General features: G+C 52.7%; 1 protein-coding gene across 2 annotated transcripts; it reads right to left on the bottom strand.

Annotated features, from left to right (window-relative positions):
• Positions 1–21,611: 21,611 nt before the first annotated feature.
• On the bottom strand, positions 21,612–137,728 carry MID2 (midline 2). Of its 2 annotated transcripts, none has more exons than XM_065028200.1 (10): positions 137,588–137,728; positions 111,601–112,322; positions 56,584–56,679; positions 48,243–48,350; positions 41,993–42,141; positions 41,062–41,189; positions 39,923–40,066; positions 34,502–34,663; positions 25,131–25,338; positions 21,612–22,240 (listed from the first exon to the last, which is right to left on the bottom strand). In XM_065028200.1, the coding sequence occupies exons 2-10, from the start codon at positions 112,264–112,266 to the stop codon at positions 21,838–21,840; spliced, it is 2,064 nt and encodes a 687-aa protein (XP_064884272.1). In that variant the 5' UTR covers positions 112,267–112,322; positions 137,588–137,728; the 3' UTR covers positions 21,612–21,837. The 2 variants fall into 2 exon arrangements, with proteins under 2 accessions (XP_064884272.1, XP_064884273.1); XM_065028201.1 differs by lacking the exon at positions 137,588–137,728 and adding an exon at positions 135,965–135,984.
• Between the last annotated feature and the right edge of the window lie 4,899 nt (positions 137,729–142,627).

Raw genomic sequence — 142,627 nt, 5'->3', positions numbered from 1 at the left:
CTAATTGCTTTCCTGACCTGTGTGTGTTCCCATGGCCTGAACTGGGATGTTTTCTCTCCCCCCTGGGATGTGAGAATAGCACATTTACTGGGTGTGGAGAGCTCCTGTAAAGAGCTCCACTAAAATCTGATTTAGGGAACAGCACATCACTCTGTTGAGTTCAATAGATCAAACTGCCGGGAGTTACTTTCTCTTAGTGGGGAGAGGAGGAAAGAGCTCTAAAAGACAATCAGAAGAGATAACTTCATGTGTTTTTCTTCAGCAGCCAAGATTTCTAATTCTTCCAGCAGCAGAGCTGTAGATTTCAGCACCCAGCACAGGGGAATGGACAGGAAGGGTGCTGAGTGTGCAAAGTTCTGCCACATCCATCTCTTTGGGAAATCAGAACAGTCAAACTTATCTGGCAGGCTGATGATACATTAATGGAGAGCACATTCAGCACCAGGCAGCGGGGAGGTGAAAGAGGTCTTTGCTATGGGAAATGCCTGTCAGTGGAGGTGGGAGAGATACTTACTGAATCAATTTTCACCAGTGGTTATAAAAACGTGTTTCATCATGATCAGGCTGCTGTCTAGTCTTCCTCTGCTGCCACTAACACAGGCTGCTGCTGCCACTCACCCTGCTCATCACCTCACTGCTTATTAGCCCGGAATGGCTCCTGCAGGCTTTCATCTCCTGTGGCCACGCAGCCCCACCAGCCCTCTGAAATCCAGCACTACACAGGTCTGTGAGGGACTGAGTGTGCTCAGAGGTGCTGGCCAGGAGCTGTGCTCAGGGTGTGCCACAGCTGCAAATGTTGGTCAGCTCATGGGATGACATGATAATCCAGGTGAGGAGGGACTTCTGGACGTCTCTACTTCTGCTTCCTGGTCAGGACAGGGTCAGCTATGGGGTGGGACTGTGTTGGTAGTGAAAGTCTTGGAAAGCAGAGAGATGTCAGACTGCCCTTGGGAGGATGGCTCTGGGTCAGCAGCAGCCTGGAGAAGTGGTTTCTTGGGCCACCCAAATCTCCATGAGTACCTTTGGTACCAATGGATGTGGGATGATGCACGATGGGCAATTTGCTGGGACTTAGGGCTGCAGTTGCTGAAGGGAATGGTTTGGCCAGCGACCAGCAGTCACTTTCAGCACTTTCACCCCAGAAAGTGGCTTAGAGTGAAACATGGTCTGGCCAAACGGTCTTTTGCCAGTGGAAGGGAAAGGACACTGCCTGGGGATATGCTGCAGACTTGCAGTATGAGAAACAGGTTTGGGTTCAAAATAATCTCCATGTGCTGAAAATATAGTCCAAAATTTGTGATAGAAAATTCAATAATAAGTGCAAAGCACTGCACTTAGGCAGGGAAAAAAACCCCAAAACACAGTGCAGTAAGATGAAGGGAGGAATAATTGGCTGTGCAGCAGAAATGCAGAGCTATCCAGAGGGGGCCTGATCTGCTTTAGGGGATATCTGGGAGCAGCAAGCTTCAACCCAGGCTTTCTTATAATGGACTGAGTGGTTGTGTGGCAACAGCTCCCCATTAATAAGATGCTGGTGGTTGTGGTGTCCAGCTGGGGAAAGGCAGTCTGGACAAGCCTATGCTCCCTCTCACCACTTGTGCCCAGGATCGTGCAGGACGAGCCCTGGAGAAAGGGTAGGAGCCAGAATGTTTGCAGGAAGACTGAGAGAGCAAAGCTGGTTGAGTCTGGGAAGGTGGATGGAGAGACCAACAGTAACAAAATTCTGCCCTGTCAGTGATTGTTATTACAGTGACGAAATAGTTCCTTGTGGTTAATGGGACACGGACAACTGTAATGGGCATCTTCCTCGACAGGAGGCACTTTGCCTAGTGTGGGCAGGGGGAAATCTCTCTTCTGCCACAGGCCGGGTCTGGCTACCTGGGGTAGAGGGCTCTGGATACCAGCAATGGTCAGACCTGTCTGCAGAGAGGTCTGTGCTGCATCCCAATTGGAAAGAGCCAGGGATGGAAGGTTTCTTCATTCTGTGCTGGTAGGATGGACGAAAACAAGCCCCATCACTTCATCAGTGCTTCTGTAGAAACTACACCCCTTTGATTCTCTGTTTATTTATTTACTGCCCATTTTTTATTAAACCAGTTTTCCAGGACTGGGGCAGCAGTGCCAGGGCAGGTTCGAACGCGTGTGGGGAAGCCACTGCAGGGCAGGGGGGACACAGAGGGGCTGAGGCATCCCCTGTGTGTCGCCTCCTCCTTGCTCTCAGCACCTCCCACCTTGTCCTGCCTCCTGCAGCACACTTCAGGCAGCAGGATCTGTTCTCCCTCTGTGAGGCTGCTCAGCACGTCCTGAGGACCCTTTTCTGGGAGCGGGTGCTGGAGGGCCCTTTTTTGGGAGCTGTCTTTAAAGCTGGAGGGCAGTGTGACCAGTACAACCAGAATAGGGAAGGCTTTGCAGGTCTCCCTAGCCCATCTGGTTTGGGCTCCCTGTCCTTGGAGGATGGTATCAAGACATTTTGAGCTCTTTCCAGCAACCCATGTTTTCATTCAGCCTGCCCCTGCTTGTATTTCTTTCTGAGAGCTGACTCAGCAGCGCTGGAAGTGAAATCAGAAAACAAAGTCTGTCCTTTGAGTGTACAGAGAGTAGACATTATCCCTCATTCCCCAATCAGGAAAACTAGCCACATCCTGTGGGCCAACAGCTAATGGCACAGGAACAATTTCACAGACAGACTGTATCATCTTCATAGATGACTAAAGGGAGCCACACACCCTCCATACCCAGCTTGGATGTGGTGGCTAAAATTATCTCCAGGCTGAGACAGAGCTTGTTGTCAGCCCAAATAAACAACTGGCACAGCAGAGCCCAGACAGGAGCCACAACTCCCCCTCATCTGTGGAGTGACTGTGCAACACTGATAAATCCCGGCTGCAGAAATGCAAGCTCTGACACCACGCGGAGGCTGCAGTTAATGAATGGGAAGTAGGATTCAATGTGCTTTAGTGTCTGTTTGAAGAGTCAAGAAACACTGGAACTATTTAATTGAAAGTAACTGCACAAAATTCTTATTAAGCACCCACAGTGACATTTTCTTAAGTGGAAATTAATCAGGGATTAAGGTGAACCTTCCTAAGACTCTCCCTGTTGTGACCAAGAATATTTTAAGGCACCAGACTATGTTAGATTTGAAGAAACGAGCTGATCTGGGTACATTCTTATGTTTTGTCATCCCTTTCTGTCTTGCTGCTCAGGCAAGAAGAGGGAGCTGAAAGTACAGGGGTGCCAAACAGAGATGCTCTTAAATTGTGTGCCTCCTCCAACCCCTGATGTCCCACTCATGTTTGCAAACACTGCCTGAAATGAGAGGGAACAAGAAGTGCTTTGTAAAGTCTAGATAAAATGAGAAAGGCCATTTCCCGCTGTGGTTGCCCAGTGCTCTTGCCCACGCTACCTGGCACCCTCTGGGAAACCAGCAAGAATTGTTCGTCACAGGCCCAGAGAGGGTGGTGGTGGAGGTGTTAAACCCCTCATACCTGGGATGTCAAGGCAGGAAGGCATAAAGGCATCCATGGAGTGGGATACAGAAGGTAAATTGGAAGCAAAATCTTCATTTCAGACCTGAAGGCTTCTGCTTCCCTGGGGCACGTTGACAGAGCAGAAGCTCTGTTGGTGTAGGCACATTGGCAGCTGGCTACACATGCGAGTGCACCTCACCCGTTAGCATGGGCAAACAGCAGGTAATTTAATAGCAGCCAGCTCAAGGAGCTATGTGGCTGTTGCATGGCGTGGGAGCTGTTGATAAGTAGAACCCCACCACCAAGCCTGTAGATAAGCGTAACAGCCTGAAAGGTTCCGCACTGTTGGCATTTTTTGTGTAGTAACAGCAGCTGAGCAATGCATGAAAGAGCATGTCGGTGACAGGCTGGAGCTTCATTGAGGCGTGCAGCATCCGCAGCCAAATCCTCACAACCACACGCAGACCTGCTCATCCTTCACTGCTTCTCCCCAGGGCAATTCCTTCTGGCAGCAGTGACAAGTTACAATGAGCTCCTGTCTGGGTGTTTCTATCACACACGTTTCAGCCACCAGCAGAATGATAAGCAGTTGAATCTTCTCCAGAAGCCTTCTATTCCATGCTTGGAGGCAGTCCTGTGGGAAAGACTTCATCCACATGGACCAGGCCACTTTGGAGGGTTCCATACCTCTGCCATCATGTTCAAAAGGCCTGTTTCTTCCTGAGGCCATGGAGAAAATGTCCCAGGCTTGCAAGAGCACACAGTGCCTAGTCAGTCCCACAGGGCTCACCGCTCCAAGTGGACTTTTAGGGGTTTGCAGTCAGCCTAGTCTCTGTAGCGCAGTGTGAACCAAGGACATCGACTGACCTTTTCCAAGCCTTTCTTGTTCCAGCTTCTGGAAGGAAAGATGTGGTTCCTTCTTTTACCACTGCCACCGCCTTTGTCTTCTGGGAAAGCAACTTCCTGGCAAACTCCTCTGGAAAATATCTTTATTATCATAACCCTCTGGTTAGTTGTTTCCAAATGATACTGACACAGCTCGTCCAGAAGTGTTCACACATCCCCTGTGCTGACACCCTGCTCCCCTCAGCAGAGCACCACCCGATGCTGACCATGTGGGCTTTGCAGGGCCATGGGCCCCTCTGCCCATCTCAGCAGAGGTCAGACCCCATCTGACCTGTCAGCGTGTTTGAGAAAGGAGAGGGGAAGAGCTGCCAAGAGGGATGCAGTGTCATAGGACTGGAACTGAGTAGGGCACCTTGAAGGCTCCATCCTTCTCCAAATGTGAGCTGGGCGAGCTCTGGTCACTGTCTTTTGATGCTTGGGAGGAAGAACCTGTCTTGGAAATAGAGGAGAGATGGAGAGCACTGTCTTGTTGACAAAGAGCATAACCTGCTAGAAGATAAAGTTTCGGCTGGAAATTAGATGTAGTTCTTGCTCGTCAGGGCAGGAGGGCTCCTGCGGGAGTAATATGGACAGAAACCTGATTCTTTCTATGATGATGCTTCTCAGGTTTCTGAAAGAGGTTGTATGACACAGTGCCCAGAGCTGGAAGAAGCTGACTGCCCCCCACCAGCTCCTTTCAGTGCAAGGCTCCTCCAGCCCTCACTCAGCTTCCAGGTTTGTCCATGTCCTCATCCAGTGTGCTATTAAATTAATTAAATATTCTCTCCTACAGATTGCTGGCTGAGGGTGACACACATTTAATGAACAGCTGCAGGTCTCTAATCACATTGGCAATTAGGAATGTAATTAGAGCACTTGCAAACGGTTTTCATGCTGATAAAACATGACAGAATAGAGCGTTTTCACTCACTGTCAGCTGCCAGACAATCTGTTACCCATCTAATGGCAATTTAATTACAAATTCCTTCACTACCTTTGTTTCCGACCACTCAAGTCCAAGGGCTGACTGGGCAACTCTTGGATTCAAGTGCTACCCCATGTTATTGTTCAAGAGCTGTGGATGGAGAAGCCCAGGTTAAGAAGAGGGGTTTCAGGAAAGGAGGTCTAAGAAGCTGTTCCCATCTGGCTGCTACTGAACCGGGCAAGAGCCTGTCCAGTGGGCCAGAGACTTGTGACAATAATGTTTCTCAAAGGGCTGAGCTAAAACCAAATCAAACCAAAACAAAAAACAAACCATGGGAACTGCTTTTGTAGGGGTACCTGCGAGCAAAGCCAAGGCAGGGCTGGAGCACAGGGCAACCTGCTGCCACCTGAAGGGATGCTGATCTACCTGGGTTCAAAATGTGATGCTGAGAAACACCATGCTGGAGGCCTTGCAGAGAAGCAGTGAAACACTTTCTTGTAGGCACCTCACAAACAGGCGTGAGACCTGGCTCTAAAAGCTTTCTATTTTGGTGAAGGCTCTCTTCATTTCTCCTTAGTTTCAAGGAGTTTTCTATTCTCTTTTGTGCAGTACTGAAACCTGACCTTGACCTCATGAGTCTCTCACACTGTGCTGGGATCCCAGGCAGGGGCTGGTGGAGCCGTCCCTCCTGCCAGCCTGCAGGGACTCACGCCTGCTGATCAGACGTGGCTTTTTTCCCGTGGACCCATTTTTAGTTCCTGAACACCCTTTACTCTCCTGGACTTTATTCTAAAGTGCAAACCCTGCTTGCTGTGACCTGGCATAGCCACAGGACCGTCCTTTTTTCTTCCCAGACAAACCTGTGGCTGAGCTGAGATGGTATTTGGAAGTCACAAAGCTCCTGAACCAGCACATGCTGCTCCCAAACTGTCCAACCGCAACTCTGAACCCTGTCATGCGCCATGCAGCACGACGTGACAGCCCTGCGCAAGGCACCACAGGGGACGGCAAAGCCTCGGCTGCGCAGACCTTCAACCGGCTCTGCTCCCTGTTGTGCTCAACGCTGGGGCCACAGCTGTTAAACCTGAAAAGCTGATCCTGCTCCAGTCATATCTTGGCATTGTCTTCAGAAAAAAACAAGCATGTTCTGTTCCTTAAAGCCTTTCTTGACCTAACAGCTCCCATTTAACTTGCAGCAAGTGGTCATGAAAGAGAAAGCAAGGGCAGTGTGGACAGAAGAGTCTTGTGTGTTAAGGAGATTAAGGTGAAACCACAGCTGAGCACAGCACTGGAGCGGAATGAGTTGGGGACCCTTTTGGGGAGCTGCAGATGTGCTGGGAGCGGTGTGCAGAAGGCATGTGAGGAAGCGGTTCCCAGCTCCCATGGCACCGTGAGGGTTTGCTTACCTTGTCTTCACTGAACCACAGTGCAGGAGTGAGTCCCACCTGGCTGAGGCACCCTTGAGGATATAGATATTCCCTGCAATGGTGTAAGACGCATCTGATGTGTCCCTGTCATCAGGGGTACTTGGCAGAAAGGCTCCCATCCCATTAACCAACCCCAAGCTCCAGCGCTGCTCTCCTGGGCAGGCACAGGGATGCAGTAAACAGCAGGCAGCATCCCGGCCTTGCCCACCTCCCAGGCCAAGCAGTGCTTGGGCCATTTTCCCCCATTGCTTTCTTGGACCTTTGTGGTGTGACTCAGCTGGGAAGTGCATGTGGCTGTGTGCAGCAGTGCTGGGCTTCGCGGTGCTGTGGGGCCACAGCACCATCCTGGCTGGGGGTGAAGAGCAGGGGTCAGGGCTGCAGTGAGGGGCAGAGCTGTGGGGCAGAGTTGACCAGGGTGATAAAATACAGCAAACTCCGGAGAGGAATAGCCTTGTAGAGACAGAGACTTTCCTCTGGGGGTTTGTTGCCACCAGGGCAGTTGTGTTTCCAGTGTGCGTGAGGGTGCAGAGGGGAAGGGGGCTCAGGCTCCCTCACGGTGTGAGGACGAAGGTGCAGGAGTGTCTCAGCCATTTCAGAGGATGTTGCTGTGTATTTTTGTAGCTGCTCTGCACTGTGCAGAGCTGAAAAAACACTGTAATTTTGTCATCAACAGCACTTCCCCTTCGTTATCAATGTGCTGTGTAAATGTTAAGAGTGTGTTTAATTCATTATCAGGTAGAGCAGGATTAAGAAGCTGATTTTACAAATGAGGATACTACTTGAGAGAAGTTACTCACATCAAGGTCACATACTGAGACAGCTGGGAATAAAACAAATGGCTTTTAATGACAAGGGAAGGGCAAAGATCTGACAAACGACTGCCACATTTTTGGTACATAAAATACAGCCCAAGTGTCAGCTAAAACACTGAATTGACTGAAAGTGGTGATGCCTCCTTGTAACCGCTGGCAAACACAGTGGCTGAATTCGCAACTCTGACAGGCCTTGTAGAAAGCCCACGGGTAATTTTTTCACTGTTCTCAAAACTTGAGGCTGATGTTTAATTTGGCTGCACATGTGTTAAAAATGTACCCAAGCTGCACAGCATGCTGGCTTCAGCTGCATGAGCACAGCCAGCGCTCCCAGCTCGCAGCCTGGCCGTGGGCAACACGGGGCTCTGCCCGTCCCACCAGCCAGGGCTTTTTCCCTTTGAATCACCTCACCAACCCCTTCTGCCTTGACAGTTCAATACTGGCCCTGTAGATGCAGGTAACTAATGAAGGATTGTCATGGCAAAGGTACGCTAGAAGGAGAATAATGACAAAGCCTCTGCCATGAGGCTCTGCACTGTGCAGAGAAAGGCAGGGGCTGCATCACTTATCCCAGCGCGACACAGCTCCATCCAGCTGATCAAAGGCAGAGAGCCGAGGCGACACGGTCCCTGTCAACGAGCAAGCTCTAAGTAGGATTTTCACACGGAAAGCCTCTGCAAATAGAATCCCTGGCAGTGTATGTCAGTCTGCTTATCTGTGTAAATAAAAAAGGGCCAGATTCAAGCCAGGAGAGGCAGAAAGCAGGGGCCATGTGAAGAGAAGGTACTTGGATCAGTGTGGTTAAGAAACAGAGTGAAGGATGCATTTCTGGGGCACAGTTGCTGATAAGTCAGGCAGAAGGCCGTGGCCGTGGAGGGATGTTTGTGCTCATGGGCTGTACTCGGCGACTGCGCAGATCCATGATTTGGTGCAGCCGTGAGCGGGCAGAGTCTCCCACAGGAGCTGGAATCGAGGTGCCTCCCAGCTTTGCCGTGACTCCTCTTGCTGTGCCCAGGGGCACCGCTGTCCTGCAGAGCTCAGACAGAGCTGGGGGACCCCACAGCACTGTATGGCACTTGGGGGAGCGATGATTCATCTCTGGGGGTACACAGGGCTCAGGGTCCCCTTATTGCCTGCCCTGTCCTCATGGATCTATTTGCTTTCTGGCTCAGTGTTTACTTTTAAAACTCTTGGGAGAGCTCTTGCCTCCTCGCATCCTGCAGCTGACCCAGTTCTTGCTTGTTGCCATGGTGAACTGGACTCGTTTCCATTTATCAGGCTTTGTGCTGCTCCTGCCTCGACCATGGACCAGCTCCAGAGCAGGAGGATGTTCCGAGAGACCCTGACGTGGTATTCCCAGGAGAGGGGACCGAGTTAGTTTTGCTAATACCACCAAATGGCTAGAAGACAGTTCCTGGCTGCCCTTCCCCAGGTGGGTCAGCACGTGTTTCTACAGCTGTCACGTCAGTAGTTGCTTCCACCACTCTCTGGAAACACAGCTTCTGCCACCTGCGTGTTCTGCCGTGTGTCCACCGCTGAACCTGCACGGCTGATGTCTCCTGGTGCTCCTGGGTGATATTTAACATTTGGTCACATTCTCCTGGGACCCCAAGAGGAAAATAAACAACTAGTGGCTCCTTGTGTTGGATCAGCCACTGCACTGCTTAGTGCTCAGCCCTAGCTTGTGACCTTCTTCCCACACAAAAGCCAGTTCTTCTAGTGTCGCCAGCACAGAGGTAGCACCATCAGTCCTGTGCCCTGTCTCACCTCCAGACACTGGTACCCGCTGGTGGTGCCTGAGGTATGCTGGTCTGTAGAAACAGCAATGCTGTTGCCCAAACAGTCCTCTGTGTCCCCTCCCATGGGCACCTTCCTGCCCTTTGTAGCCGGAGGCACAAAGGGCAGATGGTGTTCCCACCCCTGCACCCTGTATCAGGCAGCAGCTGGGCAGGACGGAGCATCCCTGCTGCTCTCACACCTGCCGTGCTGGCCGGAGAGCAGCACAGGACACGAGGCAGAGACCTGTGCCCCACTCCTCCCCCTGGCCATCCCCTGCTCCCCTGTCCACGTGGGCCCAAATGCTGACAGACTTTAGGTGACAATTTCCCTAAGTCACCATTTCAACACACCCTTTAAAATTCAGAAATACTTAATACAGGCCTTCCGGTCTCCTTTCAAGTGTTGGCCATCATCCTGTAGCCAGACCAAGAGAATATTTCTGCACCATGTTAAGCAATACTTTGATGTGTCTAATGATCAAGAACAGTCAATGTTAGGGGCTGATACTTCAGATGAGTATTTAAAATCTCAATTAGAGTTCTATTAAGGAGGACTAATTTGGAGCCAATTCAGACAATGTAGCACAGACACTATAAATCAGTCACCCCATGCAGTCTATGAATGGCTCAGGGGTATAATTTTCTGTTCTGTCCATTTATTGAACAGTTGGGTGTTTTCTTTCAACCCGGAGTGAATTCACCAGTTAAAGGAATTTTCATTCATGGATGCAGGAACTGCAGCTTTGTATTCTTGGCTAGGATTATCACATCTCAGTGTAAGCCATTGTCGTTAGCAGACAGGAATAGATGAGGCAGTCTCTTGATGTCACTTGCTATATAAAAATAGTAATTTGTCCTGTCTTTTTGCTTTGCATCTTCCCAGAGAAGAGGTGAAGATGAAGGGCTCCCAGGAAGTCAATGGGGTTTTTGAGCTTTGACAAGAGAAGTTTTGGTTTTTTTCTTAATTTCCTGATTAATGTTTTGGGCCCCTCACACCAAGAAAGGCCTTAAGGTGCTGGAGCGAGTTGGGAGAAGGGAACGGAGCTGGTGAGGGGCTGGAGCACAAGTGTGATGGAGCGGCTGAGGGACCTGGAGGGTCCAGCTGGAGAACAGGAGCTGAGGGGAGACCTTCTGATCTCTGAACTGCCTGAAAGGAGCTTGGAGCCAGGGGGGTCGGGCTCTGCTCCCCAGGAACAAGTGACGGGACCAGAGGAAACGGCCTCAAGTTGCGCCAGGGGAGGTTGAAGTTGGATCTGGGGAACAATTTCTTCCCCAAAGGGCTGTGGGGCATTGGAACAGGCTGCCCAGGGCAGTGCTGGAGTCACCAGCCCTGGAGGGCTGGACAGACACATAGATGAGGTTCTTAGGGACATGGTTTAGTGGCAGTGTTGGGTTAACAGTTGGACTTAATGATCTTGAGGTTGTATTCCAACCAAAATGATTCTATGATTCTACTTATTTGAGGAAACAAAAAAAAAAAAAATAGAAAGCCAACATCAACCTTCTTCTCAGCGCACCCCAAAATGTGCTGCTAGCCCTTAGCAACCCTTGCTACAGGTTAGAAACCATCCTTTTCCTGCATACCCAGGTCTCAGAGCTTGGGGTCTCAAGCCTGGAGCATCTGTGCTGTGAGAGCGCCCTGGGCTCTGCTCTCCTGTCTGTCCTGCGGGAGGAGCAGCTCTGTGGGAACCGTCCTGCAGACCCGGCTCTTGGCACCGCAGACCCCTCTGCACTGTGTGCACATCCCTCGGCCGGGCAATATTCCTCAAAGACACGACCGTAGCTACTTTCATTACAGTAACAGTTTGCAGGCTGATTTTTTCTCTCCTGGCTGACTCGAGGAAGCAATTTCTAGTTTGATTTGTGGCACTAGTGACATTGAAGCCTCATGTGTTTAAAGTGCATTCCTCGAAAGCAGTGGCAAAGCTCATTTCATCTTCTCAGTAAAGTCTTTTTCTTTCTATGAAGCACCCTGTCATGTCAGTAATGGTTTTAAATGGACTTTCACAGGTGCCCATCAGCAAGACATATTGTTTCCTAGAAACCGGAGGTTAATGGAGAAAGGTGCCAAATAAAGCAAGAAGAAAGAGGAAAAAGCTCCTTCCTGCTCTCTGGCTAGCACCAGCTGCTTCGTGAAGATAAAGCAATTACAGCAATTAAATCCTTTTTACAGGGTAAACACTCCTTTGGCTTCCAGGAAATGTGGATGGAGAGCCCTGGCCCATACCCAGCTTGCTGGCTGAAGGGTAAAGCAGGAGAAAGGAGGGTCCCAGGATGGTGGTTGCTCTCCAGAGGCTCTGGGCACAGGCAGAGGACATGAAGTGAGGCACTGATACGTTTCTATCCAGGGCAGCCATCTCAACATAGGCTGACCCCTTACCATCTACTCTCCCTTTGGCCTGTACCCCAGCCTTTCCTGTTCCCCCTCTAGCACCAGGTAGGCTGTGTGCCCAGCCACACTGCAGCCCAACAAGAACGAGCCTCCTGCTCGGCTGTCCCAGTGCCCCAGTGCTCCTCATCGTACCAGTACCACACCTTGGTCTTGTGCTTTATTCTGGAGATGCAGGTTCACGGTCAGGCTAATGAAGCTCAGCTATGAACAGCCTCAGAAGATAACATGTACCTTTCTCCCACCTCTCAGACGCATCTCATTTCCCTGATTAGCACAGTCACACATATGGACAATAAAGCAATCTCTGGAGTGACAGTGGGGAGTTTCCCTTCATTCACGTGCAGGGGAAGGATGGGGAGGGTGTGATTCACAGCACCCCTGAGACCACGACTTTCTGAAAGCCTGCATTTCCAGCAGCTCACAGCCCTGACAGCTCTTCAGACATCTGGATTAACATTTATCCTTTGCAGCACTGAGGTTCATTCAGCGAATGGGCAAGTTCCCTGATCATTGACAGCAACACCCAGTCCCAGTCTGACCCACCCAAGCTGTGATCTCTATCAGCAGTTAATCTACTCTGCAGCACGGAAGGAGCAGCGTGCCTCAGACCACGTCCGTGCACAAGAGCATCCCTGGAGCTCCTCCGTTGCAGGTTCCCTCTGGGAGCTCTTGGTCTCTGATCCTCCGTTGCAGGTTCCCTCTGGGAGCTCTTGGTCTCTGATCCTCCGTTGCAGGTTCCCTCTGGGAGCTCTTGGTCTCTGATCCTCCGTTGCAGGTTCCCTCTGGGAGCTCTTGGTCTCTGTCGCCTCATTCACTGAAGTCCACTAGTTGGTCATGGCTTGAAGAAGCCCTCCTTTCCAACATTTTAAAGTTGTGATTGTACCTGACAAAGGAGGCCGACCAGGAGATCTTTGCCCAAACATTAAAATTATCAGGAGGCAGGTTTTGAAAGAAATACGAAAAATTGATGCTGCTTCACAATTCATGGACCGCTCTGCTGCAGGATGAATGCAGGAAGAGGAGTTATTTGTGAGTGGAAATCCCCATGCAGAATTATCCTGAAGCAATGCAAACATGTCTGCCAGCTCAAAAATGTCTCTGAGCTGCCGCTGCTGGAGCCTGGGAGGACACTCTCAGTACATGTAAATGAACCCCAGAGTGCTGCTGCAGAATCCACCCTGGTGAAAGCTGTTGGGCTTGCTGGAGCTGTGGGCAGATGGCTGCTCCTCTTCCCTGGCAGGCTTCAGGTGGGGATGGCAGACAGTAGCTGCAAGCAGACGCAGTGTGGTTCAGCCACTTGCTGAGCACCGGCTGTGCTTCACAGCTCTCTTTCTCCTGCTCTGGGTAGGGGAGAAAGGGCCCACGAGTACTTCTGTCCACAGTGCCTCAGAGATCCTTGCTCCAGAGAGGACACGTTAACCTTCTCTCCAGAACAGGAAGGGATCAAGGTTGCCCAGGGTGGCTGGGATGGGACCCAGATGTGGTTGTCACAGGTGAAAGTGGATTTCTCAGGCTCTTCTGAAACGCTATGAGGTTGCTGCATCTCTGTGCACTTTCATGTTCATTGAATGTCAGATGCACTTCAGTGGCTCATGAGTGAGTGGTTCATCGGCCAGTGTCCGTGGCTTGTTGTGCTCATCTGTAATGAGGACCGACAGACAAGGGCTGGTGCCTCTGATTCATGCCATGTCTTGCTTGACGCTGCTAGGTCTGATGAACCCCTGATTTCCCTGTGATTACTGATGCCCTGTCCTATGAAGTAAACACGCTGGATGGTCAGAAGAAATGGGAACTGGCTGGCTACAAGCAACCCTGATCCCTCAGGAGGCCTTTGTGCTCGCAGCGCACGGTGGCAGAGAAGGACCTCAGCCACCACCACAGGCCGCGTCCCTCCAGACCCTCTGGAGCAGGCAGAACTGGCACAGGTGTGCTAGAAACAGCTGGAACAAGGAGGCACCATGACTACCAAGGGGGACAAAGTTACCCCCCCAGAGGGTTGTGGGCATCCTGGTGTTTTCCAGATGTGTGTGGAAGATGATACGCACATGCATTGGTTGAACTGTCCATCCAGGGAGCTGCTTTCTGCTGAGATCACTGCCAAACTCAGTGTGATGAGGCCTCTGGAGCCTTCAGAAGGAGCAAACACTGACAGGTAGCCTGGAGCCAATGGTGGCTTATCCTCTCCCTGTCCCCACTGCTGGTGTGGGAGCACAAAGTCCTGCACTGGTTGCGATGGATGGGCGGTCCATGCTGTTGAGCTGTCACACGGGCTGGGTCCGAACCCCAGCAGAACAGCCTTCTGGGGGTCCAGTGGCTCAGCTGACATACAGATGGGGCTGTACAGAGTGTATTTTCACTGCGGTTTCGGAGTTTTCACAGGGTGGGACAACAGGCAGAGCTGAGAGCGGTGCCTGGCATTTCCCATACTACAGCTCTGCTTTCTGCTGTTTGATTGCTGATTTGTAGTCATTCAGGTAATGTTTCTGCTTTGGAAAGTTTTTTTTTTCAATTTTTTTTAAAAAAAGCTCTCCATGCTCAGTCGAACCCAGCAGCTGGGGTTAGCATAGTAAACGCCATCCTCTGAAAGCGTTAACAGCTCTACGAAACACAGCGCCCTGCATTGCCCAGTGGTATGAGCCTCCCCGTGCTCAGAGCCAGCCCTCTGCAGAGCCGAGATAACGCTGCAACATCCCATGGGGGCTCTGGAAATAAATGGGTAATTGCGAGCCGGTCTGCTATTGCGGTGCCCAACACCATAGAAAAGCTCATGTGGAAAGGAGAAGTTCTGCACAGTGTGGTAGTACTGAGGGTAGAAAGGCTTAACAGCTGCTTTGTTTCAGTGAGCAGCTTCTCTCCCAAGGAAGAACAGCCTCGTTGGTAAAGAAAGAGCCAGCGATCACATAGTCCAGGTAGCACCAACTTGTGCACAGGAAGGGACATCCAGGCTTCTTGGAAAGGCCTTAATTTTGACTTCGCAATGCTAGCATCATTTTCAAAGCATTTTCTCCTCCCTCTCCCCTCGCCGCACCAGTTGGTAGAAACAGAGCTCTGGAAAACTGGAAGGGAATAAAGGAAATTGAGTGTGACCACATTCATGGAGCAGAGTGTCCGGTGATGATTTAGCAGCTGAGTGCAGACTGATATTTCTCGTGAGTGTGTGTGATTTGTCCTTGATTTGTGGACAGGAGCTATGTCCCTTGTGGAGACTTTGGAAATCATCAGGTTTTGCTCTTCTTGCGTCCTTGCTGCTCCCTCAGGTGTTCCCTGCGCTTGGTGCGAGGCTGGGGCCCATAGCTCTCCTACCACAGGGCCTGCTGGTGCCATCTCCAGCTTTCTGTAAGTGTTCCAGGATCTCTGTTAATGTTCTAGGATCTCTGCTAGGGCCAAGAGGGAAAAGTGTCTCCTCTCTGATTTGGCAGCATAGTAAGAAAATACGCGAAATATTGAGATTAAACGAGAATCTCCTCACATACTTTACTGATGTGTTAGGTTTGCCTTTTAAAAAGGTTTTTGGGAGAGGGATTGCTGAAAGTGTTTGATGAAATGTGGCTTATGCTAAACTCTTGATGTGCACCTGACAGCCCCAAAAGTCCAACTTTTTCAGTGGAATCAAGTTTCCAGGTTGGAGTTTTATCAGGCTCCAGTGGCTGATTCAGAGTCTTCCTCCTCGTCTTGATTTGATGTGGGTCCTCCAACCACCACAACAGCTGAGCTGAGTCTCCCCAAGCCTGGAGCAGTGTCTGCTGGGGTCTGGTCACTGCCTCCTCCTACCCCTGCCCCAGCCCCTGGCCCAGGCGTTGCTAAACCACATCCACAGTTCACTTAAATAAGCCACGTGAGAAGAGAACATAAAGATACACTGAAACGTGATTTCACACAGTGATACCTCCCAGATCATTGAGAAGCATTTACTTGAACTTGAAAGACCAAGGAAACATTGAATATGAAGAAATGTAGTTTTTCAAAAGCTGAGGCTTATCTTCCGTCTTGCTGTTGTCAGCTGCACCACTCCTGGTGCTGTCAGTGAAAGCAGCATTAAGCTTATGTCCTGTTTAGGCTGTGTTTGGAAAGCCTACCTCGAGCGGCTGCGGTGCTGGTGGCAGCACACGGTTAGAGGAGCACAGAAGGCAATCTGAGACCTTCTCGTCTTGTGCCTTTGGTACCGGCTCTCCAACTGTCCCCACTTCACAGTATCCCTGGCAGCAGAGCAGCATCTTCATCCTTCCCTGGGAGGCTGGAGGTCTGTGAGCCCAGGACCTGACCAGACCATCACAGTCTGCAAAGGGTGGGCTGCGACATCTGTCATGTGTAATGGGTCACTCTCTTCATGTTCTCACCTCAGCCTGGAGGCATCCCCTTTCCCTTTGCTGTTGCAAGGGCAGTTTCAGCCAGATGATCAAAGCTGCGGGTCCAGCCAGGACTATCTGGTCTCCAGACCTGCCTCAGACAAATGAGCAGTTCCCAGGATTTGACTCATTACCCACAGAGTCACAGGCATCAGCTCCAGGGCTGGAGGCTGATTAGATGGAGGTGAGCATTATCTGGGCTGGAAAGAAGGTTCTCCAGGTGGTCCCAAGGCAGGAGTAGCATCATCCTCATGCTGTGCTCTCTGTCCTTGATGTCGGTTGAGCTCGGTGTTTCAGGTACATACTGCCATGCAGAGAAGAACTCTAGCCCTCAGCTTCTGCCCTGATCAGTCATCACCATCCAAAGAGAAGGGATATGCAATTAGCAGCCTCATTGACTTAGCATCACATGGACAGGTTTTAGAGTATGCACTCCAAAAGTGAGAGCTGCATTGCAGTTTGATTTTCTGCTTCCAAACTGTAACTCCTTTAATCTGGTGCAAGCCTAACAGCTAGCAATGAGATCTGGGATGTGTACATTTGTACCCGGTCTTCTGCGAGGCCCTCAGATCCCTATGCAAGTCTCCAAGGACACATTAGGTGGAGGTACATGAATTCAAGTCCAAGAGTGGAGGCATCCATTAAGGGCCAGGGGTTATTTTCAGAGTGTGTCCTCACTTTGACAAGTGGCTGGAGCTCAGGAACACCTGCATATCCTTACTGAGACCCCACACACCTTCTGTCACAGGACGTGTAGCAAAACAGGCTGGCTGGAGCAGAGTGACAAGGGGATGGATGAAGAGGCTGGGGTTGTGACAACCACCTGGCAAGCTGTAGATGGTCTGGGGCTGTCCTGCTCTGTCAGGCTTTCAGTCAGGGAGTACCAGGGCTGGAAATGTAGGCTGTGACTCCTTGGGGCTGCAGCGAGAGCTTGTTGTGGGGCTCTGGATTAGTCGGGTTCGCATGCTGATGGTGCTGTGTGGAAGAAGCGGGCGCCTCAGGTCCCAGCGAGTGGCTCATTACAGTTGTGTTTGTCAGCAACACCACACAGCGGGAGGAAAGGTCTGAGATAATGCAAATGCCACAGATTTGTCCCATAATGAAAGCCGCTACTCAATCTTGAGGCCAGTTTCTGTGTGTTGGTAGTTAATGTTTAATGGGCAAAAGCCTGGAGCAAAGGAATAAAGTAAGAAATAATTAATTCTACGGTGCTGGTTCACACCATATGTTTTCCACTTAATAAATACTTCAGGCACTTATGCTCAACGAGGATGGGCTCTGCCTTCTGTGGGCTTGTGTGCCTTCACTTCATCTCAGTGAGGCAGGCCCTGGGCTCCCCATCCTCTCCCAATGCCTCCTCTCCAGGCAATCAGGAGGAGATTTCTGCCTAGCAGCCCCATCTCAGCCTGCAGAGCCCACACATAAGGTTCCAGCTTTGCCTTAGCCAGGAGAAGACGTGGCAGAAAAGGGGTCTCAGCCCACCCCTGGGCCAGCGTTGTTTGGTGGGGTCCAGGGGAGACCTCAAGGGATGCTGGCCAACTCAGCCCTGCCTTCTCCCCAGGACCTGACTCAAAGGGGGCTGGGGCAGGGGCTCTGTGCTGTTCGGGGCTGGTGAAGTTGGGAGCCCAGGGCTGGGGGCTGAGCGAAGGGCACCACTCACCTTCCTCCTTGCTGGGGGTGGCTGGACTGCCCCTTGAAGTAGCTCTGTGGGGCACCTGCAGCAGTATCAGACCCTGTGGCTCACAGCCACAGCTCATTTTACCCAAATACAGCCCTGGGCACTGGCAGAGCCCCACATCCAGTGACAGGCAGCAGAGATGGGACAAGGAGGATGGGTGTACAGCCAGGGATGAGGGGCTTGGGTGGGCAGCCTAAGGGCTGTGCTGGGGCAGGGGGACACTGGCAGCACTGCCATGGCCTCCTGTGACAGAGGCACAGACAGCAGAAGGGGAAACCGATACACGAGGAAGATGAACTGGCTGTCACCCACACTATGCAGGGTATGGGCTCCTCTGCAGAGGAGAGAGATGTCACAGTTAGTGCACAGCCCCATCAGGAGCTTAGTGATGAAGGATGGGGTCAGCCTCCAATCCTGCCCTCCCACAGCTCTTGAGGCACCGGGGGAGGTGCAAGCAGGACCTGGGCTCAACCGCAGCAGCATCAAGGCTCCAGCAGTATCTGGCTGTCACTCAGAGGCTTCCAGCAGTCCTTGTGGCCATCAAAGGCTCAGGAAAGGGAAGGCTGGTGTACTCCATGTCCTAATGACCTGGACAGTGTGTCTTTGCATGACATCCCCTGAGGGCTGACAGCAGGGTACAGAATATGTATGTGTATGGACTTTTTTGGATGGGGCTTTAGCATCCCATGTGACCTGCCACCCCCACAGGCTCGTAAGTCTGGTTGCAGTCCAGGACAAGAAATGCTGCTATTGGAAGATACCGTGTATCCCCCTGCTCCTGTGGACGCACAGCCATATGTTTGGCAGGTCCCCCTGAGCAATTGTGACATGTAGCATCATCCCAGGAGACATCAAACCTTCCCATCATCTCCTGCTGAGCTGCCCCAGGGAGCCCCCTGTCCTCTCAGGGGCTTTGCCAGCCAGCACTCAGCTGCACTGGATTCTCATCCCCATCCTGGGTTATATTACGTAAAGGTCTTTTCTTTTGTGTTGCTGCACCCATGACTCAACAACCCTGAGGTTCACAGTCTGCATCTTGTCAGAGGTTTGGAGAACACAAACTGTGATTGACTGCACAATCTCTGACACATAGACATATCCAGTAATGTATATATATTATATTATATTACATTATATTTATATTTATATTTTTATATACACATTAACAAAGAAGTTGCAGGAAAAAAGGTGTTGGGGGGGGGGGACGGCAGAAACAGAACAGGAAGAACAACCCTCCCCCAAACAAAAAACGAAACAAAAATGTTACATATGGAAGAGGAGAGTCTGGCGGTTCGCAGGGTAACCAGGAGATCACCACATCCCACGTCTGGTGTCACCAGGAGCAGAGGGGACAGCAGCGACACCCAGCCCTGACCCGTGCGGGGCCGTGGGAACCGTGCTCATTCATACCCCCGGGCTGCAGAGCCCGCGGGGGCTCGGATTGGCTGAAACTACTGTTGTGTCATCAATCACCAGGAGGTTTTAACCAATGGGATCGCTCGTTCACGGGCTGCGGCAAAGGCTGCGGAGCAGCGGGGCAGCAGCGCAGGGCAGGGACGGGGCTGTTGGTCGCGGGGGGTTCGGGTCTCCAGAGCCAGGAGAGGAAAACGCGGTGACTCTGAAGGGCCCCGGTGCCCGGAACCGCCCGCTCGGGGTGCGGGGCTGCCCTGCGGTCCCCCTGCATCCTCCTGCCTGGCCGGGGACATGTGCGGTGGGGCAGGGGGGGGTCCCACCGCCATTAGTGCAATTTCATCAGGTGCAAATGTCACGTTAACAGCTCGTGTGCTCTGAGCTAATGGATGCGCCGAATCCTTACCAGTTAAGCCAGTCAAAGTGGTCCTGGTGCTGGTGGAAAGCTTGGCACCTGGATTACAAATGCTTAAATCCATCTCCAGGGCTTGGGCATTTATTTGAGGTCGACACGTTATGAACAGCCCATGATGGGACCTGCACATGGGGGAAAGACTTTCATGATAGCCCCACACAGCTTTGAAACAGCATCCAACTGAAAATGGCAACTCCTAAAATTAATTGTGTTTGTGTGCTTAGCTGTGGGGAATGGCAGACATGACCCTCCTGCATCCCCACCCGGCGCTCTGGTGTGCTGGGGCCAGACAAGCAAATAAAACTGCTCTGCGCACTCGGGAGGGACGTTCTGCCCACCGTGAGCCCAAGCAGCCTGGATCAGAGGCATAATCGCCCTCAGCTTGGCAATGCAGGTGGCAGATCCTTTCCCAGGAGGTGACACCTGCCACCCTTCCTGCAGCATCAGGCAGCCAGTCACCAAAAATATTCCCCAGGGAAAGCAGAGGGATGCTGTGCTGGGAAACAGGCTCTTTTTATGCACACTGTCCCTGCGCAAAACCATTGCCTGGCAGCTGCCACCACCAAACTCAATGTCAAGTGCCCCCAGGCCAGGCCACTGGCAGGGAGCACCCACTTTCTGCTCCAGCAGAGTTCAACCATCATCCTGCAGCCCTTGTGGGACAAGCCTTGAAGCGCTGTCACTCTGTCTGAACTGGCCACCTACCCCTCTGAGGCTGGGCTTTGAGGTAGTTCCCTGTCAGCAAGGTCCAAAAAAAGAAAGGAAAAGGCTGGCAGAGCTAGGAGGTCTGAACCTGACAGACTCCATGCAATGCCACTGAGGCATCTGACAGCACTACAGCCAGAGGAAAAAAAGGGGTTTTTAAACACCATGGACCAAAGCTCAAGCACCAGCCTGTCTTGGGCCACCGTGCTGCCTGACCTCCTCGCTTCCCCTGGCATTCCTGCCACGCCGTGCCGCCTGCCGTGGCTGCCATGGGGACATCCCCCCAACCACCTGTCCCGGGCTGTGCCATGGACTCCGCCTGCAGGTGTCTGCGCAGGATCTTCGCTCCCTGCGATACCAGTGTGCCTGGCTCAGCTCCTCCTGGCTTTTAAGCAAATGTGGAAACTGAATCTTGGCCAGGGAATTTGGTGCTTGTGGTTACTGGGAACGCTGGTGGTAGCCAAAGAGCTCCCAGTAACCAGGGCCTGGAGCCCCTGGGACAGATTCAGTCCTTTCCCATGGAGCAAACAGGATAGCTCCATGCTGACACCACCATGGTGGAGAACAAACCAAGAGCCAAGACTGGGGGTCATAAATTGAGATTTTGGGTCATAAAGCACAGAGATGGTCTTTGGGCAGGACTTGACCCCTGCTCGGCATGGAGAAATGTTCTACAGGGACACCAGACAGGAAACCAAAGGAGGTGCACGCACAGCTGCACATGGGGGGCACAGCTGGCCGGACCCTGCGTTGGGAAGGAGCATCTGCCAAACCCTGTGCCGGACCGAGACGCACCTTGACTTGCTCCTTGGCTGGGCCCTCCCTGCCTCCTGTGAGCTCCTGAAGGAGCAGACACAGTGGGGCGGGGGTCCACGGCCAGCTGCCCTCCACTGTGGGACTGCAAACCCAGGCAAGCATCAGGAACCCGGCCAGCAGCAGCAGGCAGGCACTGGGAGAGGCAGCGGGATTGTTCTCAGCCCTCAGCGCTCTCACAGACCATCCGCCACGTAACCACCATCCACCGCATAACCAACGCCAGCACTCGCCACGTGCGAGGTGTCCATGCAATTATCTGCCACACCAGAGAAGCTGCCAAACTTCAGCCAAACAGAAAGTCCTTTCCAAAAAATGATGCTCAGGTCCCACCTGGCTCTTGAGACAAGCTACCAACAGGCTCCAGAAAGCCAATCCCTCCTGCTCCAACCTGTGCCTTGTGGGCACACGAGATGTCCCCGTGACCACAGCAGCACCTCAGAAGGTCACCCAAAAACCCACCCCAGCCTTTCCAGCCTCCAAGGGAAGACAAAACCATCCAGGTGACAATCTGCTTTGGGAGCAATCAGAGCACAAGCCACACTTGCACACAAGTGGAGCTCGCCAACGAGAGTTTATTTTCAGCCGTGGTTAGAGGTTCTTCCTCTTTCCTCTTAAAAAACAGTGGAGCTGCGTGTGGGAAGGTGCGTGCTTGCTGGAGCGTTACGGCTGCACGGCGGCTCTGGCACAGCTGCCAGCAGGCTCCTGGCAGCCAACTCTGACCCCCGGCACCCGCCGGCACCGCTGCTGCCACCACAGGGCACAGGCAGGGCTGGGACGGCTAGTGACAGGCTTTCATCCCTGATACGTATGGGGACTCCTGGGGCCTGCAGTTACACTCCTGCTGCTCTGGGTAATCTATGAAGTCCGGGGCGGGCAGACCCGAGAGGATCATCAAGGATTTGTTCCAGATGGTGAAGGTCGGACACACTGGTAGGATGAAGGAGACTTCAAACGTGTGGAGGTGGAGGGAGTTGGCCGGGTCATAGAACGAGAGCGCATTGTTGTCATAATCCAGGAGGACACCGAGGCGCTTCATCTGCGGGTGGACCTCCACCAGCATTTCCTTGTTGTTGTGCCTCACCACGAAATTGTTGTTGCAGCGGGAGAAAACCCAAGACGAGGAATTCTTCCCAATCCACTCATTCTTGGGGGCTGACTTGTAAGCCACGCCGATGGCATACCTGGAAGAGAGGAGACGTTTTGCTTAGCAACCTCCAGCATCAGTGCAGTATAAAGTCCAGCCTCGATGGCTGTTGCACCCCGTGCTTTAAAAGTCTGCCTGACTGTGGAAGCAGCACAGCAACAGCTTTACGTGACTGAAAAGCTGCTCGCAGAGGCCTGGCTGAGGAAAAGCATCACCCCCACCCCCACACAACCTCCTGCTGCCAGCTGGGTGAGCGGCAGAGGTGACACAGCTGGGTCCTTTCAGCAGGAACCGTCCATCTCGGCCCCTTTGTGCTGCACAAGCAGCTTTACCAATGCAGCAGCTCGATACTGCTGTGGTAATGCCTCCTGGCTCTGCTCCGCAGCAGAGGCTTTCTGGGGGTCTGCCTGGCGGGGGCTTTCTTATGATAAAACCCAATTGTTTCACTTCCAAGCATGCTTTCTATGAAGGCATTTTTCATCCCTGGGGTGGATGGGAGGCTAAGCCCGATGGGAGGGAGCACTGGGAGCGGTTTCTGAGCTGAGGCTGCTGCTGTACTCACTCCTTAAGCACCTTTCCCCAACAGAGAGCAGAGAAATGCACAGCTAGAAACCAGAGCTGGCTCTCTGGGTCAGGGAGAAGGGTTTTCTCTGTCAATGACACCCAAGCATCAGCTCCGGTGTTCTGCCTCGGGCAGCAGATGCAAGCAGGGTTCAGCGAAAGGCAAGTGACGCCCCTGTCCTCCAAAGCCCCAGGACAAAAGGCCCCTGACCCGCTGCCCCTGTCGAGCAGAGCTGCCATCCCACTGCGAGACCTTCCCTGAAGCCCCTGGGAGAAGAGCATCATTTCCCTGAAGCTTGTGGTCAGGAGCTAAGGAGCATGAAGAAAGCACATGCCACGTCTCTTTGGGTTTTGACTGCTGCCACTCTCTTTACAAAACCCCTCTGGTCATTTGGAAGAACCAGCGAGTTTGGTTAAGAGCGATCGGCTGGGGAAGAAGGACAAAACCAGGCTGGTGTGCACTGTGTCCCTTGTGGATCTCTTTGAGGCAGAGGGGCCGTGTTTTGCAGCAGCACTCCAACACCAATTCTCCTCGGCTGGAGCTCCTGGAGACACGTGGGTTTCTAGGACCAGTCAAGTCCTCATTACATGGGAGCACATGAGCAGCACTGGCAGCGTTAATCCATGTGAAAGTATTGCCCTGTCTACAGCAACAACAAAGGGATGAGGCAAAGCAAGGAACAGCTGTTGGTGTCAGAGCGGGGCTGAGGTGCGGGGGACAGGAGGTGGCACTGAAGGCAGCTGAGAGCTGCAGGTCCCACTCCACTTCTGATGAAAGCATTCTTGCTACGAGCCTCACCAGGACACAGGGCTCCAGGCTTGCTCTGAGTCACAGCCACAGCTGATTCAATTATCTGTCTTCTAGCACATGGCTGTGCTTGTTCTGCACCTGAACACACCCCGCTACAGAACCCAAGGAGCTGCTATATATTTGAAAGCTATTTCCTCCTCTGAAGGTCTTGCAGTATTCAGTCATCAGCAAAACAACTCCTGGAACAGATCCATCTCTAAGAAACAGCTCTAGATATAATCATTGCTTGAGAAACAACTCACAAATCAAGTTGCTGAAGACAGAAACTGCTTTTTAACAAAGGGTGCACTAGCTTGCGTTCCTGCCTTGTCCCTTCTGCTGCTGCCCAGATGCTTTTTACTTGGGCTAGAGGGCAAGTCTGGCCTGGGGGCACCTGTTGAGGTGTAGCAGGGAGGTGCTGTGGGGCCAAGGACGCTCCTTGCCCCTATTGGGAGCAAGAAGCTGTACTCAGGGCCGTGCTCCTGTGCAAGCATCTCTGACACGGGTACTGTGGAGAGGGCAGCAGGCTGCTGGTGGGGAGCAGAGCTCAAGCAATCCCCATCCTTGTATCCCCTGGGAATGGTGCCTTCATCTCCCACAGAGCACGGGGAGGCTTGGCTCTTGCCTCCCACTCCCGCAGCATCCACTTGCAGAGCCTTGACCAGAGAACTGCCACAAAACCTCGGCTGAGAGCAATCACTGAGGAGGAGGCACCGTGCCCAGGCTGATGCTGCTCCTCGTGCTCCACCAGGCCTGGTGGGGACAAAGCTCTGTGTTCCTGCCAATGGGAAGGAGACATGGACTTGCTGTCCCTCAAGTGAAGCAGCTCGTGGCAATGAAGGCAGCCTCTCCTGAGCCACACAGCAGCAGCACAGGGCAATGAAGAGCAAACACTTGGCCCCACTGGCCCCTTTGGCCATTGCACGGCAGAGATGTACGTCCCTATGAGGAGGAGAACCCACTGCTTGGGATGGTTTCTTCTGCCAGTCTGCCATGTATGAACACAGAGTGTAACAAAATGAAGCAGATGTTGTACAGGCTCCCCTGAGCTGTCTGCCCTCACAGGGATATTTCAGTGTCTCACCAGGCCTTGGCAAATCTCCCCTGGAGACATCCCTGTCTCTTCTGCTTAATCACAGTCCCCCTCTGCTTAGCCTTCCAGCTCAGACTTCATAACCACGTCTGGCCCAGCTAAGCAGGGCCTTGCATGAGACAGCCCAGGGGAGGGCACCGCACATGGGAAAACCAGCAGATTTAAAGCTCTGCGGCAGCTCTGCCCTGCTATGACGGTGACACTTGAGCCCTGGCAGGCGTTCAGGTTCAGCACATGAGGGAAATGAAGGTACAGTCTTCACCTTGCAGCCTGACTGGATCAGCCTGAAAGGCTTCTGGCAGAGAGGAGAGACCCATAAACCTCTTGAAAGCCACAGCCACCTAGATTTAAGGTCTCAACCACCTCCCTGCCCATAATAAGCTCTGGCAAAGCCCTGGCATTTAACCCTAGTAGGTCCCACAACATCTCTGGGGAAGTCTGAGGGCCTCTAGGAGAGGGAGGGAAGACAACAGTGCTGCCTACCACGTTGAGGATCCCACCACCACCTCCCAGTAGTGGCAGCCGCTGTCAATGAAGACGTTCCCTGCCGCACCATAGCATCCTGTCCCACTGAACCTCTCAGGCGTGTGGCTCTTCTTCAAGGAGCTCTCGTCCTTCTCCATCTGCAGCCCATCATTGGAGATCTTCAATTTCTTGTGAGCCATCTTGGGGTCCAACTTAAATGGCTGACCTGTTAGAAGAAGACACGTGGATTAGGATTTATGTTTGTTACTATCATTGTGCAGGCACAACATGGAAATGTCTGCGCCAGGGTCTTCGGACATCCTCCATGAGCCAAAGGTTCCCCGGCTAGCCAAGGACACTGGATTACAGATGACCAGCAAGATGCCGAGACACATCCATGTGCCTTGTGCATCTATTGCCATGGGCTGATCTGTAAGCCACCAGTCCCTGGGCTGCTCCCACATCCCCAGTGCCTGCGGTGGCTTCCCCAGTGCTGCTGGAAAGAGAAAGCAAGTCAGTGCTGCCCATTCCGCCCCAGGCACCGCCAGCAAGATGGGGGCAGCAGAGGCCAGGGAAGCACCTGCTCCTTGGGCTTATTCTTCAGCCTGGGAATTGTTCACCTTCCCAAACCAGAGGGAAAGGAGGTGAAACTCCAAAATGCAGAGAGAAATGAGCAGAGGTGAGGCCTCTGCCCCCTGGGGAGGATCTGGACTCACAGAATCCCAGAATGTCAGGGGTTGGAAGGGATCTGGAAAGCTCATCCAGTGCAATCCCCCCATGGAGCAGGAACACCCAGATGAGGTTACACAGGAAGGTGTCCAGGCGGGTTGGAATGTCTGCACAGAAGGAGACTCCACAACCTCCCTGGGCAGCCTGGGCCAGGCTCTGCCACCCTCACCCTAAACAAGTTTCTTCTCACCTTTCAGTGGAACCTCCTGTGTTCCAGTTTGCACCCATTGCCCCTTGTCCTGTCACTGGTTGCCACCAGAAGAGCCTGGCTCCATCCTCCTGACACTCCCCCTTTCCATCTTGATCCCCATGAATGAGTCCCCCCTCAGTCTCCTCTTGTCCAGCTCCAGAGCCCCAGCTCCCTCAGCCTTTCCTCACACGGGAGATGCTCCACTCCCTTCAGCATCTTGGTGGCTGCGCTGGACTCTCTCCAGCAGTTCCCTGTCCTGCTGGAACTGGGCAGCACGGCATGTCGGGCAGGGCTGCATCGTCCTGGCAGGGATCCTCAAGTGAGGGGCTAGGGTCTTCCTATTGCACATCACCCTCTTCAAACATCTATTTCTCCATCAGAGCAACTGTCTTTTACTCCCTGCTAATGATGCAAAATGTGGCAGAAACGTGAGTGTTTCCAGGGAATGGGAATGGCACCGAAGATGCCATCAGGATGCACCACGAACCAAACGCTGGCAGGGCACGTAGCCTGAACTGAACACATCCATACTCTATTAGCAGTAATGAGAGTTACATGAGTGCAGGGGAGAACAGACCCGTAAGTGCTGGCACATCAGTACCGAATCACAGAAGCAGCACCGCAGCATCAAGCACATCCCGAATCCCCGCAGCAGCCGAGGCAGACTGCTGCCTGGAGCTCCGGCTGCGATTACGTGTTACAGGAAGCACGCCCGAGGTTTTTCTGTGCTTCTCCGCTGCCAAACAAGGCCTCTGCACTTGGAGAGGACAGTCTGGGCTGTCTACGCAGTGGTGGAAAGCACATCAAAGGCCTCAGGTCCAGCCCATGTTCAGCAGAGCTGGACGGGAGGCGTGAGACCAGGGCCAGCAGAGAGCACACACCCCGGGGCTTCCTCTGCAGTTAATGGAATTGAGGTTGATGGATTTTGCAGATCTTTAACGCTGGCTTGAAACCCAACTGCAATTCCTTTGCTATTTTACCAGCACACAAAAAGCCGAATCGTTTCCTAACTGACACACACTGGCTGTCCTGCTCACCTGGAGAAAACCTTCCTGAAGATCCACCAGGCCAGGGGAACATCTGTCCTCCCTTGCATCAATACACACCATCTCTTTTGGTCACCAGCTGCACAACACATTCAACAGTGAGTGCTTAGGATTTCTCTGAAAGGCTCCAGTTTTTGGTGCTTCACAGCCTTGCTGCCAAACTAACCCCCACTGCTCCCAGGTCTGGGTCGTGTGTGCACGGACACAGACGGCGATGGGCTCAGGGGAATACTTGCAAACACAGAGTTATTCAGTACGGAGGGTCGGGGGCTTCGGGGTGGCTTCTGCTGGCAATGCTCAGACTGACACCCAGCTCCTGAGCCTCCCATTGCCCCACCAGCCTGGCTCTGCTGAGCCAGGTTTAGCCCATTGCCCTGCCAGCCTGGCTCTGCTGAGCCAGGTTTGGCTTTTTGAGGGGTAGGGAGGTGGGTGAATTCACAATCCCTTTAATCCTCCTTTAACAGTTCAGGGTCATTTTAAGACCAGATGTGGAAAGGAGAAGCCAGAAGGTTGCATTTTGAGAAGCGCGAAATGAAGCCCTCCGCTTTGGGGTGGGCAGGGGAGAGGCAGCGGTTTTGGGGAGCGCCTCTGCTCCCTACTTCAGTGTTTTCCTGTCACTCTCTTTGCTCTCAATTCATGACAGACTTTGGCTTCTCTACACACCGCCATTTTTTCAGTACAGCTAAATGAGTTTGCTCAGCCCTGAGGACCTCCTGGTCCATCCCTACATGCTCGCAGGCTGCGGGTACAGACTGTGCCTCAGTTTACCCACCCTGTGCAACACAGGAGCGTCCCCAGAGGTGCTGAGGGCTGGTGACCGACCCTTTCTGGCTGCTGCTGCAAGACAAAAGCTGTGCTGGGAAAATGCTGCTCCATCCTCACCCTCCTGCAGGGAGAAGGTATCCTGGTTTTGTTAAAAACAAGTTTCTCTTTTAGTGAATTTGCCTGTCAGCTAAAGCCTTCATATTAACTGCATTTTCCTGGAGAAACAGATACATGTTTTGGAAAACATAGCAATGGAATGTGAGGTCACTAATAAATATGGATGCACATCCCGTGAGAGGGTCAATGAGAAACAGGTGACCAAAAACTGATCAACTGAGTATAACATCCCATTCATGTGATACTTCATATAAAAGTGGGAGATCACGAGGATCTCGTCCCTTTTCCTTATGGCGACATTAGGAGAGGACCTTGCGAGTCGTCCCTGCGAACTGAGGCCAGTGACAGACTGAATCCAGCTCCGGTTGGCTGCAGAGTCCGGTCCAGGACTTCGGCTGCCGGCTCTGCAGTTGCTGGGACTTTCAAGATTGGTTTTGTACATTTTGTATTATTTTCTCTATTTTATCAGTAGCATTAGTTAAACATTTTTAATTTTTCCAACTCTCTTCTCTCTGTCCTTCTTTCCCTCTCGATCACCTGTGCTGAGTGGGAAGGGGGGAGAGGGAGGGACTGAAGGGGAAAAGGGGGGCAGAGGGGGTTAACAATACATCTGTCACAGTTTATTGTCATCCTGCAATCAAACCCTCGACAGAAGGACACCCATCCCCAGGGCGGCTGTGGCAGGGAGCCCCATCAAACCCGCAGGGACGCTGTGTCGGGAAGGGGCTGAGTGTGGGACAGTGGGGTCTCACGAGAGCAGAGGGTTCTCCTATGGAGAGTATCACCAGAGGTGGAAATGCTGCACCAAACATTGCTGCATCGGCTTGTTTTACTAGCACTGATGACAGGGTGACTGGTGAAAGCGCGGATGGCTGTGGCAGGACCAGCTCTCCCGAGGCACCGCAGCCAGCCAGGGACACCGGCGAGCTGATCTGCTCAGCCCCTCACCGCTGGCACCAGCGGGGAGCCCGGCGGGGCGAGGGGCATGGGATGTGCATTAAAGACTGCTGCATAATGCAGGAAGAGCAGGCATAAAATTAAATTGCACGTGCAACTTAATTCTGGTGCTTTTAAAATGCTGTGCTCTTGGCTTTGCAATTTTTCTTTTTCCCAAAGAGGTTTTTCCATTTGTAATTCCCTGTTTTTTTCTTAAAGAGAACTGCAAAGTGGAGTACCGATACACTATCAAGTGCACGTGAACCCAGATCAACAGCGCAGTTGAGCGAAAGCAGCTGCTGAGCGGCAGCAACAGCAATCTCCTTTCCACTGGGCAGAAGAAAAGTCCTCCGTGCTCTGCCCCAGCCCACGTTGCTGCGGGAGAGACGTGCAAAACGATGGGGCTGTGTTCAGCCTATGCTTGTTTTTGCAAACAAAACTCCAAGATGCTGTAAAGAAGCAAACTGAGTTCCGGTGGTTTTTGTCGCTGTGAATTTTCACACAGTAAAGAGCATATAGATACTTCATAGGATCTCTATAGCAATCCATCTACTTTGGCACAAAGCAAAGTCAATAGGGCAGCTGCAACAAAACACCTTAAATAACTGCAAACAACTTAAAAAATGGGATTTGGTACGTGGCGCAGTCCCTGGGCTGGCTCGAGGAAGGTGCTGCGGTGCACGAGGAGATGCGCTCTCCTGCACGCTCCTGTTTCCAGCTATGGACACCAAGGCGAGGCAAGGAGAAACTCCTGCACCAGTGCTATGCAGAGAGGGGTTTCTAAGCCAGGGCCAGGAACCGCTGCACACGGCCGGCAGCATCATCGTGGCAAGGCTGCGGAGCCTTCCCGTGCAGCTCCATGAAGGAGCTCATCCATACCGCTCTCTGATACCCGATGGCGGCTTGTGTTGATCTTCCTCTGAGCCCAATTTGCTGGATAATTGAGTTGAGAGGCCTGAAAGTAAAGCTGCAAATTGGGAGTGATCCCTCCCCCTTTTCCTCTAGCTATTTTAATATTTCTGTAGCTATCTTTTTCTGGAAGTAATGCAAAGAGACAAGCTCTGAGAAAGTGAGGTATAAAAATACTTGGGTCCATCAGGAGGGAGACAGTCAGAGCCCTTTTCACAAAGACAACCCCTTTTTAAGGTCAGCGTGAGCAACCAGAGTCCAACGCTTGTCGCTGGTTTGTGCTGACACATCCTGGCCCAAGGGCTCAAGTAATATTTGCAGACAGTGCGCTGTGATGGGCAAAGACGGGATTTAAAAAGCACACGAGCTGGCTTGCAAAATCTTGCCCGGGACAGAGGGGATTTCAGAGGGCACAGCCGGGTGCCTGCTCCCATCTGACCCCCTTCCCAAAATACCACCCCGGCACCGGGAAACAACATGGATTTTGCAGACTCTCAGTGGCCCCAGCCTCAGCTATCTCAAATCCCCAGCACGTGAGCCTGGCGGGGCCCTCTGCATTTGCGGCTGCCTGCACCACGAACCCACAGGGTGCTGTGCTGGACAAGGCAGGTTATGGGAAGATGCTGGAGGCTTCATGACTTGAGGGCAGCACGACTGGGAGAAGCAGAGGTCCCTGGCACAGGGAGGGCAGCAGCGCTCAGCCCCCACGGGGGAGCCCAGCCAGACCAGGGGGCTGCCCCCCGCCTCGGGATGCTCCCAGCGCCCCGGCTGCCCCTCCATCCTGCGGGAAGCACAGTTCAGGATGAAGGGAGAGGAGAGGATTACGTTCTTCATAGGCAAGGGAAGACAGATAACTTCTATCTCACAAATTCAGCTTGCTGGAATACTCCCTATGGCTTTGTGCTGGTTCATCCATCCATGGTGCCTGCATGAGGCCTGAGTGCCATGGGAAACTGGCCAGCTCCAGGGCTGGACACAGCAAACTGCACCCTCTGGGGTGTTTATCAGCTTAATTGTACTTCCCTTCCCTGCAAAGCCTCAAGCATCACAGTGTCTGAGCAGAGAGAAGGAAACCCTGGCTGGCCTTGGGTATGCAGGAGCAAAGAGGGAGGAAGGGATGGCCAGCGCTGCCACCAGGAAAGCATTCAGCGCTAATGAAGCATGTCAGTGGTGTGCTGGGAATGGAGAGGGGCAGAGGGGAGGTGCTGGCTGGTGGGACCCTGCAGGACTCCTGGTGCCCACCCAGCTCTCCAGGGCCCCAGAGGGCTCCGGCCACACATCGATGGGAGTAGATGCACTGGCTGTGGATGCTCCTGGTCACCCCTTGTTCCACAGAAGTGCACAAGGGAGGGCAGCGTGGCGGCAGGAACACAAGCCTCACTCATCCGGGGTGCAGATAAGAATATTTAGTTTTCTATCTACCTCAGCAGTAATTCGTCTGCAAGACAAGGGCTGTTAATGGAGTGGTTACACTGTCAGATTTTCCTCTCTTGATGCTTCATGGAAGGAATCAATTACGGTGAAGCTCAGCAGGTCCTTCTGTCAATACCAGCTTCAGCAGGTCAACAAAGCCACCTGAGGGGACAGCCAAGAAGGGGCTGTGTGTTGGTTTACACAACAGCCACAGAAGCAACTGGACCAAGTTCCCCCAGAAGCAAGAGACAACCACCGTCATCCAGCTGGATGGATGAGGAGCAGCCAACCAGCTCCACTGGCAAGGTCAGCACAGTGGTACCACTGGAGCAGCACCGCCCAAGCATGCTGCAGAGAAACGCTGCGATGGGTACGTACTCCTGCTCTTAAAGGGTCTCTGTCCTTGTTGCAGATGTCCACCATGGCCTGCCCAGCATAAGAGCAAACCGAGCCACAGGACCCCTCTGTCAGCCCTTCTCTTCTCCCTCTCTGCCCGCAGCAGCAATGTCCCTGCTCTGACCAGCCACCCGAGATGCCGTCCATGCCTCAGGATCAGAAGCAGCCACGTACAAAACCTGGTGGATCTGTGACCCTGCACCTGGACAAGCAACCTGGTCCACAAGCCCTCAGCCAGCTGCCCCGCGGTCAGAAGCAAACAAACTCAACAACGCCATGGGGCACAGGACACCTTGCAGGGCATGACAGCAGTGATTATCATCCTCCCGTCAGACATCACCTCGAGGAAGCAAGGCTGCAGGGCTGTAATGCTGAGTTGTCAAGTCACAGGAAAGCAACACATCCATCCAAACCTATGAATTTTCCAAGAGACCCCCTGCTGGGCTGCTTGCTCCTTAGAAAGCAACTGCACTAATGTGATCCTGTCACTAACGGGGACCTTGGAAACCATCACTCAGACAGCAGACTTGTGCTGCATCAAACCCCCCTCTCCAGATGAGATCCAACTGACGTTTCAGATGGGATGGGGATATGAACCACCCCATATTAGCCCAGGAGGTCTCACCAAGAGACGCATAAATCTGAAAGAGACAGAAATGTGAGTGACAACAAGACTAGTCTGCAATGGTCAAGGCGAGGACCATGAAAACCACCTTCCCTGCATTAAATTTACTAGCAGAGCTGGGACCATTCCTGTATTCTGGCACTTTCATCCACTTCTGGACACTTGCTAATAAATAAGACTTACTCAGGCCCTGACTCAGCAAAGGAAGGTTTCTCTCTGTCACTAAACCAAACCTATTCTCTCAAACTCTTCTGTTCCAGCAGTTTGGGAACAGATTCAGCGCCCACCAACAGCACTGACACTTTGGAAATCAATACGTGTCCTGACACTGACCTTCTGGCGATGAAGGAGTCTCTCCAAACATCACTTCAGGAGTAGAAAGAGGGCTGTGAAATACACTAATTGGCCCATCTCCTCGTCAGGCTGCTGAAATTTCCACCGAGGCTACAGCAGTTGAAAAGTGTGTGCTATCTTCTAATCACCCACTTGAAAAGGAGAAAACCCTGCTGCCACTTAACGACAAATACAGGCAGAAGAAATGGCCAGCGAGGATGTGCTGGGGATGAAACACAAAGCGGCAGCACCTCCAGCTGCCACCACCCCTGATGGCGAGCAGTGAGCACCCCAAAGGAGTCCCTGTACATCGAGGCTGGCCACAGAAAGAAAATATATCAATACATACTATACACATATATATCGCTAAATCAAACATTCAGAAATTTAGACTAAAGACTCTTTGTGGGCTGCAGACAAATGCTGAAGCAGTGGCGGAGAAGGGTGCCCATTAACACCGACTGCTGTTCCCTCCCATCGCCTGAGCAGGAGGCGCCAGGATCAGTTCCTTTGTCATTCCGTCGTGTGAAAGAAGCTCCTGGCACACAGAAAGCTACAGTCATACGTCACCATTCGTGCAGCACTTCAGGTGAGGCTCACTTCAGCTTTCAAACATGCAGGACGCTGCTGCAGACACTTCCCTGCAACATGGGGAGTTCAACACCTTATTTAATCCGCTAAAATGAGTTCATCTCCAAAGCGGAGCCCTCAGCAGCACACTGGCACCTCTGATGACTGACAGTTACAAAAACAAAACAGTGAGCTCTGTGCCCCCGGAGCTGCCACCGAGGCAAACCACCTCGCTCCCCTCTGCGCCCCTGTGTCGCATCATCACGCTCAGCTTGTCAAGCCACCCATTTCTTATTTCCAGAGCCTTTCAAAGCACAGGGAAGCACTTAAAAACAGCAACCGCAGAAGGGATAAATTTTTAATAAACAAGGTAGAAATGGATTGAAGTTTGCTTCTCGGCAGCTTCCCTCCAGCCCTGGTGCTACGCTGCCTTTACTTGATTTTATTTGGTTTAAAGTCGCGCAAAGAAAATAAGGAGGTGGAGGCCATAAATCATCTCGAAAGCCTCGTCAAGGCAGGAGCGATGGCAACATCGGGAAAGGAAACACACGGGAGGGCTGTGCTCGCCGGGGCTGGGCAGAGACCGTCCCAAAGAGCACCGGGGAGACGTGGCCACGGAGCAGGCGGCTGGGGCACAGACCTGGACAGACGACTTATTTTCTCCTTCAACACCTCAAACTGATTCTCCCAGAAACGCCCTCCTTGCTGGGGCGGGTTCCGCTCCGCTGCCCTCTGATTTTTGATTAAACCTCGTTCACTCTGATTTCCCTAAACATATTTAACTCTCCTTGGCTGTCCCCGGGGTGATGTGAAGGGTGACCTCCTTTCTGCTTTGCGTGTGGCTGCAAAGCCCCATCCACTACCACACAGACATTTCAGTCTCCTTATGGCTCCCCAGAATCACAACCGTCTGTGAGCATACAAGCACACAACCGGCCCCATCCACTACCACACAGACATTTCAGTCTCCTTATGGCTCCCCAGAATCACAACCGTCTGTGAGCATACAAGCACACAACCGCCCCGAGACTCCGCATGTCAGCCTGAAAAACCCCAGCGATGTAAAGCAACCAGAAAGATGGACCTTCCTGATCTCCTGAATCCCAGCTGTCCCAGGGAGCTGTAGTGACAAGCTGCCAGGTGCCCCAGGCAGTGTGTGGGGCAGCAGGAGACCATCCCTCGAGGCAGGGACACCAAGCAAGATGGGCATGTTAAATTACTTAAATAACTCAGAGGGCTCCATCACGCTGCCAGTATCTGCAGGCTCACAGGGAGCAGCTGAGCCATACCCCTGGGACTCGAGGCCAATGAAGCCGCCCTCCCACCACTCCCAAGGCATGGCGAACACCAGGGCACCTACTGTTTGTCTTCAGCCTGGCGGGTTCGCTGTTCCGGCTGCCTGCCTGGTTTATGGCCTTGACGAGGAAGATGTAGCGGGTGCCGCTCTGGAGCCCGTGGACAGTGTAGTGGTTCTGCTTGATGTTGGGGACGATCATCCAGCTGTCCATGGAGTTGTAGAGACCTGCGGTACAGGAGAGCGGGGAGAAGATTTATTCACAGAAAGGACAGAATACAAAGACCATGTGGTGCTAATACAGAGCTCACTGACCATGCATCTCTCGGGTGGATTTATTACCTGAGAGTTAAGAGTGCTTGCAGGAAAATTTCTGTAGATGGCCAACCCCAGCAACTCAAACAGCCTTTTTAATTACCACATGAAGGCAATGCCTGGTAAGGCAAAACCAGGGGTGGGGCGCTGGCACCTGAAGATGCAGCTGTGGGAAGTGATGAGGAAAAGGTGCAGAGAATAGAGGAATTCAAGCAGTGGCACCTTCCAGTCAGGGCAGACGGCATAGGCAGCAGGCGCTGCCCGGAGGACGGTGATACCCATCATCATCCTCTCTCGTTTCTTTGCTCCTGCACAACAACCTCCCTGCTGCGCCAGGGCTGCAATATGCAATGCTGGCAGCAGGGAGGGACATGTTTACACCTTTATCCTCCTCCTGCATGGTGCTCGGTGCTCCAGGGCGGGAAGCAATAATCCATGTCCAAGGGATGCTGATGCTTTGGGTCCCTGTGTAGGCTCGTCTGCAAAGCGATTCAACAAGAATTACAGCTCCCAGTGAAGGGAGCAGGATCCAATACTTGGAGAACATTCAGGAGCCTCAACTCTTTCTGGAAACAGAAAGGAATTAAGAGCCCAAAGACCCTGGAGGCACTAAGCCCTAATGCTGCAGCGGTTTGTGCTGCCAGAACTGTGGGGCCCAGCACATACTGAAAATGTAGTCTTGTACCGAAGCGGGACACCACAGTGCTGTGGGGAAGGAGAAAAGCACCGTGAGGTGCCACAGATGCTGCTGCTGCCACTGGCATGGCTGGGGTGAGAATGACCTGCACAAGTGCCTCGAGAGCCAGCACCAGGGGACAAGGATGCTGTGGGTTTTGGGAGCAACCTCAGTGCTGGCAGCAAAGGGTCAGGGGCTGCGAGCGCCCAGGACCATCTGCAGCAGCACTCAGTAGCTCTGGGCTCTCAGAACAGCGTTGGGGCAGCTACCACAACATGGGACTGTTGCTTTAAACCCGAAGAATAAGGAGGAAGCTCAGAAGCAGTAGCTGGAGGCTTCTTGGATCCAGCAGGTCTGGAGGCCAAAGTGAGAGGATAGGTGAGGAGCAGGTTGTGAACTGAGGGCTACTGGAGGGGGCTTTTTAGCCTCCTATGGCCAGCATACGTGTGCAGTGCTGGAAGGCAGGAGCCTGGAAAACGCTCCACACCTCCTCTTGTAAGGCTTACATTGGGGTGTTCGTTTATCTCCGGTGGCTTGCGCAGCTGGAGGACAAGGGCAAGTTGCAGTCATTGTCAGCCTGGATTTGATTTAAAATATATGTGGAAATGGCCTAAGGGAGCAGAGCAATGTTATTTGAAGTAGAAAATAAACCAGATGTGATACCGATTGCATCCTACACACAAACCGGCTTTCATCGGAGCCGCAGCTTTCGGCCAAGCGCTGGTAGGTGTTATCTCCCTGCAGACAAAGACCAGCTTTGGGTCCTTCATTGGAAAGGACAAGGTGGCTGAGAGACGACAGTCTGAGAATGATTTGGCCTCCCAAGCAGGTTTCTTTCCCAAAACAACCACGAAGGGGTTGGTCTTGAAGGCTGAGGGCTCTATCCTTGCCAAAGCTTAAAAAAATTCCTTTTCATTGCAACTTTCATCATCCATAAAAACGTCCAAGTCCTGCTGAGCTCTTGGCTTTAAAGAGTGTGTGCAGGGGATGGTTTCCACAGGCCATTGCGTGTTCTTTGAAAAGGCATTTCCTTTCACGGGCAGCCTGCTCGTGCCCGGCTGGGTGAGCCCTCATGCGCTGTTTCCAGTGTCTCTTCACACATGAGTTCAGCCAGGGCTCAACCGCCCTCATCACCCAGCCCCAACTGTGTTATTTCAAGTGACAATATATTATTCATTTTCTCCTCTGAGACGTTAACTGATGTTTTCTTTACTCCTATGAAGAGCTACCAAAGACGGCCAAGGCAGACACGCCTGATGTGTGTCCCTCTGGGCTTTCCTCCAGGGCTGCCCTCGCTGCTCCTCACCCTGCAGTCCCCACAGCCCCCCCATCCTAACGCCTGTGCCAAACCCAGGGAGCCCCAGGGGTGGGTACGTGACTGATTCCCAAGCCCCTCAATGCGCTGGAACAGGCTGCCCAGGGAGTCTCTTTCTCTGGAGACATCCAAAACCCACCTGGATGTGATCCTGTGTGATCTGCTCTGGATGAAGCTGCTTTAGCAGCTGGGTTGGACTGGATGATCTCCAGAGGTCCCTTCAACCCCAGCTATCCTGTGATTCTGTATGTGGAGTCCAAGCCATGTGCCCAAAACAGCATATGGGGAGAGGCAGGAGCCAGACCCTTCCCCAAGGGGCCCGGCACAGCCCCAGGGCAAGGGCACAAGTTGCAGCTGAGGAAATCTTGGTTAGATAAGGAAAAAATTCTTGTAGGGTGGGGAAGAACAAGAGTAAGGCCCCAAAATCTGGGGACTCTCCATCCCTGCAGGCTGCCAGTGCTTGAGAAGCAAGTCCTGAGCAACCTGACCGAGCTCCACGCCAGCCTGGCTGGCACAGAGTGCAAGGACCTTCAGGTGTCCCTCCCCATCTAAACAACCCAGTGACACTGGTGCAGTCAGTAGCTGCAGGGGAGATGGAGGCTGTGGACCGTCTAAGAGCAGGGCCAAAGGGGCTGCTGAGCTCTCCCAGGCTTTTGGGGAAGGAGAAAACGCTGCCGACAACATGCTGGGGGAGGAGAGAAGAGCTGAGCAGGGGAAACTTGGCTGCCGTAGCACCAGGTACTCATAACTAACCTCTGACCACAAGGAAATAAATCACCTTGTTTTCCAAAGCGAGGCCAAAGCCTGGGGATGCAAGTTTTACCAGCTTTTGAAGTCGCAAACAGTAACTTTCTCTGGCAGTTTCCTGCATATTTTAGAGTGCACTTAACAGCCTTCCTGTGCCGTGACACCGCACTTCCAGCACCGACGACTTCCTGATCGGTGAGATAAACTAACAGTGGCACAAAAATCCCACTCAGGCATTTTGTCAGCATTTCCTACAATGGTAAGTGCTACCAAGAAAAAACAGGAATAAAACTCTGTTGCTCAAGACATGTTTTCGGGATGCTACGCTGTTCCAAAGTGTTACTTCAGCAGGACGGACAAGCTGGAAACTGTATTTTTTGTTCTTCCATTACAACATCTGTATTTTTTTCTTGTATGAAACAAGCAGTTTCCCTGGACTCTCTCCTACAACCCACCCCATAAACTAACTTTCCTCCGGAATGTAAAACCCCTCCAATTTTAGGAAAAAGCCAGTGTTACAAGAAGTCGTAACAGATACATATTTCTGACACCTTGAGGGGCGTCCAAAGGAATAAATCGGTGCTGCTGAGCCTGGCAAACAGTCCTTGGCTTTATGGCTGAACTGCTCTTCTTTCTCTGCACTTCTGGGGAAACCTGAAGAATCCCATTTCCTGTGAGGACAACGAAACCAGCTTTTTATTCATTTATTTATTTTCCAAATAAACTTTTCTGCCAATGAAAAAAGAGGAAGACTACATGGCTCCCGCAGATGTGACACATCTGTCCTCGGGGAGGGGGTCACAGTTTCCCAGTTTGGCTATTTCGATCTTCAAGTTCATCGGCTCTCCCTAAAGATAAGCCATGGTGCTAAAAAGCTCAGTCCAGGTCTCTCTTGATCAATTTAGGTGTGTGGGAAGGACAGTCCACACATGCCTTTAGTTTTAATCCCCTGAAAATATCTGGCTCATTTTACCACCCAGCCTCCATCTGATCCAGGGCGTCTGATGTGCTTTGACCAGCGGATGTCAGAGCGGAACTCCAGCCCTGCTGTTGGATGCAGCATTTGAAGGGGGAGGCACAACCAGCCGGAGCCTCAGCATGGCTGCAGAGCCTGGCCCAGGACAGCTCAGCTTTGCTGGGCCCAGCGTTGTTTTGTTTGGCTGGTAGGAGCCCCCTGGGGCACAAAGCCCTCGGCTAATGGTGATGCTGACGAGCAGCCCACTGGAGCCCCCTCTTGCGGCCAGGACACCCTTGTTGGACAATTCTGTGTTTTAAAGTCCTGATCTTTGGAAGAGTGGCAGAAGGTCACTGGGAAAAAAATGATGCTTTGCCAGAGGTGCTCCACCTCACCCCAATTTTCAGTGGATCTCTCCCACCATCTCCTTGTCTCTTTGTTGCTTGTTTCCTTCACTGCTTCTATTTTCCGTCGCACTCAGGCAGCAGGAGCAGGGCCAGAGCGCATCTTTTCAAAGTCACCACCATCACAAGCTCGCTTTCTCCTGCTTGCCCTGGCTGAACACACACCACACCAGCAACCAGCCAGACACCCATTGCACGGGTGTCTCTGGATCCTTTCACCTCCCTTCCCAGACTGTGGAGCCAGCTCTTAAATGCACTGTTAAAATATCCATAATATTAAATATGCCATAACTACCATAGTTTTCATCAAATAACAAATATCCAGGAGGAAGCTTTGCATCTAAGAGGTTGCTGTCTTGACCTCGTGGTAAGACTGGGTGCAGGTTCAGCCCCATAAAACTGTTTTAAAGCTGTTCTGTTGCACCAGAAGATATCACAGCATGGAAAATATGTTGAGCACCACACAGACCATAAAGTCCAGGCTCTGCCAGAGGAGCTGGATGCTGCACTCACAACAGGTTTTTCACCATCTGACCACAGCACTTCTGCAGTGATCAGGTACCACCACAGACCCATCAGCAAGAGAACACCTTGGTCCTCCAATCCCATTCCTGCCAAGCAAATTTGTATGGATGTGGAAAAATAATTAGGTATGACATCTATTTTCAGGAAAAAATACCAGGAGACGTGCCTCAGTATCGTTACAAAGGGTATATACATCTACATCACACCTGAGTCCTGGCCCACCAAGCAGACTGTACAACCCCAGGGCACGGCATGAGATGTACAGATCTGGTGGCTGCGAGATGGATGAGACACTCTAATGCACCAAACACTTCACCAAGCCAGAGGTTGCAGACACCAAGTCCAAGGGCAAAACAATTCCACTACGGACTCCTAGCACAGGGGTCACCCATCATTTTGGTTACAGCCCTGAGTGGTGTCCTCAGAGGATCATTCATCGTGCTTTCCTCCCCTAGTTCCCGGACTTTAAACCTGCTGATTCTCCCTACGAATCTTTTTCTTGCCAAACCGGACCATGGTCCCCGAACCGAGCAGGCGCAGAGTGACTTACTGATGAAGTTGGCTTGGCCAGTGAAGATGGTGTACTGGAGCTCGTAGGAGCTGACGCTGAACTCATCCTCCGAGATCCAGTGGACGGTGATCGTGTCGTGGGAGGCTGTGCAAAGCTCCTCCCGGACGGACGGTGGGTTTGGCGCTGCAGGATATCACAGGCAATGTATTTCAGTAAGTTTGTGCTTTCTTTTCTTAATGTACCTAGGGCTTTTTTGCTCCCTTCAGGACTGAGATGAGCTGGTGCAGGGAGCAGAGTCTCTTTGCACAAACAACTGTCTTATTTTATCTGCCATTTTGTTTCCCACTTAACTAAACTTCTGGTGTGACAACACAACATCCAGGGGCCAGAGTGTTTTCAGGTGTGCCAGATGGAGGGGTTTTCGCTGCTGCCTCCATCACTCCCATCCTGACACAAGCTGAGAAGCCACTTCAAAACCCAGCTATTTTTCAGCACTGATTGTGGGACAAGTATTTCATCCCATACTTATTCCAGACACATTTGGTCTGCTGGTTTGCTGGTCTGCTTGATGATGAAGAAAATTTTGTTTGGGTGAGGAATTATGTCCTCTCTTCTCCGGAGCTTTCAGCCCCGAGTTTTCCAGCACATAGCACCATCCAGCAGCGATGGGCTGCCCCAAACACCCTGCACTGACCCGGGCCAGAGCAGCGTTCATCCTGTGCTACATGCATCCAGGCAGCACCAAGAGCCCAGCAAGTTCTCTGCTCAAAGGAGTCCACGATTTAGCACCAAGAGACCCACAAAAAGGGCAGCATAAGGGAAATGCTAAAGCGTGCAGTGCATTAGAAGTACAATAATTGGTTAATTTGCTGTTCCCTCTCTGTAATCTGCCCCCTCAGATCCTTATGGGCATCGGCCTCCCTGCTGTGTCATGTAATTTTTCACCTACTTTCTGAACTTTCCACCTGCCCTCCAGGAGAGGCTGAGTATAAACTGGAGGATGGGGACACGTCACCGTCCTGGTGACAGCACGGCCTCTGCTCTGCTGCAGCTGACCAGGCACTTTTTGTCAGTGAGAATGAGTGGCAACCTAGTTTGCTTTAAAATACACCTGCCAGCCCTCAGCTGTGGGGAAGACTTGGGGCAGCAGACGCGGGGGAGCATGCCTGGTCACTCACCGGTTAGATAATCCAGTCCCTCCAGCAACTTCTTCTCTCTGGAAAAATCTAAAGCAAAGTTTTCAAAGGCATCATTAAAATTGATATCTGGTATCAGAACTTGAGAGGATGCAGTTGCCATGGCGACCCTGAAAGAAAAGAAGAGACCATCGGTACACATCAGGGTGCACGCCACTCCCGACACCCAGCAGCAGCAAGACGGGATTAAAAGGGTGCAAGAAGCAGTGACACTACATCCTGCTGAGAAACCAGCTCACACCCACTAACCAACGCTTCTGCCCCAGCAGGGCGACCCGGTCTGGGGACAGGTTGCCTAGATTGCTCCATCCAGTGGGGTCCTAGCCCAAACTGCCCCTGAGCTGCCTTTGGATTGTTGTGGCCACCACCAGGGAACCATGTTTGCTCCCATAGTAGATGTTCAGCATCATTAGGGTGACAACCAATGATAGGACAAGGGGCAATGGATATAAACTGCAACACAGGAGGTTCCATTTAAATTTGAGAAGAAACTCGTTCCCGGTGAGGGTGGCAGAGCCTGGCCCAGGCTGCCCAGGGAGGTTGTGGAGTCTCCTTCTGTGCAGACATTCCAACCCGCCTGGACACCTTCCTGTGTAACCTCATCTGGGTGTTCCTGCTCCATGGGGGGATTGCACTGGATGAGCTTTCCAGGGCCCTTCAACCCCTGACATTCCGTGATTCTGTGATTCGGACCTGCCATGCACCCCCTGTTCTGCAAAGGATGGGACCCAGCGACACCACTGACCCCAGCATTTATCTGAGGGCAGCAGATGGGAAGGCTACAGGGGGACAGCTGGGGTGTCCCTGGGCAGGGAGCTGTGACCAGGGGACAACTCCAGTGACATCCTGTCGGTGTCCTGAGCCAAACGTACAGTAATTCTGTATCTGGAAAAGCATCTTGAGAGCAGCCCACCTCTCGGCCACGTTCCTGGCTGTCTGCAGGAACCGCGCGTGGTCATTCTCCTTCAGGATGTGCTCTGCCTGGTTGATGAGGACTGTCGAGCGCTCCAGGCACTGCCGGCAGTTAGCGACCTGCTGGGCGAGCTTCCGCAGCTTCATCACCTGCGAGAGGAGCAGAGGGAAGCCCAGGCACTCAGAAGCCAGTGTGTAACTTGAAAAGCACTGAGGAAACCCCTTCCTAAGCCAGGGGCTGCTCAGGGGAAGCAAGGAGTGGTGAAACAGCACTGAAATGTCCCCAAAGGCTCTGAGGAGCGGGACCATCAAGGTACTTTCAGCGTTAAATTTTGCTTACAGGTGGGGAAGCCCCGGGGAAAAGCCTCCATGCTGCTCTAAGGGTCCCATGTGTGGTCAAAGCAGGACAGTGATGCATCCTCTCTCCACACCCCCTGTGCAAACGCAATGCCATCCCCTGTGTGCTGGCTCGCAGATTTGTCCGGGAGAGGAGCAGTCCTGCAAAGCAGCTCAGCACAGGGCAAGGAAACCTCACACTGGCTCAGCCCCAGCAGAGCTGCTGGAAAACACCACGTTTGCAGCCGCAAATCATTTTGCAATTAAAGGTGAGGTGCTGCAGTAAGAGAGTTATCCACAACACAGAGAAGCAGGAGCTGAAAAACCAGCCCAGGCAACAGCTTGCATCCAAAAATAGGGCACGTGGCTTGAACGGGCTCTGCTTCATCCACACAAATGTCCTGCGAGTCCCACACAGCCCGCGCTGGGGGCTCAGGGCTCTGCCGAGCCCAGTGCAAGCTCAGACCTGGCCCAGCCACCATTTAAAAAGGGACATGAAGTCACTCCAGGGATAGTACCTCTGACACCTCGGTCTTTTCCCCGCAAAACTCTGTGGAGGATATTTACTGATAGCTTAAGACAGCACTGAACAAGCCACTATGGAATAAACAAAGAACAGGTTTCTCTCTTCTGTGAAGTACCAGTGCTCCGCAGCAGTGAGGGGAACAATGAAACCAGAAGAAACATTATTTCTTAGGGAAAATCTCTGTGAGTCAGGAGAATGCTGTGCCAGAGCACCAGGGAAAGCCCGATGAAACTCTCATCTCCTCCACGCATCCAGGGCAAAGCTAAAGCAAAAGCAGGCACAAACCCCAGGTCACCGCTGAAGCTGCTCATGGATTGCAATGGTCACGTTTCTGTAGGGTTTACTGAATTAAAACCTACAGCTCTGACAAGAAAGTAAGACAAGATGTAACCCGCTTCTTGCCTTCCTGTCTCTATGTGCAGCTTCTGGTCGCTCTGGGGCTCAGCCCCAAAGCATCTCCTCACCTTCCAAAGGGCAGGATGGCACCAAGCGGAGGTAAAGGGCTGGAAACCCAGGAGTGACGGGGGCTTGTCAGAGACTGGAATGCTGGAAATAGGAAGACTTGGATGTGAACCAGGAGCAAAGAAGGTCAGAGAGAAAAGGAAGGTTACATGGGAGCTGACACTGATTTCTGGGGTAGTTCTCTTGTTTAAGCTGGGTGCACAGGGGGGCCCAGGAAAGCCTGGAGCTGGAGGTAGCTGAGTTCAATATCACCCGTTTAAAACCCACTGCACGATTGCTCTGGCTGTCTGACGCCTTGCTGATGCCAGAGACAATATTTTGATTCGGGAGGAGCAGTCCTGGTCCTACATCTTCACCAGTGAAGACACAGAAGAAAGGAGGTGAATAAGCACAGTGGGAATTACATTGACAGCCAAGATGGGAGTAATTCTGTATCCAGAAAAGCATCTTGAGAGCAGCAATAAGGCATTTGCTAATGAAATATAAATTCCCATTGCCCCGTTCCTGCATGCACCTGCAGCAAAGGACCAGCAGACACCCAGGGCAGGGGAAAGCAAATTTCAGCAGATGGAGCTGGGCTGGGAGTATCTGAAGGAGTGGATTCTGAAATAATAAATCCCACTTCAGACCTCTGCTCTGCAGCCGCATCCCACACAGAGGCATCACACCAATATATCTTAAAACGAAATGAGCAGTCCTCCAGGAGCACACCTGAAACACCAACCACAGAAACACTATTTGCTCTTGCTCATTTAGCAGACACTTGCAACCAAGCATCATGCTGGACTCACCCTGCAAGAACGCAACAGCAGAGATTTATCCGTGTCCTCTCTGCTTCCCATGACCACCCACAGCTCTCCCAGCCCTCCTCCGAAGGGAACAGCCTGTTGGTTGTGCTGCTCCTCTGTGCACCTTCAGATCATTTCCTTGTTTCCTTTTGCTGAGGAGGGAGTGGGGCATGTACAAGCCTCACAAAGCCATCGTGACAGCGGCTCCTGGACCTACCCGCTCGCCGGCACTGCCCTGCAGTACATTGTCAGCCCTCCCTGTCCATGGTTTGAAAACCTGACAGGAAGAGCGGGAGCTCTCAGAGGTGATGGGACGCTGCTCAAGCTGCTCTTCGAGGAGTCAGTGCTGGCAGTGCATCCACAATTAAGCAGTGCACTAATCCACCAGCTGACAGCAGGGCCCTGCCACCCTCACATGGCACCTCTGCAGGAGCTCCAGATAGACAAGACCAAGGGTGAAAAGCCCACAGAGCACCTCAAGCCATGAAAAAGCCATGACTCTGCATCCCCTCAAGTGCCTAAGGGTTTCCATTGCACCCTGCAACGTGGCTGGGTACCAGCCCCAGAGCCCTGCGTGAGCACAGGACCTTGCACCTGACCTTGCTGAACCTCAAGAGGTTCACATGGATCCAGCCTGTCCGGGTCCCTCTGGGTGGATCCTGTCCCTCAGGTGTGTCACAGCCCTGTCCCAGCACAGAGCTGGTTCTGGGGGCCTCCTGGCCAGCAGACAACAGAGGGGAATTTGATTTTGTTTAAGTGTCTCCCAGCACAGCTGCTCTTTACCCAACGGCAGGTGTGCTGAGAGCCCCCACTCTCTGTGCACCCCACCAAAGGTTTGCAGTCACTGCTGCGGGACTTCACTGTAGCCTGAGGAGCTGTAGGTGCTTGGGGTACATCTGTTCGTGAGAAAACCCCAAAGCCCACAGTCTCAGTGGTGGGACCGCATATCCAACATCACCCTCAGGGTAGCAGAGCTGGCACCTGCCTGCACGCAAAGAGCCGACAAAGCTGGGTGGTGCTTCCCCCTCCTGATAAGCACCAGTCACCCCTAAACCCGAACTCTCCTGGCCTCTTCCCAACAAGGTTGGTCTGAAAGCATGGCTGCCTTGGGATCCTGCCCCTCTCCAAGCAGCCCCGCTGCTCTTTTCCCTCCAAGGAGAGCACCCCAGCGAGACACAGCCCATCCCAGCACCGATGCTTGGGGAGGCCGGCAGAAGCCGTGCAAAGAGCAGGGCAGTTGGGCGGCTGATGGGATAGGACATGCATGAATAAAGCCATTGATACAGCATATAAATGATGGCGTGGATCACTCCATAGCCACCGCCATTTGCTTCTCATGTCCTTCTCACTTCCCAGCACACCAGCAAGATTATTAGCAAGCATGAGGATGTTGCCTTAGACAAATGACATCTGAACAAGGGGGCTGGGCAAGTGGCACAGACCCGTGGCAGAAAGTGCAACAAGGAACATGTGCATCCAGAACCACAGGGTCTGGGGGGGATCCTCTGGGGCTGGTCGGGATCTTTGCAACCCCCCAGTGCCCCAGCACCATGACTGGGGGGTTGGATGGTGGGGCTGCCACCCCCAGGAGCACCCTGGGGACACCCGTGGGACACACATGGGGAGGGCAGGGAGCAGCAGGCCATGCCCCATGGCATGCGGTGCGGAACAGCACGGGCTGGGCTTGGCTAGCAGCGGGCAGGCACAGCTCAAAATGGGTATTTGCACAAGGAAGCGATTCTCCTGCTGAGGCTTAATGGGCTGATGGATGGTTCATTTTATGACCAGACTTGTCAGACAAAAATTATCAAACGCAGAATAAGGAAGAGAAATGAGATGATTTTTGCTTCAAGGAGGACTCAGCGAGCTCCGGAGTAGCTGTCAGACTCGGGCAGCGAGAGGCAGGACAGCCCCTGCCCCTCCTCCGCCACCCCTGACTATCTTCTCTGCCTCCTGGGTCCTTCCCCCGTATCCCCACTGTTCACCATGGGGTGCTGCCCAGGCTTACAGGCTCTCTGCAGGGGTATCCAACCCCCACCGAGCACAAACTGAGCCCTGCAAGGTACGAGCCCAGCTTGGAGCTGCACGTGGGCTCCTCAGTATCTAATCTCTGGTGGATTTCCAAAGACGCATGTGTGACCCATCCAGGATAAGCTCTTTTTAGGATTGCTGGAATAAAAGATCCCTAAAGGCTGGCATGGTTTCCTTACATCAAAGGTGTGTTCTCCAGCAGCAGGGCAGGCGGCATCCTCTGGGCACCGTTGTCTGGCATTCCTTGCTCCCACTCATGACCAAGCACAAACTTGAGGGTGCTGTTTCAGTCCTCACCTCTCACTGCCTTGCGGAGGTGCAGGAGCTCCAGCTCACAGATACCAAAGCAGCCCTGGGATGAGCAGCCCATTCTCCCGGTACCACGCTCTGGCTGGAGACAAACCTCTGCTCCAGCACTTTTGCCTCCATAGACTTCCCTGCCTGGGCCCGGTGCTGCCACTTTTTCCAACACCGTTGCACTCAGGCTGCTCCATGCATCCGCTGGGCCATTTGTCAGGAAAATCAACCCAGAACAAATGGAAAAACAAATGGCAATTAAGCAGGAAAGCAGTATTTCTTGTTCTGCAGTCGGAGCGCTTCAAAGCGCCCACCACCTCTGGTGCTTCCTTTCTTCTGTGTTTGGGGCTTTTCAAACTCTCTGATGTTTGTGGCTGGGGCTTCTCAGAAAGGCTGCTTTGCGTTGACACTTGGAAATCGCTGTTCAGAAGTGTTGAAAGCAACGTAGGAAACCTGTCCAGCCTCCCCACAGCCAGCACCAGCAGCACTGGGGGCTATGGAGGAGCATTGCCGTGCTGCAAATGCACCACATTTCCATTTCCAGCCCAATTTCAATGGCAAAGAGGCTTATTCCGGTTTCCAGGTAACTTTGGAAACCAAACCCATGCTCGTCCCCGGTACTGCTAGTACCCCTGTCCCTGCATCCATCTCCCACTGGTGCTGGTTTTGCAGCTATGTGGGCACAAGCTTGCGGCTCCTACCGTGGCAATTCATCAGCAGCTGAGCGTTACTTCTGCTGATGGCCTTGGGCACTAATCAGGGCCTCTCTCCTCTATCCAGCTGCCATTTTATAGGAAAACAACATCTTTGAGCGTTCCAGCTCCCTGCCAAGTACAGCTGAAACTGGACAGTTAGGGGGAGAGGGTGGGAAGTGAGAGGCAGACAGACAGATGGACCAGCAGAAGGCACCGTTACATAAAATATGTTCCCTGAAGTGGCTGGGATACAAGCAAGCATTTTAAAGCTCCTGCTTCTGCCGAGGGTGTCTGAGAGTCCTGCTGCTTGGCTCTCTTGCACATGCACATGGCACAACCTGCTCTCAAACCTGCAAAAGGTCTGTATCTGGGGCAATGCTGCTCCCTGGCTCAGCTATCGATACTGTGATGGCTGCAGAGCTAGACCCTAATGATATTCAAGCTCAGTAGGAAAGGCAAAGGGCTTGCACACACACGCTGTGCGCTGCCATGGGTGCCGCTCAGAGCTACAGCCAATCCATCCGGCCTCTCCCCCTCACAAAGAAACCACCAGGAAAAGCCAGAACACCTGGAACCACTGGAGGAAGGATCCAAACCCCCTCCAAAGAAAAGGATGAGACACCAGCTCACCTATGGCTACACTGCAATGCAGGCTGCATAGCCGCTTCTTTATGTGCAGTGCAGGGCTTGGATGGCCCTTCAATATCAATTCTACATTATTATATTAGCAGCACAGCATCAGAAAGCCCTGAGGAAGCTGTCTGGACTGATCCAAGCAACTGCACCAATTTTTCATGCTAATCAACATGTTTTCCTTCCTCTGGCCATGTCAAGCACACGCCTTGTCTTTGGTGGAAGAGCCTTGGGGACAGCAGCAGCAAGGGAGACCCAGACACACGCTGCTTGGGGAGATGAGGCTGTGCGCACTGATGGCTGCCCAAAGCAGTTTCTTCATGAGCAAGACAACAGACACCACTGGCAGCCCTTCTGCCTGCAGCTGGGGCAGCCCAGCATCACAGGTTGTGCCTGGAGAGGAAGGACAGACCCTGCAGCGGCCACCCCAGGGGTGCAGGAGGGAACCCTCGAACCACGGACACATGAGCCAGCCCTCCTTACCTTCGTCTCCTTGATCTTGACAGCGATGACCTGCTTGCGCTGGCGGATGATCTCCATGAGCTCATCACACTCCTCCATCAGTTTGGCCTCGTGCATGGCTGTGTTCACCTGGCCAGGGACAGCAAAAGCACACGCTATTAGGATGGACACGCTCTTCCCCAAGCCTGGCAGCCCTGCAGCTCTCCCGGCTCAGGCTGGGACAGACGCAATATATATCCCCCATGCTGGGCCCTGGCTCTGCTGGCAGCCAGGGGCTGAGCCAGGTGGGAGATAGCAGCCCTGCAACACAGAGAGAAGCCGATGGCTCAGCTGCATCCATTGCCACTGCAGCTGGAGGGAGGAAAAAGACTGGAGAAGGGTGTGGAGCCCTCCCTGTTGTACATCCAAGGATAGTGCTGGGTGGCTTGTGGGCCACACGCTGCCCCCCAGCTACTGCGCCCTTCCCCGGGAGGGGGGCAAGGGCTGAAGGGAGGTAGCGGCCTGGGAGCAGCGAGCTCCCACTGTCACTGCCGCACAGCCTGGCTCAGCTCTGCCGGGGCGCTGCACCCCACTGTCACCGCTCCACTGCTTTCCAATAAAGCTTGAGTACCACCGGACAGCGCCGACACTCAGTGCCCACCTGTACCAGCCCCACACGGGGATGCTTAGGGGTCTCCCACCTTCGTTCTCTGGGCAGGCTGTACATTCTGGGGTGCTCTGCACAAGCATGGCTACACTGCTCAGGCCGCTCTCAGCTATGGGGCAGCTGGAGGTTATCCTGCCCCAGCTGTCCTGCTTCAAGTTGAGCAGTGCAGGATTCCTGCAGGAGCAGCGAGCTCCACTGCCCTCTCCTCCTGGGCAAAACTCGCAGCTCGCTCAGAGCTCTCACAGCTCTCTCACAGATGTGTGAGACCACACCTGGAATCTTGTGTCCAGCTGTGGCCCCTCAGTTCCAGCAGGACAGGGAACTGCTGGAGAGAGTCCAGCGCAGCCACCAAGATGCTGAAGGGAGTGGAGCATCTCCCGTGTGAGGAAAGGCTGAGGGAGCTGGGGCTCTGGAGCTGGACAAGAGGGGACTGAGGGGGGACTCATTCATGGGGATCAGTATGGAAAGGGGGAGTGTCAGGAGGATGGAGCCAGGCTCTTCTGGTGACAACCAGTGACAGGACAAGGGGCAATGGGTGCAAACTGGAACACAGGAGGTTCCACTTAAATTTGAGAAGAAACTTGTTCCCGGTGAGGGTGTCAGAGCCTGGCCCAGGCTGCCCAGGGGGGTTGTGGAGTCTCCTTCTCTGCAGACATTCCAACCCGCCTGGACACCTTCCTGTGTAACCTCATCTGGGTGTTCCTGCTCCATGGGGGGATTGCACTGGATGGACTTTCCAGGTCCCTTCCAACCACTGACATTCTGGGATTCTGTGATGCACCTACTCCAAGGCAGTGCCTGTGTGCTAGTTAAAGCAAGAAGAGGTTTAAAAATGAATGAGAGCACCCTGCTTGAAAGAATGTGGCTGTGACTTCAAAGCATCTGCAAAAGCAAGAATGAAAGCAACTGCTCAGCATGGGCAGAAGGAGGGAGCGCAGGCAGAGCCCACAGGGGCTGCATGGGTACATCAGGAAACGCTGTGTGGGGTCTTAATGAAAGGGCTGAACCGCTCAAGGCAGCAACAACTAAGGAAAATCTGGGCTCATGCAGCCACCCCACCTCTGCTCTGGCCACTTGCTGTGCTGCAGCCCCAAGCTCTGCAGCACAGCACAGGGCATCAGGGAGGAAAATTTTGCCCCTTCCAGTGCTGCAGAATCCTCTCAGCAGGGCTCCAAGGCTTGCAGCACCTCCTCGGAGTGGCCTTCAGTCCCCAGGGCAGAGGAGCCAGGCAGCCACCAGGCAACCACGCCGGTGCTGCGGAGAACAGCGGGGGGCAGCGAGAAAGGCAGCAGGACACGAGGGCACACCTGTCTCATTAAAGAAGAGTAGGGAAGCCCAAGCAGGAGATCCATCAATGATTTCCTTCTTTATAAATCTCCCAAGGCCATCTATCCTTCCACACAGACATCACTGCTGTGGGTGCAGGAGCTCCTGGTGCCCGTCAGGCAGTGCCACACAGGTGCCAGGCACAATACCAGTGACCCTGGAGAGAAGGAGCCCTCCCCATGGTGCTCAGGAGCCGAGACGCAGGAGCATTTGTCCAAATTGCAGCCCCTCCAGGTAATGCCCAGCTGGTGCTGCCAGCAGGAAGGTGAAACATGCCCTTTGGGGAAATGGGATGGTGAGGATGCAGGTAGCGGGGGTCAGCAAGCTGAGGACACCGTGGGCTCTGACCCTGCCGCTCAAACGAGCAGAGCTGAGCATGGTGTCGGCCCCAGGATGCAGATACAAGCAGTGTCTTGTTTCTACAAAAAAACTGCATATGTCCTGCTTGATTTAGGCTGGTTAGTCCCTGCTGGACCCCCTTCTCGGGCTTCATTACACAGATTTTTACTTTAATTTTAAAGATCAAAGAAGGCATGCAAAAAATGCAGTGGAAACACAGGCAGAGGTTTCAGTTCCTCATCTCCAGGAAAGACCAGCAGTCTTGGAGGAATGGACAAGAAAGGGGAGCTACACTTTGCAGAAGGGGAATCGAGCCCTATCTCTTAAATTAAACAGCGTACTAGAGGACATAAATAGGTTTTCTTCATTTTGTACTCCCAAAGCTGTGTGAAACAGCGGAGAAGTCTGAAGGCAACCCAGAGTTAAACACATTTTATACAAGATCTTTTTTTAAAGATTATGCAACACTGAAGTGGGAGACTGCTGATGGTCTGCAGAGACAACCCCGCTGAGAGAAAAAGAAAAGCAGGGAATCTTCCAAATCTGCTGCAAGGGAGCAGAGGGGGGAAATCAGCCCCTGGGTTTGGAGCCTGCAGCAATCTGTGCTGGTGGCAGCGAACGTGACAGCGCTGCTCTGCAGCCCAGGCTGTTGCAGGGGATGCTGGCAGCACACGCACCCCTTGGGGCACAAGCGCAGGCAGAGGCGGCTGTCACCTGGGGTTCCCAGCACAAAGCCAGGGCTGTCTGCGAGTGTGCGCAGCCCCAGTGCTTGCTGCTGGTGGTAGCAGCGAGCCCTGGGTGTCAGGACTGCAAAACAGCAGGAGGGGAAGAGTAGGGGGGTCCTTCAGCAAGTACCATGCTCCCCCTCCAGCCTGGCACTAGTTTCCAGGTAACTGCTGCGTTTGGGGGTGAAGACTCCGCAGGTGCTATGACTGCAGGACAGCTGGGTGTGGGGGAGAGCTTTTGCACATAAGAAGGGGAAAAAAATACTTCGCCCTTCTCGATGCTTGGTGGGAGAGTATGTGCTAGATACAATACAGCCCTGCAATAAAAAGCACATGGTGTAACTCAAACCTGGAAAGAGCTCACGTTGAAGCTTGTGGAGACATGAGGAACATCATCTCAGCCTAGCGATTCAGGCAGAGACAAAGCTCTTCCTCTACAGCCGGGCAGCATGAACCCAGCTCCGAGGTGGAGCAGAGGACCCCATCCCACCCCCGTGGTGCCTCCAAAACCCTCTAGAGGTTTTTTACCAGGTAGCAAGGCAGCTGTGCCCCAGGGGATGGGCACCGGTTTGCACTGACGCTGCCATGGCACAGCGGTCACCACCTCCTGTGCAGCATCTCCTACTGTCCCCCTGATGGGGACATCAGGGTAGCACAGGGGACATTTGCAATGCCCTTCCCTGGAACGCCTCCCTCTGCACCTCAGGGTGCTGCTGGCACAGTTTCCTGGATGTGATGTGGGACTTAAATGGGCCAGGACTTGATGGGCAGAGGATGTTTGGATCACATGCAATGTCCACGAGGAGCTCCAAAGCAAGATCCCCTGCATTAAGACTCATGGAGAAGTGCATGGGGGCAGAGATATTTTCTAATTCATGCTGTAATGTGTTCTCTGAAAAGGTGCCTCTGAAGGGCAGGACTGCTTATTTAGAAACTCCTAAACCAGGGGTGTCAAACTCATTTTAATTGGGGGCCACATCAGCCTCGTGGGTGTGTTCAAAGGGCTGAATGTCCTTTTAGGACTGTATAGATGTTGGAGTAGTTACATTATACAGTCCTAAAATTACATTCGGCCCTTTGAAGGCAACTGCAAGGCTGATGTGCCCCCCCCGTGAAAATGAGTTTGACACTCCTGTCTTAAACTATGTAGAAAACAACAGCCTAGAGGTCTGATACTTCCAGAATCAGAAATAAAAACCAAATAGATTTCAATGGATCACAGGTCAGTTCATTAAGATGCTGGAGCTGGATTCAGAGGAGGAAGAGGTTTGGAAGGACATCCCATCATCCTGACGCATTCAGCTGCATCCCTGCTCCATCTCTGGTGGGGTCTTGCAGCCAAAGCCTGACAGCAGTGAGTGCTGGTGACTGTCACCAGGGCTCTGCAAGGACATTGTGGCTCCTTCTCTTCCTGCAAGACATCCATTTGCTATTCTACCATAGTGTCTCCAATCCCGCTGAGCTCTGGGGGAAGGAACAGCCCAGGAGAGACACCTTTGACAAAAGTCATTCCTATTGCAGAGCCAAAGATCCCTCTCCCCATCACAACACACCAGCAGAGAAAGAATCAGAAAAACGAAAGCAAAGCAGCAGCAGCACAGCCACACTTGGGAAGGTCAGCAGGGCTGCACAACCCAGCTGTGGCTTTTCTGCTCCTTATTCCCACATGGAAACTCAGAGCACATCTCAGCTCCTTCCTCTCGCACACTGAGCTGCATCCAACGGTGACTCGCGTCTGCTGGCAGCACCGCTGGCATGCTCAGAAAGGGGTTTCGCACTCTTCCTCAGTCCAGATCATGCGGACAGCAAAAAGGACCTTATTTAGTGAGCAAAGAACAAAATGCTGATGACACCTGCAGGGAATGCAGAGGTTGTGAAGCACCTCCCCGGCCTGAGAGCTGCTCTCTGAGGCGATGGTGAAGAACAAGCTGCAGCTGCCTGCACAAACGCATCCTGTCTGCCTCGCCACCGGCAAACGACTCCGGTCAGCCCATGCAGCGTCCCTGCTGGCAGTTTGGCCCGTGAGGCAGCTCGGGGAAGTCGCCTGGGAAACCACAGGGCTGAGGTGACCCAGGGTGAAGCAAGTAGCTGTCGTGTTCGCTCAGGCTTCAGCACACTCCTCCTGAATCCACGTCAGCAACCTCTGCAGCACTCTGGTGTTTTTAGTCTCTGGAAAGGTGCTGGTTCAAGGAACTGCTGCTTAATTTAGCAACCAAAAAATCAATAGCCTGTTAAGAAGAAACTAATTGCAACAGCCTCTCTCCATGTATCACTTTGGTAAACCAAGCTGCAAATTAATTAGCTATTAATTGGTATGTGGAGTTTGAAATAACAGTAAGGTATCAAGTGTCACCTGCCTCTCGAATGTTTTCCACGGGAGTACATCGGCTATGAACCCCTGACTCGGGAGCTGCAGCCAAAACTGGCATCAGGCTGCTGGCACCAGCTGCCCTGCGCGCTAACGCTTCCCTTGGCGATGCAAACAAAAGATGCCTGATTGCACACCAGGAACACAAAGAGTTTTATAGATCGAGTGGTCAAAGCAGCAAAGTCAGCAAAGTCCCTTTCTTTAGCAGGATTAAAGGTGATCTCCTCTCTTCCCCCAATGCTTTCTGTAATCCTCTATACAAAGCCTTTCCCACTTGCTGCTGGCTTAAACCTGAATGTTGCTATTCTACTACAGAATTCAGGGCTCGGGCAGAAGAGATCACAATCGCTGTCTCTGACAGCAGGAAGGATGCGGGGAGGCAGAGGGCATGTGTTCAGGAGGAAGGAGGGAAGTGGGGAAGAAGACTGGCTAATGCAGACTGGGGAAAGGCTGGGACCAGCCTTGTGCTACAAGGGGAAGCTGCTGTCACAGCAAGGATGGAGACAATGTCCCTGCCAGCACCAAGGGACTGGGGACGCTGCCTATGCTGCCACAGGGTGAGGTTGGCCCTGAACTGAGAATGACTTAGAGAGTTGAGGAAAACAGCGTGAACGAGCAGGGTGAGGTTGAATGAGGACCAGCGCAGGGCTGAACAGCAGCCTGCGGAGGTCTGAGGTGGGACGGCTCAAACACTACATGGGAGACCCAGGTGTGACAATTGCAGCCACCGCTCTGGGACACAGAGATGGGATTATAGCCCTGAGACAGCCAAAATAACCCTTTCCTCCCTCCTCCGATCCCTGGAAGAAGAGTAGAGCATTGTTCTGGCTGGGGAACCACACCAGTTCGAGTACTGCATCTCCAAGAAAATGTGGACAAAAAGCAGTCTGGATTGTAGAGAAACTGAGGACAGTGCTTTGAAGAAACTTGGAAAAAATCCCCATTAATGAAACCATCTCAGGGCAAAAAGAAAAACGGGAAGATGCACTGTCTGCAAGCATGTTATAGGCTGCTGGAGGGATGAGCAAAATAACTTTCCATGTGTCCACAGTGACAGGACAGGGTAGAGATTTAGAGGCTTAGACTGGAGGCACCCACAGCGGACGATCCCTTCCAGTCCCGCTTGTCTGGGACCCTCTGCTTCCACATTCACGTCATGGAGCATCTGAGCAGCTAAAGGAAGAGCTGGATGAGAGAGGCTCTCCCAGGCTTTCTGCCCTGGCTAGCAGTAAATTACACCACAAAATGGGAACATAGTGGCTGGAGGCAATCCCTGGGAGTCCTCCCTTTACAGCAAAGGTAGCAAAACACTCTCGGACTCATAGGAAAAGTAAGGCCAAAGCATCTAGGAGGAGAGAGGGACTCACATGAGCCTTCATTTCACCAGTAGGCTCATCCTCACCAGCATTGCTTTAAGTGCTTCACCATGCAAAAGACCTTGCCCCCAAAAGGCAAATCACATCTGACATTCCCTCCTCTTTATTCCCTTGGGAAGAGGAGTCCCCATCACCAGTCCTGTTCACCAGAGCCCTGCAGATGTTGGCACAGCAAACACAGCGCAGCCCTGGCTCACTGTTGGTTCATGCAGCAGCCCTGGGGTGCATCAGTGCCAGGAACAACACCCCAGCACCCCAGAGTGGGGCCTGTGCTGGAAAGCACCTGCTCCAGCCCTGCAGAGGAGAGCCCCATCTCACCCACTGTGCACCCAGATGCTCCCGGTGTGCTGCCTGTGCCTCCATCCCCCTCTGACCTCCAGGTGCCTGGAGCTCCTTGGATTCACTCATAGGACATGCACCTACTACAGCCAAAGCACATCCCATCTGAGGGCACACTCCGCCCATTAAATGCTTACAAGCAGCTGTGGAGATCTTATATTGCTTCCTTGCCAGCACCTGCAGACACCCATTGCTTCCCTCATTCTCTCTATCAGGCTGTGGAAAGGACTTTTGCTCAAGCCACCCCAGCATGGTGGGGTCCCACGCTCTCCTTACCAAGAGGAAAGGGTTAAAATATAGTTAATGCTGTACAGGCACCCTGGAGCTGAGCAGGACCCCTGCAAAGAGCTTCTACACCTGCCTGAGCAGATGCAGTTTCCATACAAGCTGCAGTTACATGACCATGACACCTTCCTTGGGCTGGCTGCAGGACGGCTGGTCCTGCTCTGCAGGCAGCCCCTGCATGCTGCTTCAACGCTGCCCTGCTTTCCTGGAGTGCTCATCACTTCGGTATCCAAGTACTTTGCAAATGTTAAGTAGTTTACTTTAGCAGCACCCCCAGACAAGAAAGAGGAGGTGTGACTAGCCCAGAGTTTCATGGGGACTTTGAAGCACAGAGGCACCATGGTCAAAAGGATTTGTTGTTTCTGGGAGCGCAGCTGGAGCTGCCCCAGCCTTTGAAGGCAGGGTGCGGGATATAGCGTGCTGAGCATCCAAACCAAACTCTCACTAATGCCTTCTGTCTGCGGATGAGGTTTTGCAGTGCTCAGCCCCAGAAGGTCCCATCTGTGCACCAAAGGAAACAGGAGCTGCTGGCAAATCCCCACCTGAGCACAAGACAGCTGCCAGAGGGTAACTCTGCTTCCCCCCTCCCTGAAAGCTGAGCTGTGTTTGCATGCTCAGTGCCAGCCGGGCTTCGACCAGCAGCACCCTCCATGCCCGTGCACAGAGCAGCCAGCCCTGCAGCCCGGGGCTCTTCCCAGTGGCTCCTGGTCATGCCACCTTCTGCTTCAGACCCCTGGGAACCATCCCCACACCCTCAATCCTTTGGGACTAAACCCTCCAAAACAACTCAGCCTCTTGCCACCCCTCAGTGTCAGTGATGCTTCCCACCACACTCAGCTCTGTTCCCAGGACCACCCCCAGGGAAATCACACAGTCCCATGCACCCCACTTCTTGAGCTGGGAGCTTCCCAGTGCACCTTCCCCAGCACCCTCCAGGTCTCTGATTGCTCTCACCAACCTCCACTTGCTGGCAGATCTGTATCAGCTTGGCCATCTGGTTTTCCAGTTCACTGTTGCGTTTAACCAGGTTGGTGAGATTCGTCTCCAGGGTTTGCTGCGAGTCCAGAAATGGGAGAGGAGAAAGAGAAGAAACAAAAGATCAGCAAAGCCGGAGGACTGTCTGCAGTCTCCCATTAGCATCTCAGACCATTTGCTGCACAACACACTGCCTGAGGGAGCAACAACCTGAATAACTTTGAGCAAAGGCTCTTCGGCTTCTTGGCAGCTCCAGCCCACTTTGGTGAGTTGTGCAAGTGCTCGGCATGAGACGGGGGAGCCACTGAGCCTAGCACTGTGGTGGCCCTGAGGAGGTCACCAGTTGGAGGGGACATTGTGTGTGTCTGTCCTTTGGAAACGGTTTCACAGATTCCCAGAATGTCAGGGGTTGAAGGGCCCTGGAAAGCTCATCCAGTGAAATCCCCCCATGGAGCAGGAACACCCAGATGAGGTTACACAGGAAGGTGTCCAGGCGGGTTGGAATGTCTGCACAGAAGGAGACTCCACAACCTCCCTGGGCAGCCTGGGCCAGGCTCTGCCACCCTCACTTTGAAGAAGTTTATTCTCATATTTAAATGGAACCTCCTGTGTTCCAGTTTGAACCCATTGCCCCTTGTCCTGTCATTGGTTGTCACCGAGAAGAGCCTGGCTCCATCCTCCTGACACTGCCCCTTTCCATATTGATCCCCAGGAATGAGTCCCCCCTCAGTCTCCTCTTGTCCAGCTCCAGAGCCCCAGCTCCCTCAGCCTTTCCTCACACGGGAGATGCTCCACTCCCTTCAGCATCTTCGTGGCTCTGCGCTTGAGAAGCTGGGGTGGATTGTGTTCCTGCAGCAAAGGTGAGTTTCTCCTGCATTCCCTGGAAAACTTTACAGGCGGGCAGAAAAACAACAGCAGTATCTAAGTTTTTCAAACCACTTGCTGCTGCTGAACCTTCTGACAAGGTGGCAGAGACTAAATGTGTTTCTACCAGAAAACAAGGCAGCATGGCTGCTTTCATCATCAGTCAGAAGGCTGTGGTCCCCACCGCTGGCTGCCCGCGGTTCCATTCCCAGCTCCCCAGCCCCACCGCCGGCGATGGCACCCGATGGCACAGGGGTCCCCAGGGAGCCCCGGCTGGCCTGGTGCCCGCAGGCTGCAGTATTCATGGAGCTGCGCAGCATCCAGTGGAGCGCGGAGAAAGAGCCCGCTTGAAAAGATCCTGATATCTATGGACACACAGTGGACTCATATTTTTTTTTTTTTATATCAATAATTTAAGTGACACTGCATTTCCATTAAAATACGTGGTTCCACTAAGAGGAAATGTTTTATAACAAAGTGCTCACTACCTGTTGCAACGCTTGTTGGAAAAATGATATCCTATTAATATTTTAAACTTCAGGGCTGGCAGAGGATCCCTGTGGTGTTTATTCCTCCTCGGCTAGAAACTGCAGCCCAAGACTTTCATCAAGACTCCAGCAGACACATAAACATGGCCTTTCTCTGCCTGCACACATAATTTGGGGGCTAGTTAGCCAAGAGAACTTGAATCGTAGTCATGAGGCACAGGCAAAGCATTCATTCCTGGAAAAACACTGGCTCCTAAAGATACCCCTAGCTCATTTGCAATCCTGCAAATTGCTAGCCAATGGTGGGTGAAGCAGAATACAGAAACAGGCTTGAAAAATGAAATAAAACCCAGGGTTCCTTCATTAAATGGAAAGTGCTTTGCACAACAACGCTGTACTGATAATGAAAAAGCCAGCTGCTAACAGTTCCTGCCGCCCTCTTTCCTTATAGCTCAATATTATTAAACATAATTTGACTAAAGCATTGAACATTTAACTTGCTAATTATCTTCCTCATCACCAACTCGGCTGCACTGAAGTCACAGCTTTGAAATTGCAGCCGATCTGCTTTAATGTTCCAGGGCTGTTGATGGAGGGGAGATGAGCTGGAGATACACTCTTTGAAGCACATAAGTAAAAAACACATTTGCAGCATCCCCAGTTTTCCAGAGGACTCCTCCCTCACCCATAAACATGCAAAACACCTGCCCCTGAGCACCCATCCCTTCGCTAAGCGCACACTGATCCTGCAGTCATGCTGGAGCAGCGGCAGTGGGTTATTCTATCAATGGTGGCTCAAACACCCCCTCTCGCTGCTCCCTGCTTTCGCCCGGCTTCCTCAGCACGGCACCTCTGCCTGCTGCAAACCTTTGAAGATGCATTTCCTTCTGTTTGATTCGCTGAAACAAAATATACTAGACGCTTTGATTACACCAGCTGGTAATTTTGTAGGTAAATATAAATTACAGCAATTATAGAGGTTGTTTTTTAATTGCGTTATAACATGCTCATAATTTCCCCAAACATTGACCTCCTGGCCTGAAACACAGAATATTTGATTTTTTCTACAATTTGGAAGTGAGAAAAAGAGAGAAAAAGGAAACAGTACCATGTCCTTGCACAAAAGTCATCGAAGGTCAGTGAGGGTTCCAGTGTAAGCTGGGGAATGACCTGTTGGAGAGCAGTGTAGGGGAAAGGGACCTGGGGGTCCTGGGGACAGCAGGGTGACCATGAGCCAGCACTGGGCCCTTGTGGCCAGGAAGCCAATGGTACCTGGGGTGGGTTAGAAGGGGGTGGTCAGTAGGTCAGAGAGGTTCTCCTGCCCCTCTGCTCTGCCCTGGGGAGACCACACCTGGAATATTGTGTCCAGTTGTGGCCCCTCAGTTCCAGCAGGACAGGGAACTGCTGGAGAGAGTCCAGCGCAGCCACCAAGATGCTGAAGGGAGTGGAGCATCTCCCGTGTGAGGAAAGGCTGAGGGAGCTGGATGAGCTTTCAAGGTGGGTGAGGGGGCTCAGCCCCGCCAGCCCGTGGAGGTGGCATGGGAGGGTTCATTTCGTTCTGCTTTATCACAGGAGCGGCTCTCCACATTTATCTTCATGCCAAGGCAGCCAACACTGGAGACTGTTTATTTTCAGTGATTTATTTAGGGCTTTTTTTGCTGCCCTTGTTCATTTATAATTGCTTTCAACAAAAGATGCAGGTCCCTGCCCTGCTCCCTCCATGTACCGCAAATACAAATCATATGTGCATCCATAAACACATGCACACGAAAGTCAAACCAGCTGCAAAATGCTTCCTGCGTGCCTGCTGGCCGGCCCAAACCTCTGGGGCTGCAAAGCAGCAGAAGGATGGGTCCCTGGATGCTGACCATCATCCGCCAGCTTCACCAGAACGATGCAGGGGAAGGCACCTGCGACAGCTGGTGGGATTTCTGGTGAGGATGCACAGCCAAGCCAAGTCTCCTGGCACAAGGAAGAATCGCTGCTGGGTGTCCTCTGCCCAATGCGGAGCGGCACAGGGACGCCAAATGCCACCAGTACCTCACCCAGGGTATCTGGGGTCTGCCACGATCGCTCCTGCGGGAGCTGGTCGGATTTTAAAATCAGACTGGTCAGATTTTAAAATCCAAGTTCTTGATGGCATCCTGCAGCTGCAATGTTGCTGGAGCTGTGGAAAACCCACACCCACGTCCCTGCTCCCAGGCAAAACACTGCTTTGCACTGAGCTTCTGCCCCAGTACCCACTGGATTCATGGGCACGAGGGGCACCAGCACAGCTCATTTCGGGAACACCACCTGGGTTAACTGCAGCCAGCTCCCAGCAGGGTCAGTCCCAACCCCATTTGCCTCCCTCTGAGGTGTTTTTTGGGGAGGGAAGGTGATGGGATGGCTGGGCAGCATCCTCCCAGCTCCACTAATGAGAGCTCAACTGAAAACCTGGGCATTGGTGAGCACAGCATGTACCAGGCTCTTCCCCATGGCCCTGGCACGTCCCTCTGTTCTCGTGCTGGTGGTTGCTCCTGCTCCCATCTTCCCTCCCCATGGGGCAGCGAGAGGACTGAGCATGGGGCCCACCCGCTATTTGCCACCATCAACCTTGGTAGCCACACATCCCTTTGAGATGACGTTCATAATCAATTCCCAACCCCCAGCAAGAGAAAAAAAAATCAGAGGGAAAATATGATAAGCAAGTCAGCTGGCTGCCTTGGCTAAAAGAATTTCCCCAGACAATAGGACAAGTGACAGAAAGACATGACTGAGCTGCTGAGCGACTCCCGCGCAGCTCCCGCCTTGTGACACTAATGCATTTTAAGTCGCTTTGGAGCAAAACATACTGAGTAAATGCTGAAATAAACTGCCAGCTTTCAGTGCCTGGTATCACCCTAACCAGCAGAGCTGACCTAGAAAATCAAGCAATTTGTCATGGCGAGGTTCTGATGGTGTTTCTAATAGTGCTGAAGAGAGTCTACAGCAGTAGCCCTGAGCCAGGCAGAGAGGCTCTGACAGTCAGTCCAGCAGTCGGTCACCTCCACGGGGAGGGACAGGGACGGAGGGGAAGCACTTGACCGACCAACAAGAATGCACCTGAGGTGCAATTCAGTGCACTGCAAAGACATCTCGCAATATCCCCTTCCATGTCCCCCGCCTACCCAGAGAAATCAGGATTGGCTCTGAATTTGTTTATCAGATTTAAACCCCGATGATTTATCAAGTTTAAACCTTGACTGATTTTTTCATGCTGGCTTGGGAAGCAGCTCCAGAGGAAAGCTCCCCGGTGGGGAGCAGGGCTGGTGGCTGGGGGTGCAGGGGACACGGTGGCCACAGCACGTGGCTGCCCACACAAACACCTGAGCACCACCACGAGTCCCGCTGCAGGGTCACCTGTGGTGCCACGGCATGCGGTGCTCAAGCGACGTCCCTGGTCCCCAGGCTGGAGTCCATTCCCTTCACCCTGCACACAGCAAGCACAGGGGTATCTCAGCCCAGCTGCACTGGATCCTGCTCTTGGTGGAGAAAATCCACCATTCCAGGCAGTCATGCTCCTGATTTGCAAAGAGATAAAACAGAGGAAGGAATCAGCCCAGACCACAGGGGCAAGGCTTTGCTGGGCTGAGCTGGGACACCGGTATGGAAGGATCAGAAACAAGGGCTCCTCCACACAGCGTTGCAATGCAGACTGCATTAACACACACTGTATCTAGTGTCTCCTTGGGAATTTAAATCGAGAAGAGAAAAATAAAAGAAAAAACCCAAGTAAACAGGGCTAACTAAAAGTAAAATTTGCAGCTGTTTGTTGTGCCACCACCTAATTAGCACATACTAGATTTGCATCTTAGTGGCTCTTCTTGAGCATCTTCTTTTGGACTGAGCTAACCACCAGTGCTTGAGCTTGTCCAATTACGGGGTGCAAACCCCTCTTCTGTCTTGTCTCATGAGAGATGACAGAGCACCCTGGGTTTGTAACACAATCCTTCCTGCACCGGCCAGCTCTACACGTACCCCCACATCCACCCCCTTGGGACACCACTACAGGCACAGCAGGATCCCAGCAGCTCTGGCGCTTAATTACAGACGGTTCTAAAACCAGCATAATGAGAACAGACAAACCTGTGCAGAAGTCTGCTTAACCACCAAAGCAGCAATGTGTATTTACTCCTTCCTTCAGCAGTTCTGCTGAAGGGTTCACACTCCTGATCTATCCATCGCTGCAAAGGACGAGGAAACGACACACTGACCCTGGAGGCCATGAAGGTTTGAGCTTGACTTGTTTCCTCACCAGGTTTCCAAAGCTCCTGGCCAGGCACAGCCTGGCCAAGAGAAGAGAGAGGAAGAGGGGAGGGAAGGGGAGGTAAGGGGAGGGGAGGGGAGGGGAGGGGAGGGGAGGGGAGGGGAGGGGAGGGGAGGGGAGGGGAGGGGAGGGGAGGGGAGGGGAGGGGAGGGGAGTGTGGCTGGACTCAGCACAGCTCTCCTCCCACAGCCCGGTGGGCAGGGACAGCCCTGGCACTTGTGGGCAGCTCTATTGTGCATTGGTTTACTTTTATTTCTAGCAGTATGTAACAAGCACTGATTTGGCCACTGGCTGGTAACATCCAGAGCTTTTTGCTACAGAGGATGCAAGTCCATTGCTGAAGAAGGGACAGGGAACTGCCACTCAGATGTTTGCTGGAGAAAGTGTCCAGCAGGCAATCGAATGTCCTCATGTCTCCACAGAATCACACAGAATCACAGAATGTCAGGGATTGGAAGAGACCTGGAAAGCTCATCCAGTGCAATCCCCCCATGGAGCAGGAACACCCAGATGAGGTTACACAGGAAGGTGTCCAGGCGGGTTGGAATGTCTGCACAGAAGGAGACTCCACAACCCCCCTGGGCAGCCTGGGCCAGGCTCTGCCACCCTCACCCCGAACAAGTTTCTTCTCATATTTAAGTGGAACCTCCTGTGTTCCAGTTTGCACCCATTGCCCCTTGTCCTGTCACTGGTTGTCACCAGAAGAGCCTGGCTCCATCCTCATGACACTCCCCCTTTCCATATTGATCCCCATGAATGAGTCACCCCTCAGTCTCCTCTTGTCCAGCTCCAGAGCCCCAGCTCCCTCAGCCTTTCCTCACACGGGAGATGCTCCACTCCCTTCAGCATCTTGGTGGCTGCGCTGGACTCTCTCCAGCAGTTCCCTGTCCTGCTGGAACTGAGGGGCCACAGCTGGACACAATATTCCAGAACAGGAGATGTCCTGGTTAGGTAGCTGTGAGCTAAACAGAACCACCTGGAGTGTGCAACCACAGTGGCGACCCTCCGCCTGCTCACACGGGTGCTGCCCAGGCCAAGCCATGGGGGTTGCCTGGGGGATGTAGGGGCAGGAGCCTGTGCCAGAAGGAGCTCCCTGGGATCCTCCTGCCCCTACCTCAAGCCCTTGTTGCCTTAACAAAGGCTGCCAGGCTCTTGCCAGGCTCCCTCAAAATGAGAACTGCATTTCCTCCAAGGGGAGGCAGCCAGGCTTCTCCAAACGCATCACCTACAGAGACAGTGAGGTTTTTTTTACCCTTCACATAATTGCTGTGGTTTTTACTGCTCTGGATGTCTGTGCTGTAGGTGATTTTCTCAGCAGCTCCCCCAGGGCCTGGCTACACATCAAGGTAAAAGTCTTCATTAGAGCCCAAATTCCCCTACCCCATTGGCTGGAAGGCGAAGTGCTCCTTGCCCAACACAGGCACACCTGACGGAGCTTAAGAGCAGTAACACTAAAATGCCAGCTGGTTTGAGACCCACAGCTGCTGTGACCTGCCCTGAGCCACGTGCCAGCGGTGAGGGGGTGGGAAGGGTCTGCAGCCTGGACATGGCACTGAGCACAGCAAGCTGGTGCTCCTGGGCAGGGAGGAGAATTTTCTGCCCACAGATGTGCTTACCCAAAAAGCAACATGTTTCTGACACATCGTTCTTCCCTAATAGAAAGGATACGGGAAAAAAATCTGCCATGATGGACAAAAGTCTTGCACTCAGCAGCTGGCACATGGATGTGAGGAGCCTCGGCATACAGCAGACATGCACCGTCAGGACTCGTCTGGTCTGTAGAAGAGCTGGTGTTTCCCTGCAATGGGCGCCAGCCTGTGGAAACCTCAGGCCAGTGACCCCAAAGTGACGCCGCTGCAATAGCTGCTGATGCTTCCCAGCCACATCCCTGCCTGGCAGTGGGGCAGGAGCCAAGGGCAGACCCTGGCATGATCCACACGCCTCACGGTCCCCACCTGCACCTCCACCCCAAGGCACCTAAAGCCCTGCAGATGTCTGGTTGATATAACCATTGACTGGACGGGAAACAAAGGGTCTGTCAGCATGTGCACAGCTGCCTGAGTTACACAGTGACTGTGAAGCCCAAACAACAAACATCTTCATTAGGGTGAGTGATCTGATGCTGAAGAATGATGGTGTTAATTATGAAGATGTGGCAGCAGCAGCCACTCCTCCTCTTGGATATGGCAAGGGTCTGGAGGAAAGCAAGAAGAGTGGCCAGGGTTTCTCCACGTGCTCTGCCCAGGTGCTCTTGCTGCCCAGTCACTAGCCCATGGCCACTAACGCCACAGCAGTCATTATGGGCTCCTAGGCAGAGGAGTGAGCAAACCTCCTTTGCAGCAGCAAAGAGATGGTAATGAGAATGGCTTGTTTATCCTTCTCAGGAAATTACTCTCCTCCCATGGCTTCAGATGAGCTCTGGTCTTTGTCAGGATGGGAGAGAGGATGGAAACCAGACCGTCATTGCTTGCACGGAGAGTTAGGGCAAGCCTGTTCGATTTACACAGACATGGTTCATAACCACTGACGCAGCTGGAAAATCCCACAGTTGGAGTGAAGAGCACTTAAAATGAAAGGACGTCGTGTTTTCACCCAGCCAGGTTCCTAGCACTTCAGTTTTGTGTGAGGACACTTGTTAGTGCTGCTGAAGCAGCCCAGGGGCCACAACAGCGTTACATCTCACAGGGAAAGCCACGTCCTGCAGCCCTGCCCTGGGAAGCCCATGAGAAACCTCATCTCTTCCAAGATTTATAGCACCACCCTCTTCTGCAAGTGTATCTCATCCTCCCGGCCAATCCACACTGTGCTGGAGAGGCCAATGCTATGAAAGGCACCTTTGGTTTTTTTGGGGGATGCTCGGGACAGCCAGGCTTGCCCTGGATGCTGGCTAGTGTTGCTGAGAGGTGCAAACTTAAGGTGGAAGACCTTTCAAGAATTAAAGGAGCACTTTCCTTGCATGTTGTTACATTGAATAGCCTGACAGGGCTATAGCACACATGTTCACCACGCAATCAAGGTCTTCTCCTTGAGACCTGGCCCTGAAACACCATAACAAGGTGCAGAGGAGACATGCTTGGGATGGGGTCCAGGCATGCAAATACACAAGCCAGCTTCCCTCCTCTGGCTCTGCTGACCTCCTCTCTCCCTTCCCCGGGTGACACCTCGCACTGGCGAGGCACTGACCGTGTGTCCTGCCTGCTGACCTCCCTGCAGTGGGTGGGTGTCGAGGTTTTGGTTGCAGAGCAACAATAAACCCTGGCAGATGTTCTTGTTTTCCCCTTCAGTCCCCCCCATTTCCCCTTCAGTCCCTTCCTCTCCCCGCTTCCCACTCAGGACAGGCGATCGGGAGGGAAAAAAGGACAGAGAGAAGAGAGTTGGTAAAATTAAAAATGTGTTACTAATGCTACTGATAAAATAGAGAAAATAATACAAAATATACAAAACCAATCTTGAAAGTCCCAGCAACTGCAGAGCCGGCACCCAAAGTCCTGGACTGGACTCTGCAGCCAACCGGAGCTGGATTCAGTCTGTCACTGGCCTCAGTTCGCAGGGACGACTCGCAAGGTCCTCTCCTAATGTCGCCATAAGGAAAAGGGACGAGATCCTCGTGATCTCCCACTTTTATATGAAGTATCACATGAATGGGATGGAATACTTATTTTGGTCAGGATCAGTCACCTGTTTCAGTTCATCCCTCTCGCAGGACGTGCATCGCCATCAGTGACCTCGCACTCCATTGCTATGTTTACCAAAACATGTATCTAGCTTTCAGAAAAATGTAGTTAGCAAGATGTCAGCTGACAGGAAAATTCACTAAAAGAGAAACCTGTTTTTAACAAAACCAGGACAGTGGGACACGTCCATTGACAGGGTCGCAGCCACCTTTCAAACTCTTGGGGCTGGACCTTAAAACTGACATGACCCAGGATATTGCACTACAAAGGCTCCAATGCACCTCCTGGACCTTTCCCTGAAGGTGCAGCAGCTTTGCCAGGGCCCCTCTCCTCCCTCTGCCAGTGACAGTCCTTGTCCGTCAATGAGGACAGTAACTCCCAGAAACATCCAGCTGCGTAATTGCACTGACACATCTTTCTGAAGCCCACCACATTCCTCCTGGAGCTCAGCCTTCCAAACGTGGCAAACAGCTGGATCTCTGCGTGGTCTTACTGTTACCAGGTCTGGGATTGCTCCTGAGCATCACTCCATCCCCATGTCACATCATCAAGTACCATGGGGACATGACCAAAGCACATCCTCATCCATGATGGAGACTGCAGCCTCTACCAACACACATGTACACATGCAGATCTCTTGTCTTCTTATGGTACTTCCGGTTTCTCAACTAAAGAAACATGAGGAATAAAACGGCTATGGGTAAAACTCGATGCCTGTCAATGGGAGTCACCCAGGCTCACACTCACCTTCTCCCACAGAGTCCCAGAATGTCAGGGGTTGAAGGGCCCTGGAAAGCTCATCCAGTGCAATCCCCCCATGGAGCAGGAACACCCAGATGAGGTTACACAGGAAGGTGTCCAGGCGGGTTGGAATGTCTGCACAGAAGGAGACTCCACAACCCCCTGGGCAGCCTGGGCCAGGCTCTGCCACCCTCACCAGGAACAAGTTTCTTCTCAAATTTAAGTGGAACCTCCTGTGTTCCAGTTTGCACCCATTGCCCCTTGTCCTATCACTGGTTGTCACCAGAAGAGCCTGGCTCCATCCTCCTGACACTCCCCCTTTCCATATTGATCCCCAGGAATGAGTCCCCCCTCAGTCTCCTCTTGTCCAGCTCCAGAGCCCCAGCTCCCTCAGCCTTTCCTCACACGGGAGATGCTCCACTCCCTTCAGCATCTTGGTGGCTGTGCTGGACTCTCTGCAGCAGTTCCCTGTCCTGCTGGAACTGAGGGGCCACAACTGGACACAAGATTCCAGGTGTGGTCTCCCCAGGGCAGAGCAGAGGGGCAGGAGAACCTCTCTGACCTACTGACCACCCCCTTCTAACCCACCCCAGGTACCATTGGCCTTCCTGGCCACAAGGGCCCAGTGCTGGCTCATGGTCACCCTGCTGTTCCCAGGACCCCCAGGTTCCTTTCCCCTACACTGTTCTCCAATAGGTCATTCCCCAGCTTATACTGGAACCTGGAACTCGATCCTTGGTCTCGTTTCCCCAGGAACATGACAAAATATTTCCGCTCCTACAGACATGCAACCTGAGGAAGAGGGTGGGGAGAATGCACTAATTCTATAAATCAAAGCTGTCCCATACAGTTCCAAGGGGAGAAAAAGATCACACGAAACAGTTTAATGTTGTCATTTCTCCAATGCTACTGATTAGTTGCAGACTCAGTCTGAAGCATCATTTTGGCAAGTTTTGCTGTCTGGTCGCTTAGCGTGCATCTCAAGGCCTTACATTTCCCATTTGCTCTTTCTGTCCCTATGCTACTAATAGAAACAGGGGCTTTGCTTCCGAAAATATTCCTTGAGGCAAAGATCTGCTAAGAGCCTTAACACCTCCAAGCCCTTGGCAGGAGTTATGCTCCTCACCACAGAGAGAGGAGGAATGGCTCACTGGCGATGGATAACCTCTTGCTGCTGGAGCTCGTCCACACAAGCGTGCCTCCCAAGGAACGAGCTGTTCCTGGCAAGCCATGTTGATCTGTTTTCTTGGGTAAAACGAGAAAAAGGACGAGAATAAGTGAACTGATACCCCTTGCTGTTATGGGGTGACTAGACCTTTTCCCAAGTCATCACAACCACAGGAGATCACAAGGTGTGAGGGCTCCAGCAGTAAGTCTGCACGACCACCGTGCACAGAGGGGAAAGCCCAGCAAGGCACAGCACATTCCTGTGGCAGCCTGCAGCTCAACTTGTGAGTGCCTTGTCCTGGGAGATGGAGGAGAACACCAGCAACTGCCCAAAAGAGAGCTCACCTTCCTGCTTCCACCAAAAACATTCCCAGCAGAGGCTCATTCCATTCATCCCAGTGACACATCAGTGCAGGACACAGCAGCTTTTTGGGTGGTCTCTCTTCTGCATCCTTCATCACTGACCTTCCAACTGAGACATCCTGGGACAGATCTTGTTATGACATCTGCTTCCAGGCTATGGTGGGGCATGGACATCTGGCAGATCCCCTCCAAGATGCCAAATCCTCCAGCTGCCAGAATGTACACACCAAGGCACATGGCTGCCCAATGGACACGGGAGCGCAGCAGCATCTCTCGCCATTAACTGGGTGCCCAAGCCTGACTCCAGTGGGGAATAACACTGCATGCCACCCAGAGCGACAGCTGGCCTTGTAGATCAGCAAGCCTGAGAACATGTTTCAATGGTAACCCACTTCCACAGTCAGCCCGCTACAGGCTGCTTTGATGGGCAGAGGATGCATGGCAGCATTCATCTACCTGAAGGCAGCTCTCTGCATCTGTTAAGGAGTGGAGCATCTCCCGTGTGAGGAAAGGCTGAGGGAGCTGGGGCTCTGGAGCTGGACAAGAGGAGACTGAGGGGGGACTCATTCATGGGGATCAATATGGAAAGGGGAGTGTCAGGAGGATGGAGCCAGGCTCTTCTCGGTGACAACCAGTGACAGGACAAGGGGCAATGGGTGCAAACTGGAACACAGGAGGTTCCATTTAAATTTGAGAAGAAACTTGTTGGGGGTGAGGGTGGCAGAGCCTGGCCCAGGCTGCCCAGGGGGGTTGTGGAGTCTCCTTCTGTGCAGACATTCCAACCCGCCTGGACACCTTCCTGTGTAACCTCATCTGGGTGTTCCTGCTCCATGGGGGGATTGCACTGGATGAGCTTTCCAGGTCCCTTTCAACCCCTCACATTCTGGGATTCTGTGTTCTGGTTGCGCAGGGCTCCCTACACTCACCAGAAGTGATGCTCAGGAGTTTGTCCCTGGGGTTTACAGCTGGAACAGAGCAGAGGAGCCACCCTGGAGCATTTGGTCCTCTCTTGGGATGCCAGGTACTCACCAAGGGCTTTGTCCCTGTGTCCAGCAAGGTCCAAGAGGACAGGTTACATCCAAGGTTGGACCACGTCCCTTGACCTTCCAGCCTACCACCATTCAGCTACAGAAAGGAGCTAATGAGGCACTCCAGAACTCACTTAACAAATGCTTCTGCAAAATTATGGCAGAAATGCATACGGCTTATTTAGGTCCATCAGTGTTTATGCCCTTTAATCTTTTCAAAGCAATTTTTCTACTATTGGATATTATCACGGTTTTCCCTATAATCGCTGCAGTGTTGAAAATTGTTTAAATATTTTATTAAATTCATCCTGACTGTGACAAGCCGGTTTTTATTCCTGAAGCCATTTAACCATTATCCGCTTGTTTGAGCTGTCCTATTTAAATACTCTGCACCTTTACTCCCTGGTTCAGGCTGCGTGCTTTTCAGCTTAAAAAGAATGCAATTTTCAGACATCTTATTAAATTTGCTACGTTTGATGTAAAAATTCCCAAGTTATGGTGACTCCAGAGCTTATTTGTTTATCTTCCACTACTTCTATTTATTTCTCTCAAAAGACGGAGTGGAAGGAAAAGATTTCCACTGCTTCCTTTTTCCAGGAATTTTCCATTAGTAATTTCTAGTTTCTTTCGAATCAGTACCAGGAGGTCTAGAGAGGTCGCTTTGTGATGCTCGGTTGTAGGCACCACCAGCAGCTGCATGTGCCAAGGGGTGGAAAGGCTGCTGGGAAACAAACTTCCCCACCTTCCCCATCTCTGAACCCACGCACAGGGATGGGTTCTGGCGTGCGGGAGGAGCTGGAGCCAGCGGCAGCCCCTCAGTCCCTGCCCAGCACAGTCACCCACAGCTCCTGAAATCCCCAGGGCTCATCTCAGGAGGAAATCTGGAAGCAGCTCTGCTGTCCCCACAGGAACCGAGCAATGCCTGCATCCCCGCTCCACTGAGAAATCCCATCTGTTGGGAAAATAGCCATTGATAACTGTTCTGTTTTATTCTGCCACAGTTACAAAACCAGTGTACAGTTCTGGGCCCCTCAGTTCCAGCAGAGCAGGGAACTGCTGGAGAGAGTCCAGCGCAGCCACCAAGATGCTGGAGGGAGTGGAGCATCTCCCGTGTGAGGAAAGGCTGAGGGAGCTGGGGCTCTGGAGCTGGACAAGAGGAGACTGAGGGGGGACTCATTCCTGGGGATCAATGTGGAAAGGGGGAGTGTCAGGAGGATGGAGCCAGGCTCTTCTGGTGACAACCAGTGACAGGACAAGGGGCAATGGGTGCAAACTGGAACACAGGAGGTTCCACTTAAATTTGAGAAGAAACTTCTTCAAAGTGAGGGTGGCAGAGCCTGGCCCAGGCTGCCCAGGGAGGTTGTGGAGTCTCCTTCTGTGCAGACATTCCAACCCGCCTGGACATGTTCCTGTGTAACCTCATCTGGGTGTTCCTGCTCCATGGGGGGATTGCACTGGATGAGCTTTCCAGGTCCCTTCAACCCCTGACATTCTGGGATTCTGTGAAAGTGGGCTTCCAAACTTTTTAATGGTGAGATGTAGAAATCATTAATAAAAGACCCATCTCCCAATGTGTGACATCAAAAAGGAGTTTGAGCAAGCTGTGCTTCAGAGGCACCTCTCTCTCCACTGATGGGAAAGGACATCCAATGGATTGGCTTGGATGCAAGCATCTCCAGCAGATGTGACTCTGGGCTGGGAAGAGCAAACCCATTCAGAACTATTCAAAATTAGTAAAATGTAAGGTCATTTCATAGTTCTTCCTCCTTCTTAAAAAGTCACAGTTAGGAAAATAGACCTGCAAAATGCCTCACTAGCAAAAAGGTGGGAACCTTCAAACTCTCATGATTTACCATGTGCCTTCTCCATTCCAGCTCTTTGTGACCTTCAGGTACTGAAGCACACGGTCATCGCTGGTGGCCATCACACGCCAGCAAGTGTCTGTCCCTTCCCTGACCACTCACACAGGTGATAAGATGACAAACCTGACAGCTTGCTAGAAAACCAGCTTCACTTAACCAGAAAGCAAAAGCCTGATGGTTTTTCCTGATCACTCGCTGGAGGTTGTAAAGGGAAAATCTCCTTTCACCTCTTGGAGATTCTGCTGCAGATCCCTGCATTGGAGACAGAGGGTTTGTGTGACAGCAGCAATGCAGATTCCTTCCTGAGATCCCCAGTGTTTTAAGGTCACCTGAGGTGACCAAATCCCACTGTGCAAGGCCTGCTAGATCTCCCAGGCTCTGTGCTGGTTCCAATCTGGTCGGGTGGAAGGCTTACAAGGTTCCATGTCCAGAGAGCTACATCAGCAGCATCCATGAACCAAATTGGGGGGGAACCCACCCAACCCCTGGGTCAAGGTTAGGCAGAAGTTACACACACAACCCTTGGATGGCAGAGACTTCAAAGGGCTTGCAACAAAACACAGCCTATAATGCCGATTAACAACCTCAGACATAGAGAAAGAATTAGAAAGCAGAACACACCGAGCAACCACAGGATACTCCTGAATGCAAAGGAACAACTAGAGGAGAAAGTTAACAGCAATGTAGCTCGACAACAGATCAGCCCATGAGAAAACAGACCCTGCACAGTCACTGTTTTACAGCTGAAGAGAGACTGTCAGACATGAAATAGGAGTGTGATTGTAGCTACAGCACCCTGCTACCATTGGCTTTTAAGCCAAAAGTGAACAAAACTCCTTTCAAAGTAGATAGACTACACAGCTTCATTCCCATAAATATGTATATCCTTGTGGAAGAATTGACTGGTGGAACAGAAGCTGCATCCTTTGAAGGATTTATGTGAATACATGGTAGGCAAGGACAAAGAACAACATAAAAGTTGCCTTTAGAAGCTGCCCTGAAAAGGAAGAGAGGGGAAGGTGGTGGAGACCAACTCCAACCCACGTGTGTCTTCATGGCTTCTCGAATGATGGCGCAATTATGGTAACTACTCTTGCTACAGATGATGGTATGACTACGAAGAGTCCTTAAGAACATTCCTAGGGGTATGTGAGAATCTCATACAGATTTCAGGCAAAAAAAAGCTGGGCAAATGCTGATCTGAGGCACATAGGGAGCAGCAGAACAGCAGGAGACCAAGAGTCACTGGCAATGTTTGGGATCAATTATTAAAGGCAGAAGAGGAGCAGCTAACTAAAAGACAATCAACAAACATTGTGGCCATTAAAGTTTCCTAAGGAAAAAAATGAAGCCCAGAAATATCCTTGAACATGAAACACTAAAATGAATTTGGAATATGAGGAAGAACAACATGTAGAGAAGACCTAAGGAGGAACTGTAGGAAGTCTACAAAGGGACAAACACAGTTAGTGAAGTGAGATCCCAATGGCTCCAGTAGGCTGGAGGTGTGATGGAAAACATAAGCATAAGGAATGGCATAATCATCATGGAAAACTCGGAAGTTTTAACAGAAGAAGATGTAGGAAGTCCCAATGTCAACTATGAGCAATAGGAAAAATGTGCCCTTAACAAAAACCAAACAAATCCAGAAAGAAGTGGTATGGGCTGTTAAATCACCGATATTGTGACAAATTAAGAACTTTTAAAAACACTGGGAGAACTGAAGCTCCAAATCTGGCAGAGATCCCACTCCAGCCCCCAGACCACCCGCCCTCGCAAGGTCCTACCCGACGCCCCCTCAGGCGCGTTTCGGTGTCAATGAACCTGGGTGCTACTGAAAGGGTCGAGCGCTTTGCTGGCCATGCCCTGAGCCACCCTGACTGGCGACACCCTTCACTCCTCTCCTTCTGAATCTCTCAATGTGATTCACAACCAGGAAAGCTTCACTATTTAAAACTTGGAGAACAGAGTTATATGGGAAGAAGCGTGGTTAGTATGCCTATTTCATTTTCATGAGTGAATGGCAAACAGCACAGCGCGATTCCTTCCTCAATAGAAGTTGCAATAAGCAAGTATATAAAATCACAGTGGACTGTATCAGCTCTTGTCAGCGTTTGAAGCCTGGTCTGACAGCTGAAGTGACTGTGTGGTGCATCCTATGGAGCTTCACAATCAGCCAGGGGGCCACTGGCAACACCAGGCTCGGTGCACAGCTTGAGTTGTGAAGGGTCTGACGGCATTTCTAAATTAATATCATCCAAAGAGCTCAGACAGCCAATCTGAGGCTGCAAAATAAAAGAAATTTGGAATTTGGCACATCTTCTATGCAAATTCATATTTGCACTTAATAAACAATAAAGCTTCTGTTGCAGAAATTAAATTCAATGAATACTCATTTAACAGAAAGTGTATGAAAGTGCGAGAGAGAAATTAATGGAAGATTCATACATTTCTGAGTAACACCTGGTTTCCATTCAACAATAAAAAGATGCTTTGTGATTTTCACCAGATAGATAATGGTTTTATCAAAGATTCACTAATTACTTAATTCAATTTCTATCATACCTCCCAAACCAAATTAGCAAAATTTATGTAAAAAGTAATGAAAAATTGCAGGGAAGGTACCTGTTATACCCACTTCTCGCTGCCTGGTCTGCATATCAATATTTAGATTCAGCTGTTCCAAAACTGAGTATGAAATGCATAAAATGAAGTAGAAGCAGAATTCATGCCTAGACACCAGGGACATACGTTTTGAATTACAAATACAAAATTAGCTTGAAAGTGAAGCTAAAGCGCCCGCTTTATTATTGCAGAAAACGTATTGAATTCTGCAGAGATCAGAAAGATACAGCATCAGAAGTCGATGACAAATGACAGGGGAGAAATCAATTCAAAGGGAGCTTGACTTGTATTACAGCCATGACCCAGAGTTTAGTTCTACTAGCCAAAACACTGCAGAACATGATTTTAATCTAAAATATTAATTGGCAATAAAATGTATAAACAATATCTGCAAATGGGTTGTTCTCCAGACTGTCTGTTAGTCCCACCTTGTGTGTTTATTTGGCCACTCCTCCTTCTTGCACTGGTGGCTTTTATTGTCTTCATCACCACTTTACTTCTACCCACCACGGCACACGCTTTCAACTCTTTTCCCTGCAATTTATTTGTGCCAGCTCCTCTGGCCAGGAGCTGAGTGCAGGCAGAGCTGCAATGAACATCAGACGGGTCTGTGCTTGGAAGGACCAAATGATGGAGGCGGAGAGCAGGATGAGGACAGCACTGGGAAGCATTTGGTGCCCATGACCAAGGATGGGGAGAGGGGCAGGTTCACTCCAAGGGGAAGAGCTCAATGACAAACCCAAAAGAATCCCAGAGTGTCAGGGGTTGGAAGGGCCCTGGAAAGCTCATCCAGTGCAATCCCCCCATGGAGCAGGAACACCCAGATGAGGTTACACAGGAAGGTGTCCAGGCGGGTTGGAATGTCTGCAGAGAAGGAGACTCCACAACCTCCCTGGGCAGCCTGGGCCAGGCTCTGCCACCCTCACCAGGAACAAGTTTCTTCTCAAATTCAAGTGGAACCTCCTGTGTTCCAGTTTGCACCCATTGCCCCTTGTCCCGTCACTGGTTGTCACCAGAAGAGCCTGGCTCCATCCTCCTGACACTCCCCCTTTCCATATTGATCCCCAGGAATGAGTCCCCCCTCAGTCTCCTCTTGTCCAGCTCCAGAGCCCCAGCTCCCTCAGCCTTTCCTCACACGGGAGATGCTCCACTCCCTTCAGCATCTTGGTGGCTGTGCTGGACTCTCTCCAGCAGTTCCCTGTCCTGCTGGAACTGAGGGGCCACAACTGGACACAAGATTCCAGGTGTGGTCTCCCCAGGGCAGAGCAGAGGGGCAGGAGAACCTCTCTGACCTACTGACCACCCCCTTCTAACCCACCCCAGGTACCATTGGCCTTCCTGGCCACAAGGGCCCAGTGCTGGCTCATGGTCATCCTGCTGTCCCCCAGGACAAAGGAAGGAAAGCTCCCTGCCTGAACTAAGGGAAGGAGAAGATCCCAGTTAAGATCCCAGATTTTGTCCTCTCACACAACCAGAAAGCAGAGGCAGCTGTGGCCCTGCTCACGCTGCCCAACCCGTTTTCAGGCAGATCAAACGGGTCACTGGTGGCTTGGCTGGGGTCTCCCATCACATCTCACCCCCACCTCAAGCCGGCGGTGAAAGGGGCTGAGCGCCAAGAAAACCCAGCAGGCTCAGAGCCCTGCTGTGGCCCCTGGGGTGCAGTGCCCCACACACGGGTCCTGCTGGGCGGGGGTCTGGAGGGTCGGTCTGACCCACACCATGTCCCTGAAAACCTGCCAACAGCAACGCCCTATCTCAGACACTGAGGCCTGCGAAAGGCTGTCACTCAGCTCTGGTGGGGCAGGAGCTCCTGCTCTGGGGCTGGAACAACAGCCATTTCTGGGCCTGCAACACCCATCCTGCCTCGGGGACACATCCCACTGGTGGGGACTGGGCTCAGCATCTCCGAGCTTGGCAGTCAGGAGCACCAGAACAGCCTGAGCAAGGGAGCGCCCTCAACACACCCACTCGTGACAGGTCAGGGCCTGTCCCAGCACAGGGCAGGAGAGACATCACCAGAGCTGTTTAAATATTCACTCCTTCAGCCCTGAGCTGCTCCTGTCCCCCTTTCTTACACCCCTCCACCCTCATGCCCACTCCCTGTTTCAGGGTCTCATGCTGGAGAGGGAGCACCAAGGCAGCTGCAAATGAACGATAATGAAATACAGAGACTACTATTGGTGCCTTCCATCTCCCAGCGTACCCTAAAAAACTCAGATCCCAGCTCTGATGATCAAACAAGATGATCAAAGGCTCCAGCAGCTGGTTTTTAATTATTCCCCGTTGCTCCAACTCCTGTGCACGCTCAAAAGCCCTTTCTATTTTCCTCCCCCTATCTCTGCAGAAGAAGTAGCAGCAGTTTGCAGATGCAGGAGGAGAGCAGGCTGAGGCATAAACAGCAAGCATGAGGAAGTCAGAAATCAAATGCATCCCTTTACCTGACCCTCTGTCGAAGGGTTTATCTCAGTTTAAAACCTTCTCCTGGAGCTGGGCAGCTGGGCAGCATTGAAGTGCTGGACCCAGATGGTGGACAGAGATGCCTGTGGGACCTGGCTCCCAGGTCCTCATCATCCAGATGAGGATGTCTGCTTGCTGGGGAGAGAAAACCCAAGGTTTCCCAGCGGCCCTCCTGGCATGTGGCTTCTCCAGAGGTAAAGCCACAGGAGACATGCACAGGGCAAGGAAAAAGGGTCTTGCAGTGAGAAGTGTAGGGACCGCAAGCACCTGTGCCCGCTGCAGTCAGGCATGACTCCCATGGCCCATCAGCGCCGGAGGAGCCACAGGGGGAAAGGCTAGAAACTACCCTGACATCTAAGACCATCATTTTAGTCTGAAAATAGATGTTCAGGCACTTCACTCCTCATTTAGATTTGCAAAACCCTATTTTTAGCAAGAGGAGAGGTTCTTCAAAAGTGGCAAGTGGTGACAAAATCCTCTGATGGAAGGCACACCAGCAGCAAGCAGGAATCCTCACAGGCTTCGAATGCCCATGTTTGCCTTCCTCGTCCCTCCAAGGAAACAACCAGTGTTGGGAGGATGGTCCCTGCTTTATACAATTGTCCATCAGACACAACCAGCAGCTCCTGAGCCAGCTGTTTGGTAGGAGAGAAGGAAAATCCCTGCACAGCTGGCAGACAGTGCTGTAGGATAAAAGGTAGAAAAGTTCCCTTAAAGTCAGGTTCCCCATAATTCAGATATATTTCTCCTCAAATTTGAAATATTTAAGCTCTTGGCAGGGGACAAAGGGAGAAAAAAAGACCACCAGAAAAGCTCCTACAGACCCCAGAGCAAAGATCTTAGTTTATTTTGGGGGGCAGGATTTTCCAAGGATTCCGTTACTTCTGAGGGAGAACCAGACAGACATGGGACCCCAAAACCAGGTAAGATTTCACAGGGAATTGTCCCTGGGAAAGCTGCACCACTTGGTGGCATCATTCTCAAAAGCTCGGGCAAGTGGGGACAGTTTGCCTAATGGGTATCACAGTGATTAGAAGCATCAAATTATCTTCCACAGCACACAACAAATAACACTAATAGTAGGGATAATGTCAAGCAGAATTACATTGGATTTTAAACAGCACTGATAGCACATGTTAAGCAGACATATAATTAGCACTGTGGCGCCTTGATAATATTAATAATGTAGCTAATTATACTGATATAAATAGCAAGATTAATTGTCACAAAACATCAGTGTCGGTCTTTGAAAGGCATCCCCAAACCTTGCCACTGTTTGTCAGCACTTGGGCACTGGTGCTGTAAGAGACAGCAGCAACACATTCCTGAGGGCTGGACTGAGTGTAGGGGAGTGTAGAGACCTGGGGGTCCTGGGGACAGCAGGGTGACCATGAGCCAGCACTGTGCCCTTGTGGCCAGGAAGCCAATGGTACCTGGGGTGGGTTAGAAGGGGGTGGTCAGTAGGTCAGAGAGGTTCTCCTGCCCCTCTGCTCTGCCCTGGTGAGACCACACCTGGAATCTTGTGTCCAGTTGTGGCCCCTCAGTTCCAGCAGGACAGGGAACTGCTGGAGAGAGTCCAGCGCAGCCACCAAGATGCTGAAGGGAGTGGAGCATCTCCCGTGTGAGGAAAGGCTGAGGGAGCTGGGGCTCTGGAGCTGGACAAGAGGAGACTGAGGGGGGACTCATTCCTGGGGATCAATATGGAAAGGGGGAGTGTCAGGAGGATGGAGCCAGGCTCTTCTGGTGACAACCAGTGACAGGACAAGGGGCAATGGGTGCAAACTGGAATACAGGAGGTTCCACTTGAATCTGAGAAGAAACTTGTTCCCGGTGAGGGTGGCAGAGCCTGGCCCAGGCTGCCCAGGGGGGTTGTGGAGTCTCCTTCTGTGCAGACATTCCAACCCGCCTGGACACCTTCCTGTGTAACCTCATCTGGGTGTTCCTGCTCCATGGGGGGATTGCACTGGATGAGCTTTCCAGGTCCCTTTCAACCCCTGACATTCTGGGATTCTGTCATTCTGTGATCCCTCCCCGAGGCTCATTCCCATCCAGGGTGGCACCATCTCCTCTGGCACCTCTCAGCACACCAGCCAAGGGAGAGGGCTGGGGCTGTCCCCCCGCAGCACAGTGATGGCATTTCGGGAGCAAGGCAGGGAGCACATCTGATCCCTCAGGAGCCGGGGCTGTCATGGACAGGGCACCAGCTGAGAAGCCGTCCCGTCCCCTCTGTGCCTTGTGGTGCTCAGTGGGGTGGGACCCCTGGCCAGGCCCCACACCCAGCAGCACCCGGCCCTGGCCTCCCACAGGGTCTGACAAGGGGGACCCGGTGCAGAGCAGGCAGTAGTGACAGGATGGCAGAGCACAGCGCTGAGTGAGGCAAAGTCCCCCCCAGTCAAGAACATGCTTGAACACCCTGAGGATGGCCGGGATGTTCTTGGAGCTTCCTGTCCCTTTTCAGCCCTTGCAGTCTTGTTTGCTTTAGATTTACATCGCTCTACTGTATGGCCTGTCTAAAACAAATAAACCCGGCTACCTTCCCTTCTAATAACCTGAAGACAAATGAAAAGAGGTGTTGTAAGCCATTGCAGGAAAACGCTTTTGCATCAGGGCATTTGCTACATCCCTTTTCATGGGAACAGAAAGAGAACCCGAGGCTGATTAGGAAACTGGATCCCAGCGCTTTGCAAAGGTAGGACGGTGACAAATGGGAACGATTAAGCACAATGTGCGCTTTGGGAGACTTAAAGCTCTCATCTGCTTTTGTGTCCTGCTGTTAGGCTGCTTTGTTAAGCAGAAGGGCAGGCAGGGAGCACAGTACCGCTGCCAGCAAAGGATGGGCTGGATGGTGACTATTGCAGGGTAGGGTCTCTCCTCCTCACCTCTCCTTATGTAAGAACAAATTTGGATGGAATAACTAGGATGAGCTGGCAGAACGGGTGCAAATGCAAAGCCCATGGAGGCTTCTGTCTAAATAACTTCCTGCCAAATCCCTGCTTCATGTGGGACTTGCCTGTGCTGAACAAACTTTTCCACCTTTCTGGCATGGGCACATGAAGCCTCCAGGGGCACGTTCAAGACAGTCACGTTTAGCCGAGCAATTCCACGTTTCACATGGAACTTGCCATGAGATTTCTCACTGTCTTGCTCCAAGCCACCCCGTGGGGAGAAGGTGCCATTCAGCTGTGCTGGCTTTTCGGATGCTCCGGGCTCCCGCATCCCAGCACCTGGCTGGGAGGCAGGAGCCAGGGTCGTGAAAAAGCCGAGTGCTGGGCTTGCTCCCCCCGTCCCAGCCGCATCAGCCAGCCCAGCAAAGCGTTGCCAAAAAGTTTGAAGAAGGACACAAACCCTCAGGTTTCTCTTGGAAGTGCCAACCAAAAGTCCAGGATGGGGCTTATTTTGGCTGATTTGCTGCTTATGTTAAGCCACAGTGAGACTGTTAAAAACAGAGCCGGAGATGTTGAGATAGAGGAACACCAGTACAAACTCAGCCTCAGGGTAAACGCACTGACTTCAGCAGGGTTACGCTGCAAGACAACTTTAACTCCTTGTGCAGATGTGAGCTCCAGAAAGTCTCGTTCCTTCTGCCTGCTTTTTCCCTTCGCTGCTGTTTTGCTGCCAGAAAAGCAAACAAAATGGCTAAACCCACCAAGACGTCACTAAGAACATCACTAAGCAACGGAGAGACAGCACTTTTGGAATTTTTTCTGCAGCCAGAGTGTTAGCACTGCTTGGGGACCCCTTTTTCTCCTTCAACATGCGGGATGCTGCAGTGGACTTAGAGATCCACAGGGGACATTGCACTTACAAAGCCCTTGCACCAAACAGTCCCATTGGGCCATTCAGCACCAGGGCTGCTGCAGATCCCCGGCAGGCTGACCAGCAGCACGGTGGGAACAGCAAAGCCCGACTCCCTCCAGCACACCCAGGGCACTGCCGGGGTGACTCCGAGGGCTCTGTCACTGAGGGACCCCAAAATTAGTTTTAGGCAGACAACCAAGGTCCAAAGCAGACTTTTATTCTGTCCAGGAAAGTCCAGCAAAACAACCAATTAGAAACGGGGTTTATACAATTAGTTAGCACTCCAGTAAAATAAAATACAGGTTCGGGTATCAGTTGAGGAAATTATTGGGGTACAGCAAATAAGAGTCATGGAGATCCACAGCGTGCACACCCGCACTCACAAGAAAACAACGCCAGAGCCGTCCGACTCCAGGATACTACACTCACTCATCTGGCGAGGAAATCACTTGCTTATCTAGCAAGGAATTATTTAATACACTCGCTTATCTGGTGAGGAAATACACTTGCCTGTCTCCGACAAGGACCTACACTCACTTATGCAGCGAGGAACATATCCAGTAAGTTATCAGTCACCCACACGCGGAGGTGAGGCAGTCCCAGTCCCGGGAGGTCACCTCAGACTGTGTCCCAGCCTAAGGGAGGGATCATGGGCTGCAGCAGGCCCGTGGCTCCGAGAGGACACACACAAAGGGGATACTCGTCGGGAACCCCGTTTTTATAGTCTTGTCAGATCTGGCTGTGGGCATTCCAGAGGCTTCTCAGCTTCTCTGCACCCTCCCACTCTGGCTATGGGTGCCCCAAAACTTCTTGGCTTCTCTGCACACCCCAGCTCTGGCTTTGGGCGCCCAGAAACTTCCTGACTTCTCTGCACATCTTCTCCTCTCCTGCCTAAGGGCAAACAAAAGGAGCTATTAAGTGCCCCACTGAAGGAGAGGGGGGATGTGTTGGGGGAGAGGTGAATGTGCATGCACCTTACACATTGAAGGAAAGTGGGGGGGAATGTGCAACTGCCACAGGGTCCAGCCCCACATTGGCGCAGCCGGGCCTGCGCGTCCCCACACGCTGCCTCGGGCTGCCCGGCCCAGTCAGCGCCAGCCTGCGCACAGTGACGCTTTTGTCAGCTTATCTGGCAGATCTCGGGCACCAGCCCTGTGGATTACACAAGCTCCCATCCCTTACAGCAACAGGCATGAGACAAAACACCTGAACAGGTTTTCCTTCCAGTAGAAAACAGCCCAGCCCACTGCTCCTCCGAGCCTGTGCTGCCCGAGGGCTGGGGACACAGGGGACACTGGCATTTGGAGAGTGCTGGTACCTGAAGCACCCGAAGACCGCGTGTTTGGGCAGCCCGGATAAAGCGACCCTGTGCCCAGCCCTGCCTCCAGCCACCCTGGAGCCTGGCCAATCCTTCCAAAATCCAGACCCCATGGCAGCAGCGGGCGCCCCGGGAGCTCCCCAGCCTGCTCCTCAGTGCCGCACGGGCTCTGCTAAAGCCTCTCTGAAGGCCACCTCAAGAAGAAAGGCCAAAAACCAACCGACGACCGACTTCTCCGAAAGTTACAACATCTGGAAAACGCGTCGGGGAGGGACTGCTGGAGCCTTCGAGCCAAGCACAAGGGTAACTGCTCATGCGAAATCCTGTTTCAGCTGCTTTAAACTTGGCTAAAACTTCACCCAGTGAAGTGTAAAGCTCCCATCAGACCTCGCTCCCTCCTCAACAAAAAAACGCCTGTTTCTGATAATCAGAAAAGGATAAATTCTCTTTCCTCCTCCACACTAGCACGGAAAGCCCAAAAATTTCAGTTGTTTCCCTAGAAAGCTCAAAGGATCAGTGCTTTTGGTCAAGCTTGAAGCGTGGAGGGCAGAGTTAGCTCTGTTCCAAAGAGATGAGTTTCTGCAAGGCTCTGGCACCTCCCCGATGGATTTTTGGCAACTGCCCCAGAGTCCTCATCTCTCAAATTCTGCAGCTTGGGCTTTGCCGCCCCAGTCCCCCTCATCTCTCTCTTTTCCTTCTCTCAAAAGGCCAGGGATGGAGCAGAATAACAGCAGGAGGCCTATGAGACACAGGACCAAGTGAAACTGGTCTTTGCAAAGTAGAGGGCTTGTCTATAGAGGAGGCAGCCAGATTGATTTCACTTGTAGTCACAACTGCCTGTGATAATCTCCATCTCCCGCCAGCCCTGCTCTCTGATACAACCAAACCACTTTGCAAAAACACAGGAAAAACAAAACCAAAACAAACAGAACCCCCAAACCCCAGAAATCAAAAAGCTCGCACCTAATTTCAACGTCTTACACTGGAAAATTTCACCCTGAAGAGCGGTGATATTGCAAAGTTACTGTAAACACCACCTAATGAAAGAAAGAATCGCATTAGTGACTCATCCAGCAGCGTACCCTGCTGCAGAGCGGTGCACGCTGAAAAGGCAAATGCCTTTGTATGGGCGGCAAATGCCTCCTGTATGATGTACAGCTGTAACGGAGCTACAGTACTACAATGCAGAGGCTTCAAATAAAGCTGCTGAAGTTGCACAACACAGAGAAATATTAACTGAGTTGCAGGTGAGCATCCAGAACAAACACAAACCAAATCCTTGGGCTTGGGCCTGCAGCTGGGCTGACATAACACATTAACGCAATGAATAGATCTTAAACTGCACAACAAAACCCCTATGGAAAGCATCTCACTGCTACGTGCAGCACCGGCTTTGGGAAGCACAAAATCTCAGCGAGTTAAAAATGGAAAAACCTGACGAATTTCACATGCGGCCGAGTTGGCTCTGAAAGAATAAATGGCTGATGTAAAGCCACCAGCAGCATTCACCCCCTGTACAAAGACATCCGCTGTGCTTCATCCGAGTGAGTGCCAGCCCTCCACAGCCTCTGCTGTATGACGCAGCAGCATGCTGAAATGGGATTAAGCATCGCAGTCTTTTACTCGCCTCCCTCTTAACTGCCAGCCCGTACTCTTGATAACCATCAGCCAAGTGTCCCTCGAACCATAAGGTTTACAGGAACCCGCTGTTCTTATCTGCTTCCTGTCTTCTGAGTCTTTAAAGGTCACAAAACCGTGTATTTAAAAAGCAAACTGAGTTCCTCCTACAGCCCTGGGATTCCCATGGCTGCAGACTTAAGAATAATATAGATGCCCAGAGATGTGGGGAGCAGAGCATGATCCAGCAGACATCCAGCTTGGGGGGAGAGACCCCATCACCTACCAAATTATTCCTGACTGTGCTGGTTTGGGTGTCACAGCTTGGTTTTAAGGCGCCTTGCAACCCCATTTCTGAGCACTATGGGCAACATGGTCACCGGAAAGCCGGGCTGAGCCTGGACAGCTGCTGCATCCCTGCTCTGCCCCACGCAGAGAACCCCTCAGCGACTGCCAGGAGCAGCAGCGTTGCAGGCACAACCTCCCCTCACAGCAGCCGGGGAGCGCCAAGGGCACGCAACAGGTCACACCCCAAGTATACCCGTGTCCAGCTTCTAGCTGGGGGGAGCAGAAGCCTGCACGAGTGTTTTGTGACCCAAGCAAAGCCATGGCAGCACCCCCACATCCTTCTCCCAGCCACGGCAGCCAGCTGCCACACTCCACAGCTGCAAGGAGCACAGCAAATAACGACACAATGCTCATTCTGCAGGACACAGCAACTCCACAATACACTATTTTTATTGCCCTATGAGTCGGTGGCTTCGAGAACAATGTTTTTCCAAGGCAGGCCAGCTCCTATCATTTAAATGAAAAAGGGGACTCAATGGAAACTAATACAAAGAGAAGGAACGCAAAAGCACCTCCCTTTGATTTTGCTGAACTGACACATCACTGTGCTTGGTGCATTGGAATCACAGCTCAGCAAGCGTGGAGGGCGAGTGTGCACTTATCCCCCTGCTGTGTTCGCATTCGGGTGTTTATCAGCAGCTTGCCAGCGGCTGCTAGCAGCAAACGGGGGTTCGCAAGCGATGGGGAATAAAGAGCCCTCACAGCATCAGGGGTTTCTGGTGCCAGGCCCTGCCCCAGGGTACCACACAGTGGCTGTCGTGGGCTGCAGCTGCCCCCAGGGATGGGGACAGTCTCCCCAGGAGCAGCCTCTGTGTGTTTTAATCGATGGAAAAGGCCTCCAGAAAAGGCCTGCATGGCCAATAGCTCTGCTATTCTTCTCACCTTTATCCCTGATCCAAGAACAGCATCACCTTTATCCCTGATCCAAGAACAGCATCACCCCTTGCTGCAAACTTTGCTGCAAGGTATGCTGCTCTCCAGCACTCCTCCTGAAGGTCTCCCTGCAGGTCAGGCTTACCTTGCCAAAGTGTTATTTTTTAAATGGTCCTCTGAGTCCTCCTGCAAGCCGCAGGGAGCTGCCAGAAGAAAAGCAGCTACCTGAAAAACCACAAAAAGCTGGGATGGGTGTCACACCAAGTTCCCTGCCAGCACACCCCCTGCTCAGCTGCAGCGCTGGAGTCTCCACAATGCTGGGGTCAAAAAGCTCATCATTTCCCCTTGCCACATAAATCCCAAAGTCAAGCTATTTCTCAGAGGTACTTTGAAGCAGAAAGGAAACAGATCTGCTTTCTGGCACGGCTGGTAACAGGGAGCCCGGAGCCCCGCGAGGGGTGGGTTGCCGAAGGGCACAGCACCAGCTCTGCCCCCTCCTCGCACCCCCAAACCTCCTCCCCACGCTCACGGTTTTGCAGCGTGGCCCAAGCGGTGCTCCCAGCCTTGGGCAGCCAGTGCTTCACCTTGTGAGAGGCTGAAGATCAAACAACAGAGCAAGCACCGCTTGGGTCCAGCAGTGAAATGAAAGCTTTCAGAGGGGTTTGCAGCATCCACATGGGCAGGTCCCTGCCCCAGCAGCAGAGAGTCCCGAGCTGCCAAGCCCAGGCATTCAGCTGTGGTGAGTCAGAGCCCGAGCAAGTCACGAGACCAGATGGAAAATCCCAAGAGTTTCCGAAAATATATAAACACCTCGTGGGTACAATTTATTTGCCTCCTGGTTCTTTTTGCAAACCTTTGGAGTGGATTTGAATCAACTTTTGAGCTCTTCTCTGAAGTCTCAGAATAACACTCAAACCAGGCCTGAGATGCTTTATTCGACATGAAAGCCAAGACTCTCGCATCCACTCTCCTCCCCAGGTGTGGGCTTTCCAAAATCCCCCAGACAACTGGGATAAGCACTTGCACCAGTGGTACCGTTTGCCCCAGGCACAGTCCCACCGGGGACCGGGAATCACAAAATCCCAGAATGTCAGGGATGGGAAGGGACCTGTAAAGCTCATCCAGTGCAATCCCCCCATGGAGCAGGAACACCCAGATGAGGTTACACAGGAAGGTGTCCAGGCGGGTTGGAATGTCTGCACAGAAGGAGACTCCACAACCTCCCTGGGCAGCCTGGGCCAGGCTCTGACACCCTCACCCCCAACAAGTTGCTTCTCCTCTTGCAGTGGAACCTCGTGTGTTCCAGTTTGCACCCACTGCCCCTTGTCCTGTCACTGGTTGTCACCCAGAAGAGCCTGGCTCCATCCTCCTGACACTCCCCCTTTCCATATTGATCCCCAGGAATGAGTCCCCCCTCAGTCTCCTCTTGTCCAGCTCCAGAGCCCCAGCTCCCTCAGCCTTTCCTCACACGGGAGATGCTCCACTCCCTTCAGCATCTTGGTGGCTGCGCTGGACTCTCTCCAGCAGTTCCCTGTCCTGCTGGAACTGAGGGGCCACAACTGGACACAATATTCCAGGTGTGGTCTCCCCAGGGCAGAGCAGAGGGGCAGGAGAACCTCTCTGACCTACTGACCACCCCCTTCTAACCCACCCCAGGTACCATTGGCCTTCCTGGCCACAAGGGCCCAGTGCTGGCTCATGGTCACCCTGCTGTCCCCAGGACCCCCAGGTCCCTTTCCCATACACTGCTCTCTAATAGGAAGGCTGGAGCTCGACCTGGCTTTGGAGGGCAGCAGCTCGGCACTAAGGGCACAGGGTGCTGCAGCAGAGCTCCCTGGCTCCTAGGGTCTCAGGTTTGCTCCCCAACCCCAGGGGGCACAGAGGGGGAACAGACAAGCCGGGAAGCTGCTGGAAGGAGGTCAGGGCAGAGCAATGGCTTGGGAGAGCTCTGTGCGTGGAAGGAATAAGGGAGCTCCCACATCCAGCAAAATCACAGTGTCGCCTCCACCCGCACCCTTTGCTGGGGTAACAGCCGCAGGAGCCCTGCAGCCACCAGCACAGGCACTTTCTGTAGCAGATCTGTGCATTATTATAACGAAACGCTGGCACAAGAAACGTGCTCCCTGTCCCCTCCCCTGCCCGCTCCCCCAGCCCCCTCCCTCTCCAGCAGCTCCTTCCTGCACATTCTCCCACAGGTCAAAAGACTCTTTCAAAATTTAGCAGTGTCAAGGCACAAAAATAAAACAACCACATTGATCTTTCTGGCAGAGCCTTCCATAAAGAGGGTTACTCAGAAAACCTTTATGCAGTTTTCTTTTCTTTCCTTTATTTTCTTTTCCCCAGTCCCCTCATCTTTCTTTAAAAGCTAATCTTTGCTAATGGGAACTTTTTGTTCCTTCTGACACTGCAAATATATGTGTTGGCAAGTATGTCTGCAAGCATACATCTTCTGCGAGAGGCCTTGTGATGGGCTTTGAAACCAGACCAATTAGCAATTTATTTTTATTTTTCAATCGTGATGCTTTACAACAGTTTAAAAAGCAGATATTGAGCACTAAATAACTCTCACAGATATGATTATAGGTGTAAGGGATCTTTGTGCTTACTGACGAAGAATTATCCAACGTTAAACAAAGCTCAGCTGTGGATAACTTGAAAGATAAAACTCCCGGTTGGGCATGACTTGGATTTAAATTATTTCAAAAGCCACCACTTTTATTACTCTCTATTCTCCTTACTTTTCAGCGCTTCCCTTGTGCCTCAGCCCAGCAGGGAGTGAAGCTTGGGGCAGCGGATGATCGCTCCAGCAGCACCGCCAGCAAACGCTGGAAGAGACCCTGAGGCACACAAACCCATCTGCCGTCATCACATCACCCCAAAAATAACCCGTAAGATCTACAGACAGTGATTACAGTGAGTTTAGACTTAACAGCCACTCCACACAAGCCCAGCGGCAGACGTGCCACAACCACAGCGATGCTCAGGAGGAACCATCCTTCAACCGCGCTGAAACCAGCAGTCTTTCCCAAAGCAGGAGCTTTGTGGAGCTCAGTTCCTGCTCCTGCGGCCCATCCCGAGCCCCGCAGCCAGTGAGCCGGTGCCAGTGCTGGTGCCAGTGCCAACGCCACCGGCATGTCTGCCCCACAGGACCGGGCATGTTAAAAGACCTGCCAGGAAAGTGGCTGTGACCCACCGCCCAGTGAGAGGGAAACCTGGGGGGTCTCCCTCTCGGTTTATCTGGGATTTGGCTCCATGCAGAGCCCAGGCAGAGCTCTTCCCTCCTGCAGTATCCAGGAGCTGCTGCTCGCCCCCCAACACCTCTCCTCAGCAATACCTGGGGGTATGGCAGCACCAATCTCCAGTGCATTTCCCACCGGCTCCATAAACCCAGACGCACGGACCCGCAGCTTTGCTGTGTTAACCTCCCGCCCCAGCACCGCACCGAGCAGCCCCAGGGGCACGGCCAGCACTGGCTGCTCCCTGTAGCTCCATTGGGAGCTTTCCATGCACAGAGGCATTGCGCTTCAAAAAGAGCACCCCATTTAAAAAAAACCCAAAACAAAACAAAAACCCACACAACACATGCTTCAGGGTGGGGTTTTTGGCATAATAAGGATTTAATGGAAGCACACATGGGCTGGGGCTCAGTGCTTGGCTTTAGCTTTTGCCTTCCCCACTTGGTTCTCCAAGAGCAGTCAGCAGTCCCAAGAGACATTCCTGCAGGCTCCAGTTCAGCACAAACAGATTCAAGCACCAAATCATGCCTAGATCCTGGTGCAAACTGATTTTTAGTTCACTTTGCTTCACTTTCCTCACCAGCAAACTCCTGGGGACCCTGCGAGAGCTCCTTCAGCGGCCGGGTGCTGCCAGACACAGCCCCTTGCCAGAGCCCAGAGAAACAGGCTGTGCGCAAGCAAACCTCCTGCATGCTGCGAATTTATATGGGCACATACTGGCCTTGGAAGACTTCGATTCATCCCTCCCCTCTTCCGTTTTAGACAGGAAAAGGAGAAGTTTTCACCACAAATAACATCCCCCTCCCTCCAAATGCCACACATGGTCCACCTGTTACAGAACCGCTGTTCTGCGAGGGGTCGCGGCACGCTGCCTGCGCGCTCCAGCCGTGGGCAGAAAGGAGGTAAGGGAGAGGTTTTTTGCATTTAATAAAGCAAACTTCAAAACAGGTTCAAGCCTCGCGTGCCATGGGAAAGCTCCCTCCCCCAGGAAGGGAGAGCTCGGTCTGTCACCGCAATGAAAACTCAGACCATAGACCTGCCCCCCCATTTCTAACCAAATCATGCCCCCACACTGCTGCTGAGCATTGGGTCTGGTCTGCTTGCTTCAACACCGAAGACACCAGGTTTTTCTGTGCAGAAAAGAAACAAAGCCAAAGAGCCACAGTATCCTCGGGGGAGGAGAAACAGTGATATCCCGACACATCTTCCCTTCTTCTCCTTGGCAATATGCATTAAAGTCATTACGGCTTTCACGGCCACTGTAACGCCTCCTCAGCCCCAGAACACCTGCATCCTCCCCATCCTCACCACTCCCAGCAAACGCCTTCATCCCTTAATTATACACAAAGGGAAGACCCTACATATCAAGGCAAATTTGGATAGGGAAAGCACCCCTAAGCTGATTTTAAAGGGTCCATTGCGAGTGCAAATGAACCCAGGCTAAGGACACCAATTCATTCATAAATGCCTGTCCACGCAGCAATTCTCCACCGGAGGTGTCTTCCACCCAAGAGAGATGTTCAGCTCCTCGCAGCAAGAGCACGTGCTGCTCCAGCAAGCTTCTTGGCAAAGCTTGCTGGCAAACAAAAAAGGAAAAAAAAGGAGAAAAATGCAGGTGGTTGTAGACCTGGATCATAGCTGCACTGCTTTGGGTGGGATATTTTGCTGTGTTTCAAAAAATTACTGCATATCCATGCGAAAACCCAGTGCTGTCCTGCTGCTCAGGCTGGCTGAGCCCAGCGTCCCTGTGGCTCTGAGCAGAGAGCCTTCTGCTCACACCTGGGCTTGGATGAAAGGGAGGAAAGAGACCCCAGCCTGGCCCATGCCATCCAAGCTGGGGTCAGGTGAGGCTGGAAAAAGCTCACTCCTACCTTCGAAACCCCTTTGAAACAGGATGGGGCAGAAGATAGAGGCCTTTCCCAAGGCTCTGATTCAATATAAAAGGGGCTTTGTTCACGCTGCTGGGTTACAATTGCACGGCTTCCTTTGTCAGCACACCAGCAAGCAATGCTAGAGCAGAGGAGATGGTTTCACTGATAATTTATGAGACTATTTATTTCACTTGAATGCAACACCTCACTGGGGGCTGCCCGTCACCAGCAGGCTGAAGAAGCTTCAGGACTCATTTAAACCCTGCAGCAAAGGATAAAGTGTGGAAGTAAGGGCTGCAAAGCAGCGGGGACATGAGAGGAAGGCAGCATGGGGAGGCTTCAGCACGCTGAAACGGGACATTTCAACGGCTTGTTGGAAACACTGGCCCACACTGACCTGGGGGGAACGCTGGAGTTCCCACATGAGGAGCCCACTGATTCCCAAGATTGTGTGTGTTCTCCAGCAAATCCCTCCTGGGACGCAGAGATGCTCTAACTGAAATCCCTCTTAGCAAGTGCTATCCCCCACGCTCAGAGTTTTGACTCCGCAGCGTTGTCCGCCTTGTGCTCCGCCAGGGCAGTGTCCTCAGGCCCACGCCTGCCATCGCCCACAAGCTGTGACTCGAGCGGGAGCTGATCCAGCACCACTGTGAGTAGAAGTAACCGTTTATATTTCTGTCAAGGGACATTTCTTCTGTTTAAAGATGCTTGCACCTCTCTGAAGCCCCCAAAAAACCCAGAGGGAGAGCCTGGGCCCAAAACAACCCACACGGCAACACGTGCGTTCCTCCCAGCTTTCAGCTGTGACTTAACCAGCAGCGCGCCCAGAGCAGCTCTGGGGCGGAGAGGGGGGCAGAGCCAGACGCCCCACAGGAAAACCCACCCTGCAACCTCCTCCCAGGCTGCGCAAATGGCAACTTGTCCGGCAGCAAGAGCCGCCCCGCTGGTGCCTTCACCTTTTCATCTGCTCTTCCATGCGGAAAATAAAGCCACCACCAGGCTGTTTTGGGGATGTTCAAAGCAGCCCATGCTGATGAAGACAATCTGTCCAGCGGCACCCAGCTCACAACAGCAGCGGAATGAGTTTTCATTAACATCCAGGACAGCGCAGACAGCAGCTTCAGGAAAAGCCACCCCACACCCCACTCCAGGAACAAGGAGGTGAGACCAAGAAAAGTCTCGTTCCCCCCCGCTCGCATATGCCTGGGAGCCACGCAAAAGAGCAAAGCACTCGCTTAATATTAAAAGGAGCAAAGAAACACTTGGTGCTTTCGCTCCTGCAGCCCTGGAAACAGGGATGAGGACCTTTGGTATGGGATGCACACCCAGAAAAGCACTTGGGCTTCAGCGCGAAACGGGGCTGCTCGTCCTTCCCTGCCCTCCGCAAGGCTTCCCAGGGACCGCAACAACCGCCATGCACCAGGTCAGGCTCTCACAGCCTCCAAAAACAGTTGACCGGTTACCTTCTGGCACAGCATCATTCTTCTGCTTGTAGCCCTGCTTCACGCTCTTTCTAAGCAGCAGCTCCAAAGAGATGCTGAACTGCAGCACATCAGGTCAGTGGGGCAAGGGGAGGGTTTCACTCTCCTGGTGTGGGGAGAGGTGATGCCACATGCTTCCAAATTACCTGGGCTGTCACAGGTTGTCACCATCGCTCCATGGCCACCCGGTCAAGCTTGTGAGAGAGCAGGTACCTGTATAACAGCCTAGCATGGCTCACAGGGATGTACCACCCCTGCAGCTCCTGGGGCAAAGGCATCAAGGCTGGGCAGTTTCCTGACAATTCAGGACAGATACACTTTAAGGGAAGGTGGCTGCAGCTGAAGGATTCAGCACATCACCGGAGATGCTCGTGCCGGGCAGTGCAGGGGCACCTGCTGCAGAGCCCATCCCAGCAGGATCCTCAGCACCCAGACCGTGGGTCCCTCCAGAGCTGACCCTGGTAGCACATCATTCCCCTCGAGCCAGGGATGGTGCCCAACAGCTCTGCAACCTGGAGGCAAACACTGCTAGAGCCTCACCCGTCTGCTTCCCAAACCCGGGTGTGATCAGCTCTTCACAGAATCACAGGGATTGGAAGGGACTAGAAGGGCCCTGGAAAGCTCATCCAGTGCAATCCCCCCATGGAGCAGGAACACCCAGATGAGGTTACACAGGAAGGTGTCCAGGCGGGTTGGAATGTCTGCACAGAAGGAGACTCCACAACCTCCCTGGGCAGCCTGGGCCAGGCTCTGCCACCCTCACCCCCAACAAGTTTCTTCTCAAGTTTAAGTGGAACCTCCTGTGTTCCAGTTTGCACCCATTGCCCCTTGTCCTGTCACTGGTTGTCACCAGAAGAGCCTGGCTCCATCCTCCTGACACTCCCCCTTTCCATATTGATCCCCAGGAATGAGTCCCCCCTCAGTCTCCTCTTGTCCAGCTCCAGAGCCCCAGCTCCCTCAGCCTTTCCTCACACGGGAGATGCTCCACTCCCTTCAGCATCTTGGTGGCTCCTCTTGTCCTCCTCCCTCCGCTCTGATCCTCCCGTTACAGCAGTCCTGCGGCCACGGCAGCACCAACGTGCTTTGTACTGAGACAATTAAGCACTCAGCATCTGTGTGATGCACAAGCCCCGGCTAGCACGGCCTCAGAAACAGAATTCAGAAACAAAATGAAAGAAAATCTAAAAAAAAAAGGGAGAAAATTGATTAAATTCCAGAGTTCAGTGAGTGACGTGCTTAATTGCTAATGCTGGTTTGGGATTATTCTTTTTTAAGACGTTTTTACCAGCCCAGCTGGTGTCATCCTCTAATATCCAGAGAGCAGCAAACAGCTTGCAGAAGACTACTCATTCTCTCACTGTGCTGTGAAAAATAAATAAATAAGATAGATCAAAGCAGTAAAAAAACCTTCTGGTAATTTTTTTCCCTCTGTTTCCTAACTGGTCTCAAACATATTTCCTGCTGGGACTGACATGGAACACTGTCAAATTAAAATTCACAGCTTTAAGGATGAAGTGGCATTAGATTCAGCAGAAAGGCTACTTTTTAAGCAAGGCGTGATACGGAAGGGTTTGAGCAATTCCTGCACTGGCCAGATACACGGGCTGCCCAACGCAGGGGCAGTGAAGCAGGGTGGGGGCAAAGGGGATGGATCCTCCAACCGCATGGGGGACCTGCCCCAGAGCCACCCTCCCTCACCTTCCTCACAATCCTAAACCTTAATATCCTCTTTTTTAGGTGGCCATGCAAGACCGGTGCATCCCATGCAGCTCTTTCTGGCTGGGGGTGTGAAAGGGACACCAGTGCCCTCCTTGCCGCTGAGATGACAGCGTCTTGGCTGACCTCAGAGGCAACGCAAAACCAAAAGCCCGATTTCCTCCCTTTTCAGTGCTTGAGCAACTACAGCCCTACAGATGAGCAATGAGCAAAACTCGATGCACTTTCCTCATCTCCTGCTTCATCGGGCAGAACACACAAGCAAACGAGCTCATGGAAATATTGTTTTCTTTTTCCCTGGGAGGTAACAGCTACGCTACAGCCGAGTTAGGTCTCGGAGAGCTGAGATGGTGAAAGAACAACCAGGATGCCCAAACTGCAGGTCCTGGGAGCACCTGCAAGGAGCCAGCGCGGCCCAGCAGAGCTGTGCCAACACCAGCTGCCCGTGGGGCCAGGCTCCCCACAAGGGGAGCAGACTCCCCATGCACAGCAGGGGAAACATGTCTAAGAAAAGCCAAAACAAGAGGTAAAGATAAAGAAATAAATAACTAACAGAAATATTAATATCAGGCCCATGGAGAGACAACAGGATTGCTCTCCAGGCGCTGCCCCGGTCCCGAGTAACCGATGTTAGTTTGCATCAGCACAGCTCCCGTGTGGGTCCCCAGCGCCGCCCGCGTGCGTGTCCCAATGGGAGAAGCTCTGACCCCTTTGGTGGACAAGCTGGCACATTTCAGCTCACACCTGGGGCTGGGGTTGAGATCATTTTAGTACCCTGGGTCCCTTCGGCCTTGCACACATCAGCTGTAGTCAGGCTCCGCTGCCAAAACCCTAAAATTCATATTTTCTTCTTGTGACTTTGAAGATTCAAGCAAAAGATCCACCACTCTTCCAGAGCTCCAGCACTGGGGGAATAGCATCAGCCCCCTTGAATCTAGTGGCGTTGCAGAGATAACCATAACGGATGTGAGTCGTCTTTACTTCTGATCCGCTGTGAAGAGCTGACATTTAGACGGCACAGGAAGCCTGCAAGCATCTGAGAAGTAATTTGTCCCTGGGAGCGCATCAAAGCGGTGACTTGCCAAGTGTCTGCAGATAAACAGACGCTCTGGCAGGAGGAGCAGGCAGAGCCCCTGCAAGCAGACATGGACATCCCAGGCTGGAAGAAGCCAACGTGCTGCTCGTGGGCCATGGAGAGGCAGCCAAGTCCCCAGGTTTCCTGGCTCACCTGCATCCCGTGGCATCCGGAGCCCGCAAACCTGGAGGGTGTGGTTGGGGACAGTTGTGACACCTTGGCTTTCATCGGTAGACCGATGCTTCCTGAGCCATAGTAAAACACAGGGGCTGTGGAAAGAGCCGGGCAGTGCAGGAGGGTAAATCCCAGCAGAAGCAAAGTTCAAGCCGATGCTAGCAGCATCCTCACCCACACAGGAGGGATGAGGCCCCCTCCTCGCCTCCTCCCGGCAGGAGCATCAGCTCCTCTGGAGACAGCAAAGCAAAAGTCATCGCTTCCTCAGCCATGACGAATCCACAGAAGGACCAAAGAGGCACTGGGCTGCCTGCCAGGCAAGTGCTGTGTTTCTGTGAGCTCGTCCCTGCTTGCTCTCCAGGAGCGATGCTGAGCGCTGGCAGCAGCAGCTCAGCAGCAAACAGCAAAGAGTCTCCCAGACCGGGCTGCCGGGACACAGCCAGATTTGGTGCAGCTGTGTCTGACCCAAAACACCCACTCCTGTTTCCAGACAGGTCTGATTCGGCCTCCATTTATAGGCTGGAGTTGAAACACAGGAGATGGAGTACAATATGCTTCATGAGAAGGAGAAGATAAGACTCTCCCTCTGTTTATTGCGTGATGAGTTAACTGAACTTTTCTCAACCCAGGAAGAGCAGATGGAGCATCACCAAGGGTGGGGACACATCCATACATGTGACTGGGTGCACCTGGAGTACCTCCAGTACCACTGGTGCTCTCTGGGGACAATGAGACAGAAAGGGTCTCCATGCCCAAGAAGCAAACTAAGCCCATCTTCGTCTTCCTGCATAATATTGCTCCCTTTTTTAGGAGCTGACAACAAATGACCTAAAGAGGTGGAAAGTATCTTTCCTCCTGGGTGCCGACTCTATACACGCCTCACCTCTAGAAAGGTGAACAGCAAGACTTTAAAACAAAAGTTGAGACAGCAAATCATTAACAGCACATAACGTTTAGTCAGAAAACTGACAACTCCATTTGAAAACAAGGCAAAGAAAAATCAATAGCTCTTCCCTTCACCAGCTGAGCTCCAAGCTCAGGAGACAGCATTGCCCTTCAGCAGGAGCTTCTCTCAGCCATCATCTGTCTTTCAAATGCCAATCTCATACAGCACTGTTTCAGAGCTGGGAAACTGAGGCAGAGCAATTAAGGCAAGCAAGGAGTTGGAGGCTGAACTACCACAAGCTGTTTTGGGGGGTTTGCAGCCCATCCAGCCAGCGTGAGAAGGACCATGCGGCCACAAGAGTGTGGTTGCAGCTGAGGATGGGACCAGGACAGCATCTGCACCTAGGAACTTCAGAAATTAATTTAATCAATCTTGGCAATGATTAAGTTCTTCCTTCAACTCCAAAGGCTCTTCAAGGCAACAGAAGGCTTCAGGGGAATAGAGAAGTCCAGGCTGCGGTCCCAGAAGATGGTGATCTCCAGTTCCCCAGTCCTTGCTTGGGCAGGATGCCCAGAACCCAGTCCTGCTCGCAGCAGATGCTCTGCTCACTAAGGGGAAAGTCAAAGTCCCAGAGCAGGTGCAGGTCTCAGCCCATGGTGAAGAAATGGGACAACACCCACCATGGTTTCCCTGCCAGTGCTGGGGAGCATCTGGGAGAACACGACGAAAGCCATCACGCGTTTCCTACCCCCATCTCTACTCCTTAGATGCATAAATAACCTTCTGAGCTTGTCCTCTCCTTGTACACTCAAAATAAAGTCAGTACGTTCATGTTGAAAGCAGCACTCCTAAAACAGGTAAGAAAGTTTCTGCTAAGAAAGGCAATTCTGTCAGAGGCAAAGTGTGGCTGAAAAGAAATTCAGACCCAAACTCTCAAAGCTTTAACCTAGTGACTAATCTGGTAACACGTCAGTGTTCCCCAGACACCGCTACAGGGCTCATGGCTTCCCTGAGACCCCCGCTCAGTTTCGTAACTGCAGATGCCATCAGAGAGCATCCAGCTTCAAACCTGTGCACCCAATAAACCCACAAACCTTCATCCAGTGTTAATAAAACATGGTTCCCCACATCTGTTATCTGGGAGGAATACTATTTTTAGCAGCATGGTATGACTCCGCGTAAGTGATTTGAGATAAACCTTTACAAATACATTTTAGAAAGAAACTTTGATTTTGTTAAATACCCTGCTACAGTCCTGGTTACCATTTTACCACGCTCCTGGAAACGTCTCCTCCTTCATAGCACTGGGAGAGCTCCAGGCAGGACACAATTCCTTCCTCAGGAGGCCAAAGAAAGGGTGCTTTTTTTGTTTAATGTTTTACATTATAGGCTGGATTCTTATGGTCACTCCACCACAAGTGTCAGGTGATTGCCAGGCTGCAGAGCTGCAGCAAGCACATCCATCAGGCTCTTGTGCCTCCTGACCTTTATGTTCCAATCACCGGCATAATAAAAATAAATAAATAAAGCCAAACAGCACATGCTGAAAGACAATCCATGCCTGTTTTCTCTTGGATGCCGGATGTTCAGTTCCTAAAAGCCCTTTAGAGAAACAAGGAAGGAATCTGGATTTATTGCCTTGGCACATCTCGCACGACACATGCCTTTTTACACATCATTTTCTGAGCTTATCCCACAGATCCAAGGTGCCTGTAAGAGCAGAAAGGGGTTCAGCAGGCTTACAAGCATTCGGCTGCCTATCAGGCTGATTTTGAAAACTAAAATGCCCAAACCCCAGGCGCTCACAGCCCGATCTGCCCTGACGGCCGTAGCACCGGGTGCCGAGCCGGGGACACGGCGAAGGCTCCGCTCCCGTCCCACGGCTGCGTCAGAGGCAGCGCGCTCCCTCCAGCCTCCATCCCGTCCCCGGTCCCCGAGGGGAGGGCGGCTGGCACGGCAGGATGAGCAGGAGGATCACGGCACCGGGGAGGCTGCAGAGCTCAGCCTGGCAAAGCCGCTGCTCCCGCTCAGCCGGTGGCTCCAAACGGGCCGCGCTTGGAGGAGACGGCGGGATGCAGCTGATGATCCAACAGCTTTTCCAGGTGGAAACGGCATCTTGTGCTCGGAGCACCCAGCACGCTCCCTGGGCAGGAGCTCACCCTGCCCGGGTCCCCCCATGGGAGATGGGCTCTGTCTCCAGGCACCACTAACGAAGCACTAACGAAGCACTAATGAAGCACTGCTCACACTGTGCTGGTGGGATCAGGGATCACACCCCACCGATCAGAGCTGCACAGACCAGCACACCTCTGATGGTGCTAGGTATCCCTCCCAAGAACATTCTTACTCAGGTTCCTATCAAAGCACAATACACTACCAAAACAACCAAATAAAAGGGAGGCAACAGGCAGGAGCAGAAGAGACACCTAATCTGTACCTTAGAGAGAAAGATGATCAGAAACATCTCTACTCTTCATGTCTGAGACTCCTTTTGCTCCAAGCTGCAGAGATAAGAAAGTCAATCTACACCCCAAAACCAGCACGTTGGCTCCTCAGCACCCAAAGCCACACAGCTCACACGGACACTGCAAGCACCTGAAGGCAGACCTAATACTGCTGCACACAGCCCGAGCAGCATCACAAGAGAAAGGCAGGTAAGGAGGACTGGCCGCCTCATTAGTTTAATTAGTAAGCAAGAATTCACTCCGAGTGTTAGCCCAGCACTGTCACCTGTCAGCACTGTCAGCCTGGCTGCACAGCCCGTGGCAGTGCTTCCATCTTCTGACACAGACACTGTATGTTACACATCAGTAGCACAGAAGCTACGTGCTTACATGGCACATCACAGAATCACAGAATCCCAGAGTGTCAGGGGTTGGAAAGGACCTGGAAAGCCCATCCAGTGCAATCCCCACATGGAGCAGGAACACCCAGATGAGGTTACACAGGAAGGTGTCCAGGCGGGTTGGAATGTCTGCACAGAAGGAGACTCCACAACCCCCCTGGGCAGCCTGGGCCAGGCTCTGGCACCCTCACCCCAAACAAGTTTCTTCTCACATTTAAGCGGAACCTCCTGTGTTCCAGTTTGCACCCATTGCCCCTTGTCCTGTCACTGGTTGTCACTGAGAAGAGCCTGGCTCCATCCTCCTGACACTCCCCCTTTCCATATTGATCCCCATGAATGAGTCCCCCCTCAGTCTCCTCTTGTCCAGCTCCAGAGCCCCAGCTCCCTCAGCCTTTCATATAGCACTATACAGTCCGGACATCCTGCAAGGACAGGGCTCTCCAACTGTGTCATCCTACGGACCACCAAGCGAAGAGCTCTGAAAAAATATTAGAGGTGCAAGAACTTGTTCATCTGGAAGCCAGCTTGGGAGATTTTGGGGACACACCTCTACTTTCCTTATCACAGACCTGCCTGTTTCTAGGCAAAAATCAAAATGAGGTGGGCTGATCTACCAACCATTCTCAAAGTCAAGCAAATGGTCAGAGCACCCATCGCAAGCCAGTGCCCGCCAGCTCTAGGGGACACGCACCCTGTCCCGAGAGCCACCCCGCCACAGAAATCCTGCTCCGTCCTGGAGCCGGCATGCTGAGAAAGCCCAAAGCAGGAGCCGGGACACTCCAGGGCAGGACAGAGCAGGTACACCCACACATCCCTCAGCTCAAGGTCCCAAAACCCATTTCCACCCCCAGCGCAGGAGGATTTCTATCAGCAGATGCACTGCTATTGTACATTAACTTCTATAAGAGGGCATATCAAACACACACTGATAGGATATTCAAATAAGGCTTTTAAAAAAAACATGTCAGCTGTCATGGTAAAATCACTTAATAACACCTGTAAGCCTATTTAAGTGTCTAATGTGATAATAATAGCAATATTCAGCATCTCAGAGCATGACTTTGAACCTGCTAAGAAATTCAGATGATGCTCACCCCAGCGCACGCAACTGATTCTCCAAATTACTTAAAGATACTGAACGTTGCTGGGACACATTTTCCAAGCGAGAGTACACGCCACGAATAGCTGAGCACAGCCCTACGAGAGCCAGTGCCTTCCCGATTGCACACAGAGAATAATTAACTGAGCTATGCTAATTCACACTTGTGAATATTCATCACGCCCATAATGCAATATATCCTGAATATTAAGCAGCAGCCACTCAGGGCAGGAATATTAATCTTTTGGCCAAGCTGCTGATTGTTCCGGTGAGCGGAGGCTCCGGGTGCCGGGTGGGAGGGCGAGGGTCAGCATTTTGGGAACACGCTGGCCCCGGGCAGGGGAGCACAAGACCAGCGCCATGCAGGCAGGGTCACCGCTGGCGATGCTCGCAGGGCAGCCAGGCCATCCAGATAAAAGCGGGGCTGTTCTCGCCAAATGTGCTGGCTAAGTGCTTTTATGGGGTTTTTTTAAATAGGAAATTGGCTTTCCCTCAAACGAGCTTGTTCGCAAGGCGCTGCCAGCCTGGGAGCGCTCTCCCCTTCCCTGCAAGGTCTGCCCACCCCGGCTTGATTTCTGTATGGGTTTGTCACCGACATGGCTGAAGTCACCATGTGGTGCTGGGAACAGGAAGAGGGAACAATACTAATAACAGAGAAAAGAGCAGAGTCTTGTATCTGGGCAGGAACAACCCCCAGGTTCCAGTGTAAGTTGGGGAATGACCAATTAGAGAGCAGTGTAGGGGAAAGGGACCTGGGGCTCCTGGGGACAGCAGGGTGACCATGAGCCAGCACTGGGCCCTTGTGGCCAGGAAGCCAATGGTACCTGGGGTGGGTTAGAAGGGGGTGGTCAGTAGGTCAGAGAGGTTCTCCTGCCCCTCTGCTCTGCCCTGGGGAGACCACACCTGGAATATTGTGTCCAGTTGTGGCCCCTCAGTTCCAGCAGGACAGGGAACTGCTGCAGAGAGTCCAGCGCAGCCACCAAGATGCTGCAGGGAGTGGAGCATCTCCCGTGTGAGGAAAGGCTGAGGGAGCTGGGGCTCTGGAGCTGGACAAGAGGAGACTGAGGGGGGACTCATTCCTGGGGATCAATATGGAAAGGGGGAGTGTCAGGAGGATGGAGCCAGGCTCTTCTGGTGACAACCAGTGACAGGACAAGGGGTAATGGGTGCAAACTGGAACACACGAGGTTCCATTTAAATATGAGAATAAACTTCTTCATGGTGAGGGTGGCAGAGCCTGGCCCAGGCTGCCCAGGGAGGTTGTGGAGTCTCCTTCTGTGCAGACATTCCAACCCGCCTGGACACCTTCCTGTGTAACCTCATCTGGGTGTTCCTGCTCCATGGGGGGATTGCACTGGATGAGCTTTCCAGGGCCCTTCCCATCCCTGACATTCTGGGATTCTGTGAAAATGCAGCAGCCGGCAGCCAGAGGAGTCTCAAGACTCACACCATTCTCAGCCCACAAATGAAGAGGGTCACCGGCAAGGGATGGTATTTGTGAACGGGGCTGGACCAGAGCACTGAACTGCTAATGACCTGCAGCTGAGGGAGGAAAAAGCAAGATAGATAATCAGACCCTGCCAAGGAAACGTAAGGACACAGTGCAGAAAACATTTCAGGAGTGAGTGTCACAAGGGAAACACACCTACAAGTCCAAAAATAATTTGGGAGGGCTGGTGGTGTGGGAATCGGGGACAGGAAACGCTGCCAGGGGCTGGGGAGAAGCCATGGGAACACAGCGGACCACGGGATCACAGTGCAAGCTCCAAGGGACTGGGCTACCAAAGCCACAGAGCAAAGAGGAATACACAGAGTAAAAGCTCGGAAAAATAAGAAACAAAAGCACCTGTTCTGAGAAGGAAACTGTGCACAAGGGGGTAAGTTTTCCCTGAAAGAGTTTGTATTGCAGAGAAACAGCGGGAGTACATGAAGATAAAATCAGGATTAAATGGAAATTTAGAAACTGCAAAACATATCACAGATTTGAGGCATCCGGAGAGACGCTATAAAGAAAACTATAACATAAAAGTATTTGTATTGTTAACAAATCTGTTGACAGAGGGGAAACAAAATCTCTGGTAAATCACATGACAGCAGATGGCTGGAACAAAGATCACGTTTGATGGGAACATAAATTGTCTTGAAAAATGACAGGACCACAGCTCAAGGGCTGGCATGGATTTGTTTGTGCTGGAAAGCAGCATCAAGTATTGGATCTCAGAGACTATTCTCCAGCAAGAGCACTGAAACTCAACTGCTAAACGTGTCACCTCACACATAAGCCTGTTTGATGGACACCAGGCCAGCTGCAGACAAGCCCGGTGAAAGCCACTGTTGGGCCTTGCAGATGTTTAGGGTCTCATTTTTGCAGTGTTTGAACATGTTATTTCAGGTCCAGAGCAACCACCGCCCGATGGAGTTGTGTAAAACAGCATTAGGAGTGAAACCCACTGACACAACCAACAGGGCAACTCAAGGTTGAGCTGGGGTTGCCCAAATGTTGTCTGACAGGAGAACTGGCCCAGGCCCCCCCACAACCCGCCTGTGCTTGTGAGGCAGGTCCAGACAACCAGGGCACTGCCAACAAACAGGAACCACGGACTTTTTTCTGCTCATCATACATTTTCCTGGTGGTCTTCAAGCCCCAAGGTCTGCAACATGAGCCAGAAAACATCTACAAAGCTTCTGCCAGGTTCTTGCTGCAGAAAGCTCCTTCCCTTGCAAGGCACCCCAGCTCCTCCACAAGAGCTTCCGAGCAGGGAATTATGCACCTCCAGTGTCTGCATTTCCCCCTGTATGGTGCCCAGCGCTGGCAGCACGGGCAGGAGGCATGGGCAGCACCTCCACACAAATTATTCCCACCCAGCTAATCACCGTGTAAGAGTCAATTACCGTAAGGCATAGAGTTAAGCAAGAATTTAATACCTAACGATCTGGAGCTGCTGCAGTTGTACAATTTGATGCACTCATACATTTTTAATTTTTCTCATTTATTGGTGAAACAACTTCTGCCAAAAAATTTCCCTGTCCCCCTTCAATAAATCGGATGCATTTTTGTTTCTGGTTAGCCCTGGATGAAAGCACCACAGGGCAACTCAGAGCGGAAAAGTTTTGTTTCTAGACCTGTTTATTTACAGAGAAATTAAAAAAAGAAAAGAAAGCCCAGACCTCAGCGGTGCCAACCACGGCGTGGCCCGCTGGGACAGCAGCAGCACAGCACAGCAGCCTCCGGACCAGCAGCACGGCCCCGGCGCTGCACGTCGATGCTTTCCAAATTTGTGCGGCCGCTGCTCAGGCCGGCAGCCTGCCAGCAGCCCAGAGGGCAGCAGCTAATGGAAATCACAGCAAACCACTATGGCAAATACGACTCCTGTGGAGAGCAAGGGATGGCACAGGGACGTTAGCATTGCCCTCGCAAGTGATAGTGCGGTCTGAGCATCCTTAGGCACGAGCAGCAATGTGGCCCACATGGGCTCATCGTGAGCACACTGCCGATGCTGACGGCAGAAGGTTCAGGGACTTTTATTTTATCCCTCTTCCTTTTGCTTTTGAAAGCATACCTGATGCTTTGCTGCTGCAACACCAAAGGCGCAGAGGCTGCTGCCTGGATATCTGGACATCCCGCATGTGCCCTTTCCTTGCTCCTCTGACCTTGCTGTCCTCAGCATGGCCGCTCACCTTCTTCCATGTTCCTTAACTGATGGATTTGTACCAGCAGAGGCAGGCAGTGGGTTAACAGTCATTCTCTGTTGGCTTCATCTTCCCAAAACAAGGCAACTCACCAAGCACTGCAGACCCCATGCGCGCAGCATCCTGCAGCCTCACACGCTCCTCAGCTTAAACACCCCACTATCTCCACGCTCATACAGCTGATAAGAACCATGAATTTTGGTTTATCAATCCCAACAAAAGTGAAATTAATTCATATCCTTAATCATCACCTTCATCACTTCCTACTGCTCGAGGCTTATACGACAGGTGAACAGAACGACCACGAGCCTGTTTCTGAAATTATGGCATTTTCCAGGGGGGGCTTTAGTAAAAGATGGTGACAACTGTTATTTAAAAATACCTTCATTTGCTTACCATCTTGCTTCTTCCATCAACTTCAGTTCCAACCTGCTGTCCTGCAGGACTCGCGGGCTGGAGATTAATCCTTTAGCCTCATCCAAACGCAGCATTATTGGGTGACTTCTGCACAGCCCTGCACCTTCATTTTCTAGCTCAACCTGCTCTTGAGATTGTAACATTGAAATCAGCTTGAATGTGAATGTAGTTTTGGTAAAAAAGGCAAGAGATTAATCGAATCAACACAGTCTCTTAGGTCTGCTATCTCAAGACTCATAATAGCTTGGCTTAAAAAATATAATATCCAAACTCTCCCCAAAAAGCAGATTTCTGGAGGGAAAAAAAAGGCGAGGACCCCAGCACTCAGTGCTGACTTCTGGTCCCCATGATGTACAAACAATCAGTAATTAAAGTTATCACCACTTAAGTTGTCCATACCACTGGAAAACTTACACTGGGAGCTACATGACACACCGGCGCACTTTTTGATCCCTCTCCTGCCATGGGGTAAAGCAGCCGGGAAAATGCAGCATTTCCATATGACTCATGGTCTGTAGGTAAACGCTCTGACTGCAGCAGCGCTGTGCTCGCCGGCACACGCACCAGGTGGGTGTTTGCCACGAAATCTGAGCAAAAGGGCAGGGGCAGCCCAGGCTGTGGTGGGAGAAGCCGCCCGCCAGCCCAGACCTGCTCAGGACCCTCCTCCTGCCCCTGTGACCGCAGGGCAGGGGCTCCACTGCAACAGTCCAACCTGCAGACGGGCAGACGTCCCCACCACCCTGCATTGCTGATGCTTCCCGCTGGCATGGCAAAAAAACCCCAGTAAGGCCACAGGTCCAAGCTCTACTTTCAGCCTTATTTATCACCAGACATATTTCCGCAGCTACAGCTTCCAGTGCATGGAGCTCCCCTGCAGTGGCGGGACGGGCCACATCCCGGGACTGTCGCCTCCATGGGGCTGAGGGTGGCTGCTGGCTCCCTTGGCTCCTGCAGATGTGAAGCACCCCCAAGGGCTTTCCCCAATTTCTCATTAAGGGATCCATAGCTGGCTGCAATTTTGGCATCCAAGCTGTAGCGATGAGCGACTCCTGCTGCGTGGTGTCCCAGGGGCACACTGAACTGCCAGGGGAAGGCCAGGGCAATCGCTGGATAAAGGAACCTGGCAGCGGGCTGAAGCCTTTATCTGCATTAGGGACAAGGAGAGATGCTCTTTTGCGTGCGTCCAACATCAGGTAAGTGCTCACTGCTCTGCAAGGCATCCGGTTGCCACTGCAAACAAAGCAATGGGAGTGATAACCCTGTGCTGGTGAGCGTGTTTTGGAGCACGGATCTCCCCCTGTTCAGAAAGATCTCTATAACCAGTCACTAGATTATAAGTCAAGCAGAAATAAACCCCACAGTGTGCTTTTATTGTTTTCTGCCCACCTTTGACCCTGCCTTAGGAGAAAGAGACCAACACTACAAAGCCTCAGCAGCTTGCTGGGGAGTGGAGATGCTTGGATTTGTGCACAGAAAGCAAAAGAAACTGCAGGTCTGGCTGAGGAGAAGGCTGCTGGGTGAAGGCAGGGGCTCTGCTTGCCCTAAAACACATGTCGATAACCCCAGTAGCTGCCACCCCAGCTTACGGTCCCAAAGCTGCGGCAGCTCATGGTGCAGGTGCCTGGATCTCCCGCGTGGCCGTGGGCAGGAGGAAGGGATGGACCTGCCTGCACCAGTGCGTGCACATACGCAGGCATGTCGCAAGAAGAGCCAGAGGCCACGAATGCATCACAAAGAGCAAGTTTTATTCTAGTTACCTCTCTACTGCAGGGTCTCCGAAGTCAGACCTGAGCTCCCATGCAGAGGTGACAGCAGCGGGGACGCAGGCGCTGGTCAGTTCAGCCCTGGTAGGAGATCACTGGGCCTGCTGAGCTCGCCTGTATTTCAAGGTTCCAGGCAGGCACAGCCTCCCGCTCTTTCTCACAACAAAGCAGGGATCTCAGACATAGTGATACGGGTCTAGAGTTCCTCACAGGCCTGTGCTATCTAACACAGGTTCTACTCGTCAAGCACACAAGGTCAGTGAAACAATTAGTGTGATGTATGGGCTTTTTCTACAGACAGCTGCAAGTCACTTGAGCGTATTTACATTTAACCAACCACCTCGCCAATCTTCTGGTACATTCCCATACAACCAGTACCGCAACTGCTGTAAGTGACCTTGAATGGTGGCTTAGCCAGGGCTATGGCCAAGAGGGTGTCAAACCCCCTCTGCCAGCACAGCAGCATCCACAGGTGACCACCCGTCACCCTACCGGGGTCGCAACTCCCACCACCACAAACCTGTGCTGGAACAAGCCTGGGCTGGGTTTGCAGCTCCTTCTCCAAGCGGGTCTCCAGCAGCAAAAGTGTATGATGTGCTGCTGTTACGAGTAAAGGAGCCGACAGCTACAACACAGCCAGAGCTTTCTGTATTTTTGCTGGTAACAGCCCCCGCAGTTCTGTGTAGGAGTCGCAGCAGTCACAATCATAACCCTTGTTCTCAGCGAACTCTTTGTGTGGAGGAAATATATATATATATAAAAATATAAAATTCAGTTTAGCCCCATGGCAGTGCAGTAAATTATATATTAACTAGCAATCTCAGTGACTCACACAGCACAAGTGAGAACATGTTCACAAGTCCCAAGGCAAAGAAGTCCTATATTGCAGCGTGGAGGAAGTTGGGTTTTTTTTCCTCATTTTCCTACCCCACCACTCTCTTAAGAGCCTTGGAATAACTATCAACTTTCTGCATACAATTTGTCTAGCATGGGGACTTAGTTTTTTTAATCTTGAGTCCCACTCACATAAACCCACTGGGGGCAGCGCACCTCTCTGAACTGACAGATTACAGACTTTCCACCTGGCTTATTGCTCTTCCTTTAGCAAAGAGCAGATATGAAAGTGTTACAAAACACTTCTTTCTTTTAAATTTTTTTATTTCCAGCCTGTCAATCAACCTCACCAACAGCAAAGGAAAAGCCTCCTCTGAGCTGGCCCTTATCTGTTTCCTGCAAAGGGAACAGAGCACATGGAGAAGCAAAGGACAGCAGCAAATAATCAAGGCAAAATCCTTTCTCTGAAAGCTCCTTCCACTACAAATCACGATGGGAGGAGCTGGCCAGAGCTCCTCAGTCAAAGCCTTTCTTCCTGTAATCTCTCCTTGGCAGGGAGCTGCTCTGCAGCTCTGCCCCAGCACAGCGGCGGCGCGGACAGGACGCGGGGCAGCGCTCCGCAGAAACCTTCATCGTTATGGGTTCCAAGCAATCTAAATTTATAATTGGCCGAGATTGTACTCGGCAGATAATGTGCTGCTGTCCTAAGCACTCGCTTTATGTAGGTCAGGCCATTTGTTTTGCTCTTAATCTACATACATTTTTAATTTGATCTTTAATGTCGATTTTCAGCCAGCAAGTCGAGCTGATGGATTTCTTTGCCACTAATTGTGTTCAACATCTCAGCCCTTTCCTGAACACACGCAGAGGGAAAACAAGCAGCAAAATCCTGATGCCTGCTCACAGCCAAGCTCAGGGATCGGGAGCGCCCAGGTCACCCATCGGCCTGGGGAACTGGAGGCCAATGTCACCAACAAGTGAGCCCAGACCCGACCTCCGGTAGATGCTTCACCACCACAAGAAGGGCTGTACAGCACGGCAGGACTGGCAGTCTGAGGCTAAGCCACCATGCCCTAAAAGCCACGCATGCCCTAAAAGACACACTCAGGTGGGACCCCAGGACCCTCGAGAGCTCATGCAGGGGGAATGTGGGCAGTCAGCGACCTGCGAGGTGAGCCGCAAGAGGACAAGAAATATGACGAAGCCTTCAAACACACAACGTTAACTTAGGTCCACCTTCTGAAGGCACCGTCCAGTTCTCCTCCCAGCTGGATGGGGACCACCTCAAAGCCAAGTGGGTGCTGGAGCCACCTGATCTGCACAGACATAACTATGTCACCAAGTGAGTCCTCAACCAGCAGTGTCCCAAGTCTTTGCCTGAAAAGCCCAGCACGTGCCCCGTCCCACGGCTCTGGTTGAGCAGGCCAGCCTGAGGCTGAGGGACGTGCCTCCACACTCTTCCCGCCGCAAATGTTAATGTGAATGCCTCCTTGCCTGGTGAGGGAGAAGGAAGGAACGCCTGTTTCTCTTCCCATCACAGCTGTAAATGAATAAAAGGCAGCAGCACAAGGCAAGCACATCTTCTGGTTGAAGAGAAGTGTTTGTCAGGGGATTACCCATGAATATTTCAGCATGGGTCTCGGCACCACGGGTCACGCTGCGGCAGGGCCCATTCAACTAGGTTGCTACTAGCAAATGCCGAAACCTCAAAGCAAGCAGAAAACGCAGGCGGAAATCCATCCCCTTGGAATCATCGCGGCTCTCACCTGCCCTCCCTCTGGGTTCCTCCCGCATCACCCGCTTGCCTGTCCTCACCTGCAGCACCCGTCTGGCAAGACGCTGCCGTTAAGTGTTTCATCTCCCATACCAGCAGCTCCCCCAGCGCTTAAGTGCAATGCTGGGAAATAGCCAGTCTATTGCGAAGCACTTTCCTACCCAAAGAGCTGTTCTTCCCTTCTCTCTGCAGTGGGCACCCCTTGAAATGGAGCCTCCCCAGGGAAACAGGCCACCGCTGCCCCAGACACGCTCCCATGCCAGGCGGGTACCCCAGCGCTTTGACCCCCACCCTGTCCTGCCTGCCATCCCACATGGTCCCCTCTTAAATTCAGATGCTCCCTGATCTGGGCTTCAATCTCACAAGAGCTGGGCTGTAAGTCCCAGCAAAAGAGAGGACAGCTGGGGAAACCCTCTCTGTCCATCTTAAAAACAGGTGGATTCTTTTGCTGCAGAAAATCTAGCTGCATCGGATGGCCAGGATTGAAAATAACTGTGGTTTCTCCTGCGTTGTCAGCATCCCTGGTGTTTGCAACATCTCTGCCAGGGGCTGTTGGAGCTGGCAGATGATGGCTGATGTCCGAGCTGAAGCACACAGCAAATGGAGCGGCTTTGATGGACGAGCCAGCTTGTGGGCTTGAAAGAACTGGGTGCAGAATAACACGCTGGCAAGCAGCAGCATAATCAGTGCAAGAACTCCTTTATCCCAAAGCAATGGACATTATGTGAGCAACCACAGGGCAGGTCCAAAACCTCAGCCCAGCGATGTTCATGACTCACATTTACCACAGCTCAGGAAAACTACTCACACTTACCAATTTCTTCAGAATATAAACAAGTGGAGTTGAAGATGCACAAAAAAAAAGCTGTAATATGTGTTAAAGGGATTAAAGATGGTTCCTAAAACACCTTGGGGTGTATAATATGCTGTGGGCAGATTGTTGCAGAGCCTCCAAGGGAAAGCCACGCGCTAGAGACTTCTGATGTAAAACAAGCTCAGAGGGGAAGGGGAGCACTGGGAGACAGTTCGGGATTTAGACACAACAGTTCGGTTTTCAGGCACACAGCACTTCTAAAGAGATAAAAAAAAATCCACCACCACCAAAGATTTTTGTGGAAAGCACAGCCCTTCTGACAAAATGAAGTTACGTGGATCAAAAAAACCCAACTTGAAAGGTGTTACCAGCTCACTCTAGCTACAGGATCAAAGCCGGAGATTAAGAGCAACTGCTCACTGCTCGACGCCCAAGCGCACTGTTGATGTTCAAGAGCGTGCTGGCTGCAACAGAACTCGCTGATTAATGCCTTGGTGAGAGAAGGGAGGGGGCAGAGCCCTGCCATGGGGTGGGGGGAACCTCGAGATGACCACAGGAGGAAGCGGCAGCTCTGCCAGCCGAGGGCTCCCGGGCGGCAGTGTCCCCCCAGTGCCCCCATCCCAGTGTGTCTGCAATGATTTCAGGTGCTGCAGACACTCGCAAGGATTTCAAGCATTGCCAGAGAGAGCATTGTGGTCGAAACTATAGACTGAGGCCATACAAGGCAGGTGACACAAAATACTAATGCAAATATTGATTCTGCTGGTCAAGCTCGGCATCGATCTCATGCAATTGCTGCATTGGAGGTAAAGCGTTAGGAGAAACACCATCCAAAAAACGCCCAACTGATGCACGGCCAGACTACAGATGCCAATCGGAGGTCCCCCCGCGCCAGAGCTGTGCCTGGCAGGAACGTCACCCTGCCAGAGCGGGCAGAGGCACCGGGGCTGCCCTGTCCCCGCTCCCCATCCGGCCACAGCTCCTGCAGCTGAACAGGATGAACAGCACACAAAGAATGTTTCTAGCAGAGGAGAACTTCCCTCCTTGTCCAAAATCACTTAAAACTGTTATTTAAAATTTTTTAAAAATGATGTTCTGGCAACCTGCAATGTTTGGCTGGTTGAAGAAGCAATTTAGGTTGTCAAGGGTTTTTGTCTTTAGAAGAATTTCCCTGGCTAGCTGACATGGGCCAGATCAGGGGGGAAAATATTAAAAGAGTTTTAATTTCTATCCCCAGGTTTTATTGCGTGCAAACATACGCGGTCATTTCTTTCTAAGGTTTCCAATTTGCTAATTGAGACATTTCCTCATGGAAAAAGAATGTCCTGGACTATGGACTGGGCTGCTGGCGCTGCTCTGCGCACCGGGGGAAGCTTAGGTGAGCTGAGATGCAGAGATGAGACGCTACATCCAGGCCGGAAGGCAAATTCCAGCCACCACAGACCCCAGACGCTTCACGGGCACACGCCGACACCTACCAACAGCCTGACCTCCTGCCTGGAACACGGGGCAGGCAGAACTAAAGTACAGGACGTCCTACAGTACCTTCTTCTGCCGCTGCACAGGGTCCAGTCACATCACTGGGCAAGTCACACCCTGCCTGCGAGACTTTGGAGAAGGGCAGGTGGGAAACCAGCCCAGGAAATGGGACATGCGGAAAGATTTCTTTCTGGGTATCTGTTTGTTTGAAAAAAACTAACCTGGAATCTGGCCTGCATATAAAAAATAAAAAAAAAAAAAAAAAGAAGTTTTCTGTATTTTTGCTAGAGTGATAAAAGCATTTCTTCTGCACTCAGAAACACCAGAGCGGACAGATCAATTTTGTTCAAAAAATTAACAAGACAAAGAGCCAAGAAAAGCACTTTTGGGTCGGAACAAGCCCAGAACACTAAGGGAGAAGGGATCAAGGAAGAAGCAGCTGGAAACACATGAGAAGGGTTATAATGGGAATGTGACTGCTGTCACAGCCTCACTGCTGTGACCTCGAATGGAACCAGCTACATTTTTTTTTTTTAATATTAAAAAACAGGGAATTAAAACCATTTTGCAGACTCATGCAGAATGCACAGGGGACAGAGAGGGATTTCTAACTTTATATAGGTCAAACATCCTCCATATGGGTTCACATAATACTCAGTACAACCACAGCCACTGCATAAAAATTAAGCTTCAAAGTACTCTTTGCTCTCTCCTGCCCGAAAAGCAGCAGAACAGTAATTCAGTTTGGATCAGTACGTGCTACGAGTGAAGGGGGATGGAGAACAACTGCCCATTTCTGCCGCTTCGGCTCGGGGGAAATGAGGATGGAAAGCGCGGGCTGCCGTAGAGCAGAGGCTCCCACCAAGCACTGAGACAGAGGAGGAGTTTGGGGTGCTCGGGAGGCAGAGGGGGGCTCCACCACTGCCTGGCAGAACCACAGGACGGTTTGGGCTGGGAGGGACCTTTGAAGACCATCTAGTCCAACCTCCCTCTTTCACTACGTGAAGTTGCTCTAAGTCCCGTCCAACCGACCTTGAACACTTCCAGGAATACACAGTTTCTCTGGGCAGCCTGTTCCAGTGTCTCACCACCCTCATCATACAACATTTCTTCCTTATGTCCAACCTAAACGTACCCTTGTTCAGTTTAAAACCTTGCCCCTTGACCTGTCACTACAGGCCTTGGTAAAAACTCCCTGTCTTTCTTAGAAACCTCGTTTATAAAGTGAAATGCCACAATAAGGTCTCCCCAGAGCTTCTCTTCTCCAGGCTGAACACCCCAACTCTCTCAGCCTTTCTTCCCAGCAGAGCTGTTCCAGCCCTGGAACCATTTCTGTGGCTCCTCTGGAGCTGCTCCAACAGGTCCATGTCCTCCTTGTGCTGGGGACCCAGAGCTGGACACAGAGCCGAGGGGGGCCTGACCGAGGGGCAGAATCCCTCCCTGCACCTGCTGGTGACACCACTAGTGATGCACCCAGGACACGGTTGGCTTCTGGCCTGCAAGTGTACGCGGCCACCTTATGTCCAGTTTTTCATGCATCAGCATCCCCAAGTCCTTCTCCAGAGGGCAGCTCTCAACCCATTTACCATCCATCACTTCCCAGAGGCTGGCCCTCTCCTCTCTCACAGTGGAGAAGCTTCAAGCAAGCAGCAAGTCAGCTCAAGGACATGAAAGGACTCACCAGACCACTTCTCAGGGGACAACAGTCCTCAGGTGTGGGTAAAATCTGTGGGGGAGGTTTTAAGGATAGCAGGAGGGTTCCCATATGCTGCAGGCTGGAAGCCCGTAGAGTGGCTTTCCAACAGGAAATGCCCACAGCCCAATCTGTCCTGCTCCCACCCTCAGAACGGCCCAAGCGTGACACCCTCAAAAGATGTTCACAGGCCCACCAGGCCACTCTTTGCCATCCGGGCTCTCTCAAGGGACAGGACAAACCCTGGGGCAAAGCCGCGTTCCTGGGGCAACAGCCATCAGGTACCTCAGTGTCTGATGATGTTTCACTATCCGGCCGCTTTGGGAGAAGGTCCAATGCCCAGGCTTTACACACAAACACACAAACACACACACACACACACACACACACACACACAAGCAGTAGAAAAATAAAATAGCAAAGACTTCACTCTAATTGTGCAAGAATTAGCTCAGCCTTCTAATAGCAGGGTCCTGGAGGAGCCCACAAGCTCCACCCTGAAGCCCACATCTTTCAGGAGTTGTTTGGCTTAAAGAAGAGGTGCCGCCTGAGGCATCGGGAACCAGCTCCTGCTCTGACAACCTCCCCACAGCAAACTCCAGCCCCTACAGAGGGCTCACTACAGCCATGTCCAGCGCTTACCTTCAGCTTCTCAAAGCGATCGCTGAGCGATGCCACTTGGTGGTCCCGGTGGCGTCCCACCAGTTTACATAAGGCACAGATGAGCTGGTCATCAGCAACACAGTACATGTTCACCTTCTCGTTCTCGTGCTCCAAGCACGTGAGTCCTCGGAAGTGCGCGTCGGGCACGGGCTCCACCAGGCGGTGGCTGGTGAAGGGCTTCTTGTTGGGGTGGGTGGCCCGCAGGCAGCGGTCGCAGTAGGACACCTCGCAGGTGATGCACGTCTTCACTGCATCCCGCGGGGGATCCTGCTCGCAGAACTGGCAGGCGATCCTCTCGCCGGCCACGGACATGGTAGAGCTGTTGCGGTAGGTTCTCTCGCGGCGGCTCTCGCTGGGGGAGTTGGGGCCGCTCAGGGATGCCTTCTGGAAGCGGTCGATGATGTTTTGCAGTGTCACATTCCTCTTGAGGCCCTCCAGGCCTCGGTGGTTGAGGGAGATGACATAGCGGCACGTGGGGCACTGGAAGGCGGTGATGGGCTCGATGGACTCGCTGGAGGAGCAGCTGGACACCAGGACACGGTGGGCGCAGCTGAAGCAGAGGCTGTGGGCACACGGCAGCAAAAGAGGGTCTTCAAATAACTCCAGACAGATTGGGCAGGTCAATTCTGACTCCAGTGTTTCCATCTTTAGTTAAAAAGATCCTGATTCAGCATCAAAAACCAGGGAAGGTGGTCTGGTACCTGGGAGAGAGGAGAGCAGAGACATGAGACAGTGGCTCTCCCGGGTAGCTCCTCCCCACCAGAAACAGGTGCCCGGGGGGGGCAGACACATCACCTCTGCAGCACCCTGATGCTCTTTACATCCTAATACTGTTACTACAGCCCGGCCAGGCTCACACAAGCACAACGGTCTGGCTGAACCATTTCAGCTCACCGTCCACCTGAGCCGAGCCACTGGCTCGGACCAGCACCAGAGATGCTGCAGGACTGGAGGGAAGGCAGAAGGGGCAGCACCAAGTTACTGACCATCACTTCCCTGCCCAGCCAGCCAAGAGGACTTGGACAGCAAGGCTGAAGACAAAACCAGCAGAAATCACATGATTTCTTGCTTCTTTTAGTGAGCGTTGCCCAAGGAATGGGGGCTGTGCTAGTTTCCCATGCGTAAAGGCTGTGCTGCACCGCAAAGACAGACCTTTAAATGTCCCCTCTAACAGCTACACAGCCCTGTCTCCTTTCGGTGAAGGGGAAAAGGTGAATTGTCCTGGAAACTCTGAGCAAAGTGGGTCAGGAGCTCCAAGGTACCATCCTCCTGCTCTGTGCTTCTCCCAGCCCTCATCTTTTAGAAGCGGGACGGGAAAGGAAGAGCAGCAAAATTATAATCTGCGAACCTCCCTCTCAGCTGTCCTCTGCTGCACTCCACCAACAACCGGGGATGCCCAAATCAACTCCAGCTGGAGGCAAACAAGCTCATATTTTTAGACCACCTCCCCTGCACGAGGCTGGAAACAGGCTCTCCGCAAGCCACCAAAGCCACCATCACAGCGTCTGCAGCTCCGGTTTTGCAGAGCACCAAGCCACAGCACGAGCCCTGGCTGCCTCCGCTGACATCCCAGCACACCTGCCCTGGTTTTGTTAAAAACAAGACCAGTTTCTCTTTTAGTGAATATTCCTGTCAGCTAAAGTCTTCTTAATAATTGCACTTTCCTGAAAGCTAGATACATGTTTTGGCAAACATGGCAACGGAATCTGAGGTCGTTGATAATGATGTGCAAGCAGGAGGTGAACTGAAACTGACCAACTAAGTATTTCATCCCATTCATGTGATATTCCATATAAAAGTGGGAGATCACAAGGATCTCGTCCCTTTTCCTTATGGCAACATTAGGAGAGGACCTTGCGTGTCGTCCCTGCGAACTGAGGCCAGTGACAGACTGAATCCAGCTCCGGTTGGCTGCAGAGTCCAGTCCAGGACTTTGGCTGCCGGCTCTGCAGTTGCTGGGACTTTCAAGATTGGTTTTGTATATTTTGTGTTATTTTCTCTATTTTATCAGTAGCATTAGTAAAACATTTTTAATTTTCCCAGCTCTCTTATCTCTGTCCTTCTTTCCCTCCCAATCACCTGTCCTGAGTGGGAAGCGGGGAGATGGAGGAGGTGAAGGGGTTTATTGCCAGGGTTTATTGTCACCCTGCAATCAGACCATCAACAGATATCATCAACCATCATCTGATCATCAACCCTCAGCAGTCCTACAACACCTCCAAATGCTGGTCCCCCTGTGGGCCCAGCAGCCTCTGAGCTCCCTCTCCAGCCAGGCTGCAGGACAATTCTCCATCTGGGCTAAAGAAACCACGAGCAGTGGGCATGGGGGCAGTACATCTAAATAAAGCCCCACCAGACCCCCAGCAGGCACAGGCTGCAAACCCACCGTCACACCTTGTGCTGGCTTCTGGCAGGTCTGCAGAACCAAAGGGGAAGAGAAAAGCAGCCTGGCAGGCACTGAGAAGAGAAACCGCATGTTTCCCACCCTCCCAACCCCGCTTTGCCACAGCCATGTGCGGTGATGGGGACCAGTTAGTGAGGAGAGGGACAGGGTGGGCTTTGCAGCAACCCCACTGCCTCTGGCTCTGCTCTGCATTAGAGGGAAACCAACTCATCAGCCCCGCTGCTTCCCACAGTGACCCAGGGGAAGGAAGCGCTTGAAGAGCTGCTCACTGCTCCAAATCAGTGTGTCACTGCTCTGGGTTGACGCTGGCTGGAAATATCTCCTGCAAGGGAAAGGCAGCGTTTAATCACCTGGGAAGGGGGTGCTAGCAGGAGCTGAGCCCTCCAGGAATGCTGCACGCTGGGGGACAGCGTGAGCTGGGCAGGAGGAGCTCCCAGCCCTGGAAGCACAGAACGGGCAGGCTGGGGGGACACCTACAAAGAAAAGGCTCTGGTGCCGGTACCCCAGGGGCGGGAGAGGCACAGCTGGGTGTCACCACCTGCCAGTCACTATCCTGGAGCAAGGATGCTTGATCCCAAGCCGTCACCTTCTCTTTTTCAAGTCCAAAGACCCAAAGTACATTTGTCTCTCCAGGCCACATCCCAGCAGCCTTCACCAGAAATGAGGCTTTGCTTTCTAATTAAATTGAAGTCAGGAGGAGACCAACATCAGCAGCAATCACCCAGGGGAAATGGCGCAGTGTCATCCCCTCAGATCCAGCTGCCCCAGCTTCTTCCCTTGTTCCATTCCCGCTTCATGTCACCATTGAGCAGCACCCATCACCGACGACAGCTCCTGGATCCCAAATTTAAGCTACAGACCCAACAACCCCTCATCAACATAGAACATTTCTCACCTTGTTCGCTTGCAAGAAGTGCTGCACTGGGCGTTATTGCATCCCACTCCCATTAACTAATGTGTTCACGCTTTGTGTGATGGGTGTTGGGTTTGAGAACTACGTATTGCTCTGCTGTCTGCAGATGCCAAAAGGCCACCCAAAGTCAAGGTCTGGGTAGCAGCGCCTCTAACCATAACTGTGCCTTTTTGATGTACCCCATTAAGAAGGAGACCACATCTGGAATATTCTGTCCAGTTGTGGCCCCTCAGTTCCAGCAGGACAGGGAACTGCTGCAGAGAGTCCAGCGCAGCCACCAAGATGCTGAAGGGAGTGGAGCATCTCCCGTGTGAGGAAAGGCTGAGGGAGCTGGGGCTCTGGAGCTGGACAAGAGGAGACTGAGGGGGGACTCATTCACGGGGATCAATATGGAAAGGGGGAGTGTCAGGAGGATGGAGCCAGGCTCTTCTGGTGACAACCAGTGACAGGACAAGGGGCAATGGGTGCAAACTGGAACACAGGAGGTTCCATTTAAATTTGAGAAGAAACTTGTTTAGGGTGAGGGTGGCAGAGCCTGGCCCAGGCTGCCCAGGGGGTTGTGGAGTCTCCTTCTGTGCAGACATTCCAACCCGTCTGGACACCTTCCTGTGTAACCTCATCTGGGTGTTCCTGCTCCATGGGGGGATTGCACTGCATGAGCTTTCCAGGGCCCTTCCAACCACTGACATTCTGGGATTCTGTGAAGAGCATCAGGAGACAGATTCAGCCTCTCCTTTCTCACCTGTGCTCCAGATTGTTCCCAACATGCAGTGCATCTGGGACATCCTCATACCCAGTAATGGAGCTGCAAGTGATGACCACCCTGACACTGCAGAATGCCCCAAGCAGCCCCTGGGCCTGCCAGGAGGTGGCAGCGGGGGCAGGAGCAGTCCCACCTTTTGCAGGTATGTTCTGATTCAAGTCCTCCCAAAAAGTGGCTTCAGAGCCTCAAGTGATTGAGCGCTCCCCGTGTGCTGGGGCGGGCTCCGGCCTCCCCAGGCTCTGCCTGCCCACCCCGGCTGCTTCCAGCGCCTGCAAATGGCACATCACGCAGGAGCCCTGCCGGGACCTGCCTGCACCAGTCCCTGACTATCTTCCTGCCTATCGCACCATCTCTTCCTAATTGCCTGAAATAGGATTTGCAAGTGCCTGGAGGAGATCTTGAGCTCTTCACTGCACCAGCTCAAGGGGCTTATAAAATTAAGCAATTGGATATTTAGATATGTTAATGCTGCAGCAACCTTATCAAGGCCTGCCCAAATGCAGCATTACACACACACACACACACATCTATATTTTTTCCCCTCCCACAAGAGAGACAGTGGAAAAGCAGCTGCATCCAAAAGAGCTGAGGAGCGCAAAGGCTCCCAACAGCTTCCTCTCTATGGCTCCTGGTGTGTTTCTCAAGCCTCAGAACCCATCTCAGCCATGGGAAAGCGATGAGGAGGAAACGCTCCTGGCCGCCTGCCCAGGAGCTCTTGCACACCCTGCAGCAGCCGTCCCGTCGCGAGCCAGATCTGCCGGGCTCCCCACGGCTCTCCAAACCCGGCGGGACCGGGGAGCTCCAGTTGCACAGCCACAACCACCCCCCCACCATCGCTGCAGCCACGGGCACTTCCTTCGGGGCATTAATGCTCTAGAACCTTACAGACAGTTTTTGAATTGGGGTTGGCCCCTTGCTTTGCTACGATGCTCCAGGTAGAGCAGCTGCTTTGCCGTGAGAGCCTGACGCTCCTGGCTGCAGGTGCGACTCCAGCACGGGGAGCAGAGCACCTCTCACCTCCCCGACCCACACAGACTATTTCTGGCCAGCAAAACACACAGGAAAAATCTAAAACAAAAAACAAAAGAAGGACAAGAACAGGATTGGATTCAGACTCTGACCAACATCAGGAAAACAATTTAAAAATAAGAATTGTTGGGAGAAGCTCCCCAACAGCCTCTGCAGAGCTGTGCAAGAGCCGCCCATTGCTGGCCGAGCTCCCGCCTGCCTTTGAAGCGCTATCTGAAGCAAAAAGATGCAAAAAGTTTAAACAGACTTTTGCTTTGTTCCTGAGGGTCGTTCTTATGTTAATCTTGTTTTCCTTGCTGGGACAACATCCTTTAGATCTGAGATAACTGAGAGGAGCCTCAAAAGCCAGGCTGGAGCAGAGGCAGGGCCGCTGAGAGACACACCTGGGTGAAGCAGTTGGTGCTGCTTTGGAAGCCTTTCATGCCTCTCCCTTTGATGTGCGCTTTGATGTCCAGGATTGACATGGCATGAGGAACAGCTGATTAGATTAAAATCTGCTTTGTTTAGACTCATTAACTCCCTAAATATAAAAGTTATAAAACACTAACAGGGTTTACAAACAGCCCCCTGTCCCTCGTGCCGGAGGGTCAGCCAGTCTGGCCACGCTCGCCTTGGCCCCTGGGGAAACTCCAGCAGCCAGTGGCTGGGCAAGGCTGCAACTGCAAAAAGCAGCTGTTTAACAAAGCGTAACATAAACCCAAACATTTTTGCCATGGAAACGCCTGGGTGGGGCTTCTCCCATTGCGTAACACATGGAGGCACGCGGCGTCCTTCCAGCCTGCCCGCGGGGTGCCTTTGCTTGGCACCATGGCAGTGACGAGCGGCCTCAGGTGGGTGCCGGTGGGTGGCCGTGCTGCTGCAGGTCTGGCTGTGCACAGCTGAGATGTGAGACAAGCACCCGCCTGCACCCCTGTGATGTGTCCCCCCGTGCTGCGGGTGTCACACATCCCCACGTGCTGCTCCACACCTCCCAGCTGACGGGCAGGGTGAGAAACACGACCCACGGAGAGGACAGGCACAGCAGATGTGCCCAGACATGGCCCCTGCGTCCTCTCCGGGGTCACCGCGCAGGGTGGTGGGACCACTGGGTGCCACTCGGAGCCCCCGTGCCAGCCCAGCAGCAGGGAACGGCACTCGCACCCAGGCCTCTTCTTCCTGAAGGAACAAACTCAGCAGCAGCGCTTGGTGTGAACACCCCAGACTCCACAACCCTTTGGCCACACCGGCAGACGCTGCTCTGCCCGACACACACACGGATCAGCGCGCCAGTTGAGACCCAGCACCTCCCGCCTGTGGGACACAAACCACTCCAATGACAAGTTGTTGTTGATGCTGAGGAGCGGAATTGACTGTGATAATTCGACCTCTGTTCAAAGCCCAAAGGAAAAAAAATAGAAAATAAAACAAAAATCGACGATTGCCAAAGAAAAAAGGGCAGAGCCAGAAGGGAAGGAAGAAAGCAGCAAGCACCGGGGTGAGCAAAGCGAGTGCTGTGGAGCTGGTGGCAAAGCCAGCCACAAAATCCACTGGGACACAGAGCAACTGGCGCTTTTACACCGAGTTCGGCTTTTGGATGGGCTCTGAAACCCGCACGCTGAGGCAGAGCAGCTCAACTGTGGCAAGCCCCAGGGGTGCACGTGATATCCTTAGCAAATTATACCAAGGGTCGTTTGATACCAAGGTTCCCTTCTTGCAAATTATTTTTATGAGATTAAAGACAAACATGCTTCATTGCAACCTTGAGCTCAAAGGTTCATCATGAGCGATGCCGAGGTTTGACACCAAGGAAAGAAGAGAGCAGAGAGAGAATCGGTAGGAGATGCAGCTCACATCACCCCATCTATACCCGGGAGGGGACATCTCAGGGTACATCACTCAAAGCCACGGTCAACCAGCCCCAAATTGCGCTTGCTCCCTCTATCTTCAGCCAGACCAAAATTCCCTGTGCTCCTTCTGCTTGTGGTTTTTCCTTGGCCCCGGGTGCGACAAAGCTCTTGCTCACACATCCACACCATGCAAGCCCTGTGCCATGGAGTTCAGATGCCAAAAATCAGCACGACGTATCACATGTGTTTAAAACTAACAGCTGCAGTTTCTTTTTATTTCTTGGGCTTGGCCACAACTACATCTTGAATCAGTCCCCCTACCCTTGCCCACAGCCAGACACAGAGCTCTTCCCAAGTTATGGGTTTGATTTATTTAGGATGCAATTCTCAGTGCTCCCTAGGCATCAGTGTATAATTGTTGTATAACTGTGGGTGATTTATCAGGCTAAAAAAATAACAAGTCATATCCAGCTTTTGGCTTTGCTACGATGTGGTGGTCACAGGTCAATGTGTCTTGTGCACAGCAAGCATCAGCACCTGATTGCCTGAATGGTTATAGAGCATTTTAAACCCAACAATGTACATCTCTGCAGGTCACATTTTCCCCTCCTGGCCCCCGCCAGCCTTCACTGTAACCAATGTTTGCCGAGTCCACCTGAAGTTCCTCCTGGTCTCCCCAGCACCAAAGCTAGACAAGGCTTTGCCAGCCTGTAGCACCCCACATCGCAAACCAGCTCTCCTCTCTGGACCTGCTGTTTTTCCTTCCACCACCTCCCAAAAGCTTCAGCCCAAATTGCTCAGCCCCCTCCGAGAATGAGGCGCTCAGAACAGCTATGCTGCTCCACCCGTACGGTGAAAAAACAATAAAATATGGCAACCCTTTCCTTAATTGGCTCTATGACAGCAGGATATAAAATCTGGGCAGCATTTGTCTGTGTGCTTTTTGTTGTCCTAGGGAAAATTATCGCAAAACTGGATTGCTGTACAGGGAAAACTAAAAAACCTCCATCCCACAGCTGCGTTCCGTCCTCGCGGAGCCCAGGCTGCCCGCTCCCCGGTTCCGTGGGGATTCGGGGCTCCCTGGCCTGCTGACCACGCCGTGCTCCCGCAAACATCAGCCTTGCCAACAGACCTCCCTAAAACTCCCCCTGGGACAGGTTGGTCCCAAGGGAAATGGAGATCCTACAAGGACAAATAGCCTCCGACCGTGTAATTAACAACAGCTTCCTACCCAACGAAGATACCCAAGGGAGAGAGAGGGGAGGCGATCGGGCTCACCCAGCCAATTTAGACCTAGCGTTACCTAATTTTTATGTGCCTGACTCAGAACCTTGATAAGCTGGTGCATGTGGAGCTGCTGTGCATATTTAACACTAAAATTCAAGCTTAAAGCCCCAGAGAGTGAAGAGCATCCTCCGCCCATCACTGCAGCACGTGCCTCTTTGCCTGCTCTTTCCTCCCAGTAAACCCGAAAACAATGAACAGAATTTGGTCTTTCCTCTCACAGCCCTGGCCTCAATGGTTTGCTTAATAACTGAGTGGATTTGTCCAAGGCTTTCTGAAACCCAAATAATTCATCTCCCAACTGCTCTCCTCAATCACCTTACTGCGATACTGACAAAAATAATCAAAAAACCCCGATTAAACTGGATTTCCTGAATAAAAGCCACGTGTTGTCCTTTATCACACCGAAGCGCAGATCCCGCATGAGCTTTAATTATTTTCTCCGCTAATTTGCTTGGTGCTAAAATGAAGCTGGCTGCTCTGTAATTCCCACGGTTCTTCTCATACCTCTTTAAATTAAGGATGGAGCAGGAGAAGCTGTGCTTCCATGCAGCACTCATTTTTAATGAGAGATACTTTCTGCTGGCAGTTCAGCCGCTTCATTGTTAAATTTCTCCAGCAGAGCTGGTTGGAGCCCGCTGGTCGCCGGTGATTTCTTGCTCCGTAATTCCTCTGTTTGCACAGTACCTTATTCCCCTGAGGAATTTTATCTTCACCGCTGCCTACCTTGTCTTGAGTGATGGGATGAAACGGTTTTGCTTCATCACAACATCCTCTTCCTCCGGCCCTTGTCCCGCCAGGCTGGGCTGAGCAGCAGAGCTCCCGCCGCCTGCTCTGTGCCCGCACAGCTGTGGGTCCCCTTAGACACCCCAGCCTCCCTGCCATCCTGAAAAGGGGACTATGCCTAACATATGAACACCACACAAGCCTTAGGAACCACCGCGCAGGCGCTGCCCCAAGCCAGGGGGCTCCAGCCTCCCCCAAATCACCAGCACAGTACATCCCTCCGACCACTGCTCCCATCCCCACTGCAGCAGCTGCCCCTCTAGCTGCTCTTCCGTGGGGTGCTGCATTTTCCACCCCACTTCTCTCTCTTTTTCTTCCTCTTCATTTGTCAAGCAGCTCCACGAGCCTCCACCACCCCTCACCCCCGGGATTTATGTAGTTTCTATACACACAAGATGCCTTCGCCCTGGCAGCCTCATCCCAATACTCCTCCAAACATGCTGCCCCCAGCTCAGCACCTTGCATACAGCACACCCAGCCATCCATCCCCTTCTGCCAGCGATGGAGTGGAATGTTTCCCATTGCTTTAAATGACTAATAATACTTTTACAGCTGTGCAGAAATCAATTGATTACGCTATTTGTTCTGGCGATGCCATGAAACCTTCCCATCCACAACTACCTCTGATTCACCCGGTGTAAAATGGAGAGCCGCACTCCTGCAGGCTGGAAAACACAATGTGGGAAGGGCTCACGACAATAGGGGTTTTTTTGGCCTAAAAATCATCAGCTGCTAATGTTGTCTTTGTCTAGCCTGACAGGATTGCAGTGTAGGATGAAGCACAAAGGTTGTGGTGTTGTTTCAAGTAGGTGGTGACAGCAGAAGAACACAAGCCGTCACCAAGCTGTGCTCCCCATCCATCAGTTATCAGGTGCCAGCCTTGCAGCACACAGTTTGGACTTTGTGGAGATCTTGAAAGCACCTCAAAGCACCAGCACCCATGACAGCCCACCATAGATGGAGCTGAGTGCTTTACCTGTAGAGGCAAAGCCTTCATTGTGAGCCCAGCACCACTCACAATTTGGACGAGCTCACTGGGGAGCATGAGCAGCTCCAAGGAGCTTATCTCAGGGTACGCGCACGGAGCAAGGATGCTCTGGCCAAAGCCCATGAGGTTTCCACCAGGGACAGACCTCATTCACCTCCAAGGCGTCAGAGAGGCAAGCACCAAACAAAGCTCATCTGTTTTTTCTCCAGTTACATCCTGGTGAAAGGGAAGATTTCACATCTTTGCTACAAAAGGTAGCTCAGCAGCGTGCACGAGGCACTGCGCTCTGCCCAGCTCAGCGAGCTGAAAAGCTCCCGAGTGCTCCCGCGAGACCTCAGCAAAGCATGTGCCCACCAAAGCCTCCCGAGGAATCCAGCATTTGGACTTGACGATGTGCAAGGCAGACCGGGGAGGTATTTCCTGCAGTTTGCTCACCAGCTCTTGCAGCTGTGCACATGAGAATTGTGCCGTATAGACTTCTCAGCAGCTGGAGCAGAAATCCCATGCAGCAATGGTGCGTATCACCCTCCGCTAGACTTAAGGGCAATTCCCACAGACATGGCATGGAAACCTTTCCCTGCCACGTCCTTCAGTCGCCTGGGGGTTGACAGGACACAAAAAGGCACAGGGCATCTCTCCGGCCCCCTCCGATTCACAGGTCCCTAGAGCGCATCACAGTTGCGTATGATTCCAGCTGAATGCCACAGCTCCCCAGGGCCCTCTGCACTCCAGCAACCGGTAAATGCAGGGACTGCAGCAGCCAGGCTCACCCTCCAGCAGACAACAGCCCATCGCAGACCTCCTCTCCATGCACTGAGCAATGTCCATCCATCTGTCCCAGCCCGCCCAGCCGTGCGTTTCTGCTGGCACTGCCAAAGCCCAGCAGCCCCTGTCCCTCTGCCACCAGCAGCCGCGGCAACTCTGGGGCTGAAGCCCCACAGCTGGGGGGCACAGCAATGCTGGGAGGTCTAGCCCGTGGTGCCGGAGCCAGGGACATCTGCAGGCACGTGGCTCCAAGGGCGGCAGGGGGAGCAGCCCCACCTTCCCAGGGTGTGCTCAGATACGAGTGAGCCACTTCAGCCCGGTCATTGAGAAAAGCAGCTGGGGACTTGGTGTGCCACCAAACTGGCATGTCCACCGCTCCCTGCCACCCCCCTGCAAATCCTCCTTCCCTCGCCCACCAAACCCCATCTCTGCCCCAGGTCTCACCACCACCCTCGCTCCTTCACCTGTTCTGCAGTTATTTGCTCTCCTGCCACCCTGGTCTAACGGCTTCTCCTCCATTGCCCAGCACGGTCAGTCGCTGCTGCAAAGCAGGCGAGTGAAACACAGCATTGGCATCAGCACTGGCAGCTCACAAAAAAAGACCTGTGCTCGGCTGGCTCCTGCCAGACCACAGATTGCAGCAGCTTTTCAATCCAAGTCTTTCTCCAAGTGCACCCCGCAGCTCTGCGTCCTTCTCCTCTTCCACAGCCACCACCTGCAATGCAGCTGCAGCCCAGCAATGTCCCTGGAAATAGCCAGAGGCCCCTGGCCCTGCAAGGACAAGGGGAGGGCACAGCTGCAAATGCAGCGCAGCAGCAGCTGGTGCTTCATAATAACCTTTTGGGCTCAGGAGCAAGCGATGGTTTCTATTGCCCAGACAGATGCTGCACAGAGAAGCATCCAGCTCTGCAAAGGGTTGCAGCAAAACCCGACCGATGCAGCACCATGCCAGGCCCTGCTGGGGCCCACAGCCATTAGTGACAGAACGAGCAGAGCCCCCCACACCACCACCCGGCACCCCACTTTCCACCTGCACCAACCATTAAAGCTCAGCGCCTTCACTAAACCAGAAGCCAGGCAAGGCAGCGCAGGCAGCTGCATGTGAATCCTCTGCTGACGCTGGAGCAGCTGGGTGGCCGAGGAGAAGCGTGTTTCAAGGGTGAAGCCCTCAGTGTCTCTGGAGGCTGGAGAAGCAGCAGCTCACTCCAGCATTCACAGCCCTTGGATCATAGAACCACAGAATGTCCTATGTTGGAATGGACCCACAGGATCGAGTCCAGCTCCTGTGCCTGCACAGGACACCCCACAGTTCACCCCGTGTGTCTGAGGACGTTATCCAGTCTCTTCTTGAACACTGTCAGGCTGGGGCCGTGACACCTCCCTGGGGAGCCTGTTCAGTGTCCAGCACCTCTGGGTGAAGAACCTTTTCCTCATGTCCAACTGACCCTCCCTGGCACATCTTCTGCCATTCCCTGGGTCTGTCACTGTCACAGAGCAGAGCTCACCCTGCCCCTCCTGCTCCTGCTGAGGAACCTGCAGCCCATGAGCTCTGTGCTCAGTCTGCTCTGCTCCAGGCTGAAATCCCCTGGCACCACACCTGGGGACGGGCATCCTTCAGGGACTGCGCCCCATGAGCCACACCAGGATTATTCCCTCTCCAGTGTTTCCTACTGGGCCACCGTGTTTCAACACAGGACACAAGCACTGCTCACACATGGGGGTGCAAGGTTTAAAGAGGTGCTGAGAAATAAAGTGAGGCAGTGAAGGGGAGGTTGGGCTCATGGCAAAGTCCACTGCAGGAGAAGAGACAGACCCAAACCTGGGGCAGTGCTGGTGCTGCTGCAACGTGAACACGGCACAGCGAGGAACCAGCCCATCCCTGGTGCTCTTCAGGGATCCTCGTGCTGTGCGAACCTTGAGACTGCTACTGAAGGGACATTTATTGAGGGCAGAATGAAGACGGACTCTCAACCAAAGAAGGGGTTCCTCCCGCACAGTACAGACCCACCCCAGCAAAGGTGTGGAGCATCTCCCATGTGAGGAAAGGCTGAGGGAGCTGGGGCTCTGGAGCTGGACAAGAGGAGACTGAGGGGGGACTCATTCCTGGGGATCAGTATGGAAAGGGGAAGTGTCAGGAGGATGGAGCCAGGCTCTTCTGGTGACAACCAGTGACAGGACAAGGGGCAATGGGTACAAACTGGAACACAGGAGGTTCTGCTTAAATATGAGAAGAAACTTGTTGGGGGTGAGGGTGGCAGAGCCTGGCCCAGGCTGCCCAGGGAGGTTGTGGAGTCTCCTTCTGTGCAGACATTCCAACCCGCCTGGACACCTTCCTGTGTAACCTCATCTGGGTGTTCCTGCTCCATGGGGGATTGCACTGGATGGGCTTTCCAGGGCCCTTCCAACCCCTGACACTCTGTGATTCTGTGCAGAGCTGAGCATGCCAGCCCGGTGCTTGGCATCCCCCTGCCACAGAGCAGCACCCGGCAGCCCCTCAGGGGAAGGGAGAAAACGTGAATGGGGCCATGGCAGCAAGGCACAGCTCCAGAAGGGCCAGGAGCTGCTGCCTGGACCAAAGTTTCCACCAACGTCTTGGCTTGCTAAAGGCTACCCTGTGTCTCCATACAGCAGTTCAGACAACACTCCAAAGAGCACACGTGCCACAGCACTGTGTCAGCCCATGAAAAAGTGAGCTGCAATGCCGCTTCAGTCCCACCTCACTGCGCAGTGCTGCCAGCCGGAAGGAGCCTATTCCAACTCCCCATGGAGATCCCAGCCTCACACTGCAAACTGGAGGTTGTGCACGTCAGCCCAGGGCCAGCTGGTGACACAGAGCCTGGCCGGGCTGCCCCAGCCTCCAAACCCCAAAACCACTAACCACAGTGGATGCCATGGGTTGAGAAATTCAAAGGCTATTGTGCTTCTTTGTGCAAGTTTAAATATATCTGCACGGGTTCCTTGGGGTTGCATTCCTGGTAAAGTGGGTAAGATAAACAAGGCTTCCTACAGGAACTTAAGACAATGGGGGAATAATTAGCATTAATCCTCAATGCAGAAACAATGCAGGTAGCAGATATTTTGGACTTTCACACCCTACCCCCACCACATTCAGGAAGAGGCACCGAGGCTGGTGTAACTTGGTCCACAGGCCCCAGCTAAAAGACACGCACTGTTTAAAAGGAGGGAAGCAGCACACCATGGGAGTCGAGGGACCAGCCCAGGGCTTCGCTGTTTCAGGCTTCCCTTGCACAAGGAGGCTGGCACACGGGACATGTCTTTTGGAGACAGGTTTTTCCCAGTGTAAGTGGCTCCAGACACCACTCGGGCTCACGCTGTGGGCACCCACAACAAGGGTTCCAGGGCAGAAGATTTGGGGACAGCTTGCGCCCGTGCTCCAGCCCTGTTTTGATTCCAGCACAGCACACCCGGCGATGCCGCACCGGGCCAGCCACAAGCAAACTGGGAGCAAAGGTCCCGCGCTGGTGGGGGCTCCAGCACGGAGCGGGGGACACAGTGTCAGAGCCCACTCCTCCCACAGCCAGGCGGGAGGACGCTGGAGATCCTCTGCTGCTAGTTACCACATCTTCATTTCAGAGAGGGACAAATCAAGGCTTGTCTTCCAATCTCAGGAATGTTTCAAACCGTTTTCCTACACCAGCCTCTTGGGAGTGCTCTGTACGTCAGCCAGATTTCCCAGCTCTCCTCCCGGCGCTGCAGAATGACAGAGGGACTCAGCGCTCCCCAGACGTTTTGCCAGCGCATTAAACAGGTCATACGAAGCCTTTCAAGACGAAATGCTGCTGCCCTCCGAGGTGACTCACGACCATTAGCATCCCTTTGGAGAGGGCTTTCCAGTCCTCAATCACATCTGCACATAAGCATTTTACCCTTCATCTCAAAAAAAAAAAGAGAAAAGGAAAAAAGCACCAATTCAGCTGGCTCAGCTTTTCCCCAGCTGTATTTCACCTAACACTGAGATTATCAATTGTAGTTGCTTCGCTGCCATGCTGGGTGCCCTGGCTCACAGCAAGGCACTGGGACAGCCCAGCAGCCCCTGCCCTGAGCACCTCACGCACCCCACCATGGATCACAGCTCCTGCATCTCCCAAACTGCTGACCCCCAGCAGATGAATGATGCTGGCTTTGTAGGAGCTGGATGTTTTCAGCTTGTTGCTGCTATCGTCTGCCCACCTACAAGCACTAAGCTCTGCTTTCTGCAGCTCCAGCTCAGCTGGGTTTTATCACCCAGCCTACGGCACCGGCTTGGAAAGAATCGCACTGTGCATCCAGGCAGGATCCAGCCCAGGCAGCAGGGAAGGCTCAGCATTACAGGACAGGGGGTGCACGGACATGGCGTGACCAGCTCGGGCAGCAGCAGTGTGCTTCCAGCCATCCACATGAAACCCTCGATGCTGCCCAAACACCCTGGGCATTTATCAGTGTTGCATGCTACAGGCTATATCCCCATGCAAAGGAGCTTGTGCTCTATAGAGAGCAAGGAGGCTCCAGTACGCGGAAACTGGTATGGCAGGGTCGCCGCCTGCCCCCATGTCACATCCTCCACTCAGGATGCCACCAAATGCCCCCAGCAGTGGTCCCTCATGCTTTGTGCAGCACGTCACAGGATGCTCCACCAGCAATGCAACACTCAGCGTCACCCCAGAGCAGCCCCAGGCTCGCTCCCCTGCCACTGAAGAGCAGTTTTCTGATCAAAGCCAGGCCATCAGCACGGCAGCAACAAGGCCACACTGCTGCCGGACACCACCCGCCACATCCCACAGCTTGTGCCAGGATGGGGATTAAACACCAAGCAAGCCAGGCAGGTCTCAGTGCACACAGCTGCATTAGAAACAAGCAGATCACCAAGTCATCCAACAGATCAAATCGTGGTGAAAGACCGGGGCATAACACTTGAACCTGCTGATCCAAAGCTCAGTGCGGGCTGAATCCCACAACACACTTAATTATGCAACGCCCCCCGTTTCCCAAACGATTACTACCGCACTGGTTGCCTCCATCGGCCCCCTTCACCAGCCACCACGGCTCTGCCACACTGCATCACCCGGAGCATTCCTCCCTGCTCCAAGGAGCAACCAGGATAATTTTGCCAGCATGCAGGGTCTACAGATCTCTCTGTCATCTCTTTGAGCTGTCCTTAGATGTAATTCATGAGATGAAACAAGTAACTACAAAGGTAATTTCCTTCTGCCATCCCTGCTCCCTCCCTGCCTGCAGTCTGCTGGAGGGAGGCAGAGGATGGCTTTTAGTGACAAGAGGCAGAGCACAGATAATACCTCCTATATAACACTGAAGTGTTCTTTTAATGATCTGAAAGAAAAAGAAAACACTCCGTATTTTACATTTGTAATAATCACAGATCCTGCAAGAGGCTCACTGGAGACAGGGTTTTACACCCAGAGGAACCTTTGCCTCTGAGAGCATCCAACCATCTTGACTCTCCATGGGAAGCCCACTGTGTCTCCACAGACCAACATCAAAGCTCGTGGCTGGTAAATGCCCACAAATCCCGAGGATGCTAAAGGGAACATAGCATTTTGTAGGTCACATGGGAACAGCACCAGCAGCTGGAGGCTTAAAAAAGTATTGGCAAGAGTGAGAGAGTTTTAAAAAATTATATATCTATCTATATATGAATCAGTTCAGCCTGGCACGTCCAGACCATGGTGTTCCGCAGCCAAGGGCTGGAGCGTTGAGCAACTTTTCAGGCAGCGGGGAGGAGCCCAAGCACCCTGTCCTGCCCGCTGTCCACCCCACACACAGCGAGGACACTGGGGCCAGCGTGGGCGCCGAGCTCTCTCCCACGGCAGAGGCATCGCTACCCTGCGCCTTGAGGAGACACCCGCCCTGTGGCACCAATCGCGGTGATGCACATCACCCTGCCACTAGTGACCCCGCAGACCAGAACAAATCACCTCCCGAAAAGCAGGGTGGTCACACTGCTTGATGATTATTCACGAGATGAAGTCCTGTTAAAGGACTTCAGGAATCAGATAAAAGGGATGAAAAAAGGTTCTGGGGGAGCAACACAAGCACTGCCTAAACAAGCCCACCATCTTTACAGACAGGGTTCACAGGACAGCCAATATGCATGCAGGGATGTGCAAGAGGAACTCCAGCAGCTCCCCAGTGCCAGCTTTAAGAACACATCAGATGCTTTAAGATAAACAAAATGCCTTTGCTTGGCCTGAGTCAATATATTTCTGCAACAATTCAGAGTTCTGGATTTCTTCTGCACCTGGAGCACCATCCAACACAGACAGAAGGAACTTGGAAAAGGCAGCAGAGCTCTTCTGCCCAGCTCCGGGTGACCCTTGGCAGGCCATGGAGACTGCGATGGGCTTTGCACAACCCGTAGCTCCACAGCCAGAGGCGCAGCCAGACCGCAGGAAGGGACCGCATCTGGAATCTTGTGTCCAGTTGTGGCCCCTCAGTTCCAGCAGGACAGGGAACTGCTGGAGAGAGTCCAGCGCAGCCACCAAGATGCTGAAGGGAGTGGAGCATCTCCCGTGTGAGGAAAGGCTGAGGGAGCTGGGGCTCTGGAGCTGGACAAGAGGAGACTGAGGGGGGACTCATTCCTGGGGATCAATATGGAAAGGGGGAGTGTCAGGAGGACGGAGCCAGGCTCTTCTCAGTGACAACCAGTGACAGGACAAGGGGCAATGGGTGCAAACTGGAACACAGGAGGTTCCACTTAAATGTGAGAAGAAACTTGTTCCTGGTGAGGGTGGCAGAGCCTGGCCCAGGCTGCCCAGGGAGGTTGTGGAGTCTCCTTCTGTGCAGACATTCCAACCCGCCTGGACACCTTCCTGTGTAACCTCATCTGGGTGTTCCTGCTCCATGGGGGGATTGCACTGGATGAGCTTTCCAGGGCCCTTCCAGCCCCTGACACTCTGTGATTCTGTGGCAGGTCCTGTGCCCCATGGACACACACATGTTATCCCTGCAGCCACAGCGGTGCTGAGCTGGGGCCTTCCCAGGAGTCTGAGGGGGGACACCACATCACTGCAGCCACCAGAAGTCTTATTCCCAGGTGGCAGAAATGCTTGGGTGACCCTGAGACCAGCAGTTTCAAGGCCTAAAGGCCCCCTGAACAGCCTGATCACAAGCATAACAGAGGCTACTGCATTTTGCCCCCAGCTCAGGTTTGCCTTGGCACTTCCTTCATTGCCTGGACACCTTTGGACCCCGATGGAGCACATCTCTGGAGTATCATAACCTTTCTTTTCCAGCAATTTGTCATGGACACCATTGAAAATCTACACCTTCCTTCTCATCTGAATTTCCCATCTATTCTGGAGGAGCTGAGCAGGCAGCAGAGCTGGACAACCATGGAAAATGACTTCTGTAGACACCAACCGCTGTCTTTATGGGCAATGGACTAAAGGATTAAAATTATTCCTAAACAAAGGATGCTTTCCTTGCTCAGCTCGCCCATAACCACTTTGAATAGTTTTTCTCTCCTCTGGCCGAGGAATTAGTCTGCAAAGCAGGAACGTCTGATGTCACCCAGCGCTGGTTTGACTGAAAATGAGTTAATTATCTTCATGCAGTTAGAAATCTTTTTTTTTTTTTTTTTTTTCCATAGCTTGCACAGTCATTATTTGGACTTAGCTTGAGAACAAGAGATAACACTCCAGCACAGAGTTAATGTTTTTAATTGCTCTGGTCTGAGAGCCAAGAACATTCTGAGCTCTGCCCACAGGTGTGAGGCATCGAGGAAAGGGGGCAGAGATGGGGCAGAGCTTGACTGACATCCAGACTGATCAATAAGAGTATTCCAGCCCATTAGCGTCACGCTTCATATTTAAGGAGAGTCGGGATCTTCAGGTCTCTCTCTCGCTTCTTCACATTCTTTGTTGTTTTTGTTGGAGACGGTGGAGTTCTGTTTGAGACGTTTAGTTTGGCCATTTTGCAGAGGCCTCTGAGCCTTTCTGCCTTTCTCCTCTTTCTTTGACGGTCTGTTCGGGACCAGGTGCTGCTTCCTGGGACTGGCTGCTCAGTGTGGACAGAGTTCATGAGGAACTGCACTGTGTATATTTTATTTTATATTCTATTTCTATTTTATATATTTACTAGTAGTGTATTAGTATTTTGTTATTTTATAAAACCATCTTTATCTCAACCCAAGTTTCTCCCTTCCGATTAACTCCCCTATTTGGGAGGAGCGGGGAGGGGGTGAGCGAGCAGCTATCAAGGTTGTATTGTTGGCTTGGGTTAAACCACGGCACACCCATAGGACCACCCCACATCCCCTCTCTCTCAACAACATCCCAGCCCTGCAGTGGTTTATTATTTCCTTCAATCTCTTCTCTCCCCAGCTGTTTGGGTGACCTTTGGACCTGGGGCATCATTTCCTCTTTCCTCCCTGTATTTTAACAACCATTGTTCCAACGACTTTGCTGACAAACAGCCCCAAACTCACATGTGCTGGGATCACAGGGATGGTCTGTCGCCTCCTTCCTCAGCCCTAAGGAGGCAGATCCCAGCAATGCTGTCCCTAAAACAGCAATCGACTGTCCCTTCTTCACCAGGAGCACACCTGCTGTCACCTTGCTCCCCCCTTGATGCACATCCCCTCCAGACTGCGGTCCCCAGTATTAAATTCCCTTTTAACAGCTTGGCAATAGGCCCTTCCCTTCATGTCTGGGCTCCATTTGGTCCAAGTAAACCACTCCATGGAGAGACATCACCTCTAAGTAAGATCCGCACAGAGTGACAGGCTGATGCTACGAGATGACGGTCACAGCCATCTGCTCTCCCATACTCCCACGTTGCCAGGCGAGCACTGAACCCACCACGGGCACTGTGCTATCCCACCCTGCCCACCACACTCCCAGGGACTCTCAGCTGAGAAACCAGAAAAGTCACAGAAATGCTGAGGTGCACAGTGACCTCTGGGGATGGAAAGCAAGCCCTGCTCATATGGGGTCACCTGGAGCAGGCTGCACAGGACCACGGCCCATTGGGATTTGACTAATTGCAAGGATGGAGACTCCCTAGCCTCTCTAGGCAGCCTGTGCATATGACCAATCCCACAGTAAAAAACAGAAAAAAGAGAAAAAAAATGCATTTTCTTGCACAAGATTTCAGCTGAACGCAAGAAGTAAGAAGAGGTGCAGACACCTCATCCAAAGCCATGGTACCAGGGCAGCGATCACCCAGTGGATACTGGCTGGAGGGCAGGTGTGGCCAGGTTAAATCCCCTTGTGCAGGACTTCTGAAGCCTGGATCCACATCTGCTTCCTTGCTTCGGCAGCAGGTCCAGCTCTAGGGCTTTGGAGCACTTACAAGTGGGAAGTGAAGCTCTCGTGCCTGTGCTTTCGCCCCTGCATGGGGACTGCAGACTCCTGTCACCCTTGCTTGCCCCATTCTCTCCCTCCCAAAGCATTTACTTACAAGGCACCACTGGAGAGAAGCTGCTGAGTGAGACAGGCAGAGACCAGGTCCCGCATGCACACTGGAGCCCTGAAACACCCTGGCTGGGCAAAGCAAAGCCCCGAGAGATGCGGGGGCACAGCATCTCAGGCAGCACAGCCGCAAGCACAGCAGCCACCAGTGCCACCATCACACAGTGGGGCTTCAGGGGGTCCTCAGCATCAGCACCCAACCATGGACTCCACAGGTGGCAACCTGAGCCAGCACAACATCCAGCAGAAAGCCCAGCCTCCTCCTTAACTGAGCCTTAAGCGAGGTCACTCTGCAGCTCAAAGCAGCCCCTCCAAATTCCTCCTCCCCCAGGAGCCCCAGCCAGGGCAGCGCAGGGGCTGCTGGCAGCCTCACGCCAGCAAGGTCCAACTGCAGCGCTGGGCTCTGCGCCCGCCCCAGCCCACCCCCTGCTTCGCTCTTTGAGTATCATTAGATGGCCTTACCCTGCCTAATTTCAATCAACCCAGTTACACGACCAGATTTAGTGGGTCCTTCTGCTGATTGTCGACGAAACACATTTAACTCGCTCTGTGCCTCTCTGAAAGAGCAGAAGTTAATTTATTCCACACCATCTCTGACTCGCTGCTGGAGGATGCTGCACGGCTGCATTTCGGAGGGGTGTGCGTGTACGCATCTATTTACTCCCATACAGATCTTCAGCCAGATTACATTTATTACGCTGTGCTTGAATCCTACTTCAGGAAGACCTCTGCCTGCTGTCTGAAGTTAATTTTTTCCCCTTCGGTCAACCAACTCAAAATTGGGTTTGCATATTAAAATGAAATTTAATTTCTAGGCCATTACGCCACTGTGGTCTAGCTCCTGTGTCTGCAAAACGAGGAACAAACAAACAGACCTCACAATTCATTTCCCTCTTAGCCATGAATTCTAGTTATAAACAATAATAATAATATTCTGCAGAGGCACAGAGCCCCTTTCATTTTGGGATCTCAACTCACGTCACGGAAAGCAAGCAAAGCCTTAGGACTCTTGCCATACACCAAGTCACTCAAGTGCAGAGCTGGCATGCAGAGCTGCTAAATGTTTTCTTGCACAGCTTGCAAAAAGCATCTCTTGAATCTGCCCTCAGTTTCTCACTGATGTAGCAGGTTTCCCATTATTTTGCATGCTGGCTTTTCCCAAGCTACTGGGTTTTCCTTTTCCCTCTCAAGTAGAGAGTCCAGATAGAGAGATATATAAATATACAGTTTTGAGACCTGAGAGACTGCAGCACCCAACTCTGCAACAGCTCGGGGGGAAACCAAACTCTTTTTATCCGCACAGGTCAGAGTAAGCGTCATACACAGGACACTCTGGCTGAAGATTGCATTCAAACCAGATACCGCCTGCACTGTCTTCCTTCTGAAGTGCAGAAGTCCAGCGGGAAATGCCCAAAAGAAAACAAAACCAGCTGCCAACAACCAGCCAGGGAGGAGCAGGCACCCACGTGTCAGGCCAGGTTGCTTGCAGCAGGCTACCGAGCGCACACTTGGATGCATCCCAGCCAGCACACTTTGAAATAACAAACACAGCTTTTATCGGGAAACACCCTCCGTGTCCAGCAAGCCATTTCCACTTCAATTTAAAAGGCTCCCCTGGTTCAGCACAGCCAAAATCGTGCCTGGCCCGTCGCAGGGCGGCCTGGCCCAGGCAGGGAGCAGCCCTGGAGCTGCAGAGCATGCCAGACTTGTCCCACGCACCTGGGCAATGGGGCGAAGTGATGGAACCTGCGATGGCACAGTGTCCCCTCACTGCTCCTGGGCTCTTCCAGCAGCCACTGGTGTGACACCAGGGGACATCTGGGACAGTCTGCATCCCCTATGAACACCCCGGTGCAGAAGAAGGGGACGTGATGGAGGAAGGGCAAGGGAGACAATGGCCATGGATGGGGACGTGACAACGACTACAGCTTGAGCCTGGTTGCAAAGGGGACTCCAAAGGCCAGAGATGACCAAGGGAAAAGGACAGCAGAGAGATGTCCCCTGTCCTCCTGGCATCTGGAGGCACGTCAGGTTTGTTTGCCCAGGGAGGAAGCCAAGCCCAGCCGGTGATGTGGGGACAAGCGATCTGCGTGAAGGCAGACCAGCACCACTGAGCTGAACACAGGCACGCGACAGAGCCAAAAAGAGGCCCGGGCTCGCGCACAGGTGTGCCTGACACCCTGAGACCCCGTGCCAGGCCCCGTGGCACCCCAGGCCCAGGACACCCCAGCAGCACGGGGCAGGCTGTGACCCAAGCAGAGGTGCAGCACAGCCAGGCTGTGCAGGCAAAGAGCTTCAGCCCAGCGGGCAACGGGTGGCCAGGCAGGCCAAGCTTTTAGTCACCAAGCCGTGTCCCCACGCCAGGGTGGTTGTAAGGGGCAGCACCCCGTTCCTCTCCCCGCACTGCTGACAGGCCTTCCCCCCCGGTAGGAGTTGGGAGCCCCAGCTGAGCAAGGGTAAGGACGTCCCTGTCCCAGCCTCTGCCCCCCAGCCGCAGGACCACTTGGACCAGGGCCTGGCACTGCCCGCCGCGGGCCGCGCTGAGGGCAGCTCACACACAGGGGCAGAGCGGAGGCGGCGATGGAGGCAATGACGGCGCTTGACGCTGCCAGCAAGTACAATAAGCTATTTCCTGAGAAAGGCCAGCGTGTCCAGAGGCACAAAAGGAGCTATTCTGCTGCCGGCTGCGCTCCCCAGCCTGCTCGGGGCTGGGATGAGGAGCGGGGGGGAGGGCGGCTGAGCGCTGCACATCCCACTGACGCTGGCAGGGCCCGCAAAGCCAGGGCTGCAGCGCACCCCGCTCTGCCCATGTCACCTCCACGACAGCACAGGCCACGGGCTTGGGGCTCAGACAGGACACCGGCAACAAGAGGTAACATGATGTTTCCTAGCGGCCACACGTAAAAAAACAGGAAGACAGACAGGATCCAAGGGGCAAGACGCTCCCTCCTCAGCGCCGCTCGGGCTGACAGCCCCGCTGGCAAACGCGGCCCCGCCGCCCTCTCACGGCACAAGGCGGCTTTCAGCAGCACACAGATGCCCCATTCTCCCCACCGGTGACCCCCCTGCCCCAGCATTTTCGGGACCCCAAGCTCTGCACTGGCAAGCGATCACGCTGGATGAGGCAGTCAAGGGAGACCAGTCATCAGATTCCCCACCGCGTCCTCTCCTGAATCAGAGAGCCTGACGGAGTCGCTCATTTGCAAAAGACGACGGTAAAGCCAGGCACTCATTAAACTGCAACACAAACTCATTTTCCATAGGAAGAACATTACAAACAAGCAAAAGCAGCAGCACAGGTTCAAGCCCTGGCAAGGAGACCAGATCCAGACCCCAAACCTCCCTGAGCTGTTTTGCCCTCCTGAGAAGCGTGCTCAGAGGAGCACCATCTGCAGCCACAACACCTCCTGAAATACTGGGGTAGCTTGCCCCAAAGAGGGAAGCACCATCCTACAACAGATTTAAAGCGAGTGAAGGTGGTTACATTATCAGAAGCAGTAACTGCCTCCAGAGGTACAAAATAATCACACTGATTAGCTTTGTTTGAAGAAACGGCTGTACAGCCTGAAGAGAAAGTCCTGGTTCCAGCATCTCTGATGGGACAGCTGAGAGTCACTGTCTGTCCAGCGACCAGCCTTTGAGAGGTGATGAGTCCCAGCAGTCAGGAGTTGACCTGAGAGACAACAGGCTCAACCCCCCAACCTGCTGAGGCACTGACTGCACAGAAACCCACTTGGAGCCAAAATCCAGGGGATTCTGGATGAAAAACCCAAGTGCCTCCCCACCTCCAAGATGAGAAGACCAAGAGACGAGACAATCCCGATCTTAAAAATCAGTCATTTATCAATCTCATGGTCTCAAGGATGATCCCACCCTGCTTACAAACATACATATATCTCTATATATATAGATATATGCAATGACATACAAACTGTTAGCGCTTCACCCCCCCCAAGTTGTGCCTGTGCCAACGAGGCCACCGGAGCGCAGCCTGCCTGCAAGTACACACTTCAAGGGAGTGGATTTATCACCCACCGCAGCTTAATTTATTTTTCTAAAGCAGCGTTTACAAAACAGGCAGCGCAGCTCTGGGGACCCTGGCTGCACGCACCCACCACTTTCACCCGATGCCGCAAAAGGCTCCGCAGGGCACAGACCTGTTTCTAATCTCTTGTGAAGCAGCCGGCACGCCCAGGACTCTGTAGCAATAACAGCACCTGCCTGAATCGATGCAACCGCTTCTGCCGCTGACATTCATTCTTCCTCCTCATATTTCTATCCCACTTGCTGTCTTTTCCCAGGAGCATTCTCGAGGAATACCCGCTTGGATGGAAGAGAACTCCACCAGCGCTACCCAGGGCAGGGAGACCACCACAACCAGGCTCCGTTCCTCCTGTTCCAGGGCTAGTTTTATTACCCCTTCGTTAAGGGCAAGAGCCGAGTGAGGAGTTTCCAGTGTGCTCCCAGCAGGCGAAACGCAGCAGCAACAACCACATCGCAGAGCTCACAACACCTGCAGAAGCTGGCGGGCTCTGCCTGCAGCCCTGCGCGAGCAGCTCCATCAGGCCCCTCCAGCACCAGCCAAGCGCCGCTGTGCACCACGGCCCCACTGGAGCGGGGGGGCAAGGAAGGGAGGGCACTGCTGATCTTATTATAAGGGTCAAGGAGCAGGTCAAGCCCCCACTCGATACTGTGCACACAGGGTGATGGGCTGATGGCACTTCCCGGCTTTGCTGCCCAGTGGTGACCCGGCTGCTGAGCTGATGCCGCCCAGGAGCAGGCGATGCCCCCACAGTCCGGTAGGCACCAGCTTCAGCCTGGGCGCAGCAGCTTCTCCGACAGGGCTGGACTCCTTGAAGCCGCCTTCCAAAAGCAAAGGCTCAGTCGAGATTTCAGGGCTCACTGAAGAGCACGAGGAGGCCTGGGTGGAAGCCAGGCAGGGCAGGCAGAGCCGGAGCCATGAACACCCTGGCATGTTAAGACTTGAGGAAATTATGGAGCAACAAGAGCTATTTGCCTTCTACAGAAACTCCGCAACCCGTTCAGCAGAACAGCCCTTTGCCGCCTGAGCTATGTTACAACCATCTTTAGCTGTGCACATTAGAGCAATAAAATATGCGGTTGATATGTTTTTGGAGGCAAGGCACATAAATAAAGCGTGAGGACGAGGAAATTCAGCTCTCACATGTCACTCAGTTGCATTTTCTAACAGCTCAACAGATTCTCAGCACAATCAAAACATGCTCCGCTTCAAGACTGTAAAAACACATGCAATAAAACACCAGAGCAATATCCCAAGAAATACTGCCCATCCTCCCGGTGCAACGGAAGGGTTCGCGTTAGCAGATGCATTACACATGCCCATTTCTTCCCTCTCGCTTTGCAAGAAGCCTGCGTGATTCCTGAAGAGGCCGGTCTCGGGAGAGCCCGTTAGCTTTTAACTGCCATTTAACTAAACTTTATCACGACTAAACCCGTGCCACGCTGCTGGGCAGGAACACGGGAGCAGCCGGAAGGCAGCAGCTCCGCGCCGAGCTCCCTGCCGACGGCAGCGGCAGCCTGGAACCGAGAAACGCAGGGATTTCAGACGTAGGCACCGGGCAAAAAGGATGCGACACGGTCCTTGCTGCAAACCCTGGGGGCAGCCCGAGAAGGGCCGCGCCGGGGCTCCGCGCTCCGTCGCCGGGTGCCAAACGGGGCCCTGCCCGGCTTCCCCCGCCCGGTGCCCGAGAGCCGAGCGGGACGCCGGCCGCTCCCCACTCCCCGGGGCCGGTACTCACCAGCGGGCTGCGGCAGCCTCCCCGCCGCTGTCCGGTCATCTTGGAGGCGCGGCGGCGGCGGCGGCGGCGGCGCGGGGGAGCCGGAGACGGCGGCGGCGGAGCGTGGGGCGGGGGAGGCGGCGCCGCGGCGGCTCCCGCCCGCCCTCCCCGCGCCTTCCCACCGCCCCCCCCGCCGCTCCACCGGGGGCAGGACCGGACCGGCCCCACGCACCCCCCGGGGCCGCCGACACCCACCGGGCGGCTCGTTATTCGCACGCGTTCGGGTGGTATGGAGGAGACGCTTTACGTTTAGACTCAGTTCCTTGGCAGCCGCTCTTCAATACGTTGCTTCTCCCTTGGCTGGAAAATCGGTTCGATTAAGGATTTTTGCTTTCTAGTTCAGCAAAGCAGAGGGATGCCCTGGTGTTCTCCTTACAGTAAAAAGGCTGTTGGGTGAGGTTACATTGTTATGTATAAAGTGCACATATACATGTGTAGGTATCCACGGTAATAACATCAAAGGGAAGCAAGGGAGGGGGAACACAGAAGTGTAATTTATTCCTTGGTAACATGGATACGTGCTGTACAGGTTATTTATATTTGAAGAGTGCCCAGAATGTTAAATGAGCTGTCTCTCTAAAATAAACATGAAGGAAAATATATCCGGGCTCCTGGTGCTCCTTAAGGTGAGATAAGGAGAGATTTTTTCAGATGCTGGAGGAGCGTTTTGGTATGCAGGGACCTGCAGCCGTTTCCTTTTCTGCCCTTAACATGCTGTGATACCATCTTCCCTGCACACACACACACACACACACACAGTATTTTTACAGTCAGACACTGAGCACATGGTAGCTGTCATGCTGTGACTTTCCAGCAGAAAAAGACAGCTGAACTCTACCGAGCAGTGGAGGTCAACATCACAGCCACGGCCGGCCTTGTTCTCACCTAGTTCACCACGTGGAGGAATTACAAATCCTGTTCCCTAGGAGGATCTGACAGCAGGATAGTTAATATGTGCCACTTATTCTGCATTAAATCCTATCTCTGCTTTTCTGGCAGCAAAACCACAGCCTGCACAGCTGTGGCCAAGTCACGTAATTTGTAGCTGTCCTGGGACCGGTCCTCGTCGTTTGCATCTGTGCAGACCGAGTGGAGAAGAAAACAGGCAGCTCAGAGCCCGGTACAGCCCAATCCTCCTTCGGTTAGAGAGGCAGGAAACTACAGCCACTGTTCTGAATTCGATGCTGCTAGCAGGCCACAGCAGGTAGCCTGGGTCAGGTTTAAGCTGCTCGACACACCCTGCGCTGGTGGCTGCGGTGAAGCAGAGAGGGTGGCAGCACAGATGTGTAGCCCTGAGACAACGCACATCAGGCTGCAGGAGAAATGAGGCCACTAGCAAGTAGCAGATGGCTGGAGATCACAGCAAAGCACCATTGCCAAGGACTCCATGGGTGACAGCCTGGCTGCACGGGGCTCCGCACAGTGCCCGGGGCTGCTGGGGAGCAGCTCCTGCAGCAGCTCAGCTCCGGACCAAGCTCAGAGACTCTCAGGTTTCCTCCCACGGCACGCCAGGGAGAAATAAAGCCCAGACAGCAAGCGTTGTGCAGTGGTGGGCAGCTGTGTAGCATAACAATGTCATATCAGCTCCCAGCTCTGGTGACAGCCTCACCAGGACTGGGGAGTGCAGGGGGCTGGAGTAGCTGCCAGGGGGATGCAGAGGATCTCAGCCCCGTTTCCTCCCTCTGCCCTCCAGGACTCTGCTGCTGCTGCTGCTCCACTCACTAGCCAAGGAGCAGATAGGGGTGTGCACAGCTGTGGCTCCATCTTTTACAGATTCAATACTGAGACCGAAGTGGGCTGGGACTCACCAGACCACAGCTCAGTGACAGAAGTGTTTTGGTTTTGTTTTTTTAAGTCCCCCAAACGCTTTTCCAAAGAGATCACCAGCAGACGACAGCTCTGCTCACAGCTTGATGAGCACTGAGATGGGTTGGGCCTCTGCATTAAAAGCTGGAGGTGTCAGAGGTGACCTTGGGCAAATATTTACAATTACAGTGGTGTTGTGTATGTGCACACATTCAAAACACAGAAGGGATCAGGTTCAAATGGCACTTTAATTGAGCAAGCAGGGCAGCAGGAGGGTAGAGCTCTTTATGCTAATGCACTAACCACTCCAGAGTGAGTCACATTCATGAGGGGTGGGGAGATCGTCTCCATCTGCCCACGAAGTCATTCTGGAGCAGCAAGTGCTCAACAGCCTTTCCAGGAGGACCTGCGCGTTGTGAATAGGGACTGCCTCGATTTTTGTAACATGCAGCTGCGAGAACGTTGCTGAGACTCAGGGAATCATGATGATCCTGCCCAAGGCTGGTATGTGTTAGCATCCGCATTTCACAAATGGAGACACTCGAGTTATACTGCGTGCCTGGGATGCCTATTGAATAAATAACACAAGCGTATAAAGCAGGATACCCCCTATAAAATTTATTCTTACATTGGAACGCATAGGGGACAAAAATAAGTCTTTTTAACTTCTGAATCCCTGTTCCTGCTTCTTCTGAAGAGCAGGCAGGCAGCTGTAGGGATGAGCAGGGACGGATTAATTCCCAGAGAAGAATCTCTTCTCGTTTTCTTTTTATATTTTGATGACTTCATTCTTGGAGCTTTCATTAGCACCTCCTTTATCTCCAGTTCTTCCCCAGAGGCATTCAGTTCTTCCTCCTTGCTGCTTGCACAGGGAGCCGCAGCTCCCGGCCCATGGATGGGAAGTGGATGCTTTGCACCACCTCATGTTGAGGCCTGGAATTTCAGAGCCTGATTGAACTCCAGCTCTCCGAGGAAACCAGAGGCCTCACCTGACCCAAAACAAGCTCTTCTGGCTTAGCATCCACTTGCCCAATGCCTTTTCATCTCAGAAGGAACCAGTCGCAGTGTCATGCGCTTTGTTCAGGCTTCACTGTTGAACGTCCTCCTGCAGAAGCACCAGCAGCTGGGCTGAGCCGCCCACAGGGCTTGGGCTCTGGTTTCCAAAGAGGAAAAACTGTTCTCTCGAGTGCATGGTGCATCTCTTCTCTGCACACAAACCAGCCTCAAATGCTTTCTTAATCCAGCCCGGCTCTTTAAGGAGTGTCAAAGGGTGGGATTTCGTGAACAATCTCATCCTTCTGCCTCCTCTGGGACCCGCCAAAGGGAAATTCTCACCTGGGTAAGGAGTCAGAGTTTGATAGGCAAGGACTATAGAGCCAGGTCTCAAGTCATCTTCTAAATATCTCCATATTTCAGCTGCTTGTTTTTATTCCCCATAGACCAGAGTTCAGCCATCCCCATTAGCTGCAAGTAAAGCAATTTTGCTCAAGGCGAACACAAACCTTAGCAAATCCAACCCTTGCCAATGAGATTCCCTCTTTAGGGAGACCTTCTCTGTCTCTCCTCCTGAGGAAGAAGAGGCCTTCAGGAGGAACAAGAGGGACTGCAGGGGAGAGCCCAGATCATTTGCACAGCAAGAGAGCAGGAGCGGTCCCCAGTTTTGCTCCTGTAGTGCTGGGGAGCCGCAGTGGGGTGGGGCGAGGTGCTGGGATGAGACAGCCATGGCCTGCGAGCTCACACAGGAGAGGCAAGACATGAAACTAGGAGCTGGAAGGCAGCAGGAAACTCCCCACAACAACACCTGCAAGAGCTGCTCCTTGTTTTGAAGCTCCTGAGCAGGGGGGTGTCTCCAAACCCTCCCCTTGCCATGACAAGCTCTAGTCCTCCCCCATTCCCAGACTGGGCTGGGTGGGTGCGTTGCACAACACACCCCAGCCAGGTCTCCCCTGCCTTGCCAGGGTCACAACGTGGAGCAAAAATGCTGCCCGCTCTGCTCTTGCAGAGACCTGAAGCAACACATCCCTGGGGAAAAGACTTGGGCTGGATTTTAAAGACATGGGGGAGGAGTCCCACATACCCCTGGTGAGTCACTCCAGCAGCTGGGACCCCCGCCACCAAAATAAAGCACAAGTTCTCTGGTCTGTATTTCTTGCTTATCAAGCCTTCACTAATCTGAAGAGTCCTGTGGTACAATAACTGCTTCCTCCACAGTGACTGAAAGGTGAAACGGCTCCTCGGTTAGCTAAATTGGTTCGGCTTCACAGGCTTCCCACTAAAGCCAGCTTTGCAGGGGAGGGGGGAACAGAGACAGCAGCACCAGTATCTGCCATTTTCCCTTCCAGCTTACAGATCAGTGCCCAGGAGCTCCCAGCCTGACCATCAAACTAAATATCTCCCCCGGCTCTCCTGGGGGTGGGCAAAGAGAAGGTAGCAGCGACCCCAGACACATCCAGGGTGGGAAGAGCCTTTGCTGCTGCAGCCAGAGGCACCGGTTCAGTGCATCTGTGGGATGAATGTGCTGATTATCCACGTGGGGCACAGAATGCCTTCACACGAGAATTTGATTTTCCCTGTTCAGGCTGGTTTTTAAGCCTAGACAATGGGGCGGAAAAGATGGACAGGAGCCCCCAGACTGTGAAGTTAGACACCCAAAAGGGCATTCTCTGCTCAGCCCCATCTGCCAGTGTACCCCAACCACCTTTCATTATACTCTGCAGGGCTCCCTCACCCTTTGCTGCAGAGGATGGGAGGTGGGGTGCTTTAGTTAGAGTCTCTGCAGAGACCTCTTTTGCTTTTTGGTGACATCGAAAAATGCCTGGTGGCTAAAGGTGGAGAAAAACAACATGAAAGGGTATAAACAGTTCAGTGCCACCACCCTGGAAAGCCATGGGTTTATCTATGTGACAGCTGCAGAGCTTCTATTTGGAAGCGGCCCGTCCTGTATGGCTCATTCTCTGAGTTCCCATGTCAATGTAGAACCTGGTGAGCACAGTGTGACCTGGGCCATTAGCAGATCTACACACAAAGTTTTGCCAGACACTTTGGGGGTATAAAAAAGACCCCAAGTACCTCAGGCATTCATAAAGGATCACATGCTGCCTGTGCTTTTCCCTGGTATCTTTGGGCCATAGGTCACAGCTTCAAGATATTCGTGTTGTAAAAGCACCCATTACGCTTGCAGAGCACATGGGTAAG

Source organism: Columba livia, chromosome 12 (assembly GCF_036013475.1).
Source record: "Columba livia isolate bColLiv1 breed racing homer chromosome 12, bColLiv1.pat.W.v2, whole genome shotgun sequence".
In the NCBI taxonomy this organism is placed as follows: Eukaryota; Metazoa; Chordata; class Aves; order Columbiformes; family Columbidae; genus Columba; species Columba livia.
Note: the sequence above shows the minus strand (reverse complement) of the source record. Positions and strands in the feature narration are given on the sequence as shown.

What these genes read in the sequence shown, in the direction of transcription:
- MID2 (XM_065028200.1), bottom strand. Translation starts at nt 112,266, where the DNA reads ATGGAAACACTGGAGTCAGAATTGACCTGCCCAATCTGTCTGGAGTTA. An exon ending in AGATCTGCCAGCAAGTGGAG is followed by an intron (nt 48,351 to 56,583) that starts GTTGGTGAGAGC and finishes GTCCCTGGCCAG; the next exon opens with GTGAACACAGCCATGCACGA. An exon ending in TGGCCAAGCCAACTTCATCA is followed by an intron (nt 34,664 to 39,922) that starts GTAAGTCACTCT and finishes CCTGTACCGCAG; the next exon opens with GTCTCTACAACTCCATGGAC.